Genomic DNA, 144,179 nt, shown 5'->3' with positions numbered 1-144,179 from the left:
TACCTTCAAAAAAGATCGAATATCATCCACTCGCCCCCCTTCTCATCTGAACCCTACCTCACAAAAGCAGGGGTCCCCCAAGGGTCAATCATCTCACCTTTACTTTTCAACATCTACATGATATATTTACCAGAACTGATCAATGTTTTCCATCTCACATGCTACAACTATGCAGATGACACACAAATACTACTTAAATTAGAATGCCCCAAAAACATTGAAAACTCACAAATCTTCAGTTGCCTCAGAGCCGTTGATCAGTGGATGACCTGGAGCCATCTCAAACTAAATACCTCCAAAACAGAAATACTCATATGTGGTAACTGGAAAAATTATGACCCTCTGTGCGTCTGGCCTGACGATCTCGGACCACCTCCTCAATTATCCAAGGAAGTTAAAAACCTAGGAATCACCATGGAATCACCATGGATTCCAAGTTAACTAGGAATGCCCAAGTAGACAAATTAGCACGCACAAGCTTAATCACCTTAAAGACTTTACGACGCATCTTCTCCCACCTCGGACTTCCACACAAGGTGCAAGCTACTATCTTGCTTGTACTATCCAAACTGGGTTATGCCAATAGCCTCTACCATGGATCATCTCTATCTGTTATGAAAAAACTACACCGTATCCAGAATTCTGCAGCCAGGCTACCATTACATATAAAGCCGCAAGCCCACATCTCCCCTGCCTTGAGAGCACTACACTGGTTACCCGTTGTCAGAAGATGCACTTTCAAGCTGCTTTGTATCACCCACAAAGCTATACATGGAACAGGGCTGCTTTTTATCAGAAAGAAAATTACCAAATACATCCAACAAAGAACCCTCTGCTCAAGATTGACACCCCGCCTTAGAACACCACCACACAAGAAAAAGACTATAGGTTGTACATCCTTCTCCGTCCAAGCAGCCAAACTATGGAATTCATTACCCCCAACTATAAGAGCCACAGATAACTTTCTTGTCTTCAAAAAACTACTCAAGAGTTGGCTCTTTCCTTCATAACCACCTTATTCAAACAACTATGAACTGCATATGCCTATGTTGATAAATATTTTTTCAGATTATATGTATATTTCTATTTATTTATAGTTTCTTTAGAAAATATGTATTGCTACTATGTCATAACAATAAAACACAAACACTCTTTAAACCTGTTTGACTAAGTATTTTTTACCCATGGTTCTAATTATGTATTGTATGTGCATATGTGTGTGTATTCATGTGTATGTGTGTGTGTATATATATGTATATGTATGTGTATATGTTGTTTCTGTGCTTGGCATGTTCGTTGATCATTGCATGGCTCCTGGGTGGGTTGTTATACTAGATATCTATGAATTCCTGCTCTCATCTTATCACACTTATCTACTCATCACTCTTATGTCATGTCTCTATCAAACTATCCTCCATTCTCACTCTGACTCATCTCAAATCCCTTCTACCACTTTCATCTCCTAAATATCTCTGCCTAAGCTCTTCCCTCCGCTTCCACATCTTACTCACCAAACCTCACTCTACTACTGTGACCTCCCACACAACCCTACTAAATTCTCCTGCATTTATCTCACCCTGCTACTATGCTCCCCCTAACCCTTCCACATACTCTTCCCCCTCCGCCCCCCTTTACTCATCCCAAGCATTTGGGTTGAGTAAATGAAGGATATACTCCCAATTAACATTTCTGGATTTCTTTCCTCCTCCACCCCTCCATTACTCCAGTCAATCTAACTAACAAACTCTCATATCCGCAGCTCAAATTAACTCATAATAATACTAAAACTGTACTCATTATTTAATGATACTAATCCATCACTAATTCTTGTTGGGTTCCAGAGTAGCGTGCTATTCATCGAAAAGCGCTTCGACGCCTCGTCAGGGGTAGTAAGCGCTATATAAATACGATTACAATACAATACAATACAATCAACAAAAAAAACTCTTGCTCTGTGGTGCAAAGGATGCATTTGTTGGTGCAGGTTACTGAGTGATATGCCAGTGAAGGAGCAAAAGATGACCGTCCCACACTGTCAGTGAGAAGCGGCAGGCCTGTGGAACTGACTCTGCACATTTGTGTGAGAATAGAAATAGTGTAGAGGGTGTGTGATGCACAAGGAATGGGAATAGGGAAGTGCTAGTAGTCTGGACCCAGTGCATGGTCAATCTTCCTTACATGGCCTTGGCCAATGATACAAAGGGGATAATAGAACAACAGGAGTGCAGCACCAATTGCATTAATACAGTCCTTGTGGCCATCAGTGCACCCCTTACCTCCACCATTTGGGCACCTTATGAGATCTATTTCTTTGTAGGTAAATTATGTACTTAGCAGGATTTGTAACATATCCTCACAACTTCTATTGAGTACATTGGGGGCCCATCTCATACGTTTTCATCCCCCCATATCACACCTGTTCTCACCAGCCATTCAGATTGCCAGTATAATTGTAATAAAGGATTTCCCAACTTACTCAATTGCTTATGTATATACCACCCATACCGGTTTTGGGACCCCTTTCCATACATGATACATGGCGCAGGCCTCATTTGGTGCTGCTCATCACCGATTTGTCCTATGCATGCACCACAACACTTTGTAATGGTTGTGCAGTGAAAATGGTACATCTGCCCTGCATTGGTTTCATCTTTTGTACATCTGACTTGCAGGCCTAAGGTGGCGCTGGGACTCATCATACATTTATCATTTGACATTTTCACATCCAGAGGCATGACATTTAGCACTCAACTGTATCTGTGTTAGACTTTTCACCCTTGGCGTGGTCTCCCTTAATTTTTTGCCTCTGTTCCCCAGGTTGTTGATGTGTGCTGGACTCTGATTTTACTGTTTTTGTTACTCTGGGCAGTTTACCACTGTTAACCAGTGCTAAAGTGCAAGTGCTCCTTTACAAGATGTGTATGTAATTGGTGTATCCATGATTGGCATATTTGGTTTTCTAGTAAATCCCTAGTAAAGTGCACCAGAGGTCCCAGGGCCTGTAAACCAAATGCTACTAGTGGGTCTGCAGCACTGGTTGTGCCACCCACATAAGTAGTTCTATAATCATGTCTCAGACCTGCCATTGCAGTGTCTTGATTGTTATGGTTCCAGTGACGATATTAGTGAGATGTCATGAGTTCTACACACACATGGCATTACTCCTGCCACACCACTTCTGTTTTCTCTATTTCACCTCCCGTGTTGTATTCACAAGTTTCTGTGGATGTCTCGAAGCTGTCCATCCACAACCTCCATTGATCATGGGTATGCATTTCTTCCAGCATGCCACAACCTAGGTAACTCTTACCACGACTAAGTGATATTGAGGTGTGAAACCATCTCAGTGCTGTACAGTACATTTGCCAGTTGCCACATATATGGCTAGGTCTACTCACAATCAGATTGGCACTGTGTCTCAGAAATTTTTGCTGAACATAGTAGCACATCCCACACCTGATTGCGATGTTGGAGTCCACAACATGAATGGGACAATTTTTACTGTTGCTATCATGCACTTGTTCTGTCATGTGAGTGACAATGAGTGGTGTGTATTGGTTTGTGCTGTGTGATGTATTTATACACAGCATACTAGGTACACATGCAGACACGTCATGAACTGTTGAAACTGGCAAACCCGTTGCTATCTAGGACATACAGCAGTACAACAGTCTTCACATGTTTGCCTGGATTTGTTCTAGGCATGTGTCAAGACAGTTGATTTGTGTGCCAAGTGTGCACCTCATGTTCATAGTGAAAATTAGACACTCTGCCTACATTCGACCCAGATAAAAATTTGGTGGTGCATTTTCCCAATATCTCCATGGATCATGACTATGGGCCATGGGTTTGGCTAGTGATTCTGCACCCATAGCTAATAATTTAGTCAGTCAACCCATTGCACACTCCACAGCCAACATGCGTGTGCCATATGTGAGGTACAGTCAACCATGTGCCAGGGGTGTGCCCAATGGCAGTCCCAGGACACATTCCTATGAATACACTGTGCAGGCTCATTATCAGACATTGGTTACAATCCATGGACATTTACCGAAGGGCCACAGTTAGCAATGATGTTCCGCCCTTATCACACATGTACCATGCAGGCAAAGCTGCTGTCACCATGAGTTGTGAGTGTTCAGTTCCTACGTAACTTGATATGCATTTGTTGACAGCCCCTACCTTATGTGTGCCCCCTTTGCATGCATCCTGTTATGCTTGGATCTAGACCTTCAGGAGTAACGTGGCCGCAAATTACGTGTCACTGATATGTGATATGGTGGCAGTAGACCTTCTTACATCACAAACAACATTGCTACTGTACTGGTCACCTTTGTGTTATGTACCTGCTCACTGAGATTTGAGTCACATTCCAATGGTATAAGTAGTGGAGAACGAGTAGAACAAGGAGATTCAGGTGCAAAGTGAATTATTCGTGCTATTTACAATCTGATGTTTATAGTTTAGTCACTAAATGTAGAACTCCTGCAGCAGTGTTCATTTGTTCCCCCTCCACATTATCTGCTCCATTATCATCCTACTTCTCGCTGGGAACCTGTTTATCGAGGGGATATTTGTCTGGACACAAATGTTGTGGAAGATTGCACATGCCATAATGACCTTGCAAACAAGTGGTGTACCATACAAGAGGCTTCCTCCTGTCAAGGCCAGGCACCTGAACCTGGATTTCAGGAGCCCAAATGTCCTCTTAACCACATTGTGAGTTTTCCTATGTCCCTTTTTGTAGGCCTGCTCTTCCACCGTTGTGGGATTGGCAAATGGGGTCATCACCCATGGCTGTATGCCGTACCCCTGATCAGCTGCAAAGAATAGAGAGATATGTTGTCAAGTGTTGATAGTGGTTTGGAACATACCATGGCAGTTGTACTTTTTAGTTGGAGTGGTGACACAGACTTGCTTGTGGTATAGTGTATGTTCCTGTTCTTGTGAAATGGTTTCATTGTCTGTGTTGATGGTCATGTTAATCCAGGGTAGTGGCTTAAGGTCCTGGCTTAATGTATGTTTCTCACAAAATTATGGTGATGATTTAGGTAAATGTGTTGTGTGCTCCATATTTGAAGCAGTGTTCTATTGTTAGATGGAACCTATCCCCTCCTAGCACCACAATGGTGTCAGATGTTGAAACATCATTTTTGCCTCACAAGGTCAAACTGCGCCCTCCATGTTACCATGTGGCACTGCTCATGCAGTGTGATACTTTGTGACCCTTTGTGGCAGATGATGGTTGTGCCAGCCATCAAGTGTACATGAGTGTGTAAGATGATGTAATTTGGTGCAGTAGTATCTCCTAGCTTCCAATATATGATTTCTGACAGACACTTTTTTACACATGAGCAGTGCAGGCTTTGGGAGGGGGCACAGCTATTATTAACATGCATCCCTTGGTACTGTGCATTTAAGGTCAGATATGTCCTACATACTTCTAACGAGTCCTACTATGACAGCCATGATTGTTAGTGTTGTTTTTACAGACTCAGTACCATGGTGTACTGTTTCTAGCAACAGAACATGGTGTTGCTAGGGGGCACTAGGGGAGCATGTGAGGTGGCACTGAAGTAGGTGCTGCCCCATTTCTTATGATTCAACCCCATGGTCTTTAATGGCAGGTAATTTTCCATTCGTATGTGCGACACAATGCAGCAGACAGGTGTATGTGCACACTACCGGTATGTCAGGTATGTGTAGCTGTCATATATAATTGGTTATGGCACCACTTGGGTGGCATTTGATTTTGTTTCTGCCAGAGGCTTGCACACCATGGTTTACGTGGGACTGTGCCTTTGTATGACTTCCTCAAAATGACCATAGCCTGTGCACAGTTGTAGTGGTTTGTGAACAGCTTCTGTATGAAAAGGAAACTTTGCTCCACCTGTCCACACATGGTGTGCCAGTCAGGATGTGGCTGTGTTATGAAAATTTGGGTGTATGTGTTTGTGACACACAATGTATGCAGTGTAGTATGGCATGTTGCATATGTGTTGTTGCTAGTACATCTGTGTTCTGATGCCCATGTCTATTTAGTGTAATATTTGTCTTATTTGCCTTAGATGGTTGGTGTGTAGTGTGTAATAATTGGTATGGTGGCTTACCAATGAGTATCCCATTGCCATATGGGCCTTCCCTAAACTGCTAGTTTATGGTGTAATGACAAAAGATGTGTGCATCATGATAGCTGCCGGGATATTTCGCCAGGATGTTACTGAAGTTCCCAGGACCTTTGGCAGAAAGACAGCGAAGGATGGCTGGGAGATGCCAGCCACTTGTACACCCGTTATCTGGAATGATCCAGATGCCATCATATGGAGGACAGCAAGGAGTTTTGTCATGGGTGGAATGTTATGGGGAGTTCGCACCCTTGCCATGATGTGTAGCACAATATGGTGCAGCAGGCGTACAAAGGACTCCCGGTTGAATCTGTACATCCGGACCACATCTTGTTCCCTCATTCAAAGGATGGTTGTCTTCGGTCTGAATATCCTGCCCCTCCTTCTGCACTGCCTTTGTGGTTGCTGGGGTGGTGGTGGAGGGATCTGCTGTCTTCGCAGACGTCTGTGGCATGTACCCAGCTGGAACAGTACAACTTCCCTGTTGCCCTGGACGTTTCAAAAGTTCCTTCTGTGTGTTTTCCTTGACTTGAGTGGTGGTCCGTGAGCCTCTTTTTAATGCAGGGTCTGACCAGGTGTTAAATTCGGACGCTAATCGGACTTAACGCCATTTTTCCAGTCCGATTCCTTAGTTAGCATCATTTTTGCGTCCGGAGTTAAATATGGTGCTAGGGGATTAGCGTTGTGTTTAGGACAGGAACGCCTACCTTGCATCTCATTGATGTAAGGTGGTTTTCACGCATCCTTGAAATGGGGCTAACCCCAATTATTTGACACTAGAAGGGTCTAGCTTCAAAATATAAATATGGATCTAGGTTAGTGCTGTTTTAGCTCCAAAATAAATGGCGCTAAGGCAACACTAACCATCGATAAATATGGGCCTGAATACCTATTCTTTGGTCATGGGGCTTTTTCCAGTATAAACCAGTGTTTTATTTTCTTCAGATGCTCTCCAAGCCAGCTGTTATAAGTGGTGTTGTTTACTTTTTAAAAAGTGCCTTGTATTTGAACACCTCATAAACTCTTAAAATTACCGTTATAAAGTACATGGATGTTTAGATTTTACAGATTGGATGTAACACATGTGTACAAATGTGATTTTTATGCTTGGAAGTCTTCTGTTTCAATTTATTTATATTCTCTATAGATGTTTTTGTAATTATGTATTTTAAGTTTTATTATTTTATGCTGTAATTTGTTATTGTATTATTATTGATCAATGATCCAATAAAGATTTTCAGTCTATCAAAGGGGCTATAGCGAATGATGTGAAAATCTTGCTGCAGTACAGGGTGACCACTGAAAAAACTGTTTTTAATGGGATCAAAACAAATCAAGACACTTTGGCTAGAGCAGTTGTGCTTCATTTTGTTTAACCCGAGTTAGCGCCATATTTAAGAAATGACGTACGATGGCAATAAGGAATGGTTAGCGTAAAAAAAATGACGTTAACCATTGCAACATGCCATAAGGAAAAATGAAGTTAATGCTGCAAAAGTGGGGCTAGATCGTTTTGTGGCACGTAAATGTGTCGCAAAAGGGTTAGCACCATTTTTTTTACTACATTATCGTCAAACCAAAATGCACAAGCAGGAAAAAGTGCAAATTGAAAGGAAACTTTAGTTTTCAGACCAGGAGAGATCACACAGAGACTTCAGTCACCGAAGTACCAGCCAGGAGGGTTCAGATAATTCCCAGGAGAAGGAGAAGATAAAGCGTGAGTGCCGCTTTAGAGAGGAGGAGCATGACATCCTGGTCAGAGAGATGATGGAGCACCAACACCAGCTCTTAGTCCTCTCCAAACTGCCAGTTGGTAGGAGAGATGCAATATGGCAGCAAATAGTAGACAAAGTCAACAGCGTTGCATAGGTGAAGAGGACTGTCACTGAGTGCAAGAAGCGCTGGCACGATTTCAAGTGCAGGATGAAGGAGAAACTGTCCAGGAACCAAAAGGCAGTGCTGCAGGCTGGAGACGGAAGTTCGCCACCACAGGAGAACCTGGATGAGCTGGATGAGATGGTTGCTGCTGTCATCCCTGAGATGGTCACTGGAATCGCAGGCTAGCGCTGACTACCAACAACCACCACAAATGCAGGGTAAGTTGTGGGGGTCTCTGGAATTCCACAAATGGCAGAAGAAGGAGGCACATAGGACACACTCAATGCAAGCTAAAGGGTTGCATCAGAACACATGGGCCCTGAATCAAGACAATACCACTCTAGGGGTGGTGTCAGGGTGGTGTCTCTGGCCAAAATGCTTCCCTTCCTCCTTGTTGCATTGCCTTTACTCATGTGTGCTGCATCTTGGAGCACACATTGAAATGCTACCTCAGCAAAAGTAGCTTGTACATGTGTAGGAAGGGACACCACCCTGCACATGAATGAATCATCTTCTCAAGGCAGGCACCCCTTCATCATGCTGCAACATTGCCTGTATTGGTGCAGGGAGAATTGCAGGGCTGCACCATATTCAAGTAAACATGGCACATCCCTGCATATCTAAACTGGTGCAGTGTAGTGCCTGAGCTGTGCAATCAGCCCTAAAGCTTGCAATCTGTGGAACACAACCCATGCAGGGTGACCCCACAACAACTCAGAGACAACTATATGTGCCACAATGGAATGTCCACAAAATAATACATATACAACATATGGAGCATTTCTGTGAACATCATATGTGTAGCTAAACAAGTAGCTGCAATCCCACCATTTGACAAGATAGATGCCCAGATAAAACAGAAAATGATGGTGCATGCTGCTGTGCGAAATTAGGCAGCATCACGCACCATAATTTTCAAAACACAGGTATGACCCATATTCATAAGAATACTGCGCACCCATGTGTACCCCACTATGGTGGTGATAAATTAGATGCTGTGTACCAACGCAGCCTCCCTTGCACCATAGTGCAAGGATGGCTGCTTGAGGAGATTGTTTTTTGGTCAGGAAGGAACACCTTCCCGCACAACAAAAAACTTAATGGGAGATTTGCTCTTTCTATGTGTGCTGCAGAATGCAGCACATATAGAAAAAGCAAAAAATCTAGTAGAAATCACCCCTGGGCTGAGATAGAATTTGGTGCAGCTTCCGGTTTACGATACGTCGTAAATCTGAGGCAGTGTCAAAATGCAATAGGTGTTGCTGTGGCACGTCCACAGCAACATCCATTGCACACACCTTCCATGCAAAGTGCTCCGTGTGAAGGGGCCATATATACAAGGTGGTGTTAAGACACAAAAAATGGCTTTTTGCCACCTTGTAAATACGGTGCAGGGCATTGCACCACCTGAGCCTCACCATAAGTGACACTCAAGTGGTGCTCAGGGTACTTACATATGTCCCAAAATACCTTTTGAGCTTGACCCACGTGTGATGCACATTGCTACACATAAGTACAACTACAATCTTGGGTCAGTAACATGTCATTGATCCTCCAGTGGCAAATAAATGATGTGCCATGTCAGCAGCCAAAAAAATGTAAGACTGACTTTACACTATTTCATTGCAGAGGATGATGGCTTACCTCCTGCCGAGCTGCCTGTCCTGGATTTTAAAGATGACATGGATGACCAGCTGCCAACCATCAATGAACAGACTCTCCAGGATGTCCTAGGATCCCTCCAGACACCACCTCCAGTCTCAGGGAGGACACACAGCATTGCAGGGTCTCCACATGAACCACCCAGCTACCAACACATGCCACAAGCCAGTACTCACAGAGCCCTGGACTCTGAGGATCCAGAGATCACCTTTCAGAAGACTATGATAGGAGTTCAGTGGGAGCTGCCCAAGTAGGTGTGGGTGGGGATGGAGACCCTGGCAGGTAGCCTAGAGGGAGTGTGAATGTTCCTCAAACCAAATAAGGATAACTCAGCTGCCATCAGAGGCACCCACTCCCTGCTATGTGGACTCCAGCAGTATCTGGCCGACATAGCTGCTGCATTAGGCAGAGGCTGCAACAATTGTCCTCACAAACTGGCAGCAGCATAACAGACAACAGGCTGGGGGCTATGCAGAAAACCCTGGAGTCTATACAGTGGGAAGTGGCCGTGCTCATGGGAAACATGGCTGCCTACCACCGTGATGTTGCTGCAGTGTTGTAAAATCAGCAGTTCCTCCTTGCTGCAGTGATGCCTTATGTGTTCTCACAAATGGCAGCTGCCAGGACCTTTGACTCCACATCTTTATCCCCTGAAGTGTGTGTGGCCCTCTCTACCACTATAACAGCACCAGCCATGTCACAGGAGGCACCACACACATCAGAGAGTGAAGATGTGGAAGGAAGAACATTCATAATGAAAAGCACCTTGTAGCACCAATCTGTGCCACATGGACAGATTCTCCTTAATTCTAGGCTTAAGATCATGCCTGTGTTGTGACGGTTGGAAATGTGCCCTCTTTCACTTAACCACTGTTGACCTTTCTGCTATGTACTGTCATTGTCTCTTTTTAACCAATTGGCAATTTTTTAACTCCTCACTAATGCACACTACTCCTAATCATGTCTCATGACATGTTCCACAATCCTGGACTCTGATTGTACTACATATGGCTATAGTTCACTCATAGGGCCTGTGAACTGGTCATTGCATAGGATTTACAAATTCAATTCCACCTGTAAATAAAGCATCTTGAATACATGTAGCATTTCTACGTTTACTATGATCCATCTACTCAGCTAAATGATTGCATTGTGTGAAGCTATGTCGATGTGTACAGAATATCAGTACATGTGTGCATGACTGTCAGACACAAAGCGACACACTAGGATCCTAACATGAGAAAGGTAATGATGGTATTATCCGCTACAACCAACTTACTGAGTATTCTATGCAAATATTGAACAGATATCCCTTGAAGTTGACATACGGCATGTATGGCTCTGAACCAAGTCAATGTTAATTTACTCAGATGGGACAAACAGTACAACTTATTTGTGTTGTACAGGAGAAGCTAACCTTTTTAGTGATGGCCACCTGTCAGTGTTGCAGAATACAGTTCCAATTTTGCCTGTTGTCAGATGTGCCACACGTGCCAACAAAGAAACTGAATAACCCCACCAATGACAGGCGAAGTTCCATACCTACCTGTCCAAGTCAAAGTATACATACACATTGAGAATGGCTAGAACAGTGGATGGCATATGTATGGACTAGTTGACGTTATTTAGCAACCAATCTGACAGCTCCTTGGTCATAGGGGATGCACATGGTAATCCTTGGAAATCAAGACAGTAAGCATACTCTAGGCCATTCCTCCAACTTGGCCAGTGTACTCATGAGACCCCCAGACACTCAAGCAACTTAAAAAACCATTAGTCTAATAGAAACTTAATTTATTGTACACTTGCTAACAACCATTTAGCTACAAATATCCTAAAAATGACCCTATGCTAAACTAAACTATACTATCTTTAATTAATTAACATCTACACCTATCTAACCTATCCTAAACTTGTCTTACACATAAAACACTACACTTTAAAAATTGTCCCCTCACCACTCTTAAGAGACAAGATACAAGTAGGACAACATAACCTATGACTATATATGTACTAACCTAACCTAACCTAACAATATATAATTTGTTGGTATGTTTTTGTTTTTATTTTTTTAATGCACAAATACCCCAACATAACCCATTACCCAACCACCAACCAATATAAAAATGTGGAAAAACCAACCTCCCACTATACTTAACTTAGTCTATGCCTCCCCTACACTAACCTAGTACTGCACATCTACAACCCAATCTAAAACTGTGTATAACAGTAAAAGGGAAGGGAAAGAACTGTGAGGCTGTAGAACAAGATCAGTTTGTGTGTCCATTTTCTTCAGTTTTTCCTTTATTTACCACAATATCCTCCTGTTGTCAGCACTCTCCTCCTCCAATTTGTCCAGTCTGGCCTCTATCTTGGCCATGTCCCATTTCATGTCAATTTCAAATTGGCTGCTTACTACTGCAGCGGGTGGCTGAACTGGTGCCTGGCTCATAACAGGTGCAGCTGACGTGAAGGGTCTCAGACCTGTAAAGTCCCCCTGCACCACTGATGTCTTCCCAACACTGTCCTTTTTTGGCTGCGGCTGCTGTGGAGGTCCCCCATGTGCAAACGCATGCCATTCCTCAGTTTAATTTTCCTTTCTGAACCTCCTTCCCATTCTGCGGTATCCAGCATCCACCTCCATAATGTGCTGGTAGCATTCTGCCCTTTTGTGGAATGCATGCCTTTGGTCAGGTGTCATATAGGCAGCTGAAAAATTAGGAGAATCAAGCATCAGATTAAGCACTGGGCAGAGGTCAAACAGATATATAGGCCCTCATTACAACCCTGGCGGTAAATGCCGTCTACCTCCGTGCTGACGGCCGCCAACATACCGTGCCCGCGGCGGTATTCTGCTATACCTTCTGCTATATATTCTGCTCCATATATTCTGCTCCACAGCTGCCACACGCCCATCTCCAGCCTCATCCTCCTGCAGAGAAGGCACCTAGCGATGTAAGGCAAGGTTGTGCAACATACAACATGCCACGATAATCTGGCACACCTTCCTCGGTGAGTAGCACAGGGAACCACCTGTTAGATGGAGGCACCGAAACCTGGCCCTCATGAGGCCAAAGGTTCGCTCTATAATTCTTCTTGTTCGCCCATGTGCCTCAATGTAACGTTCTTCTGCTTTTGTCCTGGGATTCCTCACGTGGGTCAGTTGCCATGAGAGATTATGGTAACCACCTCTGGCATGGCGGCCCAACAGAGATCTTTCCAGGCTCTGGCCTCCTCCCTGATGGCAGCCATGGTTCCTGTCTCTAGCCTTCCCCTCCAACTTCCTCTGCCCAGTCCCATTCCGCTGAACCCTAACCTATCTCAAGCACACATTCAGACCAGCATGCATTCAAGACAACACACAGGAGTGGCTCAGGCAAACACAAGCACCACACATCATCCCATGGGCACTCACACAAACAACATCCAGATGCTGACATAACAACATCCACTGCCTCCACTGTGTCCCCCTTCTCCTTGTCATCCACCTCCCACCAAGTAGTGTCTCCACTCACACATGCATACACTACAACCACACCCACTGCCTCCATCACCATCACGCCTATCACTACACGCCCCTCACTGGCAGTCACCACCCCCACATCAATGCACACATCCCCTGTGCCCTCTCCCACTGTGCCTGTGCCCCCTCCTCCCAAAGTACATAAACACAAGAACTCAGACACCCAACTGCCATCCACCTCACAACAACATCCAGCCCATGCACCTGCACCCAAACACAGCAGACTGACACCTCCTACAACCACTTCCTCTTCTTCCAGTCCCAAATCTTCACCCTTTTCCTGACCCAGTGTCCCTAAGAAGCTTTTCTTCTCCACCCTTGACCTCTTCCCTACCCCTCCCCCGTCCTTCACGTCGGGCCAGGGTGGGCAGAACCCAGGTCAGCACCTCAGCCACCCAATCCAAGACCACTGTAGTTTCGGCAGCTACTGCCGGTGAGAGAGGCTCTGAGGAGACACCCATCAGCACTGGCAGTGTGCCTACACCAGCTGCCAAGGGGAAGGGCAAGGATGTACCACCAGCTACCAAGGGCAAGGATGCACCACGACATGGCAAGGGCAAGGAGGCACCACCACACGGCAAGGGCAAGGGCAAGGAGGCACCACCACATGGCAAGGGCAAAGGGCCTGGCCCTGCAGACAGGAGGGACAGGAGGCCTCGTGCTCTGACAGAATCTGAGCCCCCAACACCAGCCATGGCGCATCAGCCATCCAAGGCTGCAGGGGAAGGGTTGAAGCCTCCTCCCACCACTGGCAGCATCGACACCAGCACCCCCATCAGCACCACCACCACCAGCGCCACCAGCACCACTGGCAGCAGCCCCAGTGGGCAGCCATCTGAGGCTGCAGGGCTAGGGCTGGAGCCTCCTCCCACCACTGGCAGCACCAACACCAGCACCGCCACCAGCACCACTGGCGGCAGCCCCAGTGGGCAGCCGTCTGAGGCTGCAGGGGAAGGGCTGGAGCCTCCCCCCACCACAGGCAGCACTGACACCAACACCGGCACTGCCACCACTGTGCAGCCATCGTCGCAGGCGGATGGTCAGTAGTTCTGCCTTCATGTAATGCATCCTGCCCACTGCAAATCTTGTGGGTCTGACACCCAGGGGAGAGACTGTGACCGTGTACTCCCCAAGATCTACATCACAGGGCACAAGGCCCCCTCCAGAACCAGTTGAAAAAGCCATCCACTCGCCTCATCCTTGCCAGGATGAAGCACACTGGGCACAAGGCCCCCTCCAGAACCAGTGGAAGAAGCCATCCACTCACCCCTCCTTGCCAGGATGAAGCACGCTGGGCACAAGGCCCCCTCCAGAACCAGTGGAAGAATCCACCCACTCACTCCCTCCTTGCCAGGATGAAGCACACTGAGCACAATACCCCCTCCAGAACCAGTGGAAGAAGCCATCCACTCACCCACTCCTTGCCAGGTTGAAGCACACTGGGCACAATGCCCCCTCCAGAACCAGTGGAAGAAGCCATCAACTCACTGCATCCTTGCCAGGATGAAGCACACTGGGCACAAAGCCCCCTCCAGAACCAGTGGAAGAAGCCATCCACCCACTGCATCCTTGCCAGGATGAAGCACACTGGGCACAAAGCCCCCTCCAGAACCAGTGGAAGAAGCCATCCACTCACTGCATCCTTTACCAGGATGAGGCACACCGGGCACAAGGCCCCCTCTAGAACCAGTGGGCAAACCACCCACTAGAGTGACTGTGGCTGTGCATTTCCCAGGACCAAGCAGTGGGCAAACCTCCCACTAGAGAGACTGTGGCTTTGCACTCCCCAGGACCAAGCAGTGGGCAAACCACCCACTAGAGAGACTGTGGCTGTGCATTCCCTAGGACCAGGCAGTGGGCAAACCACGCACTAGAGAGACTGTGGCTTTGCACTCCCCAGGACCAAGCAGTGGGCAAACCACCCACTAGAAAGACTGTGTCTTTGCACTCCCCAGGACCAAGCAGTGGGCAAACCACCCACTAGAGAGACTGTGGCTTTGCACTCCCAAGGACATCACACAGGGCATGTAGCCTCCTCCAGGACCAGTGGCGTTGTACCATCTTCCGGCTGAGGTGTCCCCCCATTCCCCGTCCCCCTGAGGTGCCTGTGTATTTTTGACCTGATGCGCCAGCAGTGTTCTCTCTGTGTTGAGGCAGGAGTAAGACGTGGCCTTGGCCTATAAGATGTGGCCCTGTGGCCCATGGACATTATGGACTGGGCAGTGTCCCTCCATGAGTATATCTGTAAATACTGTTTTGAATTTTGATTATGTTTTTCTGGATTTTTATCTTATTACACTTACTTTAATCACTTCCTTTTGTCCTCGTATTATCCCTGATGGGGACGCTCCATGGCGTTGTGGTTGTGAGTCCTTTAACTTCTGAGATCTGTTTCCACCATGCTTTTGTTGTCGTTGGTACCACCCCGGAAAAGGTGGCGGATAGGCCTCTTGTATTACAGTGGGCGGAACCTTGTCTTTTGCCTGGCTGTTGGCGGTTACCGCCACGGTGCTTGTTGCTACCGCCATGACGGTCGGTGTGTTAAAGTCGCTGTCTGTGTTGGCGGTTTCCACCGTGGTCATAATACCATTTTTTTTTACCACTGGCTTGTTGGCGATATTACCGCTGCTTTATCACTGACTGTCAGGGTTGTACTGAGCGCCTTAATGTCAGTAAGCAAATGTCAATGTGTATGTATTAGCCAGTTTCCATCATAATGACGCTTTAATTGCAGGAGGGGGGTCTAACAGACTGTTGTGTTTGAAGTATGTCGTACCGTACATTCCATTGCTGTAACACACATCTGCTTCTTCATTCATAAATTATCAACATCACTGGTAAGGGACACCACAGCACTTAGTACATAAGTCTTCCAGAAACAATGCAGGAAACCCATTTGCAGAATAGCAAATGTACCTCAGAGTCACTGGAAGTATGGCCGGATTAACTGGGTTCTGGAGTTGATGTCTTCCCCCTCTATTTCTTCATCATTCTCATCTATCCTCTGAGGTGCAAGGGTGGTTGGACAGCATCCTCCTCTTCTAGAAGTGGGATAGCTTTCATCACAGCCATGTTGTGTAGCACGCAGCAGGCCACCACTCTCTAACACACCTTGTCAGTGCCATGGTCTTCAGGAGTCCTATGGTCCGGTCTATCACCTTCCTAGTGCAACCATGTGCTTCATTAAAATGGAGTTCAGCATCTGTCCTGGGATTTCTCACAGGTGCCAGGACCCACTGCATGTTTGGGTAGCCAGAATCCCCTGGAAAAGTGGGTGAAAGAGGGTTAATACACACACTTACTACTTGTATGCAACCTGCCTGTCAGGTATGTTACTAGTAGTGTCATACACACTCACCTATGAGCCAAGCTCTGTCCACCAGTAGTTGTCGCATCATGTGTGGCACACTGCTGTTTCTCAGGACATAGGAATCATGGATTGATCCTGGGAACCTTGCATTGACATGAGAAATGTACCAAACAGCAGAACACACCAATTGGACAGTCATGGAGTGAAAGTTTTTTATGCTTACACCTGTTCATTTACTCTTGGGGGTATGAGGGCTATGTGGGTACCATCAATGGCACCTATCACATGGGGGATATTTGCAAAAGCATATAATCCTGATTTGATGGTGGTGAGATCAGCCCTTTGGGGGAACTGGACATAACTTTGCAGGTGGTGCACAAATGCATTCAAAAATTTGGACAGGGTGTGGCTGAACATTGGCTGAGAAACACCGGCTGCCATGCCCAATGTCACTTGGAATGAGCATGTGGCTAAAAAAAATGTAGCACAAATAGTACCTGCACAGTTTTAGGTATGGCAAGGATTTCCTATTTGCTGGCATCAGAACAGACTGCATTTGTGCACAGAGTTCCAGGATTTTGGCTTGATTCAGGTGGTAATTGATGTTGATGTGACTTTCCTCCATGCTGGCCAGATCTACCAGGGGTCTGTAAACAGATGGGGCCCTCCATCGCCACATGGGTCTGTGTGTATGCAGGAGGAAGAGAGACACATTTGGTTGGGACATACACTTCATAACAAGATCCCACTATTCATGTTGCACATGCGACACAACTGTCCCTCACACAGTCACAAAGAACGTGTTAATCACGTCAGGTCAATGTGTGGTGAGGTGTGTATGTTTTATTGCATCACAGTGTAGGCACAATTCCCAACATGATTCCATGATGAGGACCAGTAATCATAACAGTACTTGACAAAGGGGAGATAGAATGGAGCCATGGACTAGGACCCCGGCCAGACTATGAAGACGTGGTGGATGCAAAATGGCAGCCACCTGCCCTACAGGTAGTGTAGTGTAGGAACTGACCTCATTCCGCTGGTGTTTGTCATCATGGCGGTAGGCGGTGTTCACCACCGTGCACCTGATCATTGGACAACATTGTTGTCTATGGGTAAGCAGGGCCAATCATGATCACCGCTGGCGGTGACGGTGCACACTGCCGCGGTATATACTGCCATCTTGCCATGCCCTTGCCACTTGACTCCTGCACCTCGAGTAGGAAAGAACCCCACTGCATGTGCTGCTGTGTCCTGAAGCTGGTTCTTGAAATGGCACGTGCTACAGGTGAACGGGCCTCAGCCTTCATCACGGACGAGCTGGAGAAGCTGATGGATGGGGTCTTACCCCTGTATGAAAAGCTGTATGGGCGACCAGAGGAACAGGTGAGTTACTATTTGTCCTCCTTGAATGTGTGTGAATTTGGCAGCTGCTTGTATGGATTTTTGTTGGCTGGGTGAATGCTTACCCATTGTGTGTCTGGTAGTTTTGGGCTTGGCTATTGTCTATATGTATGTCTCCATGGGCTATGTCAGGTTGGACTGGCATGCCATTTGTGTATGGGGCACCCACACTGACATCTGTTTCTTTATTCTATGTGTCCCATGCATGTCAGTGCTCATCAGTAGAAAGGATTATGATAAGACATCGCCAAGGAAGTGTGGACCCTCAGGGTCTACGAGTGGCAGAGCACCCACTGCAGGAAGAGATGGGAGGACCTGAGGAGCTGGGCCTGAAAGACTGGAGAGGCCCAGCTGGGGATGGTCTCCCAACCACGGAGGGGTGTACATTGGACCCTAACCCCCCTAATGGCCCGCATTCTGGTGGTGGCCTATCGAGATTTGGAAGGGCGCTTGAAGGCAGCAAAGCAGCCACAAGCGGGTGAGTACCAACACTATTGTGATGCTACTATGATGAGTTAAGTTAGTTGCTAGGGGGTGTATGCATTGTGGTGCTAAGCACATAGACAGGTGTGTCCCTGCAGTCCTTCCCCCCTCTACGTCCATGGGATGGTGTCCTTAGGTTGATATGGCTGGGAATTAAGGTCTGTGAGGGGTCCCCTGATTTGGCTATTGTTTTAATGTGGCCTCATGGATTTGCAGATTTGTTGTCTTGGCGTCGTCTCTCATTGTTTCCCATTGCAAAGTGTAGCAGATTAGTGGGACAGGATGGTAATGTAGTGTACTGTGGGTTCATGCCTACCAGCCAGGGGCATATTCATATCATATATTGTGTCTGCTGAGGGTTGGTGCCTGAGATGGGTGGGAGTGTATGTGTTCCAACATGAATATTTTTCCTGGAATTGATATACTTCTTTCTTCTTTTCTCCCCGTGCTCTTATGTCCTTGTGTGCTTTAGCATCATCTGGCGAGGGAGCTAAGGCACCGCCGAGTGGGGATGCAGCAGCCCACTGGGCCCAGGAGGCAGAATCCACAGACGCCAAGGGGACCAGTGGGTTGGAGGGCGAGGTGAGTACCATGGGGGAGGCGACTACCACTGAAGGTAGTTACTCCGACACCTCCTTCGATGACAGCTCCCTGGTGGTGGTTGACCCTACTGGGCCCACCCATTCTTTGCCATCGTCCGCCACCCCCATACCATCACCGCCCTCCCAGTAGCTCCCCACCGAGTTGCTCGTGCCCGCTCACCAAGGAGGGTGGGCGTCTCCTTAGCCCCCAGGCACCTCATTCCCTGCCCCAGTCAACCCTGCTGCCCTCACTGAGGAGGCTATTGACCTCCTGAGAACCATCTCTGTAGGGCAGACAACCATCGTGAATACCATCCAGGGGCTGGCATCCCAGATGAAGCAATGCAGTGCATACCTGGAAGGCATTCAAGGTGCCATGTCTGGCCTACAGAGATCTTTTCAGGCTCTGGCCTCCTATTTGACGGCAGCCAGTGTCCCTGGTCTTTACGTTCCCTCTCCCACCACCTTTACCCCTTCTAGCACCCCACTCCCTTTACCCATCCCAAGCACACATACAGACAGCCATGCACCCAAATCAACACACATGAAGCACACAGAGATACACAAGCACCACATGTCCCACCACATGCCATCACACACCCAGCATACCAAAGCAGACAAACCAACATCTACCTCCCTTACTGTGTCCACCCACCCTCGTTCCAAAACTCACAAATGCTCACACTTATCCATTCCACATATATCCACCACACATAAGCATACTAAACAGGCACCTGCATCCAAGTCCAGCACACCTACACCTCATACCACCACTCCCCAACCTGTCTCAAAAAACCCTCCTGATGCACCTAGAAAGCTTTTCCTCTCCAATGTTGACCTGTTTAAATGCACTGGCCTACCCAGTCTTATCTCTAAACATTCCCTTGGCCTCACCAAGTCTACTCCTTCCTCTCCAAACTCTTCCCCAGTCCGCCCTCCCTTTTCCTGTGCACCTTTCCCAGGGAGGAAGAAGGTCCGGGTTGTCCCTGGTCCCTCTGCCACTCCTCGGTACAGGCCCACTCCTCCTCCTTCCAAGGGCAAGCCCAAAAACTCTCCACCTCCAAAACCTATGCCCAAGACCCCCACTTCCAAACCTGAGTCCCCACAAACCATCACCCCCTGCCCCGGATCCCTGAGGTGCCTGGCTGCCCCATTGATGCTCCTTTCTTAGTGGAGGATTTATCCATTGTAGGAGTCAAGTGTGCCCTATATTTTCCCTCCCAGGACTTGTTTATGGACCTTGTTTAATCATTTATTTCTATTCCTATTCCTATTTAAGTAAATTTTAGTGCCAAGCAGACCTGTTGGCGCAATATTCACCTGTTGTGCAGCGTTTCACTGTGGGCGTGTAGTGTGCACAGGTGTGTGCATTGATGCATGTATTTGTTGCTTGGTTTGTGTCTGGTAAGTACATTTTGTTATGGTATGTATGGCTTGAGGTGTTGGGAGGGGTTGGGTGTGTGTTGGAGTGTGAGTGGGGTGGGTGGGTGGATGTGTAATTGTGCCCTTTCCTCACATGTGTGCTAGGCTGCAGTACTTACAGTCGTCCTCTTCATCGTCGGTCACGATCCTGGAGGAAGATGGCAAGGATAAGTACTGGCATTATTTCCAATTCTCACTCATGTCAGCGTCGGCGTGTTCTGTGGGCCTCCGGTGAGTGTTTCCCTTTTTAGGGGTTGTTTCTGCCAAGCTTTGCGTGGCGGTAGTTCACACCCCAGAACTGATGGTGGTGTGGTGGTTTATAATATGGTGGCCGTGTAGGGCCTTTCCATCGGCCTGAATATGGCCTGCGCCCTCGGGGGCGCCGCTCCAAAAATGGCGGTGATTGATTTCTCATGTGCTGCATTATGTGGCGGTCTGGACCGCCAGTGGTGTGGTTCGTACCGCCAGGTTCAAAATGACCACCATAGTCTCAGATAATGTAGACCCAAACACCTAAAAAACCCTCACTTTCCCAGACACTCTTGTGGTTCTTTTCACTGCAACCTTTAAACATGGCATTGTCATGCAGGTGTTTGTTAGTTCTATACCTCCATGACCATATGGGACTGCATGATATTGTATATTGCAACTGAGGGTCATGCAATGGTTGTTGCAGTGGCTATCTGTTAGATTTGGCATCCTTGGCGTGGTCTCCCCTAACTTTTTGCATCTGTTTCCCATGTAGATGGTGTGTACTGGAATCTGTTTTTTGCTGTTTTTGTTACTCTGGGCACTTTACCACTGCTACGAAGTGCTAAAGTGCAAGTGCTCCTATGTAAAATGTATGTGTAACTGGCTTTCCATAATTGGCATACGTGATTTACTAGTAAGTCCCTCGTACAGTGCGCTAGAGGTGCCCAGTGCCTGTACATCAAATGCTACTAGTGGGCCTCCAGCACTGGTTGTGCCACCCACATTAGTAGCCCTATAAACATGGCTTAGACCTGAGACTGCATTGTGTTTGTGTGCAGTTTTAAACTGTCAATTCAACTTGGTAAGTGTACCCACTTGCCAGGCCTAAACCTTCCTTTTCTTCATGTAAGGCACCCCTTAGGTAGGCCCTAGGTAGCCCCATGGGCAGGGTTCAGTGTATATTTAAGATAAGGAATATACTAAGGTGTTTTATACGTCCTGACAGTGAAATACTGCCAAATTCGGTTTTCACTGTGCAAGGCCTATCTCTTTTATAGGTTAACATGAGGGCTGCTTTTAAATATTGTTAAAGTGTGGATTCCCTTAGGGAGAAGATTGAAATATGGAGTTTAGGGTCTCCGTACTCACAATTTAAAAATACATCTTTTAGTAAAGTTTGCTTTTAGATTGTGTGTTTGAAAATGCCACTTTCAGAAAACCATTCTGTGACTGTTTGTTTGTGGATTCCCTGTCTGAGTCAGTTTGACAGTTGGGCTGTTTGCACCTCTCCTCTACACAGTGACACAAAGAGACCAGGGGTGTAGCCTGCATATCCTGATGAGCCATCTGTGCTAGGAGGGAGCGGAGGTGTGGTCACTCACACCTGAAAGGGCTGTGCCTGCACTCACACAATGCAGTCTCCAACCCACTGGTATGTGCCTGAGGCCTGGCCTGGGCAAGGCATGATCTAACAAACAAGAGAGACTTTTCTTTGAAGTTTGTCTACTTCAAAGGCAGAAAGGAGTATAAGTAGTGGACCCAACACCCCTGAAAATCAGATCACTTCTTTAATCAAGAGGAACCTCTGCCAAGGAGAAGAGCTGAGGAGAAGTGCTGCCCCTGCCTGTGACTGTGCTGTGTTGGGCTAGCCTGCAGTTGCTGCTTCTGCCTGTGAAAGGGGACAAAGTATGGACTTTGCTGTGCATTCCTGCTTGAGAAGAATCCCCAAGGGCTTGAATTGAGCTTGCCTCCTGTTGTTCTCAGCGCCATCAAAGACTTCCCTTGCCAGCACCTGGACTCTCAGCGGAGACTCCTGCCCTGCCAAGTGGTGCCCTACCCAGTCCTTGGGCCCTTGAGAGGTGAAGCTGCCAGCTAAGAACTGAAAATCTAAGCACAGAATGCCGTGGGGGAAAATTTACAACCTACCTTCCATGACACAGCTGTTAAACAGAGCGCCACCAGCTTTGCGGTTGAAATTGATGTTCCATCTGCACCGCGGAGATTGATGCAACATGGCTGGAGAAACGACACGCAACACCCGATTACAGATGTTGACAATGATTCAAACCCCATGCAGCATGGTTTTCTAACACCCTGCAACTGGATTTTCCATTTATCATCCCTAGGCGTCCAAGTCAACCTGACTCTCAGTGGATCCGAGGTGCCCAGTTCGGGAATCGAGGCATCGCTCTCTTGAGAGGGAGAACCAATGCATTGCCGATCCGACTGGAGAAGGAAATGATGCACAGCCTCACTTGTGAGTAAGGAATTGATGCATTGCTACCCTTTTCCGACGCACGCTTGCCTGTGTGGCTTTATTTTTGACCAGGTACTTGAGTAACAATAGCATTCTCACTGTTTTCTAAGGATTAAGGCCCTCATTCCAACCCTGGCGGTCTATGACCGCCAGGGTGGAGGGCAACGGAAGGACCGCCAACAGGCTGGCGGTGCTTCCAGGGCCATTCTGACCGCGGCGGTAAAGCCGCGGTCAGAAAAGGGGATCCGGCGGTTTCCCGCCGGATTTCCCCTGGCCTGGAGAATCCTCCATGGCGGCGCTGCATGTAGCGCCGCCATGGGGATTCCGACCCCCTTCCCGCCAGCCTGTTTCTAGATGGAGGGAACGGGTATCGTGGGGCCCCTGGGGACCCCTGCACTGCCCATGCCACTGGCCCCCTAACACTTTGCAGACAGTGAAAATCGCGACGGGTGCTACTGCACCCGTCGCACCCCTGCAACTCCGCCGGCTCCATTCGGCTTCATTGTTGCAGGGTCTTTCCCGCTGGGCCGGCGGGCGCCCTTTTGGCGGTCGCCCGCTGGCCCAGCGGGAAAGTCGAAATGACCCCGCGGTCTTTTGACCGCGGTGCGGTCTTTCGACCGCGGTGCTGTCTTTCGACGGGGTTACTTTAGTGGGCGGCGGAGGCAAAGTTAGAATGACCCCCTAAGACTCTTAGGCCCTCATTAGGACCTTGGCGGTATATACCGCCTACTGCCAAAAGACTGTTGCCGCTGCTACCTGCCATCTGCTGTATCATGACCACAGACAGATTTCTGCCAGAAGGATGGCGGAAATCCAGCTGTGGCCATGCCGGCAGACAGCAGACGGCGGTAAGGTGGCACTGCTGCCAGCAGCAGAGCCATGGCAGTAGACCGCCGCCAGGCCGTATTATGAGAATAATACGGCCTGACGGTGTTCTGCTGATGGACGCTGCTGCTGGCAGCAGTGCCCCATCCTGTCTCCTGCCAGAGGACCCCCTAGATCCAGGTAAGTGGGTGCTCCGACAGGGGAGTGGGGTGTTGTGTGTGTGGGTGTGTGGGTGTGTGTGTGTGTGTATCTCTGTGTGCGTGTGTGCAGGTGTGTGTTGCGTGTTGTATGTGTGTGCATGTTTGGGGGTGTGAGAGCATGTAAGTTGTGTAGTGTGAATGCATGTCTGCGTGTATGTATGTAAGTGTGTGTGGATGTGTGTGTGAATGGATGTATGCATGCATGCGTGGATGAATGTTGGAATGGATGCGTGTATGGGTGTGTGCGTGTGTTAAGGGAGGGGCATGTATGAAGGGGGATCTGAAGAGGAAAGGGGTTGGAGGAAACCTGGGAGGGGGAGGGGTGGGGAAAACCCCTATCAGTGACAGGGAAGGGATTCCCTGTCACTGATCGTGCCTACCGCCATGGTTTTCGTGGCACGAAAACCATGGCGGTATGTGGGGTCATGATCCTGCAGGCAGGCAAGTGAAGGCAGCCTGGCTGTAGATTGAAGTCTCCAGCCTGATGGTCGTTCCCGCCGAGCCAGTCGGTGTGGTACATTGGCAGTTTGGCTTCAGTCAAACCGCCAATGTCATAATATGGAGGAAAGTACCGGCAGCCTGTTGCCAGTACTTTTCTCTACATTACCGCCGACCGCCGGGGTCATAATGACCCCCTTATTCTTTTCAAAATTCAGATCTTGACTTGTGTATGTTGGATTTGTGTTGCTTTGGTCTTGTTTTGTTTAGATAAATATTAATTATTTTTCTAAACCTGTGTTGTGCCATTTTGTAGTGTTTTCACTTGGTTACTGTGTGTGTTGGTACAAATACTTTACACATTGATTCTGAAGTTAAGCCTATCTGCTCGTGCCAAGCTACCAAAGGGGTGAGCGGGGGTTAACTGAGGGTGATTTTCCTTTACTCTGATTAGAGTAAGGGTCCTTGTTTAGACAGGGGGTAACCTGACTGCCAACCAAAGACCCATTTTCTAACACTATCCCATTGTGGAACCCATAGCATTTAAGCCTTCCCCAGATGTTGTAGACATCTATCTTATTGTCACAGCAAACTGACACACAACTGCCCAGGGGTTGTGTGGCTATTCCAAAGTTTTCAGGAATGCTGCGATACATCCTTGTGTGAAGTAACTAATATATGTGTGCCATCACAAGGCACACACACAAGCAATATTGCCATGGGAGTTTACTCGTTTTGAAATAGTTGTACCTACCTCCACATTGAATGATTGAAATCATGGATGTGTTGCCAAAAGTGTGTGGCTAGCCATTGTTGGTATGATATAACATTATTTGTCCAAGGAGGGATAAGAACATGGGCATAGACATATGCCTCAACAAAGACACACTTGCTCTGTGGTCCAAGGATGCATTTGTTGGTGTAGGGTATTGAGTAATGCCCAGGTGATCCAGCAGATCTTGCTCCCTTGTTATGAGGTCCGCCCAGCGGAGCTTCAAATAGTGGTCATTTTTTCCTGTGGCAAACACTCTTGTCAGATGGTGCAGCACTGTGTTCCAATACAGCTTCCTAGCCTCTGTGGAGTAGCCTTGTATGACACAGCCATCCAGTACCAGCATCATGGGGAGATAATGCTGTACCAGCCATATGAAGCCCCATCGGCCAACATCGTGGCCCTCCTCCCTTTCCCAGACATAATGGACTGCAAATGCAGTTGACCCAAAAATATACAATCCCTAAATTAGCCCCAGTTACCCCCAGTACCCAAACAACTATATTACCTCAGAACAAACACCCCACAATACAGTGACAGATACAGAACACTTATAATACAAAAGACAGATTAAATGACAAATACAACAGTTACAGGACACAGCACAAAAAAACACTCCAAACTCTCCAAAAACTCCAACAGCACCAGCGCTACACACCCTCACACAGTCATTGACAATAAGACTGTGAAGTGAAAGTGGACTCACTGTACCATGTATGCAGGCAGGATGTCCTGTTTCATCACTTCCTGGGCCTGTGCATCACATTTCCAGTCGTGAGTTTTTTTTTTTTACGCATGGCGGTCATGTGTCGATTTTTTCCAATTGTGCGTGGAAAGGCCTGTGGATGTGCAATAGACGTTCAGGGGCTAAGCGTCTTTTAGCTTAGAAGCATAGCATGGTATATGCGTATGTGTATAAATGTTTGACACATGAAGGTTGTGCATCTAATTTTTTCACATTGTGCGTGAAAAGGCCTATGGACGTGCAATAGAAGCTCAGGGTCCAGGAGTGTTTTACCTGTGGAGAAAAGTATTAGGTTTAGGCGTTTGCGTTTATATTTTTGAATCATGGTGGTCATGCGAAGGCCTGTGCATGTGTGATTAACACTCAGGGGCCAGGCGTCATTTTACTGATGTTGCTGAGTGTAGATTTGAGCGGTTTACATCATTTTTTTTTACACATGATGGGAATGCGTGGAATTTTGCAATGTAGGCCTTGAGTGCACCCAGATTCACTTACCATGTCACACTGGACTATGCAACAGTGTAGTAATTATGGTATGGCTATCTGTCTACAATTATCCAGTCATGTTTTTAAGGTGACATTGGTATGTTGAACCTACATGTTTCTTTATGAGTCTGCTGCTTGCGATTACTCATACCTTGTGCATATGTGCATGTGTAGCTACACTGTGTCTTCATACATGTTGGCACATGTGTACCATGAGTGTACATGTGTGTTTTAGTACTAATTTAAGGGAGTACTACATTTTTATGTCTGATATACAAATGTACATTACAAAAAATATGATGGCCTGTGTCCAACACATGGTAAGGCATGTGACAACCATGACAATTTGTACTCAGAGTATGCAGTGGACTAGAACTGGGTTGACATAACGTTACCCCTGCCACTTTGCGTGTGCATTTTTGTCCAATCTGTGGTGTGCCGTTGTTTTTTACTTCATGATGCTCTGCTACATGTGTGACATATAGTTCCCCATGCATCTTAGTTGTAGGAGATGGTATGTACACACGTGTCACTGAAGGTTGGTGTATGTTGTGTGTGTGTAAAGAAATGTGTAGTGTCATTTAAGTAACATATGACCACTGTGGTGTGTTCATGGGATGTCAAACCTCACATTACTATCTTCCTGCATGGACACATGTTGTTGGACTTTGACTAGCATGTGTAGTCATAACAGTGCAACCTATGTCTCCGTATGTCAGAACACATGTGAAGGTCATTTCTTGTAGGCACTGATCTTGTGATACCCATGCCCTGACTTTTGTGCTAGGTTGCCTTTTGTTCAGAATCCAATACATATTACCACACCCAAGTCATTACAGTGGTACATGTGTGCTGATATAGGTGCTATATGTGTGCATACCACCAACTACACACTCACATTTGTCCACATCATGTTTGTTATGACTGTCACATACAATGGCATACCTCTGTGTAGCAGTGTTGCAGTCTGGCTTAGATGGCAGTCTACTCATCATCACTACTGTGGGAGTTTGTCTGGCAACTCAAACCCATGGTTGCATGTGAACGGGCAGGTTTACAGAGCTCTAGTTTACTCAGCCCACTGTGCAAATGCATCAGGCCCCTGACAATGCCATACATTTATGTAGCCAGAGCAGTGGTGTTAAGGGGTTTTGAGTCAGAATCTAGCCTCTTCGTGATTGCTACTCAGCTGTACAATGCGTACTCCTCTGCAGACAGACACATGCACAATTGTGATCAAACAGACCTGGATATCACATATTTCTCTGCAGTACTTGATGTCAGCCTTCCCCTCTCACGTACAGAGGACTGTGTACTTGCATGTGAATAACATGTCTCATCATTTGATGTCCTTAGTAATTTCCACGGGCAGCTTGGTTAGGGTTTGTAAATGTGTTGTGACTTCTATTTTGGAAAAGTGCCAGGCTACATTTGGGGGGTCATTTCAACCCTGGCGGAAGAGGACCACCAGGGCTGAAATGACGGAAGCACCGCCAATAGGCTGGCAGTGCTTCCCTGGTCATTACGACCGCGGCGGAAGCGCCACGGTCGTACCGCCGGGGCCGGCGGTTTCCCCCCACAAAGGCCCCGGCGGTAGTAGTCCGCCAGGGCAGCGCTGCTAGCAGCGCTGCCCAGGGGATTACGAGTCCCCCTACCGCCAGCCTTTTCCTGGCGGTTTGAACCACTGGCATGGGCAGGGCAGGGGCGCCCTGACAGTGCCCCATGCGGCTTTTCACTGTCTGCCCTGCAGACAGTGAAAAGCACGACGGGTGCAACTGCACCCGTCGCACGGCCGCAACACCGCCGGCTCCTATGTTGCGGCTGAGATCCCAGCTGGGCCGGCGGGCGTAAACCAGGTTTCCGCCCGCCTGCCCAGCGGGGATCTCCTAATGACCGCGGCAGGGGTGCAGCCGCATTGGCGGCGCCCGGCGGTCAGATCCAGCCGCCCGCCAAGGTCATAATGAGGGCCTTGGTGTTGTCTGTCACTGCCTTCTGTCATGTGGGCATGCAATGGGCAACTACCAGGTTATGGTAGTGGTAAACATGACTGGTTTATGTACTGTCTGGACACCCTCTATGTATATATATTGAATGTTGACATGTAGACATTGATGTGTTTCACAGTCAGTATTGGTCTATATGTGTTCCTTTTCCATGTTTTCCCACATTACTGGTAAGGTATGCAGTGTCTCTTACATTGCTCCCATTCTTTACGCTGCTTGGACTTTGTACACATCTTCTAAAGCAACTTTGCCTGGTCATACATGGACAGGATGAAACACGTGACTTGTGTAAAGTGTAGATGTACATATTTTCTACTACTGGCTACATGATAGTTACCTTCCCATTGACTGTATTTGTGAGATGTAATAAGTGCCATGCACACATGACATTACATCGGCCACAACACTTGTGTTGTCTCCAAGTGACCTCCCATGTTGTATTTGCAGGTATCTGTGAGTATCTCGCAGCTGTTCATCGACATCCTCGGTTGAACATGGGTATGCATTTCTTCCAGCATGCTACAACCTAGGTAACTCTTACCATAACTGAATGATGTTGAGGTGTGAAATCATCTTTTTTTTCATGAGCCAAGTGCAACAATTATGGCAACTTCTACTCCCATTCATTTTTTATGGGTCTCTGACATTTGTGAACATTGCTGGACATAGTTGCACATCCAACACCTGATTGCCATGTTGGAGCCCAAAACATGTATGGTATAATTTGTTACTGTTGCTACCTTGCACTTGTTCTGGCATGTGAGTGAAAATGAGTGGTGTGTATTTCTATGTGCTGTGGGATGTTGTTATACAGAGCATACTAGGTAACCATGCTTACACATATAATGCATTGTTGGTACTAGCAAATCCTTTGCTACCTAGGACGTACACCCGTACATCAGTCTTTACGTACATGTTTATCTGGAATTGTAGGCATGTGTCAAGACAGAAGATTTGTGTGAAAAGTGTGCATCTTATGTACACAGGGAGTGTAACACACTCTGCCTATATTCCACCCAGACAATTATTTGGTGGTGCATTGTCCCATTTAATTCTTAGATTCAGAAAATGGGTATGTTTTTGGATAGTGATTTAGCACCCATAGCTGCTTAATTTGTCTGGCAGCCCATAGTGCATGCCACAGCCAACGTGTGTGTGCCATAAGTGAGGTACAGTCCACCACGTGTTAGGGTTCTACTCAATGACAGTGCCAGGATGTAATCCCATGGATTCACTGTGCAGGCTCTGTCGCTAACATAGGTTACAATCCCTGTACAATTACTGAAGGTCCATAGTAACCAATGTTGCCCCCTTGTCACACATGCTCCGTGCAGGCAAATCAGCAATCACCCTGACATGTGACAATGTTCAGTTCTGACATTACTTAAACACCAGTTGATCACAGCCCCTACCTTATGTGTGTCCCCCTTGCATACATCCTGGTAGGTTTGGTGTTGATGTGGGAAAGGGCTAGGATTTAGGTCCACTTAATGGCACAATATAACAAGTGGTGCATGGAACTAGGCCTTCAGGAGTCACATGCCCATGATTTGCGTGTCACTGATATGTGAAATGGAGTCAATAGACCCTCTTACATCACAAACAATGTTGCTACCATACTTGTAACTATTGTGTTTCTTACATAGTACCTTAGGTTTGATTTACATTCTAATGGTATATGTATTAGCGAATGAGGAGACCAGGGCGATTCATGTGCAACTTATTTTATTTGTGCTATTTACACTGTGATGTTGATAATCCAGTCACTATGTATAACATTTCTCTACTATGTAGAGTCTCCTGCAAACTCCTGCACAGTGTTCTATTATTCCCCCTCCAAATTAGCTGCTCCTTCATCATCCTCCACCTCGTTGGGGATGTCAACCTGTTCATCCCATGGAACATTTGTTCTAATACATATGTTATGGAGGATTGCACATGCCAGTATGATTTTACATACCAGTGATGGAGTACACAAGAGGCTTCCTTATATCAGGGCCAGACACCTGAATCTTGACTTCAGAAGCCAAAATGTCCTGTCCACCACATTGCGTGTTCTTCTGTGCCCTTCGTTGTATGCAAGCTCTTCCACCATCGTGGGATTGGCAAATGGAGTCATTAGCCATGGCTGTCTGTCGTAACCTTGATCATCTGCAAAGGAATGAGATAAGATGTGTTGGTAAAGCTTTATAGAGGTTTGGAATTGACCATGGTAGTTGTTAGTTGTAGGTGGAGTGGTGACTCTGACTTGCTTGTGGTATAGTGTATCTTCCTGTTCTTGTGAAATGGTTTCATATGTCTGTGTTGAGGGACATGACCATCTTGGGTAGTGGTTCAGGCACCGGAGAATTTTCATATTGATTCCAAACTGATGGTTATACTATTGCAAAAATGTGTTGTGTGGTCCATATTTGAACGGTGTCCCAATTGTTGGATGAAACCTACCATCACCTTGCACCACAATGGTGTCAGATGTAGAGACAGCATTGTAGCCCTACAAAGCCAAATTGTGCCGTCCATGTTAACATGTCGCACTACGTATGCAATGCAACAGTTAGCTACCCTTTGTGGCAGATTATGATTGTGCCACCCATCAGGTGTACAAGGGTATGGGTCACACATTTGTAAGATAATCTAATTTGGTGCAGTAGTATCTCCTAGCCTCCATTACATGATTTATCACAGACACTTTCAACACATGCACAGTGCAGGCGGTGGGAGGGGGCACACCTATTTTTCACATGGGTCCCTATTTACTGTGCATGTAAGGTCAGATATGTCCTATATACTCCTACCGAGTCCTGCTATGGTATTCATGATCTTTGCAGTTTTGCACAAACTCTTCACCTTGGTGGACCATTCATAGTATACGGAACAGACATGGTGGTGTTAGGGGTACTACGGGGTGCATGTGAGGTGGGACTGGAGTAGGTGCTGCCCCATTTCTCATGATTCTGCCCCATGGTCTTTCATGGCTGGTTAATTTGTATTTGTATGTTTATGAAACAATGAAGCAGACAGGTGTATGTGTACACTACAGGTATCTCAGGTATGTGTAGATGGCATGTAGTTGGTAATGGCACCATTTGGCTTGCACACCATGATTTACGTGGAGCTGCAAATATGTGTGACTTTCTTTAAATGACCATGGCCTCTGCCATTGACATAGCTGAGCTATTTTTTGTTTTGTGCAATGTGTGTGGGATCTGTATTTAGTTGTCAACCATTGGACGCTTGTAGTGGTTTGTGGGCAGCTTCTGTATGCAAAGGGGACATTGCTCCACCTGTCCACACGTGATGTGCCAGTCAGGTTGTGGCTGTGGTATGTACATGTGGGTGTATGTGTTTGTGATGTGCAAATATTGCAGTTTAGTGTGGCATTTTGAATAAGTGTTGTTGCCGGTACATCTTTCCCTGCCCATGTGTATTTAGTGTGGTGTGTTTGTCCTACATGGTTGGTGTGTTTTGTGTGTAATGATTGGCATGATGGCTTACCTACGAGTAGGGCATTGCCATGTTGCCCATCCTGGAATCGCTTGTTGATAGTGGCATGGCGGAATATGTAGGCATCATGGATGCTGCTGGGATATTTTCTTAGAATGTTAGTGAAGAGCCCACCGTGGTCCACAATGGCTTGCATATTGATTGAATGGGTGTGCTTGCCATTCCGATATAGATGTTTCGTTGCTGCAGGTGGGACCAGTTTCACATAGGTGCAGTCCATTGCACCCAGCACATGTGGGAACCCAGCAATTTGGAAAAAACCTTGCTTGGTCTCCTGCTGCAGATGCTGGGTGTTTGAGAAGCAGATGTGATGGGATGGGAGATGTATGATAGCGTCTATGACCTTGCGTAGGAGGACTGAGAAGGAAGGCTGGGGCATACAGCCTCTTGTGAACCTGTTATCTGAAAAGATCCAGACGCCAGCATATGAAGGACAGCGAGGGGTTTTGTCATGGATGGATTAGTTGTGGGAGTTTGCACCCTTGCTGTGATGTGTGGCGCAATGTGGTGCAGCACATGTACAGTGGACTTCTGGTTCAGTTGGCATATCCTTTGCATCTTGTTCCCTGAGGCCAAGGCTGGTTGTCCGCTGTCTGAAGATCCTCTCATGCCTTCTACACTGCCTTTGTAGCTGTGTGGTAATGTTTGGGGTTGCTGCAGTGGTGGTGGAGGGACCTGCTGACTTCGTTGACGTCTGCAGCGTGTGCCAAGCTGGAGCAGTACCACTTCCATGTTGTCCTGGAGATTGCAAATGCTCCTTCTGTGTGTTTTCCTTGAATGGTGGTGTGTGCTTCCCTTTTTAATACCTGATCTGACCAGGTGTTACATTTTGACACTAACGGGACTAAGCAGAATTTTTTTCAATCCATTTCCTTTGTATGCGTTGTTTTTGTGTCAGGAGGTAAATATGGTGCTAGAGGGCAAACATCATTTTTAGGAAGGGAACGCCTACCTTGCATCTCATTGTCACAATGCGACGCAAGGTGGGTTGGCGCTTCCTAAAAATGGCACCAACTTCAATAATTTGACACTAGATGGGTCTAGCGTCAAAATATAAATATAGAGTTAAGTTAGCGCTGCTTTTGCATCAAAGAAAATGACACAAAGGCGGCACAAAGTTTTCATAAATATGGGCCTTTCTGTTTGTGCAAAATTAGGCCCAGATTTAAGAGGGCCTAGCATCACCTAATGACACATCAGCATAATTTTTTTTTATGCTAATGTGGCGTTCAATGGCTAATGTGGTGTTCAATGGCCAAAAATTCTGTGCCATATTTACAAAGTGTTGCAATGTAACCCCTTGCGCCACATTATGCCTGCGCCAGGCATAATGTATACAAGGGGGGGCGTTCCCTGTTGGTAGGTCAAAAAATGGCGCAGATAAATCTAATAGATTTTTTTACGTCATTTTTTCTGGCATTTTTAGTGCCTGCTCAGACCAGGTGTTAAAACGGGGCACATCATTGGTTACAATAGGCCAATATTTTGGTGCAAACCCTATACAGTACATCAGCTAGTGCCCCTTACCCTCCACTATGATGCGCCGTATTTTAAAATGTTAATACGGCACACACATGGTGGAGGTAGGAGGGCACTAAGGGGCACAAGGAAAGTGGCACTGCACTACGTGCAGCACCACTTTTCTTAAATATGCCCCTTAGTGAGCAATTCTATAGAAAATGTGTTATTTCTAAATGACAATGTGATATCACTATGTTTTAGTTACAATAAAAACTCACCTTGTGTACAGTAAAGGTCCGTAGGTCGTGAACGTTTTTCATTCTAAAATGGTTTTAAAAGCTCAGGGAGCACTGATCTAGGTACTCTCAATTTGGTAAAGGAGAGAGTCACTTCTTCCCCACTTTTTAAAATGTTAATATAATGTTGTCTATCACTAGTTAATCGTCATTTATGCTTCTAAAAAGAGATCTATCCCTATAAAGAAACCACGTCGCACACTGCCCAGGAACTTAACAGTATTTATCACCCACTTGAAAGATAGTCCCTGATAAATGCCTGCTCTGTGTTTATGTTCCTGGGTGAAACATGCAATTTAGGCCAGATTTAAGAGATCATAGCACCTCCTTGCACCACATTAGCGTCATTTTGTATGACTATAACCTGGCCCAACAGGGCCAAATTCGCCACACCGTATTTACAAAGTAGCACAATGAATGCATAACACCACTTTGTAACCCCATGTGCCACATTATGCCTGCACCAAGCATAATGTATGCAAGGGTGGCATACCCCTATTAGGGGGACTGCAAAAATGGCATCTAAGAGATTCAACTACATCATTTTTAGCAGCTATTTTTAACGCTTGCACAGAGCAGGCGTTAAAAGGGGGCATACCATTGTTTTCAATGTGCCCCTATGTACTCTGAAGGTTTAGTGCCAATATGTTGGCACTAAACCCGCACAGTACATCAATAGCATCAAAAATGTTTACTCTATTGTCCCTACCCTGTGCTATGGTATATTAAAATTGGCGCACACTTGGTGGTGGTACGCGGGCACTAAGGGACAGAGGAAAAGTGGCACAGCATTGGATGCAGGGCCACTTTTATTAAATTTGAGCCTTAGGGGGTCATTACAACCATGGCGGACAGTGTTAAAGCGGCGGTAATACCGCAAACAGGCCGGAGGAAAAACAAAAGGGAATTATGACCGTGGTGGAAACCGCCAACATAGACAGCCACTTTAACACTCCGACCGCCACGGCGGGACAGACAAACAGCACGGCGGTCACCACCAACAGACAGGTAGAAGACAAAGTACTGCCCACAGTATTACAACAGGCCAATCCGCCACCTTTTCGGGGGCGGATTCACCGTGGATCAAAACACGGCGGAAACAGCCATTTCAATGGGAAAACGCTCACCTTAACACACTCCATGAGGAAGGAGGGCACCATCGAGCCGGAACTCCAAATACTCCCTGCGATAGTGTTCCTGCTCCTCTACGAACATCAGCAACGCCGGCACCGAAGACAACAGTCAGTACTGCGCCTACGACATAGGGGAGGGGGGAGGCAAAAGTCAGGGACACACACACGCAACACCGCCACCCCCACCCCGACCCTCGCACACTACAACACACACACCAATGCATTTCCAAACATCACAGTAACAACCCCCAACCCCCCCGGAAGAATGCAAAGACAAAAGGAAATGAGTACAACCATTGTAACGTAGCACAAGACAGTAAGCTAATATATACTGAAATATATACAAATGTCAAAAATATACATCACGATCAGTAGTGCAGGTATGCACCATCCAATGTCCGTGGACCACTGGGCCCAAAATGCATGGGAGAGGCCCACACACGATACCTGTCCTGAAACGGAGAGAACACTGCAGGGGCATCAGATAGAAATACAACAGGCACCTCAGGGGAAGGTAAGGAGGGGCACCTCAGCCGGATGACAGCACCACGCCAGATCCACGACGGGGCTCCATGCCCATTGATGTATCCTGGGGAGTGCAAAGCCACAGTCTCTCAAGTCTCTACAGTGGGTGGTTTGCCCACTGTTCCATCCTGGGGAGTGCAAAGCCACAGTCTCACAAGTCTCTACAGTGGGTGGGGTAGCCACTGTTCCATCCTGGGGAGTGCAAATCCACAGTCTCTCAAGTCTCACAAGTGGGTGGTTTGCCCACTGTTCCATCCTGGGGAGTGCAAAGCCACAGTCTCACAAGTCTCTACAGTGGGTGGTTTGCCCACTGTTCCATCCTGGGGAGTGCATAGCCACAGTCTCACAAGTCTCTACAGTGGGTGGTTTGCCCACTGTTCCTTCCTGGGGAGTGCAAAGCCACAGTCTCTCAAGTCTCTACAGTGGGTGGTTTGCCCACTGTTCCATCCTGGGGAGTGCAAAGCCACAGTCTAACAAGTCTCTACAGTGGGTGGGTTGCCCACTGCCATATCCTGGGGAGTGCAAAGCCACAGTCTCTCAAGTCTCCACAGTGGGTGGTTTGCCCACTGTTCCATCCTGGGGAGTGCAAAGCCACAGTCTCACAAGTCTCTACAGTGGGTGGTTTGCCCACTGTTCCATCCTGGGGAGTGCAAAGCCACAGTCTCTCAAGTCTCTACAGTGGGTGGTTTGCCCACTGTTCCATCCTGGGGAGTGCAAAGCCACAGTCTCACAAGTGGATAACAGTTTCTACTGGTTCTGGAGGGGGCATGGTGCCCAGGGTGCTTCATCCTGTGAAGGACTGAGGTAGTGGATGCTGTTGTCCACTGGTTCTGGAGGGGGACTGGGGCCCAGAGTGCTTCATCCTGTTAAGGACTGAGGTAGTGGATGCTGTTCTCCGCTGTTTCTGGAGGGGGACTGGTGCCCAGAGTGCTTCATCCTGTTAAGGACTGAGGTAGTGGGTGTTGTTCTCCACTGGTTCTGGAGGGGGACTGGTGCCCAGAGTGCTTCATCCTGTTAAGGACTGAGGTAGTGGATGCAGTTATCCACTGGTTCTGGAGGGGGACTGGTGCCCAGAGTGAATCACTCTCCCCGTGACGGTCCCAGTTCCGTCACTGCCCCTGCCGCACATGGGCTAGCGATGCTTGAGTTGGCGGTGCTTGCCCTGTTCAGCGGTGCTTGTCATGGCGGTCTTTGCTCTGTTCAGCGGTGCTTGCCCTGTTCAGGGGAAACATCCTTTATGCCGACTTTTTTATAACGAAGTCCTGGTTAACGAAAGCGGAACAACGCTTTCTTTAACCACAACTTCGTTATTTTGTGCCTTAACCACGCATGTCCTGAACAAGGAACATGCATGGTTAAGGTACAAACAAGGGAGTCGGCTGAGGAGGACGACGCAGATGACGAGGCGACGACTCAGGTAAGTGGGGTTTTTAGGTTTTGTGGAGGGAGTGGGGGGTCGGGTTTTCAGGTTTTGGGGTGGGGTTGGGGGGTGGGGCGTTTTTGGTTTTGGGGAGTGGGGTGGGGGGTCGGGGTTTTAGGTTTTGGGGTGGGGTTGGGGGGGTGGGGCGTTTTAGGTTTTGGGGAGGGGGTTGGGGGTCGGGGTTTTAGGTTTTGGGGTGGGGTTGGGGGGTGGGGCGTTTTTGGTTTTGGGGAGGGGGTGGGGGGTCAGGGGTTTTAGGTTTTGGGGTGGGGTTGGGGGGGTGGGGCGTTTTTGGTTTTGGGGAGGGGGTGGGGGGTCGGGGGTTTTAGGTTTTGGGGTGGGGTTGGGGGGGTGGGGCGTTTTAGGTTTTGGGGAGGGGGTGGGGGGTCGGGGGTTTTAGGTTTTGGGGTGGGGTTGGGGGGGTGGGGTGAGGCATGCAGGATCAATGGGTGCCTGTTACTAATGACTTTACCAGGAATGCCTTTACAACGAAATATCGTTGTTAAGGCATTCGTGGTAAAGGCATTAGTAGTAACAACGAGGTCGGTGTTCCGACCTCGTTGTTTAGGCACCCGTTGTTTTGTCAGTCGGCATTCCGTCGTACAACCCCTGTTCAGCGGTGCTTGCCATGGCGGTCTTTGCCCTGTTCAGCGGTGCTTGCCATGGTGGTCTTTGCCCTATTCAGCGGTGCTTGCCCTGTTCAGTGGTGCTTGACTTTGCTGTCTCTGACCTGTTCAGCGGTGCTTGCCCTGTTCAGCGGTGCTTGCCATGGCGCTCCTTGCCCTGTTCAGCGGTGCTTGACTTTGCTGTCTCTGACTTGTTCAGTGGTGCTTGCCCTGTTCAGCGGTGCTTGCCATGGCGGTCTTTGCCCTGTTCAGCGGTGCTTGACTTTGCTGTCTCTGACCTGTTCAGCGGTGCTTGCCCTGTTCAGCGGTGCTTGCCATGGCAGTCTTTGCCCTGTTCAGCGGTGCTTGCCCTGTTCAGTGGTGCTTGACTCTGCTGTCTCTGACCTGTGCGGCGGTGTGTGCCATGCCGGTCCCTCATTGCCCAGCGGGGCTGTGGCTGCCGGGGCCCTCCTGGGCACTGACTCTGGCGGTGGTCTCCTGACCGGTGACGATTGTGCTGCCCTCCTGGGCACTGACTCTGGCAGTGGTCTCCTGATCGGTGACGATTGTGCTGCCCTCCTGGGCACTGACTCTGGCGGTGGTCTCCTGACCAGTGACGATTGTGCTGCCCTCCTGGGCACTGACTTTGGCGGTGGTCTCCTGACCAGTGATGATTGTGCTGCCCACCTGGGCACTGACTCTGGCCGTGGTCTCCTGACCAGTGACGATTGTGCTGCCCTCCTGGGCACTGACTCTGGCAGTGGTCTCCTGACCAGTGACGATGGGGCTGGCGGTGGCGTCCTGGGCAGCGGGGACGATGGCGGCCTTCGCCGCTGTGCTGCTCTTACCAGACTTTGGTGCTTTCTTCTGCCCCTTCCCCGCCTTGGGAGGAGTCACAGCTGACTTGACACTCCCCCCGGGACAATTATGAACGGCTTTGCCGGCAGAAGTCTTCACCCTCTCCCGTCGGGCACTGTCCAACTTCTGGTGCTTCACAGGGGGGGGACTGGCTGTGTTTTGGCTCCGTGTTACACTGGCTGACCTGGTGCCCAGTGCACTCCACATACCTCTAACAGGCACCACTGGTACCGGACTTTTTTTGGCTGAGGTGCTACTACGGGACCTATGAATTGGAGGGGGGGGGGTGGGAAAGAGGTCAACGTTGCTCAGGAAAAGTTTCTGACGAACACTGGGACGGGTAGCTGGAGGGGGTCTGGGAGTGGAGGAAGAGGTGGTGGTTGTAGGAGGTGTAACTTTGGATGATTTGGGTGCAGGTGCATGTTCTGGAGGCTGTCGTGAGGTGGATGGATGTTGGGTGTGTGTGTGCCCGTGTTTGTGTACTTTGGGAGGGGGCGTCACAGACACACTGGGAGAGGACACAGGGGACGTGTAAATGGTAGTGGGGGTGGTGAGTGCAGGTGAGCGGGGTATGGTGCTGGGTGTTCTGGTGCGAGTCCTAGTGGCTGTAGTGGTAGTGCATGCAGGCGAGAGTGTAGACGAGACTGGGTGGGAGGAGGGAGACGAGGAGGAGGGGGACACAGTGGAGGCAGTGGATGTTGCTGTGTCTGTATGTGGGTGATGCTTGTGTGAGTGCCTGTGGGATGTGGGGTGCCTATGTTTGCCTGAGCTTCCCTTGTGTGTTGAGGAGTGCAGGCTGGTCTGATGGTGTGCTTGGGATAGGCTGAGGTACAGGGGATTGGGTCTGGGTGGAGGAAGTTGAAGGGGGGAGGCTAGACACAGGGACAATGGCTGCCATCAGTGCTGAGGCCAGAGATTGCAGGGTTCGATGATGGGCAGCCTGACCAGAATGAATGCCCTCCAGGAATGCATTAGTGTGTTGCAACTCCCTTTCTACACCCTGGATGGCATTCACAATGGTAGACTGCCCAACAGTGAGTGACCTGAGGAGGTCAATGGCCTCCTCACTGAGGGCAGCAGAGGTGACAGGGGCAGGGTCTTAAGTGCCTGGGGCGAAGGTGATGCCCATCCTCCAGGGTGAGCGGGCACGGGGTGAAGGCTGAGGGGCTGCTGGGAAGGCGGTGCTGGTAGGGGGGGTGGCGGCTGTACCTGTTGAAGTGGGGGGCACAGATGGTGCTGCCACCACAAGGGAGCTTCCTTCGGAGGACGAGTCCGTGTCACTGTTTGCTGATCCGGTGACCGCCGTGAAGCTCCCCTCGCCCTCCATCCCACTGGTGTACTCAGAGTCCGTGGTGTGGCCCTCCATGGCCATGTGGGATGCAGCCCCCTCGTGCTCGGGTGCCACTGTACCTCCGCCTGATGATGCTGATGCACAAAAGAACAGGGAGAGCACAAAAAGGGGGTGGGAAACAGAAGAAAGACAGGTTGAGTGCATGGCTTACCGCTACCGTTGACGGACAATACAGACACAGCAGCCCCCTGCACTACGCCGCTCTCTTGGCCTCCTCAGATGCAGTTCCTGGGATATGGCCTACATGGCTATGGTGGACATCTGCACACATAGATGACACAGGGACATGTAGACCTGTACTTGGCACTCTACAGAGGTGGGGTGGGGTGCCACATGGCCTGCATTACGGAGGGGCCTAGCCTACGGAACTCGCCCTGGCCTAGGGAAACCCACAGCCCTCCTCCCCCACCCAAACCCCTCCACTGCGCGCAAAGTCAGCAGAATGAGAGTGTACTCACCCCCTTGTGTCTGATGTGATGCCCTCATGGGCCCATCCAACTCAGGGTAGACCACCGCCAGGATCCGGAACATCAGGGGGGTCATGGTGCGACGGGCACCCCTCCCACGTTGGGAGGCCATCCCCAGCTGAGCTTCTGCCGTCTTCTTGCTCCAGCGGCAAATATCCTCCCATCTTTTACGGCAGTGGGTGCTCCGTCTCTGGTGGACCCCCAGGGTCCGGACGTCCTTGGCGATGGCATGCCAAATATCCTTCTTCTGGTGGGCGCTGACCTACATGACATGTACAGGGTAAGAAGAGAAGTTATTGCCTACTGCACCGTCGAAGTGAGTGGCCCACATCCCTGCCCTTGCCATGTGGCACATGCATTCACACTCATTCATGGTCGCAGAACTCTGCCCCCTTCCTTCTTACATCCAGCCGTCTCCACCCAGGCATAGCCCATACAACTTGCACCCTATGTACTCACCTGTTGGTCTGGAGGACCATAGAGTAGCGTGTACTGGGGGAGGACCCCCTCCACGAGCTTCTTCAACTCCTGTGCAGTGAAGGTAGGGGCCCTTTCCCCAGACGCACATGCCATTGTCTCTTCCAGACCGAGGTCACAGCAGCACTTGCAGTGTAGGTCCTCTCCTGTCGAAGTTCAGGTATTGAGTGGTTCAACAGATAGAAAATGGCGGTCACGTCCGCGGCGGTGACGTTCCCGGCGATGCGTATCATCACCGCCGGCGCACTTCGTCATTGGCTCCTGGGACTCATAGGGTCCAATGTTAACCAATGCAGCATTGCACCGCGGTCTACGACCGCCTACCGCGACGGTGTACAACGCCAGCGCAGTTACCTCACATCCCATTGTCCCACTTTAGAGGTCAGGCATCCGCCATTTCAGGGGCCCACATGGCTTGATTTTCAACTGCGTCACACATACCGAGGCCTGGACTCAACACACATACATACAACTTTTTGTAATTGTTTCGTGTTCTGTGTAGCTGTGGGTCCATATCTCTGAATTGCTTGACTCTGTGGTCGCTTTTGTCCTTCCTAGGCACCGTCAGCTGGGACATGTGAGGAGATGGCGGAATCCTCCGGTGTGCCGACCGCTGGTGGACCTGTTGACAATGGAGGAGCGACATTTAATCATCACCTACAGGTTTGACCGTGCCGCAATCCAGGAACTGTGTACCCAGTTGGAGCCAGACCTGATGTCAGCAATCCGCCATCCCACAGGAACCCCCCCTCAAGTGCAGGTGCTAGCAGTGCTCCATTTCCTAGCAAGTGGGTCATTTCATGCCATGCCATGGCATCAGAGATGTCCCAGCCTATGTTTTCCAAAGTGTTGTCCAGAGTGTTGTCTGCCCTGCTGAAACACATGAGGAGCTACATCGTTTTCCCTCAGGTGGAGGATTTGGCTACAGTGAAAGGTGACTTCTATGCCCTGGGACATATCCCTAACATCATAGGTGCCATTGATGGGACCCATGTAGCTCTGGTCCCCCCCCACAGGAGTGAACAGGTGTACATGAACCGGAAGAGTTATCATTCGATGAATGTACAGATGGTATGTTTGGCAGACCAGTACATCTATGTTCCCTGGCTCTGTGCATGACGCCTACATCCTGTGGAATAGCAGCATCCCTTATGTGATGGGTCAACTCCAGAGGCACCGGGTGTGGCTATTAGGGGACTCTGGTTACCCCAACCTGTCAGGGCTACTGACCCCAGTGAGGAATCCCAGGACCAGGGCAGAGGAAGGCTACAATGAGGCCCATGGGCAGACTAGGAGGGTCATCGAACGCACCTTCGGCCTCCTGAAGGCCAGGTTCAGGTGCCTCCATATGACAGGTGGTTCCCTATTCTACTCACCAAGGAAGGTGTGCCAGATCATCATCGCCTGCTCAATGCTTCACAATCTTGCTTTGCGACGCCAGGTGCCTTTTCTGCAGGAGGATGGTCCAGATGACGGTGTTGTGGCAGCTGTGGAGCCTGTGGACAGTGATGAGGAGGAAGCAGAGGAAGAAAACATTGACAACAGGGACTCAGTCATACAGCAATATTTTCAGTGACACACAGGTGAGAACACTTTCTTTACCAATACTTTTACTTTCACACTTCTACCTCTATCCTGTCTGTCAATTTCAAGCAGTATTTGGTAACTGAGTTGTACATTTCCATTACGGTTTCACAGTTGTGGTTACCAACGTGTGTCATCTGCTTGCATCCTTCGTGGACTTGTGATGTGTGACATAGGTATGTTGACATTACTATTGTGTACGGATTTTTTCATTGTTGTAGCTAATACACATTTTCAAAATCACAGACTGACTCCAGATTGTTTTGTGGTTCAAGGATTTTTATTGGAGTGCTAATTATTGGAGGGGGTGGTAAAATGGTGATGGGTGATGGTGGAGGAATGTCCATGGCAGAGTCCAGTCTATTAGTCTCACAGGTGCACTGCCCATATGGGCATAGGAAGTGGAGCTGGGACAGTTCCAATCTGGACAGGGTTGCAAAGTGGGACAGTGGGATGACAATCAGGGTGGTCTCATTTCTTGGCGGGGGTCTTGCCATCGTGCTCTGTCCTGTTCCTGGATCTCAGGGACCGCTTGCAGGGTGGTTCTCCGTCTGCAGGGGGTGAGGTGCTGGTTTGGTGGTCCTGAGGCGGGGCGTCCTGTCCACTAGCGCCGGCGGAGGTGGTGGGCAGTTCTTTGTCCAGGCTAGTGTCAGGGGCCCCTTGGAATGCCACGGTGTCCCTCCTGGTGTTCTGTATGTCCTTCAGCCCCCCTACGATGGTGCCCAGGGCGGAGCTGATGGTTCTGAGTTCCTCCCTGAAGCTCAAATACTGTTCCTCCTGCAGGTGCTGGGTCTCCTGAAACTTGGCCAGGACCGTAGCCATCGTCTCCTGGGAGTGGTGGTATGCTCCCATGATGGAGGAGAGGGCCTCCTGGAGAGTGGGTTCCCTTGGCCTGTCTGCCCCCTGTCGCACAGCAGCCCTCCCAGTTCCCCTGTGTTCCTGTACCTCCATCCCCTGGACCGTGTGCCCACTACCACTGCCCCCAGTTCCCTGTTGTTGTTGGGGTGGTGGGTTATCCTGGGTTCCCTGTAGTGGTGGACACACAGCTGATTGACGTGTCCTGGGTACGGAGGTATGGGCTCGCCGGGTGGGTGCAGTACTGGTGTTTCCAGAGGGTGGAAGGTCAGTGTTGGGCTGTGCCTGTGCGAGGGGAACCGACTGTCCCGAGGCCCACGATGGTCCGGGCTGGTCATCTGGATCCAGTTGGCCAGAGCTGCTGTCATCACTGTGGGCCTCTTCTGTGGGTGGGGTCGATATGTCTGGACCCTCCTGTCTGGTGACATTAGGTAGTGGTCCTGCAGGGGTATAAAAGCATGATTATTGCATCTGTGAGTGTCTTGGTGTGCAATGGGTGGGTGAGCGTGTACCCCAGTGCTAGCATTCCTGTGTGGGGGCTTGTGTGATGATGGTTGGGGGTTGTTATGGGTATGTGCAGTGGGCATGCTTTAGTGATGGGTGCCCATGCTTTGTTGTGTCATGCAGGGCTTGGTGTTGGGATGGGTGGTTTGTGTTATTAGTGCATTAGTGAGGAGTTGGAGTGATAGGGGTGGAGGCGAGGGTGGGGGTGTGTGATAGTTAAGATTTGACTTACCAGTGTCCATTCCTCCACTGACTCCTCTGAGGCCCTCAGGATGCATGATGGTCAAGACCTGCTCCTCCCATGTTGTTAGTTGTGGGGGAGGAGGTGGGGGTCTGCCGCCAGTCCGCTGAACCGCGATGTTGTGCCTGGAGACCACGGAACGCACTTTCCCCCGTAGGTCGTTCCACCTCCCGATTTCTTGGGTGCTGTCCCACTGCGTTGACCCGGTCCACGATTCTTCGCCATAGCTCCATCTTCCTAGCTATAGAGGTGTGCTGCACCTGTGATCCAAATAGCTGTGGCTCTACCCGTACGATTTCTTCCACCATGACCCTGAGCTCCTCCTCAGAAAACCTGGGGTGTCTTTGGCGTGCCATTGGGTGGTGTCGGTGATGTGTGGGGTGGTGTATGTGGTGATGAGTGTAGTGATGTGTAGTGGTGTGTGGGGTTTTGTGACTGGATGTTGTGAGGGTGATGGTGTTGTGTGCCTCTGTGGGGTGGGGTTGTCTATTGCTGGGCTCTTTCTCCGGCCTTCGTCTCTAATTTTTTGTCGTAGGGGTTTGTGGGTGATGTGGGTGTGTGTTTTATATTGTGTTGGGTGTGTGGGAGTGGTGCTTGTATGTGTATCAGGTGTGTGTATTTGGAATTGTCCCGCCAATGGAATACCACGGTTGAAAGACCGCCTCGTGGATTCGTGGGTCGTAATAGCGTGGGCGTGTTTCTGTTGGCGTGACGGTGGAGGATTTGTTTTCGTCAGTTTATCACTGACCTTTGGTGTGGCGGACTTGTGTGGGTGCCTGAATTTCGCCGGATTCCGAGATGTGTGTCATAATAGCTGTGGTGGAATTCTGCGGCCCTGGCGGTATGTTGGCGGTCTTCTGCACGGCGGTAAGCGGCTTTTACCGCCAATGTTGTGATGACCCCCTTAGTGTCATTCATTTGAATTGTGAAATCACAATTTTAGGTGTATTTCTCCTATCCATATCATACCAGCTGGAAATATTCTGTCAATGTTTAAAGCAATGGTTGTAACCAAATAAGAAACAAATTCTTTCTCAGTTATGTTGCAAACAGCAGAAAATAGTATGTTGCATTAGTAGCGCAGTTCATACAAAAATGTAAATAAAATACATAATTTGGGTGTTAGATGAAGGATTTATCAAAATAGTAAGGACCATATTTAAGAAAAAGTGGCACATCATAGATGATGATTCACTTTTTCTGTGCTCCCATCCCCCACAGCACCAAATGACACAAAGGTTGCACTGTATTTATAATGGCAGTGCACCAAGGCAGTCGTTAGTATAATAGCGTCAGAATTGTTGCAGCTATTGTGGTGCTTTGCTAAACTAGTGTCAAAAATGTTGACTCTAGTGTAGCAAAATGCAAGGATGCCCAAAGGTTTCTATGGGAATTTCATTTTAACGTCTTCTCTGAGCAGGCGTAAAAAATGATGCCAAAAATGGTGCAGTGAAATCTGTTAGATTTCACTGCGCCATTTTTGCTTTCCTCCTAGTGCTTGAATGCCCCTCATGCATATATTATGCCTGGCACAGGCACAATGTGGTGCAAGGGGTTAAAAATGCATGCATTGCACCATTTTGTAAATATGACACATGGAAAAAGTTATGTTAGCGCTGTCTTAGCTTAAAAACAATGATGGTAAGGCAGGGCTAAGATGGTGGTAGAGGCTCTTAAATATGTCCCTTAAATTTGTTGAATGCTTGTGTGAATCAGCTGCAGAAGGAAAAATTCAGAAAAAGTGAAAATTGCAATCCCAAATTATTGTTAAATGAAAGGAGGTGATAGCCAGAAACCTTGGCCTAAACTTTTATTAGGGTGGCATAATTGGTGTAAATTTTACACATTATTATCGAAATGATGCCATACCATCACAGAATGAGACTTCTGTTCAGGGAATAAAATCCTAGGAAACAAGTCGACTTGAACGTGAGCTCCATTTTCCAAAAGCAAATGGTAGTTCCTTTAACATGAACGGTCAACACAAACATTTGGTTTTTATCCCAGCAGACGGTTCACATAATTTTTGAATGCCATCAATTCCGATATGAGCTGCAGTTCCTTTAACGCAGGCAGTAAACATTTCAGGTAGATTTTTTTTACCTGACTGGATCTTATGGGTAACTTTTAAGTGCCCACCTCGTAATATGAATGCATGCTGTAGTGTTTTTAACTTTTGAATTTAAGTGACCGGGGATTTCAACTCAAAATTACATTTAGAGAAGGCAAAAGAAGCATGGTGAACAAGAAACACATGGCTTCCCCTGACAAACACACATGTTGGATACACCCATTATCCACCACAACGTAGCCTTCAAAGAAGGAGGCATGGAGAACAAAAATCACATGGCTGCCTATGGCAGAAATATCAGCATGAAACACATAAAAAAATAAATAAACAATGTGCCATTGATACTGAAAGGGTACTGCACATACAGTACTAACTTCCACTTCCTGTCCTTAAGATTCCTTCCTCTACTTTGTTTGGAGGGAAAGCATCACTGTCTTTTTTCTGTAATCAATGTTCTAGGGAGGACAGGACAACTGTGTTCTTTATCCGCAATGCCTTCTTTGCTGGCCATTTTATGCTGCCAATGTGTGTGTCTGCCTTAGGCAGCCATGTGTTCTTTGTTTTCCATTCTCCATTCTTTGATGGCCGTGTAGCAGTGGCCATATTATGTAGACAGTGTGTGTGTGTGTGTGTTTGTCAAAGGCATCCTTGAGTTATATGTTCTGTATGCCTACTTTTTTTGCTGTCCATGCAGCAGTGGCCATTTTGTATAGCCAGTGAGTGTGTGGTAGTAATTTTGTCTTTGAACTCCGTGCTCGCTTCTTTGCTGGCCATGCGCTGACAACCATTTTGTGAAGCCAGCGAGTGTGTGTGTTTGGTGGCCATTTTGTCTTTGTCTGCCATGCCTCCTTCACCAGTGACCATGAGTTGGTTGAGCCAGCTACCACCATATTGTGCAGCCATTTTAAAGCAATTTTTCTAGGAACATTGAGAGAAAAGGGCTGCGATTATTTGATTTTTTTCTGTGCAGCCTGCCTCCTGAGGGCCTAGGAAGGACGCCAGTAATTATTTAATTCATTTATTAGATATTCCCTGCACAACCCTGCAGGCCCATTACAAAGTTGTAATGGGCCTGATTACAACTTTGGAGGACGGTGTTAATCCGTCCCAAATGTGACAGATATACCACCTACCGTATTACGAGTTCCATAGGATATAATGGACTCGTAATACGGTAGGTGGTATATCCGTCACATTTGGGACGGATTAACACCATCCTCCAAAGTTGTAATCAGGCCCCATGGGTCCTGGATAGACAGCAACAATTATTAAATCCATTTATTTGATTTACCCTGCACTCCCAGTGCCTTTTGAGGGTGTTCGAGGGACACCTACAATTATTTATTTCGTTTATTTGATTTTTCCCTTTGCGAAGATCACAAAGTGCTGCAAATTGGTTGGCAAGTGCTATGAAGCACAGCTCTGCTCATCATTTTCACCGAATGACAGACATATGGAACTGTTATGAAGCTAAAGTTAGATCTCTTTCAGTGAATTAGGCAAAGGCTAGCTCCTCATCCCACAGCCGATTAAGCTTTTCAGCGCATTTGTGGCACGTAACAGTTCTGATATTCACTATGGAGAACTATCTTACAGCTACAAAGATCTTGAACATAGTTAATACCCAAGTCTATGAATAGCTTTAACCCACAATACTCAGTACTGATGAAAGGAATATAGTCTAAACCATGGCTAACAGAGGTTGTTCCAGAGCCCTGTGTTTAGCGTATTGCATAATCATAAACGTATAGGATTTTCTAATGAAGGGAGACATAGGGCCTGCTTATGATCTTGGTGGATGAAATACTCCGCCACAAATGTGATGGATATTCTGTCTGCTGTAGTACAAGTTCCATAGGTTATAATAGAAATGTAATTTGAGGGATGTGATATTCGTCATGTTCAAAATGGAGTAACCCATCCACCAAGATTTTAATCAGGCCTTTAGTCAGGAACATAATGATCACCTGCTGAAGAATATGCACTCATTTTAATCATTCATTTGAAGCCTGGAAGCAGTTGAGGATTACTCAGTGTGATAATAATCTCTCTGTGAACGCCCTTGTACAGCGGGTGACAAAAAGCTTGAACTCAGCTAGTATACACTGCAGTATCAGTTTGAGCAGTATAAGTCTATCAATGATTCTATAATTCAAAGGACAGGGGATGCAAATGTCAAACCAATGAAAATGGAGGCTGACAAATGGGAGATAGTGGAGTGCATGACAAAAATGCTACTTCCTTTGAGATTATGATAGAGGAAGTCAGTAAGGAGGAGAGTACCATGGACCAGGCAATTTGCTGCATCTGCTGCAGGATCATTTGCAAATGGTGGAAAAGCAATTGCAACGAAGAAGCAGCTTCTTTGGTAAATAGCAGAACTTTTTTCTTGAACAGTAACTAAAGGCTGCAAACAGAGATTGTATCCTCCAAATATTACAAGTGTATCAGGATATTGGGTCAATCATACAAAAAAGCGCTATCCACTTTAATTCCTTTTACAGAAATTGATGTTTTAGTTTGCAAGGCTTTTATAGTCATTAAAGATTGTGATCATGAAGAAGAAATGCTGCAAATTTGAGGCCATATCAGAAGCTCCTAAGCCTGATTGAGCGGTGACAGGTGAGAAAGAATCTTTCACCTTCCATTCAACCATAGACTTTTAAATGAACAAATGGTGAAACTCTGCAATAGAATCATCCATTTCCTAAAAAGACTAGGAAGATGCCTCCCATCCCTATCCTTTGTTTCCAGCCCTTTCTGTGCTGTCAGGAAATATTTAAAAGGAGTTGCTATATTGTGTGTTGATTCCATGGAAGAGAAAAGGGAGACACATAGGTGAGTGGACATTACATTTGACACGGTTAACAGTTACTGATGAGTAGTACCAGATGAAGATGATTTGGCGGCTTAAAGTGTCTGATAATGGTAAACTAAACTTGATACATGATGTTTGGTGCATACGTGCTCGCTTTTCATCTTTTACTGAGATAGATACTTTCATTAAATTAAGTCCATCATCTCTAAGTTCCTCTGAGGCCAGTTAGTTTATTTACAGAATGAGAAATTGATTTGTGGGTTGACTATGGTCTGAACCCTGCTAAAGCACCAACCACAATTCAAGCCAGGGTAATGTACAAGTAAACCACAAATTGACATGTGCTCCCCCCCCCACCCCCCCGGTAGCTTGGCACAGAGAAGTCAGGCTTAACCTGAAGGCACTGTATAAAGTATTTGTGCAAAATTTCAACAAACAGTAAAACAGTGAAAACACCACAAAGAATGGATCCCACATTAGCTTAGAAATATAGAGCATACTTTAATGAATAAAACAAGACCAAAATGTCAAAGATCCAATCTGTAGATCCTGAGATATGCAATTTAAAAGGTTAGGTAAAAATAGTGAAAGAAGTGTAAAGCACCAACTGTGGTTGCACCGGACTGGGACAAAGTCACAAGTTCAGGCCGACTGCGATGGAGTCTGGGCCGGATACAGGAAGCCACTTGGGTCAATGAACACAGTACACATACATTCTGGTATGCAGTTTGTGTGGAATTGTTTTGTGAGGCTTCACGTCGGACCCATTGAGCACTGCAGTGAGGCTTTGCAGTGCTTGGCATTGTGTTGCATCAGTTCTGATAGGCTGGCAGCTGTGCAGCTAGGTTTTGTTAGGCTTCGCACCACTTGGATGTAATTCTGGTGAGGCTGGCAGCCATGCAGTGAGGCTTGTCATGAGGTTACTTTAGCTATTACACAGTTACGTTATTTTAGCCTAGGTCTGCAGCTTATGCCCTTTCACTCTGAGACATGCATTTTTATTCTTAATATTATTTTAGCAAAAGCTTTATTTTAGTGGAGATGTTTCTATTATTTTGTCAGGTTGTCCTTTTGCACAGAATTCTCTTATTCTTTTCTCTACACAAGATTTTCATTTTGTACTTCACTCAAGTCTGAACGTGATAAATGAAGTGTTATTGCTGGCACAAAGTGTTCATCATGTCCCCAACTTTCATATATAGAATTATACATATTGTCACATCAGGGCAGTTTTCTCAGAACACCAAATGTTTTATTATAAAACACCTCATTATCTCCTGCACGATAGAGTGGAATTCCAACCAGTTGCGATTGTATGCTGCACGTTGCCTTTGCAGTTTCTTGTCTCTCTCCATGTAGGAGACCTCTTCTTTACTTACAAACACAGGTATGGGTGATGAGTTCCTTCTGGGAGGCCTGATGGGTAGATTAGGGCTACACTGCCATGCTTTTGTATAGAATCTCAGTACTGCAGGTAGGGATTCTAGAATCATTGTTGTGAGAGTATGGTGGCAGTAAGGTGGGACATTTCCTATGTTTCACTTTCCTTGTCACTGCCTTGATTTTATTATGTTTTATTGTCCTGATAATCGCAATACATGACTTTTTATATAGAATGCAGTTGATTCAAAAAAACGTATTGAACCTAGTCCTGCTTCTGTTTTGCCTTTGTATATGTGAGACACATATGACTGAGAGAAAGGTGTAAGACCTGTTCTACACGGTTGCCTTGAGAAATCTAGATATCATGCGAAGGGCTGCCACAAATCACCTTTACTCTTAGGTACTGGTGAGGTGCTGCTAGCTGGCTGGAAGGTTTAGGCAGACAGCTGTACACAACTCTGTCCCCTGCACAAGGTGGCGCTTCCACCCAAATCCAGCAGTCTTGTTACTATGACAGGAGTCTTTATGACAGGCTTTGTTGGGCTTTGCGCTGCTTTACACCAGTTCCGATGATGACCACAGCAGGACTTGATAGTAGCACCTTTAGGCTCATTTCCAAGGGTCAAGGACTGGGTTGGCACAGCTCTCAGGGCGAGACTCACAGATGACAGTGTCCAGGTGCTGGGTTCAATGCTGTTGGAAGTCTGTTATGTCCCTGAGGCTTTTGAGCAGGAAACCAGCCAACTAGCCCTTGGACTCACTCTGGCTTCTGTTTTCAAGAGTTGAGGGTCAAGCCCTTCTCACTCACGCAAGAGGGCAACATGTTAGCACAGCAAAGCATCTGTCCTTCAGAGCAGCAGTCTATCAGAGCAGCAGTCATTCAGAGCAACAGTCCAGCAGAGTGACAGTTCTTATAACAGTACATCTGTCCTACATCCTGCAGAGTATCCACACGTCCAGAAGTGTACTCGGGTGGTGATATCTGAGGTCTTCATTTATACACAGTCGTGCCTTTGAAGTGGGAAGAAGCTTCTGGAGGCATTCCTTCCAAGTGCACAGATGCCCTGCCTTCCCTACTCTAGCTCCAGACTAACAACAGGGGGTTCACAGCCCTTTGTGTGGAGACAAGACCTAGCCTCTTCAAGTATAAATGAGGCTAGGCTCAGCTCCTCCCTCCCATCCTGACAGTAATGGCCCATTTAATCATACCTAAGCTCTCATTGTGTGTGTCTGTCTAGGTGGAATAAACCCAACTGCAAACTATACCCAGTTAAGTGACCAGAGACAGTCTTCAGGAGCCACATGAGTCAGGCAAGAAAGTCCCTACTTTCTAAATGTGGCAGTTTCAGAATTGTATTTCTAAACTTTGACTTTACTATAAGTTCGACTTTTAAACTAGGATTCCAGAGACACCAAACTTTAAGGGTGTAGAAAGTGGAGCATTATGCAGTGATGCTGGGTAAGTCTCACTATGCAATACTCTCACAGTTTCCCAAACTGGGTCCATTGGATTCACACTGATAAGTTCTTAGCTTAGTTCTGGTGTCAGGCTTTTCTAGAGGAACACATGTTTAGCATTTCAGAGTACCAAAAGGGATGATAAGTAAATTACACGACTGGAAAGAAATCTGCCACCAACTTACACAAACAGAGCAGATTTCATATCACTTTAGACACCAAAATAAAGTCAATCAGATACATATAACTGGAGTCATGAATTTTAGAGTGAAAAATAAATCATTACTTTACAAGCTGACAAACTTTATCATTACGATCAATGGAAAAAACCACAAGTGCAGAGAGAATTCAGTGAAATCTACTAGAAGTTAAGGTCATGCGGGTCCCAAGACCAAGCTTCAACAGAACAATTTTACCTGGCTTGTGTGCTGGAAGGTGGCTACGTGGTAGGGGTAGGTAGGTACCCATCACTAGTAACAAGGCCACATTCACAAGGTCCAGTTAAGGTCTCAGTAAATTAATTCCTTCTTCATCCCTTGGTAGCTGGCAATGAGCTGGCAGGCTTAACTTAGGGTACAGGTGTGTAAAGCATTTAAAAACAATGCATTAAATAAGTAAAACACAACACACAATAAAAGCTAACACCAATTTATAAAAATATGATTTTTATTTGATTAGAATTACACCAAAATGGTACAAATCCAATGTAGGGAACCATAGATATGCATTTGAATTTTTAAAGACTAAAAGTAAAACAAGCGTTTAGTAGCAAAGGGTTAAAAAAAGTCAAGAGTTCCAGCCTCCTGCGATGTAACAGTTTTTACACTTACTTCCAATAGTGTTTCTTCATGAGGGAAAGAGGTCCCCAACACCAATCCAAGGTTCCAAGGATCCAAGGTTCCAGAATCTCTGAGTTGCTTCTTGGGATGTTGAGACTACAATTCCCACAGTGCACCTGGCAAAATCTTTAAAAGTCCACTGAACGCTGTTCAACTGGGTTCTTCTGGCAGGGGTTGATTCAGATGAATCTTGGTAGCTCCCTTATATCTGTTGCTTATAGAGTCTACTCTTGAATCCTTTAGAAGCTAGGTAAAGTCCTCTTTTGTGAAACCCAGAGTGTGCAGCAGGTGCTGCCCTTGTGAGTGCAGTCTTTCTTGGTGCATACAAGGGGTTGAGCAGGATAGTCCTTCTTCTTCTTGTTTCGAGGCAGGGATCTTTGGGCATCCACAACACCAGTCAAAGGGTCCATAATCTGTCAGATGTTCCTTGGGATGTTGGGACTATGGGGGTCATTCTGACCATGGCGGTAATTACCGCCATGGCGGAGGTCGGCGGTAGCACCGCCAACAGGCTGGCGGTGCACCGCTGGGCATTCTGACCGTGGCGGTTCAGCCGCGGCCAGAAACGGAAAGTCGGCGGTGTACCGCCGACTTTCCGCTGCCCGTCTGAATCCTCCATGGTGGCGGAGCGCGCTCCGCCGCCATGGGGATTCTGACACCCCCTACCGCCATCCTGTTCATGGCGGCTCTCCCGCCATGAACAGGATGGCGGTAGGGGGTGCCGCGGGGCCCCTGGGGGCCCCAAAAAGTATTTCAGTGTCTGCCCAGCAGACACTGAAATACGCGACGGGTGCAACTGCACCCGTCGCACCTTCCCACTCCGCCGGCTCAATTCTGAGCCGGCATCCTAGTGGGAAGGTTGATTTGCCCTGGGCTGGCGGGCGGTCTTTTGGCGGCCGCCCACCAGCCCAGGGCAAATGTCAGAATCACCGCCGCGGTCTTTCGACCGCGGTGCGGTGTTCTGACGGCGGTACCTTGGCGGACGGCCAAGGTCAGAATGACCGCCTATGTTTCCCAGAATGTACCTGGCCAATTACTTAAATGGCTACTAGAGGCTGTCCAGCTGGGGTCTTTTTTGTGTATAGAAAACTTTATTCATTTAACATTTCAACTTAAGTGTCATTTATACAAACGTTTGGCCCAGTTTCAAAGCAGAAGTTTTGTATCCATGATTTGGCTTCTGTTAACTATGTGGTCCAGGACAGCACAGGGAAGGACAAGGCCTTTTACAAGAGAGTCTTTCTGATTAAAACAACTCTGAATATGGCACTGAGTGAATGCAGGAGCTGGACATGGAAGGGCAAGGCCAGGGCAGGGAAAGGGGCAGAATCCATCTGAACAGAATTATGAAAACCCCAAAGGTTGTCATCAACAGATGAGAAATATCAGTTGCTGGAAGCCACACAATGCAACGACATTCCATTCACTTCCTACTACCGCAACATATGACAGACGTTCTTAAATCTATTTGTTACACGCTACAAATGGCCCAGCTTACCTCTTTTTCATCCTTCTCTTCACGACCACCACAATCAAGAATATCTTTCTGTTGTACATGTTGGACAACAGGTTAGTTAACTTCACATATCAAAGCTTGTGGTTAGTAAAATAGGATTTACCTGATAAAAGTGTGAACATCTGAATGGGGAGGTTCAAAATGGATATATAGGATTATTTTCAAAACCAGATTACTCTGTCCTTCCCAACCCGGTGCTTCCCAACAACACCTAGCCACCAAGTCATATCTAGCAACATAATTTCAATGGGAACCTGTAAACGTGCATTTTGGAGATTCAGTTTATGTATGTTAAAATTCCTTCTGGCTTAGGGGCAGGGCTAATGGGTGAGATGCCTTCCAATAATAAACAGTTACAGAGCATGGGAATCAGAAAACCAAATAATGGTCAAAAACCCAGGTCTGCAGACATCTCAAAGACAGCATTATTTGGCCTCTGTTTATACATGTCCTGGTTCAATTTCGTAATAAGCAGTTTACTTTATTGAGTAATTTATGATAAGAGGGCAGGGTTGGGTGAGTCCTCTGCCATGTACCCTGGGACCCTTGTAGAGTTTAGATGTGGCTGGCCCATTGCTGTTCAGGGGGCACATCACAACAATCGGGAGGTGGTCATGATCAGGAAGTCCTCGTAGCTGATGTGGATGTTGACTGCCATGGTTCTGTCCTTCTCCCAGAAGGCATCAGTCATTGTCTGGAGCTGGGTGCAGATCTGAATGAAGGGGCTTCAAAAGGATATTGGGATTGGCTGATCATGTGCAGTATTGGATCATCAGGATCTGTGTGAACTGGGGACTCAGATTGTAGCCCATCTGGGAAAGCACTTGAAGAAGTTCGCCGGCACTGATGGTTTCTGAAATGTCACAGTCATATTGCTGGAACAAAGTGCGCCACTGCTGGATGAATCGCCACAGAGCTGCAAATCCAAGGATGTCAATCCTCCTAGTCTTGGTCTTATGAAACATGTTGATCATCATCTGACAGGCTTCGTCGTTGAGGTGGACCAGTTGGAGTTCACCAATGCCTGCTTGAGCTCCTTGACTGTGATGTAACCACTGCAGTCAGTGTACACACTCTCAAACCAGGAGAATGTTTCAGGATCAATGTCCTGGAGAATGTTACCACAGGGTGTTCCTTGTCCATACTGTCCCGGCTTGGGTGCCCCATAGGGGTTAGTCGAGGGAGAACCATATGGGCCCCCAGGTGCCTGAATGCCATTTGGTCCTCCAGGAGCTCCATGTGCAGGACCTCCAGGTGTTGCATGCTCACCGAACCCTTCTCCAGGCTGTTACGGTCCACCATAGGGACCCCCAGGGGACCGATCCCCCAATTGAATTCCCCTGTGGTGTACCTCCACCTTAATGTCCTGCATAGTAGGAACCTTTTGGGCCTCCTGGAGCTTGGCCTACAGATCCAGGATGCCCCTGCTGTCCATAATACCTGGCCATGATTATTCTGGGAACGTCACTTCTGGGGTGAGCTGGGGTCTTCTTGACGGAGATGGTGAAGGTGAAGCTCTGACAACAAGCTGCTGTCAGGGAGTCCACTCCTTCACTTCTAGTAGCCAGGCAAAGTGCTTAGTGTGCCAGTTTCTCAGTGTACAGCAGGTGCAGTCATGCAGAGTGCAGCCCTTTGGGGTGCAGACCAGGGTTCCAGCAGGACAGTCCTTCTTCTCCTTGTGGTTTCAGGCAGTGGTTTGAATTGCTGGGTAACCGTCACATATTTATTCAGTGTTCCTGTGCTGGCAAGCGGAGGCACATCTGACCAATGGGGTACAGGGTGCCACTCTCTGGTATGATAAATTCCTGCAAAGTATGGCAAAAGTCAAAATAGAGAAAATCTGCCCTTGGGGTTAAGATCTGGCTAAGCCATTCCACTGGTGTGGCTAATTTCCCTTAACACTCCTCCGCTAGCCCCTCTGCTAATCTAATTACTGGGGCTCCCATCTGGCCAGGGTGTGAGGATATAGGGGTAAGATTCGGGCCCTGTCCTAAATGTCATTCCCTCTTTAAAGACCAGTTTGGTTATCCAGACCCCTCCCTGCCTTTTGCTCTGCAGCTTAGAGATGTCCACCCACCAGATGTCCCATTGTCTCAATGTAGGCCATTTCACTCCTCACTAAGGCAGCCTGGCTCAGCCTGGCAGAGGCTGGCCAATCAGAGAAGAGCTGCTGGAAGGCTGGATTTTGGCTTACAGAAAACAAAGTTCTATAAGTGTTTTTATTTGCTAACAAATCCAACAATGGCAAGTTGTTGGATTTATTCTATCATTTGAAGCCCAAGATCAACATTTTATGATCTTTCCCAGCAAAAGTTACACTTTAATAAAGTATGCCCATGTTAGCCTATGGAGCTAATGTACTTCAATGGGGAAAAACTAATTGGCAGTTTTTCCCTCATAAGGGCATATAAAACATATGTTATAATGTCCCTATTTATAGTTACAAGACATCCTACCCCTGGGGCACTTAGGAGAGACCTTAGGGATGACTTACATGTAAAAATATGGTAGTTTGAGACTTTGTAAGAATCTTTCATTACAAAGTGAAATTTGCATATCAAATTACTTTAGAAGCAGCATGCAAAGCAGGGATGGCTTCTAAATGGACAGCAGCAGGACACACAGCAATGCACACTAAAGTATATTAACTCTTCTGGGCCTCTAAACCTACATGCCCCACCATATGCTAGGGACAAACAGGTAGGTTGTCATGCCTAATTCGCATATACCTTTTAAACAGAGCACTGGCCTTCGGTCTGGTTAGCAGAGCCCAGGGCACCCTTAAAGACAACATCTAGTAGCCAAAAATGGGGTCAAAAAGTTAGAGGGACACTGCAGAAAGGCCTGTTTTCTCACATAGTGGGGCCTGGGTGCAGAGATTTCCTAGCTGTCCTTGGTGCTGAATGCTGGAACCGTGGGTGCTGAAAAATCATAATATATTTTGCTACTTTTCAAGATGGCAAAACCCATCCTTGGCTGTACAGACCAGGCAGCCCAACCTAGGGATATGGCTAGCCCTCTGAGGGTGTACGCCTTCTGACTACCTTATTTTTATACCTGTCCAGGTGAAAAGTGCCTCAGGCAGGGAAATGTCTTTGTCTATGTCTGGGGGACAGTCTTCTTGCATAACAGAGGATTTGAAGCTCACCATCTTGATGTGCCACTTCACTAGCCTTCCTGCCAAGAAGGGTGGTGATGCCTCCCGCCCAGGCAGACCATTGTTTCTGACTCCTGGGACTGTTTACACTTTCCAGCGGGGGTCAGAATCATGCCTTGGTGTCAGCAGCTGCAGACTGTCAGCCAGGGTACAGGAAATGCTGGGGCAACCAGGTGGGCTACCTGTAAGGTAGCCACCTAGGTGCATGTCAGATTATATCTAACTTTGGATTTGAGTCTAGTTTAATGAGACAAGTTGTTTGATACCAAACATGACATACTTGAGCTGGACCATAGTGGTGATGCCACACTCGGGGTGCTCAGATGCTAATCCATGTTATCCTGTGTCTGCTGACCACTTACAGTAGTAGGCTAGCAGTGGACTGCTTCTGCAGTTTGCCATTGCAGGCATGCTGACATCTGTTTACTTGATGCTCTTTAACACCCTTGCCCTGGGTACCACTGGTACCATATACTAGGGACTTATAAGGGGGATAAAATAATTTCCAATTGGGGATACCAATTTACACATGCCAAATTTAGTAAGAGAGCACTGGCACTGGGACCTGGTTTACAGGCTCCAGTGAACTTTCAGACTCATAACAAAAAGCATTGGGGCAAAATGTACAAAACGGGCATTTTCCGACAAAGGGGATATCTATTCTACTTTGGAAATTGCACTACTAAAATGCAATAAGGCAACTCCAATGTTAGCCTGTGGGAGAGATAGGCCTTGCAGTAGTAAAAAACTAATTTAAGAGTTTTTCAGTATTAGGAAATGTAAAATTTAAAAGTACATGTTAAACCTTTTAAATCAACTGCATCCTGCTCTTTGGGGCTGTCTGGAGCCTACCTTAGGGGTGAGATGTGCATTAAAAGGAAGGTTATGGCTTGGTGTTATAAACTGGGTCTCTAGTTGGTAAAGGTATATACCCTGTCCAAGTAGGGGCCACAATCCTATTCAAGGTAAGTCTGATACACACTTTAAATTAACCTGTGCCCGTCCTCTTACAGCTTGGCACAGAGCAGTCTCACATAACTTAAGAGGCATTGTGGAAAGGATTTGTGCAACACACACACACACATAGTAACACAATGTAAACACCACAAAAAATACTCCACACCAGTTTAGAAAACCAGAGAATATTTACTGGAGTAAAACAAGACCAATAAAACAAGAATCCAATCAGTAGAAGTTGAGATATTCATTTTTAAAGATAAAATGTGAAATAACACTTAGAAGTCACTAAATTATTACTCGAGGTCACGAGGGACTGGTGCAAATCCAAATTTTAGGTCAACCATGATGGAAGATAGGTTGGCTACAGAGCCCACAGAGGTTCTGCTGAAACAGAACCATTGATGGAGAAAAGTATTGGGGTCGAGTGCACGATGTGTTGTCATTTTCCATGCAGGCGGGTCTCAGCATCACCTTTGGCTCCTTTGAAGTGAAAGTAATGTGTTGTTGTCAAGCCACGCAGAGTGCTGTTATCGAGCCATGCATGCTGTGGATCTGTTGACATCAAACAGCCTCTGCGGTGGTGTCAAATGATGATGCAGATAAGTTTTACACAAACTCCAGGTGAAGCCTCATTTTTTGCAGTAATCAGCTGTACAAAAAACTTCTCAGGCCCAGGACTGGAGAGGGGCATCTCAGGCAAGGGTAGGACTCACAGATAGCAGAGTCTAGTTGCATCAGGGGAGTTGAAGGTCGTCTTTGATGTCTCTTAATTTGTAGGAGAAAAAGGGCTAAGCCAGAAATTCCTTGGAGTCACTTTAGTTCAGCTGGATGGGTCCAGTCCCTGTCATCAGCAGGGCAAAGATCAGCAAAGCAGCTCAGAAAAGAGGAGAAGCAGTACCAGGCAGAGTGGCAATCCTTACAGCACAGAAATCTTTACTCCAGCAGATTTCTTTCTAAGTCCAGTAGTGATCCATTTATAGGGAATTAGAGCCCCAGTACTTATACCAAAAAGTGCCTTTAAAGTAGGGGTGCCTTCGAAACAGCTCCTTGAAGTGCACAGGTCCCCTTTCAACCCATCCCTGGCTCCAGACCATCAATGGGGGGCATTCAGCCCTTTGTGTGGGGCTTAGGCTACCACCCTTTGAATTGTAAGTGTGAGCCCTTCCCATCCTCCCTGCCCAGGAAGACCCATCAGCATGCAGATGACTGAAGATGCAGTTGAGTAACCTATGTTGAGGCTGTCTGGAGGGAAATCACAAATGTAGCTGTCACCCAGCACAGCCAAGATGTATATTGGGGACAGACTGTTAGGCACATACAGCAGTGAGAGCATAGAAATACCCAGTTTCTAAATGTGGCATTTTCAAAATAGTAGTGATAAATCCGACTTCACTAGTAAGGATGATCTATCATTACCAATACACTTGTATGAAACATGAAGCAGCTACTCCTTTCTGATCAGTATTACAATTTTAAAAAGTATTACGGAATTCCCAATGCTGGCCTATGAAAGGAGAAGGCCTCACAGTAATGAAAACCAACTTTGGGAGTTTTCACTACCAGACATGTAAAACTTAAAAATACATATCTTGCCTTTTACATACATAGCACCTTGCCTTACGGGCTACCCAGGGCCTACCTTAGGGGTGACAAATATATAATAAAGGGGGAGTTTAAGGTTTAATTCAAGGTTTTAAATGCCAAGGTAAAGTGGCAGTTAAACTGCACACCCAGGTTCTGCAGGAGCAGGCCTGAGGCATGTTTACAGGGCTACTCAAGAGAGCGCCACAATCACTTCTGCAGGCCCACTAGTAGCATTTAATTTACAGGTCCTGGATATATGGTATACCACTTTACAATGGACTAACAAGTAAATTAAGTATGCCAGTTGTGTATACACCAATGTTGCCATGTTTAGGGGAGAAGCATATGCACTTTAGCACTAGTTAGAAGTGGTTAAGTGCTCAGAGGCCCAAGGCCAACAACAAGATGCAGTGAAAACAGGAGGAAAAGAAAAAACTGTGTCTTTAGACCACTCTAATAATACCAGGTCTAACGCCTGGAAAAGGTTTACTTTGCTAGGTCGAAATGGCAGTTTAGAACTGAACATACAGTCTCTGTGGTAACAGGCCTGAGACATGTTTAGAGGGCCACTTAAGTGGATGGCATAATCAGCGCAAACTCCAATTAAGGGACTGTGGTTGAAGATATATCACATCATAGACACAGCAAATTGTTGCTACTGCTAGATTGATCAGCAGGGTACATGAAGCTAATTGTCTGGGATTGGTTCTTCTCATCTTTTGTTGCATTAGCCTATTCACAGTCCTCTGGCTCCTTATGTATCAGGCTTACATTGACTCTCCAGTATTGACAGGTACATTTTTTATTCCACAGCCCTTCTCTCTGGAAGAAAACTACATGACTCTACTGCTCTGCATTTCAGTCCTGCAACCAAAGATGGTTTCCTGATTATAACTATTCATTAAACTGTGTGGCTCTACCCTATTTAGAATTTTTCAAGCCTAGTTGAACTTTAGATAAGCTAACGGGGAGTCCAGGGGCTGAACTACTGTTTGCATTTGGTAACTGAACTGTCATCTTCCTTACACAACAGAAGTAATCTGATCATGGACCTGATGAGTGTTATGTTTCTTCATCTCTCACCATTGCTTAAGTTCTCCTTCCCATCCTTTCATTAAACACTTAACCCTCTTTCCTAGGATGTGTGATCTATTGGGAGGTGTGTTACTGTGTTATGTTATGCTATGTTGTGTTATGTTATGTTATGATATGTTGTGTTATGTTATGTTATACTGTGCTATGTTGTGTTGCACTGTGGTGTGTTCTGTTATATTCTGTTACGTTATGTTATGTTGTTGCGTAGGCTCTCATTATTCTAATGAGACTACTGGATTTTGAGCAGCAGAATCGTCCGTGGTCTGGGAGACTGAGTCTACCCCACTGAGGGTGACACCTGTCACTCTAATCCAGGTTTTGCTCCGGCTAACTAGCAGTGCCTCATCTCTACCAAAGGATGGTGATGATTGGGCAGCCGAGCGCATGACATACTAGGCTTCTCAGGGGAGTCGTGGTCACTCAGGTCGCATCCGGTTCTCTCATTTACAATTCAGTCTCATATAAAAACGACAAACAGAGGCAGTATATGTTTCAATGATGAGTTTAATAAAACGACTGCATCTTAGATAGGAAAGCGTGAGCTGCAGTAACCAGGACGACACAACATGACAGTATTAAAATTGTGACAAAAAGAGTGAAGCATAAAAACAACACTATCATATTGTCATTATGATCGATGGACTAATTCCTATCTAAGTTATAGTTTGAGCACAGCATGTTAAGCTCTAGTTCTGCCTTTCAGGTTCCGCTGGGAAGACATCAATCCCCATACCTGAGCAAAGGCCTGTGGTCTGCATTAGCCTCTCGGTCTGCATTAGCCTTCTCGGTTTTGCTGGCCAAAACCGAGAAGGTTTTGGCCAGCGAAATCATAATGAAGAAGGCTCATTAACCATCTTTCTTTTCTGGCCTACTAGAATAAAATTGCACATGAAAGGAAGAAGAGGCAGGTCCCAAACTGAAGTTTATTGTCAAAAGAAGTTACCTTCTGTTTCAGGAAAACAATTAAATATTTTGGAACTGGAATTGCTTTATCACCTGTTACTCAGAGTACTTATAGAAAAATGATAGTGTGTGTGCCTATCCTTTCAATAGATGACACTGTGCTGGTGTTACATCAACCAGTCAGGATGCTTTCAAGGTGAACTTGTAAAACGCTTCCTCTAAGTGATTAAGGCCCTCATTCCGACCCTGGCGGTTTCAAACCGCCAGGGTGGAGGGCAGAGGAAGCACCGCCAACAGGCTGTTTCCCGCCGGTTTTCCCCTGGCCCAGGGAATCCTCCATGGTGGCGCTGCTTGCAGCGCCGCCAAGGGGATTCCGACCCCCTTCCCGCCAGCCTGTTCCTGGCGGTTTACACCGCCAGGAAGAGGATGGCAGGAACGGGTGTCGTGGGGCCTCTGGGGGCCCCTGCACTGCCCATGCCACTGGCATGGGCAGTACAGGGCCCCCCTAACAGGGCCCCACAAAACAGTGAAAATCGCGACGGGTGCCACTGCACCCGTCGCACCCCTGCAAATCCGCCGGCTCCATTCGCAGGGGGTTTCCCGCTGGGCCGGCGGGAAAGTTGAAATGACCCCGCGGTCATTTGACCGCGGTGCGGTCTTTGGGCGGTTTCCGCCCGGCGGCCGCCGCCCGCCGCCCGCCGGGGTCGGAATGACCCCCTAAGTCTCTTTTTCTGTACCTCACAAAATATGTAGGTTCTTGGTTTCATTCATAACCAATTTGCACACTGGCCCTGACTTTAGGTTGAAATCTGTTTATATATCCCATTTGGAAGATCAGGGAATTCAAAAAAAGGTACTACTATGCAGGCGTGCACAAAAGTCCAAATAGTAACTACTCTACCATCACTTTGGGTCACCCCTGTGGCACCTCCTAACCATAAACGTAGTACTGAGAAACTTCTGCCAACCTAAAGCATTACTCTTATACTAAGGGAAATGTCCTCCTGTAGAAATAACTAATTATGATCCTTCGTATTTGCATATTTCAGTATCACCTGTAAATCCAAATATGGGCATGCGGTTGCTGAACTTCGGGGCACCAAAATAACTAAGGTTCAATATAGCCCAGCTTGATCCAGAATGCAGTTTACCAAAGACTTTTGGGCATATTTATGACAATATGGTGCAGGGCAGTGCAGCAAATGACCTTGCTGCACTATCCTGCATCAAATGCAAAGGGCAGGGCTGTGCCATATTTAATAAATATGGAGCAATCCTGTCCTTTCCCTCTGCACTGGTGCCTGCTCATAGGTGCAGATGTAAACCGCGCACATACTTTCCAAGACACATTTTGTGTTCGTGAGCTATGATGTATGCAGTACATGGAGCAACTAATGGAGTTACCATAATGGTGCATGTGCTGTTATGCGACTGCTGAAAAAATGGATGCATAATTCCTCAATGCACTTGTGCACAGTTGCAAAACACGTTCATGTTGCAGGTATAAATTATAATCCTGAAGAGCATCTGATTTAGGACAATTGTTGTATCCTGTTGATCAAACCGCATTCCAGTCAATTATCAGAACTTGGATTCATTGGAAAACCATGAAGGGTTAAGTGATATAAATGTCCAAGTTATAAGCTGCTAAAAGATTTTACATCAATCTATAATAAAAAATACTTTGAATGAAGTAATCTTTTATTTATAAAAGCTATTTTTAGAGCGTGATCATTTGGCTGTACAAAACAGCACTTAAAAATGCATGGGCAATCTGCCAGAGTCAAACAATCTATTTTTCGTGCTCTTTTGGGGAACCGAAGACGACCTTAGATTGCGTTATGTTTGTATGGACTTTCACCATTTTTAGTAGTTTGAATATTCCTTCGTTACGATGACGGAGTCCCAGTGGGGGCGTTTGTAACATTCAAAAATGTTACTAAAGTCCTTTTCAATGTACTTATCTAGTTGGAAATAGCAAAGCCCATTGAACATTGGAACACAGTGGGCGGGATATCTCAGTTTGTCGGTTGAATATTTACCATGGAATTGCAGCATGGTAAAGTTTAAAATTCACTTGTTTGTTATACAGCTATAAAGAAAATTCGCATTCAAAATATAATCTCTCAGTTTCCCACTGTGCCCTACGTTAGTACAAAAGTTCTTGCTTTGTAGATTCCCTGTGTGATACTTAGAGTTAGAAGTTATGATTAAATAAAAAGACACAGAGCTCTGGAATCATAGCATTGATTAATACAAAATATATATTGAATTATAATTCTTGAAAACGACTGTGGAAGTCTGAAGAAGCTTTTAACTTATAGAAACAGTCGAGCCTGATTAAAAATGTCTGGTTTTACAGCAACACAGCAATACACTGATGATGAGTTTTGAGATCAATAATATATACATATTTTATAACATGTTGATTTGTTTAAATAGTTTGATTCAGCTTTATTTCATTGAAGGGGAGCGTGTTCTTTTTAGTATCAATAGTATATTTCAAGGGCATGGTGCTGAAAGTAATATCACTGCCCACTGACAAGTCAACATTTTCACATTGCGTTGTTAGCGCGTCTGACCTCAATAAATAAACTTACAAGGGGATGCGAATAGGTCGATGAACCTTTTGACTCGCAATTAAGATGTTCTTACCATAGCTCCAGTACATAATCAATAATCAATACACAATAATCAATAATCATTATTAATCAATAACATCAATAAACAATGGAGTCAGCAATTGTCACACACCATGACCTTACAGTCACGAATAATCATACCTTTAGTAAAAATTTGAATATTTATTTCCCTATATTAACAATGCTAAAGTAATGTAGATTAATCTCAAAATGAGATGAAACACATATAGAAACAATACTGGTTGTCCAAAGCGGCGGAAGAAATGTAATCTAATGAAAGGCTATGGTGCAAATCAATGGCAAAGTCAACTGCGTCAATGTAATTATATACATAAAGTTTAGCAGAGAAATTCACCAAGCATTAGTCCCTGTTATCATAATTCATTAGTGAGACTCCTTAACTAACATCAAATTAGCATCAGCATGTTGTGCTTCATGCAAAACAATTTAATAACACAAATTTGGAAAACAGTCTAACTATGGCTCTATCAAAACAGCACAGTTGGTACCTAGAAAGAAAAAGCAAATGTGCATAAAAATCACAGTCTCGTTATACCTATTGTCAGTATGGATCAGCAATGCAAAATCAGTCTTCATCCTCAGGACATCAGTCGATCAGCAAGGCATCAGGATTCAGCATCAAAGTTCAGAAAACGCAAACTCTTTAAGTATTCAAAAGAATAGAGGTAAACCCTCTCGAAGAATAGAGAAAATGGTCTGATGGCAAAAGCTTGAATGTCTATCTCTTCTCTGTGCAGTCCAGCTTTGTTAGATCTCCTAAAACTATCTCCCAAATCCCTATTCGTCAGTTAATCGCATGTTCACACTTTGTCCAATAAAAGTAAAATCCCAAATCTATGAATTCTAATACTACTCCGTTTACATGTCATTGATTGGTTTGTCTTGTAATGTCCTCATCATCCGGCTTGTCAGGTAACAATATTGTTGCAGCCTTTACTCTAGTCAGTATCTCCATTGTTCTTGTCCTGGGAAAGTCAATCTCACACACATTGCACATAAAATGTTACATTCACAGAAAAATCATTTTCTAGCAGTCGGTTCTCATGAGAAGCTTCCATTATGAGCACATTTAAACAATACAATAGAAATTCACAGTTTAACATTCTTGGACAGCCATTTAATTTAACGCCAAGAAATACAGCTTTTACATGAGGCCTGGCAAATAGGCCAAGACACTTGCTAAGTTAAGGCCTACAATTAATGAAGCCAAAGCAAAATTCATAACCCTTAATATGACATACTACTGCATTAGTCTAACATATATTCAACATTTCATAAATATTGAATCATTGATTAGTGCGATTCATTAACATTGGTGGCCATTCTTTGTAATCACATTTTCAAAGCGTGCATTATTTTTCTACGTTATTTTATTTTCTACATAAACTTATTATTCAAAATACATAAACACTCATTAATCATTTTTATTGAAACACCTGTGCTAGCAGTGTGATTGAATGAAAGTTTTCGGCCACTTGAGACAAGACAGGCTCTACACACAACTGAGAGCACTTGAAAAAGGTGTTTCTTGGTACATCAAAGGAATTACTTGTTTTTAAATACAGCACTTTCGGTACATATGGTGGACCTGTAGTGCAGCCTGAAGGAAGCTACAATGGTGTCCTAAGAAGTCAGACAGGGGCAACTGGGGATCACATGAACATTGATTGTTCTCTAACAGAGCTAGGGAGCCACTGTGGTATGATGCTGCAGTCAGATGTAGAGAGACTCTGCATTAACGGAATAAGAACTGAAATCTTGGTGATAGGACGGAATGAACCAATACCTGTTCCTGCAAGCCTTGGTACATCTCAACATGTTTACCAAATGTAATGGAACTGGACCTTAGATTCAATTCTGAGTTGAAGATTGCTTCCCAAATGCAAACAGTGGTATAAAAGATTATTAATGTTCTACTCTGATGCCTCTGAAAATGGCTTCCTCTATTTTGAACGGATCATGGCCTGTGGCACAAGAGCACATGCCAAGGTAGGCCTTTACTGGTTAAGTGTCATCTGTGCAAAGTTACTAAAAGCCTTAGTGACAAACTCCAGTGGGCTAGTATATGCTTAAAACTTTGCAGAACATGAACACATTAAACCTGAACTGAAAGTGCTTTACTGCTATTACACATAGTATGCCAGGGGTGCTTTTTACACCCCATGGATACTTTAGTATTCTTGTATTAGTCTCTTCTGTAATGCTGATGGTGTCCTATGGAAATGAGGGAAACGCTTTGCTCCTGTGAATGCTCCAAATTACTGGTGTGATTGCAGAGGCAAAGGTGCCCTTAGGAAGTGCACTCAATGTGTCACAAAAAGGTGGTGCATAGTCAGTGCCCCCCCGAGGGCAGCCCTCCCGAAGAGCCAGAGGGTTCCCATGGATCGCCCAGACATCCCTCTGCAGGTGGGTGCAGTCCCTCACTGCACTTTTCTGCAGTAGGATCCCTAACCTCACTTTTAAGTGCAGCCAGATTGCCTCCTGCACAGAGACACATGGAGAGGCTTTGAAGCAACTGCTTCGTATCTCATCGAATGCACTGCCCCAGTACAACGCATGTTAGCTGCTGCCCTGAAGAGCAGCATATTAATTGTAATAGGGCACACCGTTCCTGTTTGTGCTTGGTGTGCCTGCTTAAAGATGCACCATGGTGCAAAAAGGACAGTACACCCTACTTGTAATACAGACAAAGGAATCTTTTCTGTAAGATTGCACACCTTCACATTGAACATTCTTTCAAAAGGTTTAAGCATGGAACACTCTGACCTTCAACCTAAGAGCTGAATCTAACTTTAGAAACACAGAGCTGCTCGTACTAAATGCCTCACACAGCATATGTGTTGTGAGGGAAGAAAATTAAACAAGCATCTGTCCCATTGTACAAATACTAACAAGGCTCCACTCATTTTCCACTCATGTCCTTTTGACTCTAAAGTAACTGAAAAAGGACACCCAACACTTAATAAAAATTTACAACTTAATAAGTAAAACTTAATGCAACTCCATAGTAATGGTGAACAAACACCAAACTTTACACATTTGAGGACAGAGAAGTGAAGATGCAATAGAGAGAGGCTTACTACCACTGTACTAAATGGATCATGTGAAAACACATGCTCAACATTAATGTCAAATGTATTATATGATAAGAGGTGACACTCTCTAGTTCCCATTCACATGTGTATGCTCCCTTTCTTAAGACACCAGCCATGTATGACCTCTGAACTATGGCCCAACTGCTTACTTACAATCTCGGATTTGCCTAATGGTGTATATGATGCCATGTTTTCTTACACATTTGCGTTAGTGTGCCTTGCTTTATATCTTCACATATAATCTTATGGAAGCAGCCACTGCCCAAAAAGTACACTTGTTCTGGTACCTAATCAGAATGGGCATCAAGGTGTCTTCACCCCTGCAAAAATCCATATACCAGAACAGTGGTTACAAACATATTTTCTACAATTATATAGCAACATTTCTTCAACCCTAAGGAATTTAAATCAAAGGACATATTTATCTTAAAACAGATTTTGTTGGCCATAGAGAGCCAAAAATGGGTTAAGAAGCTGGCTAAATTTCTGTTAATCGTTACAAATCATAATAGGGGTTCTGGGTACGGTACATCGACATACTAGCAAACATTATCATGAAAGGAGATTCTACTCCATTGCCTTGGTTGAGGGGCTGAGATTGTTCCAAAAGTACCTAAAAAAAGTGCATGAATGATCATAACCCGTCTAATTAATTGTACACAGTTGATCTTTGTGGAAACCTGGGTATTTGAGCATAATATCCTGTCAGGGGCCGCTCCTGTCATGGCAAAGTGATAGGGCAAGGGGTACAAAACAAAGACAACAAAATTTGAAATAAAAAACATTACCTGACCTGCCCCATCATCGCTGCCACACCCCTCTCCTGGCTCCACTCACTTCAAGCACAGATTCCCAGCATGTCCTGCGGGTAGCATGAGTGCAACGTTAGGATTGGCCTAAGTGCCCTGGTATTGTACTCCCAGGCAGACTGGCAACACAGCCCTGGTTGGAGAGAGGGGTTCAGTGCGCATGGCTGTTTGGTCATCCTGATGTGGCTGGCCAAACACACATGAGCACTGAAGGGAGTGCACACCTCTCCCCCTTCCTGCCTGCCATCCCCTATGGCTCCTCTCCTTGAATAATAAAGCAATAATAAACATAGGCTCATATTTATGGAAGGTTAGCGTTGCCTTACCATCATCAATTTTGATGCTAAAGCAGTGGTAACTTAACTCCAAATGTATATTTTGATGCTAGACCCGTCTAGCGTCAAAATATTGTAGTTAGCACCATATTTAGGACGCACCAACCCACCTTGCAACAATGAGATGCAAGGTAGGTGTTCCCTTCCTAAAAAAGATTCTAGATCCAAAGCACCATATTTAACTCCCGACACTGAAGCGACGGGCAAGTAGGCGGTGGACCTAAATAATGGCACTAAGCCTGCTTAGCGCCATTATTTAATGCCTGGTCAGACCAGGCATAAATGTGTTGGTAGGCCTATTTCCATTGGGAAACACCATGGAATAGGCACACAGATGCCCATGTCAACCCCCAGCATTACCACCACCCATACCAAAATGACACTACAGGAGGAAGGAGTCCATCCCAAGTAAGTTACAGGTGAGTTTATGTGTATGTGTGTGGTTTGCCACTGGGTGCCCCTTACAAAGGGCCCCCTGGCTGGCACTGGGTATGTTGGAATTGCCCTGGCGACACTGGCCCCCTGTGGTGGAAGATGGGGTGGTGGTGGTAATGACTCCGGTATATACTTAGACAGGAATAATTGTTTTGCTTCCTGTGCGTGAAAAAATGACGCTAGGCTGTCTAGCGGAAGACTTTTTGCTGCTAATCAGCCTACCGTCATATTTAGCCACTAGTGCCATTTCCCCTAATGCCATCAATTACCCGCTAGCATCATTTTTTGAGACACTAGCCATTCCTTAGTGCCATTGTGCATAATTTCTTAAATATGGTGCATGGATGGTGTAAAGGAATGGCATTAGCTTGCGTTGCACTAGCGCAGTAGTGCTCAATGTTTCTTAAATATGGGTCATAATTTATTATCGTTTTGTTTTTCAATTTGCAGTTGAAGGCGGGGGTCGATGCTTCTCAGCCATAGCAGAAGGGCCATTGCTGCATCCTGTTTCACTGTCAGGCTGGGTAGAAGAACAAGTGATCTTTCATTCAGGCTCTATTTATTAGTGGGGTATGTACCCGTTAGAAAAACATAATTATGTGTAGGGTTGGTGGACCTAGGGTTCACATACAAATATATCCTCCACTGATTCAGTTATTAGCTTAGACATCCCACAGGCAGTAATGGTTCTGATGTACCTGGACAATGTGATTAAGGTTGAGGTCATATGGGGACCGATTGGAGAGTTCACAGAACACTTTCTAGTAAACAAAGGTGCACAGCAGGCCTCTTCTTTTGCCCAGACCATGCTTCCCCTGCACATTAATCTGGTAAATCAATTCCTTAGTGAACCATTTAGATGATGCACCAATGTTAGAAAGTTTAAAGATAGCAATCCTGTTTGTAAATTATAGACTATTAGTATCCTGCATGCCAACAGACCTACAGATGCTGATGAATATGTTGTGTGACTTCTACAGGCTGAAGATGTTGGTTACCATCAATAGTACCAAATATCTGCTTCACAAGCAGGTAAAGACACCTATGAAGCTGAATGACACCATCTTTGACATCTTACTAGATTTTGACTTCTTGGGGATAAAACTAAGCTGTGGTGGAAAGCAAATGACCCAAACTTGCAAAAATAGTAAGAAGCGTATGGTCATGCCCCAGTGCATGAGTGTCATTCAGAATTTCACAAAGAGAGTGGGAGGATGCCTTGTGGGTCTTCAAATGCAAGGACGAAATACTCCACTGTAGGAGAATTATAGGGCTCGTTGACGATACCCCCTTACTGACCATTTGTGGGAATTCCTTCTTTAAAAAATCTGTAAGGTTGCCCACGAGCACCCCAAAGTCATCTGGATCTACGACTGAAAGACTTCACAGCTCTAGAACAACCAAGACTAAAGTATTAGGCCAGAAGGTGGAGCACACCTGAATTAAAGTGTTACAGGGAAGCGGCAAGTAATACGCTGCACCAGTAAGGTGGAAGAAAAAAAGGCAGGTGCAGGCACATACATGATCTTATACGTGCTCTAGGACTTGAAAACCTATGGGTGGCACCAGAAGCAATTTAACCAGGGTTCTCACGAATTATAAAATCAGTATATTGGAGTTGATTCAAATCACCCCTGGGATGGTGGCAAACCAGGCACAAGGAGGAGTATTTCTCAAAATTAAGAGTATGACCACATTGAAATATTATCTAGATAAAATGTAATATCTGACAGCAAAGGCAGTTTTGTCAATTTCGTTCTGGGCACAACCCCCTTTAGCTTAATTTAAACAGTCATACAGGCAATCCCTCCACAAGACTGGTAACACTTATTTGAATGACCGACAAAACAAACAGAAACCCATTATATGTTTTCCTGCCCCTTGTACGATATTTCAAGACATGGATACCACAAATTAGGCTTAATTACTGTTACCGTAATAATGAGAAAATGTTGAGAATGTGTAAATCTAAAACTTCACCTCTGATTACATGCTCAGTTTCACATTTTGTACTCTCGCTCGCCCTCTGCCTTTTGGAATTGGCTATAAGCATTTACACTTGCATTTTAAAGAAAAAGAGAATAAAAAATATATTTTTACAACCTTTATTTTTCATTTTTAAATATAAAATAACAGTGCAGTAGTGATAACAGCACCCACAGTATTTAGAAAGGAGACGAAGGTCCGCTCTTCACATTACCATGGGCAGTTGCATACAGCGTCCAATGGGAGGTCCACAGTCAGACATCACAGTGAAACAAACACATACCTACATATCACTTGGGAGTCTAATCCAGGTGAAGACTACAATTCTGAACTTTCTCGATCATCACTAGCTGGGGCAGAGTCGGGGCCAAGAACCTGTCACATGGATCTCACCACAAGAAGATTGTCCCCTGCTTCTCCATCTAAAAAATTAAGGTTCATGTGTGTCTCCTCTGCTAATAACCATTCTGTCACATCCCTGTGCCAATCAGCTATTTTAGGGGCATGCTGACACATCCAGGTGATGGACACTGTACGTTTAGCCAGGACCGATGCCTACTGCAAAACGTTGTACACAATCTTATGAACGGTAATCCTTCTAATGTCACCCAACAAAAAGCACTTAGGTGGTCACTGTTGCCCCGAAGGAGCTGACACCCATGAGGTCACCCACATACAATAACCAAGTCTTGCACTACTCAGCAGCCCAAGTCAAGTGAAGGAAGTCAGCTTCCTGTGTTCAACAATGCAGGCAACTGTCAGAGCCATTGTGTGGTATGTGACAAAGAGCCTTGGGTGTCAGATAGGTGTGCTGCAAAAAGTTATAGCGCACCAGCTTTAAGCAGGCATTGTGTTATACTAACTGTGTGAGCATGCAGATGTGGGTCCATTCCTCATCCTCCATGGGTTCTTGCAGGTCCGGCTCCCAGGCTGCCTGGGCTTTATAGAAACAAAGAGATCAGGTGCTTGCCTGACCCATAGGACAATAAAGTCCCCAAAGTGACTGCACCTCGGGCTGCTGTGGGCAAAGTGGGCCAGATTTGCTTGGCCATCTCTGTCAAAGTGGCAAAGTATAGAATGTGTCCTAGCCCCAGCGCAACCTTTGTTCACCCATCTTCAACGGAAATTAAATTCTCATTAAGGGAAAAATCCCCCATCAGCTCACAGTCCCACTCCCTCCCTATGTGAAAGGAGATATTGTCAGTCATTTGTCAGACTGGCACTGGATCCACATTAGCAAATCCTGATGGAAAGGGGAGTGTCTCAACACTACTATAATGAGCTTTTGCTAGATTTTCGCTTTCTTCTGCACCACAAACGGCATGCCGCCCGGGGCCCCAGCAGCTTCCATTCATATTGCTGGAAGTCGTCCCACTTCAACCATCCCTGCCAATAGGTGTCTCTCTCAGCTATCATCATGCTCCAGCAAGAGCGCAGTGTGTTGCATGTGCACAAAATAGTAATAAAAGTCAAACTGTGGCACCTCCAGCACATCCTCCTCATAATATCTGCTCAGTGTGGTTAAGGCCACTCTGCTATGTCTAGCACCACAAACGGCATGTGCCCGGGGCCCTAGCACCCTCCATTAATATTGTTAACAGCTGTTCTGCTTCAGGTATCCCTGCCAGTAGACATTTCTCCTAGCTATCCCCAGGCTCCAGCCAGTGTGCACCATGTTTCATGTGCGCAGTATTGTAATAAAAGTTAAGCTGTGGCACCTCTAGGCCACCCTCCTCATAATGTCTGGTCAGTGTGGTTAAGGCCAATCAGCTTTGTCTGCTGGCACAGAGTAGGCAAACAAGGATCCAATTCAACTGCCTGAATACTTTAGTGGGTAATGAGCAAAGAGAATTCTAGATAGTGTTGCATGAGAACCATCTTGGAGATGGTTAGTTTGCTCATCAATAACAGCAGGAGTGTGTTCCAGAAGATGGCCGAGACTTTCAGTGAATCCAGTATGCTACCCATATTGAGGTGCAGCTTTGCGTCCAAACTTTCATGACCACCATCCCCAGATACTTGAATTGTTCTATCACCCACCACAGACTGATGAATGGCAGGCTCCCAACTGGGTTCCAACCAGCGCTTCAATAGGAAACAGCAGGGACTTACCATGATTTATCTGTAGCCCCGAAAAGGCCCCAAAGTCGTCCAGTAAGAGCAACAGGATTGCGAGGGATTAGTTGGGTAGGTAAGGTAAAACAGCACTTCTTCCGCATACAGGGATGTGATGTGTTGTATGTTGCCCAGCCATTTGCCCCATTTCCTGTCTAGCCCACATTGCCAATTGTTCCATTGCAAGGGTAAAGAAGAGTGGGGACAGAGGACCGCCATGGCATGGTTCCCAGCCCAGGACCCAATTTTCCAAGCAACACTGCCCCACTCGTACTCTGGCACTAGACTCAGTGGAAAGTATTTGAATCCAGCTCTGCCAATTGAGGTCCAAAACCCCTAACCTCCAGAACCTCCAGCAGGTAATCCCAGTCAACAGTGTCACTGGCTTTTCCAGATCAATGGAGACCAAGACAATTTCATCTCCGCCACGCTCAACCTCATGCATAACATGAGGTTCATCCCAGTGTTACCACTCAGGATTAAACCCACACTGGTCCTCAAGAACCAGGCTGGTCATAATGGGTTTCAAGCGATTGACTAACAGCTTCCACAGGATTTTCACGTGTGAGTTAATCATTGTAAGCTTTCTCCCTTGCCTCAAGGAAAACCTCCAGAAGGCCCTGCACAACCCCAGCAAGAATCCCTGAAGAAACTCCACTGGGAAACAATCCCTGCATGGAGCTTTAGCCTGTGGCAACACATCCAACACCACAAGCAGTTCTTCCAGTTCTATAGCAGCATCAAAGTTCTTGGCCACCGCTTCCCCAAGGTTAAAAAGTCACAGACCATGGAGGAAGATCTTGAAGTGGTCTGGTGCTATCCAAAGGTCTGTGGCATTCACTCAATCCAGATGTCCTGGAAAGGAGTACATAATGCCCACCCTAGTTGTCTCACTCATACCGTCAGTGGTCACCAGATGTGTTGTTGTGGATGGTACGTGAGATTTGTGCAGGATCCAAGCCAGAAGCCTGGTGATTTATCTCCCTCCCTGTGCAGCTGCTGTCTGTATTGCTTTAATGCATTTTTGTCTAGGCAGTCCCAAAGATTCAATATGAGTGTAGGCACCTTCCTTTCCCCCCTGCATGCTTTGGGGTCAGTCAGTTCCCTAGTCTGCAGCACTGTCAGGTCTGCCTCCCTCGTCTGGAGCTCTGCCTGAAGCTGTTGTCATACCCTGCAAGTCAGACCAATACAGGTTCCCTGCAGTACAGCCTTAAGTATCTCTCATTCCTATCTAGTCTATGTGAGCCATAGTGCCCTAGTCGACATCCAGATAATCTTTCAGGGTCTGGGAGAGCACTTTCTTTCCACCTGGGTCTGTAAGTATTTGTGTTTGTGTTGTGTGTGCATTCTACATGCCACCCCCTTTGAGCAGGGCCCCACATTTCAGTGTGCAGCATACCAGGGAAAGATTTGAGAGGACCCAACCTAGGTGCATCACTACCATATCCTTCACCACCTGGACTCCACCCACCAAAATCCTATTCAGTCTTCTATATGTGTTATCTGTTAGTGAGTGACATGAGTATGCCTGCTGTGTATATCAGCTACAACCAAGTTGTCCCTTAAAGCACGGCAGTCATGTGAGGTTTAGTGCCCTCCCTAGGTGATGATCTATCAAGATTCCTGTCTAGTACACAATTAAAGACCTCCAGCCAGAAAATAGGTATTTGTACATCCTGGACTACCAAGTCTTGCACTGCCAGAAAAAAGCAAGGGTCATCTATATTTGGGGCATACATATTTGATACCAACAAGTGCCTCCCATTTAGTGTCCTAGCATATACCAGCCCTCCACATTGGCCTCAACATATGATAAGGAGAAGGGTGCTCCAGGAGCTACCAAGCTCAGTAGCCCCTGCCATACGTAGAATAGGAGTGGAAAACCTGACCCTGCCATTTTCAAGCCAGGTGTATGGCCCCAGCATCATTCAGCTGGGTCTCCTGCAGACAAGCAATACTGAGCCCATGGCATTTCAGAAAGGTGACTACCCTGTATCTCTTGGTGTAGGGGCCTAAGTATTAGAAGATTTGAATTAGGCTTAAGTCACCACCCATCAGTGGGACAGAAGGTCTGTATTCACTCCCCAACCACCACTGCACTGCATTCAAACATGACCACAGCACAAACATAAACAAAAATAAACAAATATGAACAGATAACTCCCTCCCCCACAGATAAACATAGTGCAGCATAACAACTACAGATGCCCAGCCAGTGCTTGTGCCAGGACCTGCACAACACCCTGGCCCATCCAACAGGGACAGGCCAACCCAACCAGCTTCCCAGCCAACCACTCAAATCACATGACTTGAACCCAGTGAAGCCAGTCCCTTCCTCTAAGGCCATGGCCTAATGACAATTTGCCTCAGTTACTACAGTAACCCAGGCCCACATTCACTTCAACACAGAGGGTCTGGCTCTGTCCTCAACATGTCCCAACTCTAAGTTCTCATGCAAGAAAGACAGCTGTCCAACTAGCCACACACAGCAATTTCATAAAAAGTGTTCCCCACACAGATAAGGAACAATCATCAGCAGTCAGCTCAACTGCCTATCTCTGAGGCAACCAATGTATCAGGCACCATGGCCAGTGCAAGAGCCAATGCCCCAATCTCAGTGTCTGTTTCAGGAGGAGGAGTCCTCATTCCCAAAGATGCCCCGGTGCCTCCTCTCTGTGCATCTACATGGTGCCATCCTCCTGAACTGTCACTCGCTGGGAGCCTGTGGGGACTTAATCCTAGTGGTCTCCTCTGCAGTGGTTATAACTGTAGTCCACCTTGGATTCACACACGTGCCCCCACTGGGGCAGAGAATAGCAGCCTTATCCCAAAACTTCAGCCTTTCTCAAACATCTTCCAGATAGTCAAGGTAGTGTGCTGTCCCATGCAAGATGACCTTCAGTTCAAAGGGATACAGGAGCATGTATTTCAGTCGCAGTGCCCTTAGCTTTAATTTGAGTTGCTCCTGCACCTCTTAGGTGTAGTCAAGGTAAATGGTGATTCTACAGTTCTCGTAGAGGGGTACCCTCTGTTCACGAGAAGCATGGAAGATGCATTTCTGGACACAGTAATTCAGGATCTTAGCTGTGAAAGTCCTTGGTGGACATCCTGTTGATGGGGGGACCAGGACCACAAAGAAGTCCGATTGTCCCTGCAGATGGAACTCCTTCTGTACCCCGGCCTATATTTATGGGTTTTCGGCACAGAGCAGCAAAGCAAGCCACCTTGCTGCGCTGCCCTGTGTCAAAAGGAAAAGGCAGGAATGTGCCATATTAAAGTAATACTGTGCATTCCAGTACTTTCCCACTGTGAGGGTGCTATCTTGCTAGCCTAGCATCAACACAGGCACCCTTGCACTATGGTGCATGGGTGTCTGCATTGTAGGCAGGATTGCTTTTGTGCATGAATGGGCACCTTCCTGCACAAAAAGAATCCTGAGAGGCTTTTTCCTCTTTCTATGTGTGCTGAAGAATGCAGCATAAATAGAAAAATGAAATAAATGAGGAGAAATAAAGATATTTCTCTGTATTGTGCCTCATCTGGGGAGATGTATGGTTTTGGCAAAGCCCCAGGTTTACAATCTCTTGAATATTTGGGAATGCATCGAAATCCATGTGTGTTGTGTGGGAACACCCACTGCAATGCCCATGGATTGCCTCCCTTGCGAAGAGTAAGGCAACACAGAGATTTGTGCTGCTTTGACTTACTCCATATCTATAAGGCTATGAAAAGCCACATAGAATGGGTTTGCAGGGCCTCATAGATATGAGTTCAAGGTTTGTGTCACAATTGCATCACAAAAAGTGATGCAACAATAGAGAAAGGTGATACTAACAAGGGATGACCAAAAAGGGGAGTAGATGGCGCTACTTGTCAACTATCCTTAAATATTAATTAATTCTGGTGGTGCCAGAAAACTCCCTGAATTCAGTGCTAAATCACTGATGACACTTATGTTTTGTATAAGGCACACAACCAATATTACGTCCATTAAAAGTAAATGTTCATATCTTCATTCTCCAGATTTAAAAAATAAATGTTCATGTCTTCAGTTCTCCAATTTTCCAGCTGTTTATTGTCAGTAACCGTAAGGATTCTCCTTCAATGACCATACAAATTCGCCCGCCAAGAGCTCGCCCGCCAACACGTGTTTCGTCAGGGGAGTACCCCAAGACTTCATCAGGGCTGTAATGATATATACATAGCATATTTGTCTAGATAATATTCTCAAGTTTATAAATAATAACATAAAGAATTTTATACATTTCTCCCAATTAGGTGGGATCAATTTCTGTGAGTGTTAAGTGCCCATTATCATAATAAGTTCAAATAAAGTGAGTCCTACTTCATGACAACTGTTATTTGCCATCAGTATTTTGTGATATCCAGAAACCATGCACATGTGTGATATACTAGGAGAAGGACAATCATGTATAACATTCCAAATACTTCAACAATATTGTGAATTATTCCTTAGCGGTCATCCAATTATGTCCCAAAGAATATTCCTTTATACCAATGAATTACCACTTTAATTCATAGCCACCAATGTGCAAGCACACGTTCACCATCCAACCCTTGATTAGTTACAGAAAAACTGATGTGAAGTGATAAAGGTAACCACTCCAGAAAAATAATACACTTCCAATCAAAGTAAGAATAAACCCACCACCTAAACAATAATGCCTGTTTGTTCATTCTTTAAATAATAAGACTTTCTCCTTTAATTAATTCATAACAGCTCCTGTGATGAGACCAACAGAGACAACATACCAATATGAAGAAACATGAGATAATTCTTAAGAAATTAATTAAGTCCAATATCTAATTCCACTATCTCTAAAAACCCTGAATATTACCACAGCAGTATTCCGTTTAAGATTATGCTATCAGTTTAAATAAAGTCCCATCATACAAATATTGTCTGAAGTATTCCCAATGGCCCTATGGACTGGGTGGCTGAGGTGCTTGCCTGGGTTTTTGCCACCCTGGCCAGACGTGAAGGACGGGGGAGGGGTAGGGAAGAGGTCAATGGTGGAGAGGAAAAACTTCGTAGGGACATTGGGGCGGGAAGAGGGAGAAGGTTTGGTAGTTGGTGAAGACAGAGTGGTTGTAGGAGGTGTCTGTCTGCTGATTGTGGGTGCAGGTGCATAGGCTGGATGCTGTTGGGAGGTGTCTGAGTGCTTGCGTTTATGTACTTTAGGAGGGGGTGACAGACACAGTGGAAGCGGGCAGGGGATGTGTGCATGGCTGTTGTGGAGGTGTCTGCCAGTGAGGTGTGTGTTCTGCTAGGTGTGGTGGTGATGTTGGTAGTGGATGAGGATGTAGTACATGCAGGTGTGAGTGTAGATGCAACTGGGAGGGAGGTGGAGGAGGAGGGGGGGAGACAGTGGAAATTGTGGATGTTGGTATGTCTGCATCTGGATGGTGTTTGTGTGAGTGCCTGTGGGATGATGTGTGGTGCTTGTGTTTGCCTGTGACACTCTTATGTGTTGCCTTTTGTGAATGCACGTCTGCCTGTATGCTTGGGATAGGTTGGGGTTGATGGGGATGGGATTGAGAAGAAGAAGTTGGAGGGGGAGGGTGGACACAGGGACAATGGCTGCCATCAGAGAGGAGGCCAGAGCCAGGACTGATCTCTGTTGGGTCACCAAGCGAGTGTGAATGCCCTCCAGGGATGCATTAGTCCGTTGCATCTTGGCTGCTAGCCCCTGGATGACATTCACAATGGTTGACTGCCCTACAGACATGGATCTCAGGAGGTCAATAGCCTCCACACTAAGGGCAGCAGGGCTCACTGTGGTAGGGCCTTAGGTGCATGGCACAAAGGAGATGACCACCCTCCTGGGTGAGCGGGCACGGGCAACTTGATGAGGGGCTGCTGGGAGGGCAGGGCTGGTACGGGGGTGACAGTGGTACCTGTAGCCAGGTTGGTCACAGAGGTGTCCGCCACCACCAGGGAGCTTCCATCAGAGGAGGCATCTGTGTCCCAACTGTCCCCTTCAGTCTCCAGTGTGATGCTCCCCTCGCCCTCCGTCCCACTGGTGCCCTCAACGTCGGTGGACTCTGCCTCCTGGGTCCTGTGGGATGCAGCTTCCTCCATCGCCGGTGCCTCTGCTTCTCCGCCAGATGATGCTAATGCACATAAGGACAGGGTGACAAAACAAAAATAGCGGGAAGGGAAGAGACAAAGGATACACTGGGCCAATGGGTGCACCAATACCACCATTGGCATACACACCACTCCAACACACAGGGAACAGCCCTACACACTATGCATTGCACTACCAGTTATATTGCTAGCCACCAAAGCATGGGGAGGGGCATACACCGCCAAATTCAGCACATCTGGGACCCACAAAGCCCTGACCAGTAGTTGATGCCTACAAGCTAGGTAGCATGTTGATCACTTCAGAACCCTGGCCACAATGGGACCTACTCTGCAATGTCAGGCCTGGACTAGGGGCACCAACTGGCACGCATCCCCCACCGGGATACCACCGTACCATGCGTAAGTAGTTATGATGGGAACTGTACTCACCCCTTTGTGGCTGCTGTGATGCCCTCAAGCTCCGACCCAGAGTCCACAGGTCCTTGGCGATGGCTCGCCATATTCCCTTCTCTTGATGGATGCTGACCCCCAGAGGAAATACACACAGGAGAATAGTATCAGTCAGACAGTCTTGCCTGTTACACTTTTGGCCCACCATACCCCTTCACATCACCATTTACACACACATGGCCCAGCACACAACCTGTATGCCGCCCAGGGGTCTTCCACCAAATCCCCCTACACAAGGCCTTCACACACACCACTCCGTGCATTCATGCCACATGCATTGTGCCCACAGTGTACTCACCTGTTGGTCTGGAGGCCCATGCAGCAGTCCATACTGGTGTAGGACCCCATCCACTAGACACTCCAACTCTGCAGAGGTGAAGGCAGGGGCCCTTTCCCCAGTCACATGGGTCAGATTGCAAGTGAGTGATCTGATAGAGGATGGCAGTCACGTCTGTGGCTGTGCATACCATCAGCGCCAGCGTTCATCACCATTGGCCACTGTTACCCAATGATAACCAATGAGGAGTTGCACGGCTATTCCCGACAGACTCCCCCAACAGCACACAATGTCAAGGGAATTACCTCACTTCCTGTCCCTCCACACATAATGACTGTGTCACAGTTAAATTCTGGACATACATGAGAAATCCCACTTACCCTTTACAAATTAACATCATGCATTGTACTGTTGTGGCTCCAATGTTCAGTTTGTGATCGGCTCCTCACTCTTTTGTCCCTTAGACTGCTACCGCTGCGGATAAATAAGAGATGGAGACATAACCCATGTACAGACCTATGGTGGACTTGGCAACAATGGAGGACAGGCACTTTATCCTCACCCATAGACTTGACAGGGACACAATCACAGAGCTGTGTGCCCAATTGAAGCCTGACTGGATATCTGCTATCCAGCAGCCCACTGGGGTCCCCCATCTTGTGCATGTCCTATCTGTGCTCCATTTCCTGGAAACTGGTTCTTTCCAAATTACAGTGGGCTTGGCAGCAGGAATGTCACAGCCAATGTCCCTCATTATGAACTTGGTGGTCGACACCACCATTGCCGCCGCCGACGGAAATGTACACCACCGGAATGGTGGTCTTGACGGCCACATAATGAACACAGTGGGGACCGCCACAGGTGGCCTTCCACTACCGTCAGGCTACTGCTGACAGGCAGCCTGATGATGCCGGAATTCTTCATCCGACAGGGCAGCGCTGCCCTACGGATAACGAACCTTGTTCTGCCATCCATTCCCTGGCTGTTTCACCCACCAGGGAAAGGCTGGCGGAAGGGGTGTTCTAGGGCCCCCCTGGGAGCCCTATGCAGAGCCCCGTCGCGCAGGTCTCTGCGCTATTTACGGGCAGTCATCTGAGTGACAGGTGTTGCTGCACCAGCCGCACTGTGGCATTGAGCCGTCAGCAATATCCCGGCCCAGCATTCCGCTGGGCTGGCTGCCGGAAACACTGTTTCCGCCTGCCGGCCCAGCGGAATGTTAATTATTCAGCCGGCGAGGTCTCAAGGGGGCTGGCGGTCTGTGATAAGACTGCCAGCATGAACACGGCAGGGATTCCCACCATTTGTATAATGACCCACAGCGTTCTCAATAGTGCTGTCCAGAGTTTTGTCTACCCTGATTGAACACATGTGCAGCTACATTGTTTTCCCCTAAGTGGAGGATTTGGCTACAGTGAAGGCTGACTTCTATGCAATGGGACATATTCCCAACATAATTGGGGCGATTGATGGAACTCATATTGCATTTGTCCCCCCCGCCAGAATGAATAGGTGCACAGAAATCGAAAGCGTTTCCACTCTATGAATGTCCAGATGGTGTGCTTGGCGGACCAGTACATCTCCCATGTCAGTGCTAAGTATCCAGGGCCTGTGCATGATGCCTTTATCTTGAGGAATAGCAGCATCCCAAATGCGATGGTCCAAATACAGAGGCACAGGGTGTGGCTACTAGGTGAGCCCTGGTTCCCACCCAGTAGATGTTGGTGTATGGGTATGGTGTGGGCCATATGGGATAGGGTGTGGCTAAATGTTGTCCTTCGATATTTGCAGGTGACTAAGGTTACCCCAATCTTGGCTACTGACACCTATGAGGAATGCCAGAACAAGGGCAGAACGTAACAATGAGGCACATGGCCAAACCAGAAGGATAATTGAAAGAACCTTTGGCCTCCTGAAGGTGGATCCCTGTGCTACTCACCCAAGAAGGTCTGCAGATAATCGTGGCATGCTGCATGTTGCACAACCTTTGCCATGTGCCTTTTATGCAGGAGGAGGAGGCTGGAGATGCCCGTGTGGCAGCAGTGGACCCTGTGGACAGTGAGGATGAAGAGGCAGAGGCTGAGGATGAAGACAACAGAACAGCAGTGATACAACAATACTTCCAATGACATACAGGTAAGACATTGTTACTTCACATTTCATTGTCATTATTTAGGATAACTTTGGCACTGGCATGCTGTTATTTCCCACTTCTATGCCCACTTACTGTACCCTTTGGCAATTCATTTTGCAGATGTTGGTGCCCCACTATTGCTCCTGGTGTGATCACTGCAGGTCTTTCCCATGTGAAAAATTACTGTACAATTGAACTGTAATGTTTTAACCTGGTTAAATGAATACATACTTTAAAAATGTGACATACTCTATACTTGTGGTTTTTTCAAAGGGTGTTTATTGAAGTGCTGAGAAGAAGAAGCGCAAGTGCGTTGCGATGGGGTGATGATGGAGGAAAGTCCAGGGTATTGTTCCAGTCTATTTGTAGCACAAGTGCATAGTCTAAGGGGACATAGAAAGGGGAGCCATGGCAGTTCAAGGTAGACAAAGTGACAGAGTGGGACACAAGGGTGACAATCAGGAGAGTCTAAGTTTCTGGCGGGGTCTTGGCAATAGTCTCTGGCTTCTGTCTGGATCACAGGGAACGTTTGTGGGGTGGTTCACCTTCTGCAGGGGGAGGGGTGCTTGTGACCTGTTAGTCCTGTGGCGAGGCCTCCTGTCCTCTAGCGGAGGTGGAAGGCAGTTCAGCTGTCCGGCTAGTGGCAGGGCCCCGCTGTTGTGAGACTGCCTCCCTCATAATGTTGGCCATATCTGCCAGCACCCCTGCAATGGAGACCAGGGTGGTGTTGATGGCCTGCAAGTCCTCCCTGATCATCTGGTACTTTCCTTCCTGCAGCCCCCTGTTCTCCAGCATATTGTCCAGGATATGGTCCATCGTGTCCTGGGAATGTTGGTAGGCTCCCAGGATCTTGGTGCGTGCCTTCTGAAGAGTCGGTTCCCTGGGCCTGTCCTCCCCCTGGCGCACTGCAGTCCTCCCAGTTTCCCTGTTATCCTGTGCCTCTGTCCCCTGAACCGTGTGCCCACTGCCACTGACCCCAGGTCCCTGATTGTCATGGGTATGAGGTGTGCTCTGGGGTCCCTGTAGAGGTGGACACACTGCTGATTGACTTGTCCTGGGACAGAGGTATGGGTAAGCTGAGTGGGTGCTGTAGTGGTGTTCCCAGATGGTGGAGGCTCTGTGGTTGTCTGTGACTGGGTAACCGACTATCCAGAGGTCCCTGATGGGCCAGGTTGGTCATCCAGATCCAGGCAACCAGAGTTGCTGTCATCACTGTGGGTCTCTTCAGTAGGGGGATTGGATAGTGCTGGCGCCTCTTCTCCACTGACTTTGGCTGGGATACCTGTGGGGATGTAAATGCTGTGTTATTGTTTCTGTGTGTGACATATTGTGCATCAGTGGGGTGCCCTCTTTGGTTGTATTTGCCCTGGCAGTTTTAACTTGTGTAAGTTGGTATGTGGTGGGCTAGCAGATTCTGTCTAGTGTCCATGCTTTGGTGATAGGTGCCCATGCAGGGCTGTGAGTGATATCCATGCATTGGTGGTGCATGCAGGGCTTGGCATTGGGATGGGTGGGATGTGATGGTGGGGTGTGTGGGAAGTGGTGGAGTGATGGGAGAGAGGGTGAGGGTGGTGCATGTGATGGCATGCAGGTAGGGGGGTGATACTAGTATAGAGTTGACTTACCAGAGTCCTGTCCTCCTCCTACTCCAGTCAGGCCCTCAGGATGCATGACTGCCATGACTTGCTCCTCCCATGTTGTTAGTTGTGGGGGAAGAGGTGGGCGCCCACCGCCAGTCTTCTGGATAGTGAGCTGTTGTCTTGCTGCTATGGAATGCACCTCCCCCCAGAGGTCGTTCCACCTCTTCCTGATGTCGTCCCTGGTTCTTGGGTGCTGTCCCACGGCGCCGACCCTGTCCACAATCCTCCGTCATAGCTCCATCTTCCTAGCAATGGATATCTTCTGCACCTGTGCTTCAAATAGCGGTGGCTCTACCCTGTTGATTTCCTCCACCATGACCCTCAGCTCCTCCTCTGAGAATCGGGGATGTCTTTGTGGTGCCATGGGTGTTGTGTGAGTTGTGCAGGTGAGGGTGTGTAGGGTGATGTGTTGGGGTGTGTGATGTGGGGTGTGTGGTTGGTGTATAGGTGTAGGTAGTGTGTGGCTCTGGTTTTGTCTGTGGTTGTGGTGTCTGTCTCGTGCCAATGGTTTGTAGTCGTAAGGGGTTGTGGGTAAGGTGGGTGTGTGTATTATAGTGGTGTGGGTATGGTGTGTGTAGTTTAAATTGTCCAATTTGGAGTTGTTTTGTTTGAGTGTCTGTATTTCGAGCGTGGCGGTATGTACCACCAATGGTTTACAGCCATTGAATGTCCGCCGTGGTGATTTGTGGGTCATAGGCCCTCATTACGACCCTGGCAGTCGGCGGAAATTTGTCGAAAGGTACTGCCAATAGGTTGGCAGTACCTTTTCCAAAATTATGACGTTGGCGGTTCGGAAAGTACCACTCCGTCCGCCAGGGTGGTAACGGCCGCTGGGCTGGAGACTTCAGTCTCCAGCCCGGCAGCCATCACAATCCCACCCTCGGGATTATGACCCTGCCTACCGCCATGGTTTTCATGGCAAGCTTACCACCACGAAAACCATGGCGGCAGGCACTAACAGTGCCAGGGAATTCCTTCCCTGGCACTGATAGGGGTCTCCCCAGCCCCCCTCCCCAGAGCCCTCCTCCACGCTCCCCCTCCCTCTCCTGCCCCCTGCACATTTCCACACCCACACGCACACACATGCACACCCACATCCACCCATGCATGCACACATACATACCCACACACTAACATACATTGTCGCACACACGTATTCACAACACACAACATGCATGTACACTCACATGCAGACATTCACGCACTCATTCAACGTGACTCACACCTGCATGCATGCATTTATAAACTAACATCCTCCCTACACACAACACCCCACACACGCACGCAACACTCCCCACCCCTCTCTCCTATCGGAGAACCTGACTTACCTGCTTGCAGGGGGTCCTCTGGATGGAGACGGGACGCGGCGCTGCTGTCAACAGCTGCGCCCACCAGAAAAACACCGCCAGGTTGTATCATTTCTCATGGTACAGTAGGTGGTGTTTTGCTGGCGTGGCATTGCTGCTGACAGCAGCACCACCTTTCCGCCATCCGCCGCCATGACCGTCGGCCGTATTCCGCCAGCTTTCTGGTGGAATTCCGTCGAGGGTCATAATGCGGGTGGGTGGCTGGTCGCCACAGCAACGGTATGTTGGTGGCCATTGCCATGGCGGTAGGCGGCAGTTACCACCAATGTCTTAATGAGGGGCATAATGTGATGGGCGTAGTTCTGTTGGCGTAACGGTGTGGGTTTCTGGCAGATTGGTGTGTGTGTGTCATAACACGGTGAACGGATATCTGCCACGGCGACTGTATGTTGACAGCAGTCAGCATGACAGTAAGTGGGATTTACCGCCAATGTCATAATGAGGGCCTAAGTGTTGGAGAGAGGTCTGCTATATAAAGATTCGAGAGAATTGGTGCCAAGACACAGGCTTTTTTTAAACCAACTGCTGTTTTAACTGCCCTTGATAGATATAAATTATCCCCAAGTTTAACCTTCACCCATATTTCAGAATAAAGCATTCTAATACAGTTTAAAATAGTGAATGGCAGCTCCCATTGCTGTAGTTTTGCCCACAGTTAGCATTGTGTGCTGCTTTTGGACCCTTTTCAATGGCATTAATCAGTTTACAGAATCGTTTTGAGTCTAATGATTTTGACGCGTAGTGCAATTTGGCCCATAGTGTTTCCTGCTGACGTTTCTTAAAGGACCATATTTCCTTTTTTAAGAGCTTCCTTTGCTCTCGAAGGGTGCTCAATAATGTTCTATCCTCAGGAAATTTACATAATTGCCTCAGTAGCCTACCCTCCGCTGCTTTTCTTATATGAACTGGCCTTGGCATATGTATGCCTTTGCAATAAATCAATTGAGCTCACTTTTTTGTTTTTTTAAGAGACTTTGGCTTGTGAGTTCCTTCACAAAGTCCTCTCAAACCCTTGTCAGACTATTGGGGTCTATTACCATGAATTCTAGTCTGGACAGAGCCTCTTATGCTTGACTTCTGATGGAGTTGGGTGACCATTTCAGCTGCTTAAGATTTTCAGTGCCGATCTCCCCTTTGAGGCATACCTCTTTCTCCGGCTTACGCCCCGTGGATCATATCCTAATTACCTGTGGTTTATGATTACTTTCAACATGGTGAAGAATTCTGAAATTGTCCACAAACTTGTACAGTGATTGATTAACTAGTGTGTAATCTAGAAAAAAAAAAATGCAGGTGGGGTATTGGCTGGACTCTGTCCATTTAGCGTGAACAGGCCAACAGAATCACTGTCTTTATAAATTTCTCTCCGATCTTGTCTTTCTTTATATTCACTGGGATGGTTTGTCTTGGCAATACTGCTACTGTTTGTATATGTTCCTCACCTGGATTATTAAATAAATTGAGGTTGAAGACATCCGAAATTAACCAGTGTGCCGTATATATTCTTTTTTTTATGTACACCAGATGTTTTACCAGTTTATTAACTTCGGCTGATTTCTTTTTTGGGGTTGATATGTATATAGATTAATATCAGTGGTTCATGTATGTTTTTTTTCCTTACCATCTAGTCGAACCAGTTTGAACGGCAGCTCTTCCTCATTAAGTTCTGATGGCTTGGGGAGGATACTTGTACTGACATATGTCACTAAGCACCCCCCTTTGCCCTTCAAGACCTGATGGTTTTCACTGCTGGTTTGATAAATTCTGTGTGTCCAATTAGGGGTATGGACACTTGGACCCAGGATTCCTGTATCATAATAATATTGCAGGAACCAAAAGATTGGATTAATGCTGGATCATACACTTTTGCCTGCAGGCCTCCTATATTCCATGAACAAATGCTCTATGCCCCTTGTGAAGACTGTTCGGTTGCTGTTCAACTATTGCAGACCCTTCCTGAGGATAGTACGGAAGGTAGCCAACTCCAGTTGGGCAAGGGATCCTGTCTTGTTACTAGTTTCCTCGCCCCTCCTCATTCCATATTTGACCTTTTAGAGGGGACAGAGCTATAGACCTTTGTTAGACCTGACAGCCTTAGGGTAATAACCCCTAACTTTTTGCCTGCCTGCCTCCCTCCACTTTTTGGACACTGTTTTTGCTGGTTTATAGATTCTGCGCACTTTACCCCTGCTAACCAGGGCTAAAGTGCATATGCTCTCTCCCCTAAAACATGGTAACCTGGAATCATACCTGATTGGACTATTAATTTACTTATAAGTCCCTAGTAAGGTGCACTTTATGTGCATACGGCTGGTGAATTAAATGCTACTAGTGGGCCCGCAGCACTGGTTGTGCCACCCACTTAAGTAGCCCCTTTTCATTGTCTCAGGCCTGCCATTGCAAGGCCTGTGTGTGCAGTTTCACTGCCACCTCAACTTGGCATTTAAAAGTACTTGCCACGCCTAGAACTCCCCTTTTTCTACATATAAGTCACCCTTAATGTGTGCCCTAGGTAACCCCTAGAGCAGGGTGATGTGTGGGTAAAAGACAGGACATGTACCTGTGTAGTTATATGTCCTGGTAGTGTAAAACTCCTAAATTCGATTTTACACTACTGTGAGGCCTGCTCCCTTCATAGGCTAACATTGGGGCTGCCCTCATACACTGTTGAAGTGGCAGCTGCTGATCTGACGGGAGCAGGAAGGTCATATTTAGTATGGCCAGAATGGTAATACAAAATCCTGCTGACTGGTGAAGTCGGATTTAATATTACTATTCTAGAAATGCCACTTTTAGAAAGTGAGCATTTCTTTGCACTTAAATCCTTCTGTGCCTTACAATCCACGTCTGGCTGGGCTTGGTTGACAGCTCCTTGTGCATTCACTCAGACACACCCCAAACACAGGGTACTCAGCCTCACTTGCATACATCTGCATTTTGAATGGGTCTTCCTGGGCTGGGAGGGTGGAGGGCCTGCTCTCACACAAAGGACTGCCACACCCCCTACTGGGACCCTGGCAGACAGGATTGAACTGAAAGGGGACCTGGTGCACTTCTTAGCCACTCTTTGAAGTCTCCCCCACTTCAAAGGCACATTTGGGTATAAAACAGGGCCTCTGCCCTACCTCATCAGACACTTGCTGGAGAAGAAACCTGAACCAGAAACTACATCCTGCCAAGAAGAACTGCCTGGCTGCTCAAAGGACTCACCTGCCTGCTTTCTACAAAGGACTGCTGCCTTGCTGTTGCCCTGCTGCTTTGCTGAACTCTTGTCTGGCTGTGAAAGTGCTCTCCAAGGGCTTGGATAGAGCTTGCCTCCTGTTCCTTGAAGTCTCAGGACCAAAAAGACTTCTCTCTTTTGCTTGGACGCTCCGCGCGCCGAAAATTTCGACGCACAGCTAGTTTCGCGGCGAGAAAAACGCCGCACTCCGACGCTGATCGACGCGACGCTCTTGGGCCGATCGAAGATCCGACGCACGGCCTCGCAAGGACAACGCCGCCCGACCTCTAGAGGAGAAATCGACGCAACGCCTGCCGTGAGATCGTAATTTCAACACGTAGCCCCGCAGATCGAAGTCTAGAGGAGAAATCGACGTGACGGCTGCCGTGAGATCGTAATTTCGACGCGCAGCCCCGCAGACCGACGCGCAGCCGGAGAACAAGCACGAAAATCCACGCACAGACCCGGGACATCTGGTAATCCCCGCGATCCACAGAAAGAGACTATCCGCGCGCCGGAAAATGACGCCCGACTTCCCCGCGTTTAAAATAACGACGCAAGTCCGTGTGTGCTGGGGAGAAATCGACGCACACACCCTTTTTCCACGCACCTCTTCTCTTGTGGCCCTCTGAGGAGATTTTTCCACGCTAAACCAGGTACTTGTGCTTGTAAGAGACTTTGTTTATATTCTAAAGACTTAAGACACTTTGGGGCTCATTCTGAGCCCGGCGGGCGGCGGGAGCCGCCCGCCTGGAGGGAGCCGCCAAATGACCGCACCGCGGTCAAAAGACCACGGCGGCCATTCAGACATTTCCTCTGGGCCGGCGGGCGCTCTCCAAAAGAGCACCCGCCGGCCCAGAGGAAATGCCCCTGCAACGAGGACGCCGGCTCAGAATTGAGCCGCCGTAGTTGCAGGGGTGCGACGGGTGCAGTTTGCACCCGTCGCGTATTTCAGTGTCTGCATTGCAGACACTGAAATACACAGTGGGGCCCTCTTACGGGGGCCCCTGCAGTACCCATGCCATTGGTGCATGGGCACTGCAGGGGCCCCCAGGGGCCCCGCGGCACCCCCTACCGCCATCCTGTTCCTGGCGGGCGAACCGCCAGGAACAGGATGGCGGTAGGGGGTGTCAGAATCCCCCATGGCGGCGCAGCAAGCTGCGCCGCCATGGGGGATTCCAAGGGCAGCGGAAAACCGGCGGGAGACCGCCGGTTTTCCTTGTCTGACCGCGGCCGAACCGCTGCGGTCAGAATGCCCTGCGGGGCACCGCCGGTCTGTCGGCGGTGCTCCCGCCGACCCTGGCCCCGGCGGTCTGAGACCGCCGGGGTCAGAATGAGCCCCTTTATATCACTTTTCAGTGATATCTCTACAATTTCCCATTGCAACTTTATTCTTTTTGACCTACAATTATCCTGATAAATATTATATATTTTTTTAAACACTGTGTGTTGTATTTTTGTGGTGCTATATGGTGATATTGTATGATTTATTGCACAAATACTTTACACATTGCCTTCTAAGTTAAGCCTGACTGCTCGTGCCAAGCTGCCAGAGGGTGGGCACAGGATAATCTTGGATTGTGTGTGACTTACCCTGACTAGAGTGAGGGCTTTTGCTTGGACAGGGGGTAACCTGACTGCCAACCAAAAACCCAATTTCTAACAACCTTTCATTAGACTTTCCCTCAATGTCTTCACTTATGTTGGATGTGCCGTGTACTCCACTCAGAACTGACCATGCACCTGTGGCCTTGTTGGTCCGATGATCCTCCAGTAATGGGTACGGATATCTATCTCCTTGACCACCTCAATACCTCAGGCTCTCAGGAGCTCCCTCCATTCCAGAAGTTGCTTGGGGAGGTCAGGGGCTGAAAAGATTATTGGTGTTGGATCTGTGTGCAGATTACCTCTTGCTTGGATTAATTGTATGGCTGCAATATTTTCTGTGGACACATGTTTGAAATCTGGGAGTGCTTTTATAAGTCTTAGGATGGTAAAAAGATAGAGTACGTCTGAAGGGGATCTTGAGACAAATTCTGGGATCCAAAGCAACTGATGGTCCTGTTCCTGACTGCTCATGTTTTGTTGATTTGCCAAGTTTAACTGCTGCATGGCGTGGTGTTCGCTTCTCATACTTCTTGTATTATTCAGAGTTAACCCCTTCTGTAACACAATTCTTTGATGCTACATCCTGCTGACCCCCTGGTCGGATTTCCACTTTTGTCCAAGGGACCATTGGCTAGTAGGGGTAATCGGTGTTCTAACTGTGTTAATGATGTCATGGGGGTGCCTATTAAACCAAGGACATTTGTTGCCGCTGCATTTGAGTTGGAATGAAGAGTACTATTCAATTTTTGTCTTCCTCTTGTGCCCTTGCCTTCCTTACTTGGTTCTACAGGGGTAGTCATGGTGGCCTTTAAAATGTTTGGGTGGGAGGACCAAGCTGACTTCCTACCCTTTCTCACTCATTTTCTCTCTCTCTTTGCCAATTTCAGTGTCATAGGTTTCTCCAGTTTTCCAGGATTATCTACAAATAATGGGTACACTGCAGCCTCTGAGGCCTTAGTGATAAATTTAACCAGGGCATTGTTTTCTACAGGATCCCTTTTATCTGTCAAAATCAAGGGCAAGGCTGGTTGGGGGGTATGAGGACTGCCCTCTGTTTTCTCTGTGGAGGGAATGGATGTCAGCATGTTGGTTAACAAATTGACATATGTACATTCCTCTTTCTGGGACGCTGCGGACTTCTTTTAGTACTCGTCCCAAGATTATCAGAAATTGGGATAATCTGTCTACCACCTCTTTGCATGAGCAACGTTGGTTGGCTTGAGCCTTGTTATCAAGGCATTTAGTTCTTCCAGTTTGCCATCTATTCCGGAGACGAAAACCGCCAATGTGATTAACAGGTCTATCTGGATATCCATTTTGTTGGAGTGAAACTGGAGGGCCATTACTGCTGCCTGGATTGAGTTCAAAATTGCGACGCACATTTCATTCGCACTAGTTGCCACCAGTGGTTGTGGATTATCCCCTATGATTATCCCTGTGATCAGTCTTTTGGTCTCCCACTGTGGATTTTGCATTGGATCTTTCTATCTGTGGTACATTCCCTGCCTCCGCCCTCCTGTTTGGATCAACTGGTCTTCAAAGGATCCTGCACCCTGTTTTCAGATCTATATGTCTGAAAAGAGTAGAACTTGAGGATTAGAATCCTTGGCCAATCTTGTGGGGTATCTTGCTCTAGGATTTCGTCATTTGCTACCATCTCTGAATCAGGAATGGATAGGTTGGCCAGACTAGATGTAATACGGGGATTATCAACATCTAGACAGTTATTTCTCACAATCTTTGCTTGTTTATGGGTTTTGCGGGCTCCTAATATAGAACTTAGTTCCATTGGGGCTGCAACACTTTCGTTCAAGAGCCGTTTTTCCGTGATCACTATTGTTGGTGATAGGGAAAATGGTGGCAGCAGCTCTTCTCTTGTCTCATCCTTCTTTCCAGGCCCCTTTGGTTGAATGATCTGAGCGGGTGATGGACTACCCCCTGGAGCTTGTTGATTTGAGCCCAATGAGTCCCTCTTGTTTTCAACATTGCTTGAGACATTGCTTGAGACAGAATATTAGTCAGTTATCTTACGGTAGTTGGATTGGACTGCACACTTTGCTTCCTGCTCTAGGAGTCTTGTTTTTCAACTGATCTGTCTCTCTTATATTCATCTTTTCCATCCTGTTATTTTGAACTACTGGGCTCCTGTGGGCCTTTTTAGAGCCACCTCATCAGGGGTCAGTTCTCTTTCTTTTTCTCTTGATTAGATTGGGAATATTGGTTCTTGCTTTGCCTGACCTCATTCTACTTGGTCTTAATTAGGCTGGAAGAACAATATGGGTGACAATAAAGGATAGGCAGAGGCAGTATGATCAAATTTGAGACCTTCTGAGGTGCACTTGAGCTTGTATTTGTGCTTTTATTCTACTCAAGCTTGTACTCCAAATTATTGCGGGTTATTGATTACATTCGGTTATATTTGATTGATTCTGCTGATTATACTCATCATTAAAAATTACCTTGTATTCTGAATGGTTGAGGTAAGGGTGTGGTCTGCGAGGCGAGCGGGGCTCACTAGTCACCGCAACCCACATCTGAACCTAGCCGGACCGCTTCCGTGGGGGAGCTGTCGCGTTCACTTTTGACTGACTGTGCTTTCTGTGAGCCCAGATACCTTGCGCCGGTGTCAGTGTTGGTGCTGGTTCAGGCACTGATGCTGGTGCTGGTGCTGGTACTGGGACCAGTGAATAAGCCCTAGCGGTGCTAGCAATAAAGGCTGGCAATGAAGACTGGTGGCTGGCCTGACAGCCCACTGCTGCCTGACTGCTATCCAGGATTTTTTTTATTTTTTATTTACTTTAACAGCGCACCGTACCTCCCTTGCTTCCAGGCACATGGCAAGCTTCCCGGAAGTCCAGATGTCCTCTGCATGGCTGCTCCTTTGGGCCTCTGGGCCTCAAGCCGCAATGCCCCGGGCCAGGCCTGGCCTCTCTTGTGGCCTCTCCCGTGGACCATACCCCCACACAGACCTCCGCGTGAGGGTAAATACAGCACAGGTTCCTGGGAGGGGGTGAGCGGGAGGCCGCTTCAGCGGCTCTGATGACTCCAGGGGTTTTGTCGGTGGGTGCAGTAAGCGAGTCGCGGTGAGCTCTCTCCTCTCTGCTTCGCTCTCCCCGCCTGCTCTGCGCTTTGCTGCTTCCGCTCACAGTCCGTTTTATCATCATTATCTGGGGTCTATGAGAACTTTACCACGTGTGACGTAAACCATTGCCACTCAAATGTGAGCCTTCCTATAACCCGTCAGAGGAGTGTTAAGGAACAAAACCCCAATACCTCCACGGAGTGCAAGGCAGTGGCAATAGGGGATTGTCAGGTTATGTTTTATAAAATCCTCAACCACTGATAAAAGGGGAACCCTCAACTCTTCCAAATGGTTAGTTAAGCATAAATATTAAAAGAAGGACCTTAATTAATTGGATGATTTAATTATACATTTTAACCTGTGTAAAATTGGGGCCATTACAATAAGGATTAATGTATTCGGTCCATTATGCATACAATTAACCTAATGAGGCATTCCCACCACAAGAGGGGAAATAATCAGTTTAGACTCTGCCAGTGCTACATATACACAACAGAAACCTTTACTTGTGGTTTGAATTTGAGCTGGTGAAAACTTCCACTGGGCATTTACTAAGGTACAAGAATATGGGTCTCCCACAGATGTATGTCCCTTACAATATTTATTTATTCACTGACAAAGTATAAAGTTATAGCTCCCCAAAATATTCACTGAAATAACTAAAGGATAAGAAACTGAAAAAATACTGAAATTTACCAGTTATAATTTACTGAGCTAACTATAACTTGTCAACTTGTACCCCACTGTTAGAACTGCCATCCTTGGTGTGGACTTCTTACCTCAAACATTTTACCATCAGTTGTCCAGTTTCCTGTTTTTTTTGTTAGCACTTTACCACTGCTAACCAGTGCTAAAGATATTGGGGGTCATTCTGACCCCGGCGGTCATGGACCGCCGGGGCCAGGGTTGGCGGGAGCACCGCCAACAGGCTGGCGGTGCCCCACAGGGCATTCTGACCGCGGCGGTTTGGCCGTGGTCAGAAGAGGAAAACCGGCGGTCTCCCGCCGGTTTTCCGCTGCCCAAAAGAATCCTCCATGGCGGCGCAGCTCGCTGCGCCGCCATGGGGATTCTGACACCCCATACCGCCATCCTGTTCCTGGCGGCTTGATGGCGGTATGGGGTGTCGTGGGACCCCTGGGGGCCCCTGCAGTGCCCATGCCAATGGCATGGGCACTGCAGGGGCCCCCGTAAGAGGGCCCCACTTTGAATTTCACTGTCTGCATTGCAGACAGTGAAATTCGTGACGGGTGCAACTGCACCTGTCGCACCTTCCCACTCCGCCGGCTCCATTCAGAGCCGGCGTCCTTGTGGGAAGGTTGTTTTCCACTGGGCTGGCGGGCAGCCTTTTGGCGGTCGCCCGCCAGCCCAGTGGAAAACCCAGAATCACCGCAGCGGTCTTACGACCGCGGTGCGGTATTCTGGAGGGGGGAACTCTGGCGGGCGGCCTCCGCCACCCGCCAGAGTTAGAATCACCCCCATTGTGTTGTCTCGCTTAAACATGGTAAAATTGGCATACACCTGATTGGCACAATTAATTTACTTGTATGCCCTTAGTAAAGTGGTGCTACATGTACATAGGGCCTGTAAAGTAAATGCTACTAGTAGGCATGCAGCACTCATTGTACAACCCACTAAAGTAGCACTTTAACACATGCCTCAGACCTGCCGTTGCAGCCTGTGATGTAGGTTTAAACTGTCATTTGAATCTGAAAAAAAACATTTTGCCAGGCCTAGACATTCCTTTTCAATACATAAAAGTTACCACTAAAATAGCCCTTAAACAGGCCAGAGGCCACGGTGCAGTGTTTTTAAAAGAAGGAAAGATAGTTTTCTCATAAATTTGATTTTCACTACTGAAAGGCTTATTTCTCCCATTGGATAACATTGGATTACCTTATTAGATTTAACATGTACTAACTTTTGATAGTGATGCCAGGTTTGGAGTTAAATGAATTGTAATGTAAAATCTTCTTTAATAGTAATGTTGGACTTTAAGTTACAATTCTGAAATTCCACTTTTAGAAATTAAGCATTTTTGTGTCCTACCCATTTGTTGCCTGCTGCCTGTGTCATAGCTTACATGACTGTGAATAGCTTGGCAGTTGGCCTTTGTATATTTTTCCCAGGTAGTAAGACAAAGGGGGACCAGGTGTTGGCAGAATTAGCCATCCTACCAGGATGGTTGGGATGGAGCTGTTCCATGCCTCCCACTTACATTTCATAGGGCTTCCTCCAGCACCTTCACAAAAGAACTTGATACTAGTCTATGGTTACCCCAGACTACTTTCCAGAAACAGATGTGGGGGTAGCCAGGAAGACATCTGACTTTAAAGGCTGTCACCAAGTATAAATATGAGACCTCCTAAACCACCACTTGTCTCATATATGTTAAATGTCATACTGATGAGGTTGTACAATCATTGTGAGTCCTTTCCTATAGGGTTTGTGAACTTTAAGTAATTTCACATGCTACTCTTGTGGCCCATTTTCGCCTAGCTTTAAGGAGATTACCCTCTCAAAGAATTCACATGAATAGCAATTTACAATCAAGGGGTTGACAGGTGAGGAGCATATTCTGCTTTTAGCTCACCCCTAAGCTCTCCCTGCCCCCTGCTCTGAAGGTTTCCACTTCTGGGTGAACAGCAGCATTCTGCGCTCCACATCTGAGTGGAGTGTGCTTCTGGAGGTGCGCGTTAGAAAGCGTGACAGTTGATCAGGAGGAGCTGGTGCACTAGACAGGTGGACCATGGCACATGGCCATGGTTCTCGACTCTGGATGATCTGGAGAGGACATATAGATACAAATGGGCAGTAAGCTGAAAGTCCCTTGTGCTGCCTAGCAGCAGCTACAGTACAACCTGTGTTCTCCATAGGTGAGTGTAAACAAGCCATGAGGAGTCAGGCGTTTCATCATTCACAGCTGCAGAGAGGCTACTGTTTATGAAGGAGATTGGTTTGGGCCTTTTACTGATCCTCTGAAGCGTAGCAGACCACCAGTTCAGGGAATTGAGTAGGAATTCTTCAGCACATGCACTAATCAGAACGAACAGAAAGGAGGCAAACAAAAATGCTAATAACAGAAGATTCAAAAAGACTAGTTAAAGAGTGAGATAACATTTTAAGGGACTGGCTGCATCTAGTACCTCCAGCACTTTAAACCCCCTTCTCAGAAAGCACAGAGACAAGCAATACAGGACAAGTCAGCAGCAGCTCATGCAAATCGGAGCCAACAACTGAGAGTTGGATGAGTTAAAAGTTTTCTGCAGGGAGAGAGACATAACTGTGAGTGAGAAATCTGACAAGAAAGTCCTTCAGAGAGCCATGCTTGCTTTTAAAGAGGCACACTGGGAAGCAATCTTGAAAGAGGACCGAAAGGGTGGTGGTTCTAAGGCAGTGGCATTGTTAAATGCTAGCAGGAATAGGAACCAGGATGATACTGAAGTGGAATCGGAATGGCTCTATGTTTCAGGGGAGCTGGAGCCTATTCTTCCGAAACACCCCTCCACAGTAAAAGCATCAGTGGAATCAGTCTGGGGGAGCAAGCAGGGCCTACAACAGGGGCGATGCCAAGTGAAATAAGGCCTAAAGGGTATCCCCTATTTGTGAAACAAACCAAATCTCTTCAGGCAAAATGTTGGTACAATCTGAGTCTGCAATGGCAGAAGCAGTGTAAATTGTCAAGTTAGATGAGTCAATATCTGTGGCAATGACTAAGAAGACACATATTCTCCTTCAGCAGACTTCTGCACTACAGGATACCAGGCCAGTCTTAGAGTCCTCATCAGTCCAGTCCTGCAGCAAGATGGGTGGTTTGCCAAAATTTCAACCAATTAAGACTTGAACAAGGGGATGGGGATTGTCCGCAGGGGGCAGGTACCCTCACTCTGCCAAAACCACACTTGATACTATTTTGCTTGAGATTTGAGAGTTAAGTGTTCACAGGTAACACTGAATGCAGCTCTCCATATTAGAATAAGTAGAGTAGAGTAGAGGAGAATATGGCTAATCTGCCAGACAAACTAAAGGAGGCAGAATCCAGAATATCAGCTCAAAAGGATAAGATGGAATCAGTTCAGCGAAGGGTGCGCAATTTGGAAAAGCAAAAGGGATATTCAGAGAATAAAATAGAACTGGAGAACTATATGAGATATTCCAATTTGCACTTTGTCGGCATTCTAGAGGGAAGCAAAAGCCAAAGTATGCAGCAGTAGGTCACTTCACTGATTAAAGTCCATGTGTTGCCTGATTTCAAAGGGGACCTGTCTATCATGAGGGCTCATTGAATACCAGGGCAACGCTATCTTAACCTTAAATATCGACATACCATCTGAGTGAAGTTTGCAGACTATTGCATTAAAGAACAAACATTGACTAATGTAATTGAGAGGAAAAGCTTTTCCACATCTGAAACTGTCCAGTTTCAAATCTGTTCAGATATGTCGGCCTCCGAGTCCTGTCATCGCTGAGAGTTTCTCAGACTTGCACGCCTATTCAGAACTCAGGGAGCTCAGGCATCTGTGGTACAACAATATAAGTTAAAGGTGCTAGTAAAAAGCCAGTTTCATCTTTTTTTTAATGTAGACCAAGCTCAGGATTTTCTGTCTAGAATATAGAGGTCACTTTAGATTTTTTTTTTCTCAGGTTCTTTGATTTCTTCTCTAGAGATCTAGCTATAACTGACTGGACTGGGTCGAGGGGTAGCATGAAGGGGGGCGCAGGAAGTCACTTTTCCTTCTAGGGAGGTCACAAGTGATGCCATGTACAGCAACATGGCACCAAATAGATTTGATAAAGGGGTGGGAGGCAAAAGAGACAATTACCCCCTCTTTGAGTTTTGGGGCTCAGAAGGACACCAGCTTTTAGGCAGGGGTTAAGGGTGGAAGCACATGCAGAAACAAATTAGCAGGTCTAATCTGTACATTAAAGAAATTACCCAGAGGGGGAGGTCAAGGTTCAAAAATGGGGTTTGCATGTATGAATTGCAGCAAAATGTTTACATGATGAAAAATGTTAACATGTGATCATGCAGTGCTAAAGTTGTGTTAAACATAAATACGGGACTTTGATGAAATTACTCTCCTCATTTAGTCCAGGCGTTATTTTGCTTCAGGAGACCCACCTCCAAAGTAGGAAACCATAACTTTATATTCTGAAGAAATTTACTCATTCATATTTTTCCTCAGCTGGGGTCGCAATGCGAGGGGTGGTGATTTCTTTTGGTAGGTCTATTGATTGGCAGGTTAGAGATGTAATTAGGGATGGAGGAGGAAGGAGGCTCTGGTTAAAGATCACAATATGAGACTCCCCCTTGAATCTGGTGATCCATTACAACCCTTTTAATGATGATGTAAAGTCATTATTACACCTACACAATCTCACTATCAAGGCAGAAGGGCCCATGATTTTCAGGGATGATTTTAGTTATATCCAGGACTTGACCCTAGACACATCCACCCAGGCAAAAAAAAACAGCTATAGACAGCTACTACAAGGGTGCTCAATATAATAAAGCAGTATTTTAGTTAGGGCAACACCATCCATTGCTCAATGCACTTGTTTCTCATGCTGATTTAATACCTTGTGTTACATAGATTTGTTTTTGTATCCCAGACAATTAGGTGGGGGGTATCAGATATCTGGCAAACACATTCTTGGATCACTTAGTCATATCTATTCAGGTCAATCTGGAAACTGCCAGGGGAGAGAGACCTAGATGGCAGTTTGATAAATCTCTACTAGCAAGACTGAGCACCCCAACACTCACATGATTGTAACTGAGAAGGAGGAAAATACTCAAAGTTTTTTTGCAACACCATAGAAGTCTTTATGAGAGTACCTACTTAGTCCCATTCTCAAGTTTGGAACAATATTTCAGCTTATCACATTTATCCCAAATGTCAAGCACTCAGAAATATACAATGCTAGGAAAAATAACAATCTCTGTGGTGATAGACGCACTTCAAAAGATGCCTAATGCAAAATCATGTGGTAATGATGGCACACTAATGTAGGTCTGCAAGGCATTTGCAAAAAACTGCTACCATTCCTCACTGATTTATTTAACTCAATAAGGAAAAGTGTTACGATCCTTTCAACGTTTAAAGGATCCACCATATTCAGCTTTTTCAAGAAAGACAAATACCCTACAAATGTAAATTCTGATAAGTGCCTAATACAGATTATAAATTATTAACAAAGGTTTGGACATCTCGTATTACCTTCGTAGCTGAAATGCTAATTCATATAGATCAGAGCAAATTTGTATCTGATAGGCTTAGGGCATCAGCCACTAACTTTTTATTTAATTTATGCTTTAGATTATTTTCCAGCTTTCAAACTAGGGCCACCATAGCCATGATCAATTCTGAAAAGGCTGTTGACCTGGTCAATTGGGATTTCCTTTTTTACAGTTTGGGTACATTTGGGTTTCCTGATCAATTCATAAATATGCTTAGAAATGTATGCCAGGGTGTGGAGGCTAAAATGATTATCAATTCAAATATAGGGGGTTCTGTGAAATAAATAGAGGGATCCTACAGGGGTTCCCTCCATGTCCCCCATTCTTTTCACCTAATTTATTGAACCACTAGCAGAGAAGATTAGTAGTACAGGGTCGATCTACCCACCTATTGATGGGGTGACAAAAATAGAATTAATTGCAGATGATAATTGTTGGAAATGGCCCTTTTTGCAGGGTCATCCCAAGGCTTTTTGCCTCCTGCCTCCTATTTTTTCTGACCTGCTGCTGTTGGCTCTCTGTGTAAATTGTATGTAATTGGTTTATCCATGATTGGCATAGTTGGTTTACTGGTGAGTCCCTAGTAAAGTCCCTAGAGGTGCCAGGGCCGTTAAATCAAATGCTACTAGTGGGCCTGCAGCACTGGTTGTGCCACCCACATAAGTAGCTCTGTAATCATGTCTCAGACCTGCCATTGCAGTGTCTGTGTGTGCAATTTTAACTGTAAATTCAACTTGGCAAGTGTACCCTAAGGTAGGCCGACAGGCCGGCGGTGCTCCAATGGGCATTCCGACCGCGGCGGTAAAGCCGCGGTCGGACCGGCAACACTGGCGGTCTCCCGCCAGTGTACCGCCGCCCATTGGAATCCTCCAAGGCGGCGCAGCTAGCTGCGCCGCCGAGGGGATTCCGACCCCCCCTACCGCCATCCAGTTCCCGGCAGTCCGCCCGCCGGGAACCGGATGGCGGTAGGGGGGGTCGCGGGGCCCCTGGGGGCCCCTGCAGTGCCCATGCCACTGGCATGGGCACTGCAGGGGCCCCCGTAAGAGGGCCCCTAAATGTATTTCACTGTCTGCTGCGCAGACAGTGAAATACGCGACGGGTGCAACTGCACCCGTCGCACAGCTTCCACTCCGCCGGCTCGATTCCGAGCCGGCTTCATCGTGGAAGCCTCTTTCCCGCTGGGCTGGCGGGCGGCCTGAAGGCGGCCGCCCGCCAGCCCAGCGGGAATGTCAGAATTACCGCCGCGGTCTTTCGACCGCGGAACGGTAACCTGACGGCAGGACTTTGGCGGGCGGCCTCCGCCGCCCGCCAAGGTCAGAATGAGGGCCATAGTAATGTGTTTTATATGTCCTGACAGTGAAATATTGCTAAATTAGTTTTTCACTGTTGCAAGGCCTGTCCCTCTCATAGGTTAATATGGGGGCTACCTTTAAATCTGATTTAAGTGTAGATTCCCTTTGGGAGTGGATGGACATGTGGAGTTTGGGGTCTCTGAGCTCACAATTTAAAAATACATCTTTTAGTAAAGTTGATTTTAAAATTCTGTGTTTGAAAATGCCACTTTTAGAAAGTGAGCTTTTTTCTTGCGTATACCATTTCTGTGACTCTGCCTGTTTGTAGATTCCCTGTCTGGGTCAGTTTGACAATTGGGCTGGTTGCACTCCACACTATACAGTGACACAAAAGGAGCTGGTGTGTAGTCTGCATTTCCTGATGAGCCATCTGTGCTAGGAGGCTGTGCCTGTCCTCACACAATGCAGTCTCCGAACTCCTGCTGAGTGTCTGGGGCCTCGCCTGGGCAAGGCAGGATTTCACATTCAAAAGAGACTTTACTTTGAAGTAGGCCTACTTCAAAGGAGAAATTGGGTATAAGAAGAGCACCCAAAACCACAGACTTTAGATCACTTCTGGACATCGAGAGGAACCTCTGCCTGTAGAAGAGCTGAAGAGCTGAGGAGAAGTGCTGCCCTGCCTGTGACTGAGACTGGACTTTGTGTGCCCTCCATCTTGTGATGAAATCTCCAAGGGCTTGATTTAGAGCTTGCCTCCTGTTGTTTGAAGTCTCTGGGACAGCAAATACTTCTCTCTGTCAGCACCTGGAGTCTCTGGAGAGACTCCTGCTCTGACAAGTGGTGCCCTATCCAGTCCCTGGGCCCTTGAAAGGAAGGCTGGTGGAAATCCAAGGAAATTGGCTTCGGATGACTTTGGACCGACGCCTCTGCTGAATCCGGTGACGCCGCCTGCAACCTACTCCGTGATCTTCGCTGGAATGCGACGACCTTCGCGGGCCCGATGCCGCTGCAGCCCCGCTGAAGTCCGTGACTCCGTGGAAGTCGCCGCACCACACTGTGACCGACGTCGCTCGAAGTGCGCGGATTCCACGTTTCGCACAGACGCCGCAATCCCCGACTTTGCGCATTGACTTGTTTTCACTGGGGGTCTACGCGACTCCGTGTCCGGCGCCGCTGGTGTCGGCTTGTTGGGAACGACTCCGTCACGATGCCGTGTTAACACCTCATCGAAGCATTTTGTGTTTCTAAGCGCTATTTTTGAGTTTAATCTTTAAAAACTCATAACTTGACTTGTGTATGTCGGATTTTTGTCGTTTTGGTCTTGTTTTGTTTAGATAAATATTTCCTATTTTTCTAAACTGGTGTTGTGTCATTGTGTAGTGTTTTCATTAAGGTACTGTGTGTGTTGGTACAAATACTTTACACCTAGCACTCTGAAGTTAAACCTACTGCTCTGCCAAGCTACCAAGGGAGTAAGCAGGGGTTAGCTGAGGGTGATTCTCTTTTGCCCTGACTAGAGTGAGGGTCCTTGCTTGAACAGGGGGGTAACCTGACTATCAACCAAAGACCCCATTTCTAACAATAATGTTTTATACCTAAAGGCTGACAGGGCTAATATTCAAGAGGCATTCAATCTAATTCAAGTTATTACTAGGATAGGTGGTTTTGGAAATGGCCCTTTCTGTAGGGTTATCCCCAGACCTGTTTACCATCCTCCCCCTATTTTGATGACACTCTTTCTTTTAGCTTTAGGACTCTGGGCACTTTACCACTGCTAATCAACTGCTAAAGTGCACGTTCTCCCTTATCTAAAACAATGTATGGTTAGCTTACACTTGTTTTGCACATTTAATTTACCTGTATGTCCCTTGTAGAGTGGTAAACCATATACCTAGGTTGTGTTAAGAAAATGCTAATAGTAAGTCCGCAGAGCAGGTTGCGCCACCCACAGGAGTAGCTGTACAAACATGTCTCAGGCCTGCCACTGTAGTGCCTGAATACACAGTTTACTACCACATTGATATGGCATTTCAAACTACTTGGCAAGGCCTAAATTTGCCTTTTTACTACACCTATGTCACTGATAAGATAGGTCCCAGGGTTCTGTGTATGTATAAGGTAGGACATGTACTTTTATGTTATGCACATCCTAGTAGTGACAAACAGCCTGTTTCGTTTTTCACTACTGTGAGGGCTGCCCATCTCATAGGTTAGTATTGGGGATTCCCTTATGTGTTTTAAATAATAATTTCGGGTCTGAAAGGAGTAGCATGGGCATGTTTGGTATGTTTGGGATGATTGTGAAAATCTTGCTTACTGGTGTGGTTGGATTTTACATTACTTTTTTAGAAATGGCACTTTTAGAAAGTGGGCATTTATCTGTGACTATATAACTCTAGTGTTTCACAGCCTGACTCCAATCGACGTCTGCGGTAGAATGACACTTGCACTTTGTGCATACTTTCCAAACAGCCACAACACAGGAAGGGCTGGGAGAGACAGGAGAGGCATTTGTATCCATTTGCATACTGATAGTCTTCTTGGGCTAGGCGAGGGAGGAGTCATTCACACCTTTCATGTCAATAGGCTGTGTCATGTCCTCAAACAAAGAGCTGATTTACCCCCTACTGATGTCTGGAGCCAGGGCTGTGTTGAAATGTGATGTGTTACACTTGAAAGGGTTCCTTTAAAGTACTCTATACATCAAAAACATGTTTGAGTACAAATAAAAGGGCTCTAAACCCATGTTGGTAGAACACTTTTGGAACTGGGACTGAACCTCTGTCAGAAGGACAAATGACTCATCTGGACTGCTCTTCTGCTGCTGCCTGGCAGCCTGACACTGGTTGGGTGGCATAAAGATCTCACTGGATTGATTTTTGCTTCCTGCTCTGCTGGCAACTGCCCCCTGACTTTGGTCTCACCAGACACAGCTAGACTGCCAGGAGGAACTGCCATTGAAGTTACTTGCTTGTGGTGCTGAACTTGTGCCCTCTGGCCTCATGGAAGGACTGCCACTTTGCTAAGAGAAGTAATCCTTTGCGCTGGCCTGCTGCCCGCAGTCCCCTTGATGCCCACAGTGCTCCCCAGGGCCTGGTGACTGTCCCCTCTTCCTGGTTCATGTGGGCCCCACCGGGAAGACGGTGCCTCCCAGCACTTGTTTAGTGCTAGTCTTGGCTGTATCTCTTTGTGTCTCATGTGTGGTGAGAGCTGTTCCAGTTAGCATGTTGTAAGTGCTGTCACATGCTCCATCATGCAACCTGGCCCATGTTGAGTGCCTTATATCCAGTGAGGAGGGCATGGGTCTCAGGGAATGCGTCCTCTCCCACAGTACTGCATTCTAGCAGGAAAAGGAGTTCCGCTGCACTGAGGGAAGTCCGCCCTCAACAGGCTTACAAGGATCATGAGGCAAATGCCCATATGCATGGCCTCCCTCCTCCGGGGAGACGCGAGGGGTCAATCTTCCAAGAAACTGTCCATCACTTCTTTTCCACACTGGGGAAACCACAAAGGGCACAGGTCCCTCACTTCAGCAGCCCAAAAACAATGTTACAGTGGGCCTCCTTTTTCCACCTGAAGTTTCCACCCGCCTTGGTAGAGGGCCCTAGTGGAGGCTCCTCCATATCGCTCTGGCCATTACAGGTGGCTCAGCATTTTTTGTCAGTTTCCTAGGGAATAATCTACAAGCAGGGGACCAGGTGAGGTTTCCCCACCAGGCAGGAAAGCATGCCCCCCTTGGGACGTAACTTTAAGGAGGTCCCCAAGCATGGCAGATGATTGCAGTTAGGAGGTCTCCCCACTAGGCAGGAAAGCATGGCCCCCTTAGGACATAACTTTAAGGAGGTCCCTGAGCATGGCAGATGGTTGCAGTTAGGAACTTGGTCTTTTCAGAAACCTGTTGTTAGACCTGACAGCCTTAGGGTGGTCACCCCTAACATTTTGCCTGCCTCCCTCCACTGGACACTGTTTTTTGCTGGTTTTAGGACTCTGTGCACTTTACCACTGCTAACCAGTGCTAAAGTGCATATGCTCTCTCCCTCAAAACATGGTGCCATTGGATCATACCCATTTGGCTTATTGAATTTACTTATAAGTCCCTAGTAAAGTGCACTGTTCAATCCTGGGGAGTGCAAAGCCACAGTCTCTCAAGTGGATGACAGTCTCCACTGGTTCTGGAGGGGGCCTTGTGCCCGGAGTGCTCCATCCTGCCAAGGACTGAGGTAGTGGATGACAGTCTCCACTGGTTCTGGAGGGGGCCTTGTGCCCAGAGTGCTTCATCCTGCCAAGGACTGAGGTAGTGGATGACAGTCTCCACTGGTTCTGGAGGGGGCCTAGTGCCCAGAGTGCTTCATCCTGCCAAGGACAGAGGTAGTGGATGTGATACTCCACTGGTTCTGGAGGGGGCATGGTGCCCAGAGTGCTTCATCCTGCTAAGGACAGAGGTAATGGATGACAGTCTCCACTGGTCTTGGAGGGGGCATGGTGCCCAGAGTGCTTCTGTTAGGGTTTGTACACAGCAAAGAGCATGTCCCCTCTCACTGCACTAGTGGGTTCTGTAATAGCTCCCTTTTAAACTTACTATTGAAAGCCTTTCTTGTTATCTCACCTCCCCCCCCCCCCAGGCTTCTGTGTATGTTGTTTAATGTGCTGTTTTGTTTACACATTGGGCCTTGCTTTTACCAAGGCTTCTTTAAAATACTCCTCCCTAGGCCATGTGTTAATCCAACTCATTTGTATAATAACTGAAACTCTGCACACCTTTCAAGAACATGTGCAGCATGTGAGGACCACACCCAGCTCTTCAAACCACACCCAGCTCTGCACACCTTCCAAGAACATGTGCAGCATGTGAGGACCACACCCAGCCCTTCAAACCACACCCAGCCCTGTCTATAAAAGGCATCCCCCGAGCCTCAGCCAGTGCTTGTGCTCGTCTACCTCCCGCTTACCTGAGAACAGATCCCTCGGCGCTGGCACTCCTGCTCTTTACAGACTTTCATTGACTTCAATGGGCGCAGCTTCTGGCTCTTCCTTCTTCCGGTTTCCGGTTCCTCCTTGCTTCAGCCTCTCTCCTATGAGTAACCTGCAAAAGAGAAAGAAGACAAGGTTAGACTGATCAGTATCTCTTGCCAGCAACAAGTAAGTGCAAAACCTTTTATTACCTGAAAGAACTTTGACAACAATTTCTGGATTCGTGTATAGACAATTTGAAACGAAATACCTTCCACGAACATTGTGATTCAAACTCTGTTACAAGAATATTTTGCAGAACTTTGTGAAGCAAACATTGTTTTTTCTCATGGAACTTTTAAGAATCGAACAGTGGAAACCATTAACAGCAAGGCAAACAGTAAATCAAGGACTTGCACAAATTACATGCTGTATTTTGATGTAAAAGTACAGTATTTGTTTTATAAAAGATTCTGGAAATATGGGAAAAGTGAGTCTGCTATTGGGAATTTAGGCTTTAGTTATATTATGATGAATGTTTGATATTGGTAATTCTGATAACGGTATTTGTTTAATGTCTTAGAAGCTTTACAGTAATAGAAAACACATCCCAGAGCACTAACACATTCCAAACCTGGAAACTAGAAACCAGGATCCAAGAGGTACTTTTAGAAGAGAATTTCTAATAAATAAAGGGATAGTCAGGAACCCATTTAGGAATAGGTTGCACTTATCTGTTCTTTGTTTATGTTTCATTAGGCACCAGTTTCTACAGAAGTCAGAAAGGGCCGCAGATTTGTGCAGCACTTCAACAGTGGAAACGCAAGAACGGTGTTGTCTCTCTTTTTTATTTTATCCACTTCCCCCCTTCCCTTGAGCTTCTGTTCTTAGTGCACTGTTTTAAAAACTAGTGTGCTGGAACAAGCAGTTTCAGGGTGGGGTCGGATTGTCTTCAACCTCCATCAGAACTGAACAAGAACTCAGGTGAGCTGGGCTTTGACAGCTTCATCCTGCTAAGGACAGAGGTAGTAGATGACAGTCTCCACTGGTTCTGGAGGGGGCTTTGTGCCCAGAGTGCATCATTCACCCCGTGACGGACTCAGTTGCGTCAGTGTCCTTGCTGCTCAATGGCCAGCGGTGCTTGAGACGGGGGTGCCCTGTTCAGAGGTGCTTGAGATGGCGGTGCCTTGTTCAGCGGTGCTTGAGATGGCGGTGCCCTGTTCAGCGGTGCTTGAGATGGTGGTGCCCTGTGCAGCGGTGCTTGAGACGGTGGTGCCCTGTTCAGTGGTGCTTGAGATGGTGGTGCCCTGTGCAGCGGTGCTGGAGGCGGCGGTCTCCATTGCAGGGACTCAGTTGCTGGCGGTCCTTCATGGCCCAGCGGGGCTTTTGCTGGCGGTGGCCTCCTGGGCAGCTGGGCTTGTGCTGGCGGTGGCCTCCTGGACAGCTGGGCTTGTGCTGGCGGTCCTGTCCTGGGCAGCTGGGCTTGTGCTGGCGGTCCTGTCCTGGGCAGCTGGGCTTGTGCTGGCGATCCTGTCCTGGGCAGCTGGGCTGCTGCTGGCGGTCCTGTCCTGGGCAGCTGGGCTTGTGCTGGCGGTCCTGTCCTGGGCAGCTGGGCAGCTGGGCTGCTGCTGGCGGTCCTGTCCTGGGCAGCTGGGCTTGTGCTGGCGGTCCTGTCCTGGGCAGCTGGGCTTGTGCTGGAGGTCCTCTCCTGGGCAGCTGGGCTTGTGCTGGCGGTCCTGTTCTGGGCAGCTGGGCTTGTGCTGGAGGTGGCCTCCTGGGCAGCAGGGATGATGGCAGTCTTCTCCGCCGTGCTCCGCTTCCCAGACTTTCCTGGTTTCTTGTGGCCCTTCCCCACCTTGGAGGGTGTCACAGCTGAGCCCACACTCCCACCGGGACCCCTGGGAGCGGCTTTGGTGGCTGGAGTCTGCCCCCTCTCCCGCTGGGCACTGGCCAACCTCTGATGCTTGACAGGTGAGGGACTCTGTGCCACACTGGCTGACCTGGTGGCCAGTGCACTCCAGATTCCGGTGACTACAGGCACCACTGGTCCCGGAGATGTGGCTGAGGTGCTAGTTTGGGAACTAGGAGACGGACTGGGTGGGGGAGGTGTGGGAAAGAGGTCAAGGTTGGAGAGGAAAAGTTTCTTGGACACACTGGGACGGGTAGCTGGAGGGGGTTTGGGAGTGGAGGAAGAGGTGGTGGTTGTAGAAGGTGTTCGTTCGCTGACTTTGGGTGAAGGTGCATGCGCTGGAGGCTGTCGTGAGGTGGATGGCTATTGGGTGGGTGTGTGCCTGCGTTTGTGTATCTTGGGATGGGGAGTCACAGACACACTGGGAGAGGACACAGGGGACGTGTGAATGGTAGTGGGGGTGGTAACTGCACGTGAGCGGGGTGTTTTGGTGGGTGTGCTGGAGACGGCCGTACTGGCTTTAGAGGTAGTGCATGCAGGGGTGAGTGGAGACGAGACTGGGAGGGAGGAGGTAGACAAGGAGGAGGGGGACACAGTGGAGGCAGTGGATGTTGGTATGTGTGCATGGGTATGATGCTTGTGTGAGTGCCTGTGGGATGTGTGGTGCTTATGTTTGCCTGAGCTTCCCTTGTGTGTTGAGGTGTGTGCATGCTGGTCTGTAGGTGTGCTTGGGATAGGCTGAGGTACAGGGGATTGGGTTGGGGTGGAGGAAGTTGGAGGGGGGAGGCTAGACACAGGGACAATGGCTGCCACCAGTGCTGAGGCCAGAGTCCGAAAAGCTCGCTGAAGGGCCGCCTGACCAGAATGAATGCCCTCCAGGAATGAATTTGTTTGTTGCAACTGCCTTTCTACACCCTGGATGGCATTCAAAATGGTAGACTACCCAACAGGGAGGGACCTGAGGAGGTCAATGGCCTCCTCACTGAGGGCAGCAGGGGTGACTTGGGCAGGGCCCGAGGTGCCTGGGGCGAAGGTGATGCCCACCCTCCTGGGTGAGCGGGCACGGGGCGAAGGCTGAGGGGCTGCTGGGAGGGTGGTGCTGGAAGGGGTGGTGGTGGCTGTACCTGTAGATGGGGGTGGCACAGATGTTGTCGCCACCACAAGGGAGCTCCCATCAGAGGACGAGTCGGTGTCACTGGTCTCAGGTCCTGTCCCTGCCGTGGAGCTCCCCTCGCACTCCGTCCCACTGGTGAAGTCCGAGTCCGTAGTGTGGCCCTCCATGGCCATGTGGGATGCAGCCCCATGTTGCTCCGGTGCCACTCCTCCTCCGCCTGATGATGCTAATGCACAAAAGAACAGGGAGACCACAAAAAGGGACGACAACAGAAGAAAGACATGTTGAGTGCATGCATTACCACTACCGTTGGCGGACACGACAGACACAGAAGCCCCCTGCACTACGCCACGCTCTTGGGCTCCACTGTTCAATTCCTGGGAAATGGCCAACAAGGCTATGGACGACATCTGCACACATAGATGACACAGGGGCATGACTAGGTGTACTTGGCACTCTGCAGAAGTGGGGTGGGGTGCCACATGGCCTGCCTTACGGAGGGACCTTGCCTACGTAACTGCCTACGTAGCTCGCCCTGGCCTAGGGAAACCCACAGCCAGACCCCTCCACTGCGCGCAAAGTCAGCAGAATGAGAGTGTACTCACCCCCTTGTGTCTGCTGTGATGCCCTCAAGCGCCCATCCAACTCCTGGTAGGCCACTTCCAGGATCCTGAACATCAGGGGGGTCATGGTGCAACGGGCACCCCTCCAATGTTGGGAGGCCATCCCCAGCTGTGCCTCCGCCGTCTTCTTGCTCCAGTGGCGAATGTCCTCCCATCTTTTCCAGCAGTGGGTGCTCCGTGTATGGTGGACCCCCAGGGTCTGGACGTCCTTGGCGATGGCACGCCAAATATCTTATTTCTGATGGGCGCTGACCTACATGAAATGTACAGGGGGAAGAGAAACCTATTACCAACTGCACCGTTGAAGTGATTGACCCCCATCCCTACCCTTGCCATGTGGCACATGCATTCACCGTCTTTCATGCACGCCGCACTCTCCCCCCTTCCATCTTACATCCAGCCTTCTCCACACAGGCATAGCCCATACAACATGCTCCCTGTGTACTTACCTGTTTGTCTGGAGGACCGTAGAGTAGTGTGTACTGGGGGAGGACCCCATCCACAAGTTTCTCCAACTCCTCCGATGTGAAGGCAGGGGCCCTTTCCCCAGACACTAGAGCCATTGTCTCTTCCAGACCGATGTCACAGCAGCACTTGCAGTGTAGGTCCTCTCCTGTCGAAGATCAGGTATTGAGTGATTGAACAGATAGAAAATGGCGGTCACGTCCGCGGCGGTGCGTACCGTCACTGCCGGTGTACATCGTCATTGGCTCCTGGGATCCACATGGTCCAATGTTAACCAATGCAGCATTGCGCCGCAGTCTTCGACCGCCTACCGCGACGGTGTACAACGCCAGCGCAGTTACCTTACATCCCATTGTCCCACTTTAGAGGTCAGGCAGATGCCATTTCAGGGGCCCACATGGCTTCATTTCCAACTGCGTCACACACACCTAGGCCAAGACTCAACACACATACAGGCCACATTTTGTGTATGAATGGTGTTCTGTGTAAACTGGGGGTACGTACCTCTGAGTTGTTTGACTCTGTACTCGCTGTTGTCCTTCATAGGCACCGTTTGCTGGGACATGTGAGGAGATGGCGGCATCCTCTGGTGTACCGACCGTTGGTGGACCTGTCGACAATGGAGGAGCGACATGTGATTATCACATACTGGCTTGACCGTGCCACAATACAGGAACTGTGTACCCAGTTGGAGCCAGACCGGATGTCAGCAATCCACCATCCCACAGGAATCCCCACTGAAGTGCAGGTCCTGTCAGTGCTCCATTTCCTTGCAAGTGGGTTTTTTCAAACAACAGTGGCCATTGCATCAGGGATGCCCCAGCCTATGTTTTCCAACGTATTGTCCAGAGTGCTGTCTGCCCTTCTGAAACACATGCAGAGCTACATCGTTTTTCCTCAGGTGGAGGATTTGCCTACAGTGAAAGGTGATTTCTATGCCCTGGGACACATCCCCAACATCATAGGTGCCAGTGATGGGACCCATGTGGCTTTGGTACCCCCCCACAGGAGTGAACAGGTATACAGAAACAGGAAGAGTTATAATTCAATGAATGTACAGATGGTATGTTTGGCAGACCAGTACATCTCCCATGTGAATGCCATGTTCCCTGGCTCAGTGCATGATGCCTACATCCTGCGGAATAGCAGCATCCTTATGTGATGGGTCAACTCCAGAGGCACCGTGTGTGGCTTTTAGGTGAGCACCTGGAAGCAAGACAGTGGGAATGGTTGACTGGGTCTGGGGATATCCCTACAGGTTAGTGTGTGTCTAACAGTTGTCCCTCGCCATTTGCAGGTGACTCTGGTTACCCCAACCTGTCATGGCTAATGACCCCAGTGAGGAATCCCAGGACAAGGGCAGAGGAACGCTACAATGAGGCCCACGGGCAAACTAGGAGGGTGATCGAGCGGACCTTCTGCCTCCTGAAGGCCAGGTTCCGGTGCCTCCATATGACAGGTGGATCCCTATTCTACTCACCAAAGAAGGTGTGCCAGATCATCGTGGCCTGCTGTATGCTTCACAACTTGGCTTTGCGACGACAGGTGCCTTTTCTGCAGAAGGATGGTCCAGATGGCGGTGTTGTGGCAGCTGTGGAGCCTGTGGACAGTGAAGACGAGGAAGCAGAGGAACAAGACATGAACAACAGGTACTCAGTGATCCAGCAATATTTCCAGTGAGACACAGGTAAGAGTACAGACCTTCCTACTACATGTACTTTAACACTACTGCCTCTCTACTGTCTGTCGTTTTCATCCAGTGTATGGTCACTGAGTTGTCACTTTCCCTTACGATTTCACAGATGTGGGTCCCACTGTGTGACATCTGCTTAGATTCCTCATGGACTAGAGCTGTGTGACATAGGTATGTTGGTATTACAATAGAAAGAGCATTTTGTCACTGTAATTACTAATACACTATTTCGAAATCAAAGACAGACTCCAGATTGTTTTGTGCTTTAAGTGTGTTTATTTAAGTGCTCAATATTGGAGGGGGTAGTAAAATGGTGAGGGGTGATAGCAGAGGAATGTCCATGGCAGAGTCCAGCCTATTAGTCTCACAGGTGCATTGCCCAAATGGGCATAGGAAGTGGAGCTGGGGCAGTTTAAGTATGGACAGGGTGACAAAGTGGGACAGTAGGATGACAATCAGGGTGGTCTCATTTCTTGGTGGGGGTCTTGGCATCGTGCTCTGTCTTGTTCCTGGATCTCAGGGACCGTTTGCGGGGTGGTTCTCCCTCTGCAGGGGGTGGGGTGCTGGTGTGGTGGTCCTGTGGTGGGGCGTCCTGTCCACTAGTGCCGGTGGAGGTGGTGGGCAGTTCATCGTCCATGCTAGGGTCAGGGGCCCCTTGTACTGCCACAGTGTCCCTCCTGGTGTTGAGTACTTCCTTCAGCACCCCTACGATGGTGCCTAGGGTGGAGCTGATGGTTCTGAGTTCCTCCCTGAAGCCCATATACTGTTCCTCCTGCATGCGCTGGGTCTCCTGAAACTTGGCCAGTACCGTTGCCATTGTTTCCTGGGAGTGGTGGTAGGCTCCCATGATGGAGGAGAGGGCCTTGTGGAAAGTGGATTCCCTTGGCCTGTCCGCCCCCTTGTGCACAGCAGCCCTCCCAGTTCCCCTCTGTTTCTGGGCCTCCGTCCCCTGGACCGTGTACCCACTGCCACTGCCCCCAGGTCCCTGTTGTTGTTGGGGTGGTGGGTTATCCTGGGTTCCCTGTAGTGGTGGACACACAGCAGATTGACGTGTCCTGGGGAAGGAGATATGGGCCCACTGGGTGGGTGCTGTGCTGGTGTTTCCAGAGGGGGTAAGGTATGTGACTGTGTGAGGGGAACCGACTGTCCAGAGGTCCCCGATGGGCCGGGCTGGTCATCTAGATCCAGTTGTACAGAGCTGCTGTCATCACTGTGGGCCTCTTCTGTTGGTGGTGTGGACATGTGTGGACCCTCCTGTCCGGTGACATTGGGTAGGGGTCCTGCAGGGGTATAAAAGGATGTTTATTACATCTGTGTGTGGCAAGGTGTGCAATGAGTGGGTGACCGTGTACCCCAGTGCTTGCATTCCTGTGTGGGACCTTGTGTGATGATGGTTTAGGGGGTTGTACGGGTATGTGCAGTGGGCATGCTTTAGTGATGGGTGTCCATGCTTTGTTGTTGCATGCAGGGCTTGGTGTTGGGATAGGTGGTTTGTGATGTTGGGACATTTGTGAGGAGTTGGAGTGCTGGGGGTGAGGGTGAGGGTGGGGGTATGTGCTGGCATGCAGGTAGGGTGGGGGATGTAATAGTTAAGATTTGTCTTACTAGAGTCCATTCCTCCACCTACTCCTGCGAGGCCCTCAGGATGCAGAATCACCAAGACCTGCTCCTCCCATGTTGTTAGTTGTGGGGGAGGAGGTGGGGGTCCGCCGCCAGTCCGCTGAACCACCAGGTGGTGTCTTGAGACCATGGAACGCACCTCCCCCCGTAGGTAGTTCCACCTCTTCCTGATGTCCTCCCGATTTCTTGTGTGCTGTCCCACTGCGTTGACCCTGTCCACTATTCTTTGCCATAGCTCCATCTTCCTTGCAATGGAGGTGTGCTGCACCTGTGCTCCGAATAGCTGTCGCTCTACCCGGACAATTTCCTCCACCAGGACCCTGAGCTCCTCCTCCGAGAACCTGGGGTGTCTTTGCCATGCCATGGTGTGGTGTAGGTGATGTGTGGGGTGGAGTGTGTGGTGATAAGTGTGCTGATATGTAGTGGTGTGTTGTGTGAGGTGCGTGGAAGTTTTGTGAGTGATAGTGTTGTGTGCCTGTGGATGCTGTTGTTCTTGCTGGTGCTGTCTCTCTCTGGCCTTCTTTCGGAATTTTTGGTTGTAGGGGTTTGTGGGTGATGTGGGTGTGTGTTTTATATTGTAATGGGTGTGGGGGAGTGGTGTGTGGATGTGTATCAGGTGTGTGTATTTGGAATTGTCCAATGTGGCTGTGTTTTGTAAATGTGTGTGTATTTTTAGCGCAGCGGTGTGTACCGCCAATGGAATACCGCGGTTGAAGGACCGCCGCGTGGATTAGTGTGTTGTGATCGTGTGGGCGTATTTCTGTTGGTGTGATGGTGGAGGTTTTGTTTTCGCCAGTTTATCACTGACCTTTAGTGTGGCGGACTTGTGTGGGTGTCTGAATTTTGGCGGATTCCGAACTGTGGGTCATAATAGCTGTGGCGGAATTCCGCGGCCGCGGCGGTGTGTTGGCGGTCTTCTACACGGCAGTAAGCGGCTTTTACCACCAATGTTGTAATGACCGCCTAAATGTAGCTGAACTGACCAAATATACATAGTGACACAAATTTAATGTATTCATTCAGAATCTTTATTCAGCTGTATTAGAATATAAAATATCACAGATTTAAAAACTGCCAAGTTCAACCATGACATAAGTACTTCAAGAATGGATATCTTGAATAATCAACCCACCCAACAATGTGTTAAAAGGCAAATTTTAAAACAATGAATCAGCAGTGATCAGCAAAATAACGGGCATATTTAAGAACCCCTAGTGCCAGCTACAGGCACATTTGCGTCATTTATTTTTACATTTCACAAACAAGCCTTGCAACTAAGACCTATGTGTTATTCTGTGTGCACACCATGCAACTAGAGTACAATTCCAAACCTATTAAAGCTCATGCATTCCACAGTAATGTCCATATATATTATGCACAACACGCTAAAAAGCCAGAGGGGGATTATTACCTGGGGTCAAAGGCAAGACCATCTCGAAACAAAGTTGTTTAAAGTACACTTGTGGCTGCTGTGCAAGTGTCAAGCTGGTCATGAAATCGAGTGTCTATAGCTCCAGCCTATGTTAACAAAACCACGATTATGAGCAACCAATAAATAGAATGCTGAGTGGTGCTCCCAGCCACTGGAACATACAACAGTTCTAGAAGCTCTGGGAAGTGAAATCACAACTCCGCTAAGGTGTGCGCAGTGAATGTATTGATACCAGTATGAAAAGTGGTGAGTGAGCTGGTGATTATGTTATGGAAGGAAACAAAAGGAGCTTTAATAGGTTTGGGTCTCCACCCTCCAACCAAACCCTTGTACTCCATCCCCGTGGCTGAAGATGATAGAAACCTTTTCCTGGGTATTGGCTGATAGTTGCTCGAGTCACGATTAAACAGTGTCCCGAAGGAAAGGTGGGGGAAAAGGTAGACACCAGGCTCTTTAGGCACCAGTCAACAAATGGAGGTTTGGGTCGGGCACTCCAATACATGAATCTGCTCCTCTGCGCCCCCTGGAAATGCGGCACAATGTGTGGTGCATGATGACTTGAGTTGCACCAGACGATTCTGATCGCACATGGAGTTACAAATTCTGTACCTCCCTGGAATGAGGCACAACATCTGGTGCATGATGGCTTGAGTAACACTAAACAATTCCAGTCATACACAAAGATTTACCAATTCTGTAGCTCCCTGAAATGAGGCACAGCGTCTGGTGTGCAATGACTTGAGTCACAACAGACGATTTCAGTCACACACAGAGAGCGCAAGTTCAGCGGTGCCACACATGGTAGAATGTGGCACTTCTATGGGTATGCTCTCACCTGAAATGGTCCCAACCTGTAAATCGGACACAATTCGCAATGAGCATGCAGGCTGTATATCGCATGAGAAAAATCTAGCACAGTCAACGAAGCAGGCCACGCCGGGTCCCACAGCTAATGAATCCACTCACCACTAGCAAGACACTTGTTGAGGCCACATAATGCAGGGCCACACTCCTTGAATATGGGTTGTTCCTTTGGGGCTCCACACCAGACAATCTGGTCCCAGGTCACAAGCTTGCGCCACTGCTACCAGATGAGATCCAGCATATGATATGGGCAATTAACAGGGCACCACCCTCAAGATGTCACAGGCAGAGGGTGTAGGTCCCTCGCAGGAGGTCTTTGATGTCCCTGAGACCTCCACAAAATAACAGGGGGCAAGCCAACAAGCCCTTCGAGAGCACACTTTGGGGTGCCACACAGCAGCGGCAATCAGCCCAGGCCAGCCATAATTAAGGAAGGATGGGTAGTCCCTTCCAAGGGCAGTAATTACTCCATGAACACAACAGATTCCTCTGGCAGTGTGTACCACACAGTCCAGTTCCTTCGGTCCTTCATCCCCACAAGAATATCTCTAGTTTACTGCAGTGTGGCACCAGTAGTTACACTGCAGTGTGGCCCTCATTCTAACCCCGGCGGTCGGCGGAGAGGCGGCGGTCGGACCGCGAACAGACCGGCGGTCCAAAAAATGGCATTCTGACCGCGGCGGTCACCGCCGCGATCGACCGCCACTTTCCCACTCCGACCGCCACGGCGGTCATGACCGACGGGCTGGAGTTTGCGCACTCCGGCCCGGCGGTCGACCCAAGACCGCCAACCGCATCATGACCCTGCTTACCGCCGCGGTTTTTGGCGGTCGGGAACCGCCATGCGAACCATGGCGGTAGGCACTATCGGGGCCAGGGAATTCCATCCCTGGCACTGATAGGGGTCTCCCCCACCCCCCACTACCCCCCACGAGTCCCCCCCCACACCCTCCACCCCCTGCCACCCCCCAGAGATGTTACAAACCCCCTGCCCCCCCACCCCGACATGCACATACACGCACCCCGACATGCACGCACCCCCAACATGCACATATGCACACCCCCTACACACACACATACACAACGGGGCACATACCCGCACACATACATGCCAACATGCGCACCCGCCGAACTACACACATTGCCCATAGGCACAGCAGCACCCCCCGTCCGCATGCATGCACTCACACACCCCCTCTACACACCCCCATGCACGCACACATCACACAACACCCCCCCACCCCCTCCCCTCACGGACGATCAACTTACATTGTGCGTTGGTCCTCCGGGAGGCGACGGGAGCCATAGGGACGTGACCGCCAACAGAAGACCGCCAACAGAAGACCGCCACACAGAAATGTGGGTCGTAATTCTGTGGGCGGTGTTCTGCTGGCATGGCGGTGGAGGTTGACCAGTCTCCACTTTCCCGCCGACCGCCAGTGTGGCTGCTGGCGGTTTTCCGGCGGAACGCTCCCAGCGGTCGGAATACGCGCCGCGGCATACCGCCGCGGTCGGCGGTCTTTACCGCGGCGGTAACTCGGCGGTCTTGCGAAAAGACCGCCAAGGTCAGAATCACCCCCTGTGCCTTTGAAGCTGAGGGTGGTTCAGAGGGTTCCGCTTCGAACCACAGATATCTCCCCTAAATATTAGTCCTGTCTACCATGGGCCCATGAATGTAGATCTTTATCTTTAGTGGGGCCATGATCTGGCTTCGAGAGGCCAAGTTGTCAAAACCTCTTCCTCCATTCCATCCAGCAGGCTCTCAAATGACAGAGGTCTGTTGTTCCAGTTGTGTGTCTCAAAGTTTATAGCTTACACTGGAGAATTCACAGATGTGCTCCCCCAGCCTCCAGTGTGAGCTTGAGTTGAATTTAAAAGGCACGCTAAGCTTTTTTGAGCAGAGAAATGGCAACTTTTTAGAAGTGCCATTTCTCAGTTATTATTGACAAAACAATCTTTACCATAGGAAGGGGGTTGTCAGGCCGATAGGAAACATTATGAGGCTGCTCCACTGCAATCAACTATTGCAGTTAGGAGTAATTGTAAGCATCCCCCATGTTAACCTGTGGAAAGTATGATTCTCATTGGAAGTGAAAATGGGTATTCTTCACTCCCTGGGCATATGTGCCCTTGCACACACCAAAGCTTGCCAGGGGCAGGCTGGACACACGTTTAGGAACACCATTGATGTAAGTGCACACACACAGGCCTGCTATGACTGGCTGAATATATGTTGAAAAACACAATAGGTGTGAGTGCCATTGTGCACACACCGGCCTGCTCCGACAGACTAGACTCACGTTTAGGAACACCATAGTTGCAAGTTTGCACACACAGGCCTCCTATGACAGGCTGAATACATTTTTAAAAGAACCGTAGGTTCAAGTGTCCAGACTCAGACCTTCTATGGCAGGCTGGGCTCTTGTTTAAAGACACAGTAGGTGCAAGTGTTGCACACACCGGCCTCTTATGACAGGCTCAGCACATGTTTGGAATACCAGTGGGCATGCATGCACACACTGGCCAGTGCCACTGCCTAACGTATGTAGGAAATACAGTTGCCATTCCACACTGTAATTACAGTAGGAAACTGTCCAGAGCCCATAGGCCACTAAGAGAGAATCAGAAAAAACTATAGGTAGAGCTTATCCCCTTGGTAGGGAAAACCCACGTGGAAGTTCTTGACTATAGGGGCATGAGACACATTTATGGTTTGTACAAACCAATCTGGTAGACAAGTTCATTCTGCATTCTGAATTGGTGACATACTTCTGAAATATCAGGTTGAAGACTTTCTTTTTAGAAGCTTATTCTGGAGGACAGTATGTTATCAATACTGTATTGAGAAACAAGTCCACTTTCACACAACCAGTATTCCTCTAGATGTAGTCCCCTTTGAACAGTCTTAACAGAGCTAAAGTAAAAAGACTACCAGTAACTACATACTCTCTATAACATCAACATAAAAAAGTGACATTGCAGAAGTTGCATTCCAGATTGGATCTGGTAATAAAACCAGCAGACAAATAGGGTGCAATTTTGATTTAATAAGATTAGTCATATAAGCAAGACTATGTTCATATTGCTGGAGTACACCCACAGCTATGAGATTCTACAAACAACCCAAGAAACAAACCTATTGACAGAAAAACAAATGTATCATAGGGAGCTCTGTATGCGGTTGGATCACTAAGCTTGAAGATAAATTGTTAGTGACAAGCAACTTACTCGTACAGTATTTTACACCCTTCCAAAGATTAACAAACCTACTGTACCTCATCGGTGTCCAATAGTGTTGGGGATTGTTTCCATTCTCGAGCTGATCTCAAGACTTTGAGATTGGATCTTTAAACCAATAGTGCACAAGATGCGGACATTCTTAAAGGACACCAGAGAGATGAGGAATCTCTTGCAGAAAAAAACTAATGGAAGGTATACATCTGACAGACTGGAAATACATGGCCCTTAGACATTTTAATATGGAACTAGCTTGTATAGCACAAACTTTGAACTATTTAGAATTTAATTGGGTCCTAATGTTTAGAAGAAAGGAGCTTCAAGGAGTACCTTCACCTCTAGCACAGCTTGGCTTTACTTGCATAGATTTGAAACAGGCTTTGTGTTAGCAAAATCTGATTCATTCAAAAATAATATCAGAATGTGGTGTTGTTATATTGATAATAAATTCATCATTTGGTCAGATGATATGGAGTAGGCACTTAGGACCTAATTACAACCCTGGCAGTCGCGGATAAATTGGCTGTAATACCACCAACAGGCTGGCAGTAATTACTGCCAAATTATGACCATGGCAGAAAGATCTCAGATAGACAGCCACTTTACCACACCGACGCCAGGGCAGAAACAATATCCACCACGGCAGTAGCCACCTACAGACAGGTGGAAGTTAATGTTCCACCCACTGTATTATGACAGCCCAATCTGCCATCTTTTCCGGGGTGTTACCAACGACATCAAAAGCCTGGCGGAAACACTGCACAGAAGTGAAAGGACCTACCATTGGGGACGCAGGGAACAACCTGCCTGCCATGGAGCCTGAGCTGTAAATATTTCAGATGATCTTTTACTTCCTGCTCCACCACGAACACCAACAACGGCGAAGACAACCACGGTGAGTACAGCCACCTAGCACACAGGGGGTGAGGAAAAAGAGAGTGACACACACACGCACAACACCCCCCCACCCCAAACACCATAAATACAATCAGATGCAGTGAGAAAACATATTTACCCGATACCCCTCAGGAATAATGCAAGCACAACACGAATAGGTGAAAGTGGGTGTAATATAATAAATACAGTAGAAATACGTACATCCAATCTAAAAGTATATACATATGTACAATTCAAGGGAAACTGCCCGGTCCTCAATGTGCGTGGACCACAGGGCCACATGACAAAGTTTAAGGCCCCAATTGTCTCCTGCCACAACACAGAGAAAGCACTGCAGGGGCATCAGTTGGAAAATAAGCAAACACCTCATGGGAACAGGGAAGTGGGAGGCACCTCAGCCGGCAGATGGAATAACACCACTGGTCCTGGAGTAGGCAACATGCCCTGTGCTCTGTTCTGGAGACTGCAAGGCCACAGTCTCTCAAGTGGGTGACTTGCCCACATGCTCTGGAGGGGGCAACATGACCTGTGCGCTGTCCTGGGGAGTCCAAGGTCATAGTCTTTCGAGTGGATGACTTGACCACTGGCTCTGGAGGGGGCATCGTGCCCTGTGCTTCGGATCCTGGGGAGGCTGGGGTGAGTGGGTGGCTTCCCCACTCGTTCTGGAGGGGGCATTGTGCCCTGTGATCTTCATCCTGGGGAGGATGGGGTGAGTGGGTGGCTTCCCCACTGGTTCTGGAGTTCTGGATGGGGCATTGTGCCCTGTGATCTTCATCCTCAGTAGGATGGGGTGAGTGAGTGGCTTCCCCACTGGTTCTGGAGGGGGCATCATGCCCTGTGATCTTCATCCTGGGGAGGAAGGGGTGAGTGGGTGTCTTCCCCACTGGTTCTGGAGGGGGCTACGTGCCCTGTGGTGCAGATTTTGGAGAGTGCAAGGTCACAGTCTCTCAAGTGGGTGTAATTCCCCCAGGATTTGCAGGGGGAAGGCTGCACAATAGCACATGGAGGCAGGTCTACAGAATGTCCGCCGGCGGTGACGGCTGTTCAGTGGTGGCAGTGGTGTTACTGCTGCTGCTGGCGGTGGTTGTGGGGGGAAGCACCTGCCAATCCCCTGTAGCCTCGGACGGCTGCCAACTGCTGGTCGTGCTGCTGCTGCTGGTGGTGGTTGTTAGGGGAAGCTCCTGCACATTCCCAGCAGCCTCAGATGGCTGCCCACTGCTGGTGGTGGAAGCTCCTGCCCTTCCCCTGCAGCTTCGGACGGCTGGCCACGGCTGGTGGTGGTGCTGCTGCTGCTGGTGGTTTTGGGGGGAAGCTTATGCCAATCTCCTGCAGCCTCAGACGGCTGTCCACTGCTGGTAGTGCTGCCCTCTGCTGGTTGTGGGGGGAAGCTCCTGCCCATCCTCTGCAGCCTCGGATGGCTGCAGAACCATGGGTGGTAGTGGGGGCTCTGACTGAGTCCCAGCACCAGGGTCCTTGCCCTTCCTGGCAGCAGCTGGGGCTGGATCCTTGCCCTTCCTGGCAGCACTTGGGTCAGGTACCCTTTCAGTGAGCCAGCTTGGTGCCCTGAATCTATTCCCACCACAAGTGGGTTTGGACCTTGCCGGGCCCGTGGACTGGGTGGCTAAGGTGTTTGGGTTTTTGCCACCCTGGCCAGACATGAAGACTGGGGGAGGGGTAGGGAAGAGGTCAATGGTGGAGAGGAAAGGCTGCTTAGGGACACTGGGGCGGGGAGAGGGAGAAGGTATAGGGGTGGAGGAAGAGAGAGTGGTTGTGGGAGGTGTCTTTCTGCTGTGTTTGGGTGCAGGTGCATGGGCTGGGTGCTGTTGTGAGGTGGATGGCTGTTGGGTGTCTGAGTGCTTGCATTTGTGTACTTTGGGAGGGAGGGGACAGACACAGTGGGAGAGGATACAGGGGACATGTGCATGGCTGTTGTGGTGCTGTCTGCCAGTGAGGTGTGTGTTCTGATAGGTGTACTGGTGATGGCGGTAGTAGATGTGGATTTAGTGCATGCAGGTGTGAGTGTAGATGAAACTGGGAAGGAGGTGGAGGAGGAGGAGGGGGACAAAGTGGACGCAGTGGATGTTGGTATGTCTGCATCTGGATGGTGTTTGTGTGAGTGCCTGTGGGACTATGTGTGGTGCTTGTGTTTGCCTGTGCCACTTTTGTGTGCTGTCTTGTGTGCATGCTTGTCTGCCTGTGTGCTTGGGATAGGTTGGGGTTGAGGGGAATGGAAATGGGTAGAGGAAGTTATAGGGGTGAGGGTGGAAACAGGGACAATGGCTGCCACCAGAGAGGAGGCCAGAGCCTGGATTGATCTCTGTTGGGTCGCCAAGCCAGTGTGAATGCCCTCCAGAAAATGCATTTGTCTGTTGCATTTGGGTGGCATGGCATTCACAATGGTTGACTACCCAACAGAGATGGACCTCAGGAGGTCAATAGCCTCCTCACTCAGGGCAGCAGGGCTAACTGGGGCAGGGCCTGAGGTGCCTGGGGTGAAGGAGATGCCCACCCTCCTGGGTGAGCGGGCACAGGCAACTCGATGAGGGGCTGCTGGAAGAGCGCTACTGGTACGGAGGGAGTGGCAGATGTATCTGTAGCTGGGGTGGGCACAGAGGTGTCTGCCACAACCAGGGAGCTGTGTCTGAACTGTCCCCTCCTGTCTCTGCTGTGGTGCTCCCCTCGCCATCCCACTGGTGCCCTCACTGTCGGTGGACTCCATCACCGGTTCCTCTGCTCCTGTGCCAGATGATACTAATGCACATAAGGACAGGATGACAGAACAAAAAGGGGGGGAGACAAAGGATACACTTGGTCAATGGATGCACCAACACCGTTGGCGTACACAGCACCCTCACACACAGGGAACAGGCCTACGCACTGTGCAATGCACTACCAGTAACAATGCTAGTCACCAGGGCATGGGGAGGAACACATACCGCCAACTGCAGCATACCTGGGACCCATAAAGCCCTGCTCAGTAGTGGATGCCTACAACCTAGGTAGGAGGACTATCACATCAGAACCCTGGCAAACATGGGACCTACTCTGCAATGTCAGGCCTGGTCACAGACACACATCCCCCACCCGGATACCACCCCACCAGGCGTAAGCAGTAATGATGGACACTGTACTCACCCCCTTATGGCTGCTGTGATGCCCTCAAGCGCCCATCCAGCTCTGCATAGGCCACCGCCAGTATGTGGGCAATCAGGGTGGTCAGGGTTCAACAGCACCCCTTCCTCGTTGTGAGGCCATACCCAGCTGGGCCTCCACCATCTTCCGTGCCCAGCGTCTCTTATGTCCTTTCTGACAGCAGGTGCTCCACCTGCTGTAGACCCCCAGGGTCCACACATCCTTGGCAATGGCACGCACATACCCTTCTTTTGATGGGCACTGACCTACTGAGGAAATACACACAGGGAAAGGTATTAGTCAGACCGTCCTGCCTGTAATACTCATGGCCTACTATACCCCTTCCCAACCCCTGGACATCCACCAACCCCCCCACCCTAGGCCTTCACACACCCCACTCCATGCATTCATGCCCCATGCATCATGCTCACAGTTGACACAACTGTTGGTCTGGAGGCCCATACAGCTTTCAGTACTGGGGTAGGACCCCATCCACTAGTCTCTCCAACTCCGCCGAGGTGAAGGCAGGGGCCCTTTACCCAGTCACAGGCGCCATGGTAGGTTCCAGACACAGGTCACAGTAGCATATGCAGTATAGGTCCTCTCCTGTTCAAGGTCAGGTAGCAAGTGAGTGAACAAATAGAAAATGGCAGTGACATCCTCTGCAGTGCACACCGTCACCGCCGACATACATCACCATAGGCCACTGTCGCCCATAGGGCCCAATATTATCCATTGAGGCGTAGCACAGCGGTTCCCGACTGCCTCCCGCAACCGCGCACAATGTCAGCCAAATTACCTCACTTCCACCTGTCCCTCCACACAGGACAGGCAGACGCCATTTTGGGGGGGGGCAGGCCCTGTATCATAACTGTGTCACAGTTCACATTTGTACATACAAGACAGATGCCACTTCTACACTTCAAATTAACTTCATGCATTGTACTGTTGGGGCTACGATGTACAGTTTGTGACCGGCACCTCACTATTTTGCCCCATATATTGCTACCGCTGTGAATTAATAGGAGATAGAGACATACCCCATGTACAGACCCCTGGTGGACTTGGCAACAATGGAGGACAGGTACATTATCCTCACCCATAGACTTGACAGGGCCACAATCAAAGAGCTGTGTGCCCAATTAGAGCCTGACCTGATATCTTCTATCCGTCACCCCACTGAGATTCCCCCTCTTGTGCAAGTCCTATCTGTGCACCATTTCTTGGCAACTGGTTCTTTCCAAGTGACAGTGGGCTTGGCAGCAGGAATGTCACAGCCAAAGTTCTCAATAGTGCTGACAAGAGTGATGGATGCCCTGATTAAACAAATGTGCAGCTACATTGTTTTCCCCCAGGTGGAGGATTTGGCCACAATGAAGGCTGACTTTTATGCAATGGGACATATCCCCAACATCACTGGGACAATTGATGGCAGACATATTACATTTGTTCCCCACATCAAAATGAACAGGTGTTCAGAAATCAGTTTTCATTCCATGAATGTCCAGATGGTGTGCCTGGCGGACCAGTACATCTCCCACTTCAATGCAAGTATCCTGGGTCTGAGCGTGATGCCTTTACCCTGAGGAATAGCAGCATCCAAAATGTGATGGCCCAACTGCAGAGGCACAGGGTGTGGCTAATAGGTGAGCCCTGTAAGAAAGTACAATCTTGCCTGGCATGTTACCCCCATTATTACATGTATATAAGTTTGTTTTTGCCTGTCTCACTGGGATCCTGCTAGCCAGGACCCAAGTGTTCATAGTTTGTGGCCTGCATGTGTGTACGTGTGTAGTGTCTAACTGTGATCAACCTTTGACCCTGCTTCTGCAGGCAGGTCGCTCCCGCTCCGCCTTCCACGCCACCTCCATCCCGTTTCCTTGCCAGATTCTCTTTTCCCGCCGCTGCGTCCCCTGCGACCCCTCCCCCCTCCTTCTCACCGTTTCCTTGCCTGATTCTTTTTTCCCACCACTGCGTACCCTGCGGCCCCTCCTGCCTCCCCCCTCCTTCTCACCGTTTCCTTGCCTGATTCTTTTTTCCTACCACTGCGTCCCCTGCGGCCTCTCCCGCCTCCCCCCTCCTTCTCACCGTTTCCTTGCCTGATTCTTTTTTCCCACCTCTGCGTCCCCTGCGGCCCCTCCCACCTCCCACCTCCTTCTCACCGTTTCCTTGCCTGATTCTCTTTTCCTGTCGCTGCGTCCCCTGTGGCCCTTCCCGCCTCCTCCCTCCTTCTCACCGTTTCCTTGCCTGACTCTCTTTTCCAGCCGCTGCGTCCCCTGCGGCCCCTCCCACCCCCCCCACATCTCACTGTTTCCTTGCCTGATTCTCTTTTGTGAGGCCGCTGCGTCCCCTGTGGCCCCACCCCCCAGCACTCTCATTCGCCAGGCCCTACCACCTCCCAGCTGCCACTCCCACCCTCCCCTCCTCTTATGTCAGCCACGGCGCTGAAGCAAAGCCCGTCTATAAGTTTGTTTTCGTCTGTCTCACTGGGATCCTGCTAGCCAGGACCCAAGTGTTCATAGTTTGTGGCCTGCATGTGTGTACCTGTGTAGTGTCTAACTGTGAGCAACCTTTGACCCTGCTTCTGCAGGCAGGTCGCTCCCCGCTCCGCCTTCCATGCCACCTCCATCACGTTTCCTTGCCTGATTCTCTTTTCCCGCCGCTGCGTCCTCTGCGACCCCTCCCGCCTCCCCCCTCCTTCTCACCATTTCCTTGCCTGATTCTTTTTTACCGCCACTGCGTCTCCTGCGGCCCCTCCCACCTCCCCCCTCCTTCTCACTGTTTCCTTGCCTGATTCTTTTTTCCCGCTGCTGCGTCCCTTGCGGCCCTTCCCGCCTCCCACCTCCTTCTCACCATTTCCTTGCCTGATTCTCTTTTCCCGCCGCTGCGTCCCCTGCGGCCCCTCCCGCCTCCCCCTCCTTCTCACCGTTTCCTTGCCTGATTCTCTTTTCCCGCCACGGCGTCCCCTGCGGCCCCTCCCACCCCCCCTTCTCACTGTTTCCTTGCCTGATTCTCTTTTGTGGGGCCGCTGCGTCCCCTGCGGCCCCACCCCCCAGCCCTCTCATTCGCCAGGCCCTACTTCCTCCCAGCTGCCACTCCCACCCTCCCCTCCTCTTATGTCAGGCGCTGAAGGCAAGCCCGTCTGCGCCCGTCCGCGCCTGGACCGCACCCAGCGCCAGAACCCATGGCCCCGGCAACAGCCTCCCCATCAGCATTCACTATAACGCTGACACCCTCTGCACACTCAACACTAGCCAAGACACCACCTGCTTCCAGGCCTCTCCAAAGAGCACACACGGACCCTTCTCCTGCCACAACTGCAGCTTCACCTGCAACAGAGCCCACAAACCTCCTAGGATCAATACCAACCACCTCCGTTGCATACTCCTCAACACCAGCTCAGCACTCAAGCACGCCATCGAAGTCTGGGACCTGCTCGACTCCACCTCCCCGGACGTAGCCTTTCTAACCGAAACTTGGTGGAACGACTCCTCAGCACCCGACATCGCCATAGCCATCCCAAACGGATACAAAGTCGCTCGCCGAGACCGCGCCAACAGAACCGGAGGAGGCATAGCCATCATCCACAAAGCCACCCTCGAAGTCAAAACCACCCTGGACGACTCCTTCACTTCCAAGTCTGCACCGACCCTAACACCACGCTCAGAGGAACACTCATCTATAGACCCCCAGGACACAGGGCACCTTGCAGCAATGCCATCGCTGATCTGGCCAGCACCCACGCACTCGCCTCCACGGACTACATCCTCCTCGCGGACCTGAACTTTCACCTCGAAAACAACAATGACACCAACTCCACCACCCTGACCGAAAACCTTGCCAACCTCGGCTTCACACAGCTCATCAACACACCCACCCACACAGCCGGTCACACCCTTGACCCCATCTTCTCCTTCAACCATACCACCGAACTCTACTGGACCGACCACCACTGCAACCACTTCACCTTCAAGAAACAGAAAGAACACCACCTCACCGAACAACCACCATGCCGTCGATGGGGCAAAGTCACCGAACATCAACTAACCAACGCCCTAGCCCAGAAACCGCCCGTCAACCCCACCGACCCTGACATCGTGGCACACAACCTCAAGCTATGGATCAATGACTGCGCTGACCGCCTTGCTCCACTCAGAAAACCCTCCAACAACCACATCAACGAAAAAGCTACCTGGTTCACCGAAGACCTCCAAGCCTCCAAACGCCACTGCCGAAAACTCAAGCAAATATGTCTACTAGAACGTACTCCAGACAACCACACGGCACTCAAGGATGCCACACGCAAAGACCACCAACTCATCAGGCTAGCAAAAAGATCCTCCTTCAAAACCCGCCTATAAAACAACAGCCACGAGTGCAAAGAACTTTTCAGCATTGTAAAAGAACTCTCCAACCCAAACGCCACGGTCAACTACATCACCCCCTTCCAAGAACTATGCAACGCCCTAGCAACCGCCTTCCAACAAAAAATCACGGACATCCACGACAGCTTCAACTCCCCTCACACTCTGGACGCTCCTACCCCACCCACCACAAACTCCACCCGCTCCAGCCGACTGACCTCCTGGACCAACATCAGCGACGACGAAACCCGCAAGACCATGAACTCCATCCACTCCGGATCACCATCAGACCCCTGCCCACACCACATCTTCAACAAAGCAGACACAGCCATCGCACCACACCTACGGAAAGCCATCTCCTTCGAAACTGCAAGATTCCCGGAAAGCTGGAAACACGTCAAAATCAATGCCCTTCTCAAGAAACCAAAGGCGGACCCCAAGGACCTAAAAAACTTCCGGCCCATCTCTCTGCTCCCTTTCCCAATGAAGGTCATCAAGACATCTTCAACACTCAGCTCACTCGGTACCTCAAAGACAACAACATCCTCGACCCCTCCCAGTCTGGCTTCAGACGCAACCACAGCACCGAAACCGCCCTCCTCGCCTCCACAGATTATATCAGAAGCTCCTCGACAATGGAGAAACATCAGCCCTCATCCTCCTAGACCTATCAGCCGCCTTTGACACCGTCTGTCACCACACCCTAAAATCCCGCCTACGCGCAGCAGGAATCCAGGACCAGGCCCTCGAATGTACTGCATCCTTCCTCGCCGGCATAACCCAAAGAGTCCGCCTCCCCCGTACCAATCCAAAGCCTTCAACATCATCTGCGGCTTACCCCAGGGCTCATCCCTCAGCCCGACGCTGTTCAACATCTACATGGCCCCCCTCGCACAAGTGGCCCGTCATCACAACCTCAACATCATCTCCTACGACGATGACACCCAACTCATCCTCTCCCTCACCAAGGACCCGCACACCGCCAAAACCAACCTCCACGAGGGAGTAAAAGCCATCACGGACTGGATGAGAGACAGCCGGCTAAAACTGAACTCAGACAAAACAGAAGTCCTCATCCTTGGGCGCACCCACTCCGCCTGGGACAACTCATGGTCGTCGTCCATGCTGGGTCCCCCACCGACACCCACCGACAGCGCACAAAACCTCGGCTTCACCCTCGACTCCTCACTCTCCATGTCAAAGCAGGTCAGTGCCATCTCCTCCTCCTGCTACAATACCCTCCGCATGCTTCGCAGAGTTTACAAATGGATCCCAACAGAAACAAGAAAAACAGTAACCCAGGCCCTTGTCAGCAGCAGACAACTATGGCAACGCCCTCTACACCAGTATCTCATCCAAACTCCTCCAACGCCTCCAACGCATCCAAAATGCCTCCGCCCGACTCATCCTCAACATCCCTCGCCACTGCCACATCACCCCCCACCTAAGAGACCTTCACTGGCTCCCCGTCAACAAGAGGATCACCTTCAAGCTCCTCACCCATGCACACAAGGCACTCCACAACACTGGACCATCATACCTGAACAACAGACTCAGCTTTTACACCCCCATCCTGCATCTCCACTCCACTAACCTCGCCCTAGCTTCCATCCCCCGCATCCGACGCAAATCTTTCGGCGGCAGATCATTCTCGTACCTCGCCGCCAAGACCTGGAACACCCTCCTGCCGGATCTACGACAGACCCAGGACCTTCCTTCCTTCAGAAAACTCCTCAACACCTGGCTCTTCGAGCAGTAGCAGCACCCTTCCCCCCTCCCCCAGCCCCTTGAAACCCTCATGGGTAAGTAGCGCACTTTACAAATTGATTGATTGATTGATTGACTGTGTCACTGAGGCTCTGCTAATCAGAACCTCAGTGCTTATGCTTTCTCTGCCTTTAAAATTGTCACTATAGGCTAGTGACCATTTTCACCAATTCTAATTGGCACACTCGAACACCCTTATAATTCCCTAGTATATGGTACCTAGGTACCCAGGGTATTGGGGTTCCAGGAAATTCCTATGGGCGGCAGCATTTCTTTAGCCACCCATAGGGAGCTCAGACAAATCTTACACAGGACTGCCACTGCAGCCTGAGTGAAATAACGCACACGTTATTTCACAGCCATTTTACACTGCACTTAAGTAACTTATAAGTCACCTATATATCTAACCCTAACTTTCTGAAGGTTAGGTGCAAAGTTACTAAGGGCCATATTTATACTCCGGTTGCGCCGAATGTGCGTCAAAAATTTTGACGCACATTCAGCGCAAACGATGCCCCATATTTATACCCTGACGCCCGATGCGGCGCACAAGGGGAATGGCGCTATGTGCGTGAGTTTTTGGAAGCGGCACCCCGCCCTGCGTTAATGACATGCAGGGTAGGCGTTCCCGTCCAAAAACCCACGCATACAGCGGTGCGTCGTATTTATGCTTCCGGGCAAAAATGACTCCCGGGCCGTAGGCGGCGCAAAAAAATGACGCAAAGCACGAATAGCGTGAAATTTTAACGCCTGGGTCAGGGCAGGCGTTAAAATGGGGCAAACACACCTGTACTTAAGCAGAACACACAGAACAAACAACAGAGCAGCAGAGCAGCAACAGGGAGCTATGGAGGTGCTTTTTCTTCAACGTGCACGTAGACGCAGAGCCCTGCAGCAACAACAGCAGCTACAACAACAACAGCAGGGACCCCAAAGACAGCGCAGAAGGCAGGACAGGATATTCCGCCCAAGAACAACCCTGCATGGCCTCAGGGAACGGGACATCATCCAGAGGTACCGGTTGAACTGGCAGGCCATTCAGCAGCTGCTGGCAAATATCGAACAACAGTTGGCCCCCACTTTAGTGACACCCCGCACTATCCCAACTGAAACAAAGCTGCTTGCCGTACTACACCTGCTGGCAAGTGGCTCCTTTCAGACAACTGGTGCCCTGGTTGGTGGAATATCCCAACCATCATTCTCTGCATTCCTGCCTAAAGTCCTGGATGCCATCATTCGCCTGACACCCCGCCACATCTGCTTCCCTAACACACTGCAGAAGCAGCAGGAAATGAAACAGGGGTTCTACGCCATCAGTGGCTTCCCGCACGTCCTTGGTGCAATCGACTGCACACACGTACGCCTTGTGCCACCTGCTGATTCAGAACACCTCTACCGCAACAGGAAGCACACACATTCAATCAACGTCCAGGCCATAGTCGATCACCAAGGACTGATCACCAACATCGTGGCCAAATATCCTGGGAGTGTACATGACGCATTCATCTTCCGTCACTCCACCATCAACCAACACTTCCAGGATGGACGCTATGGCAATGGACTACTTGTTGGTAAGGACAAAAAACAAACCCATACACACACCGCACACAAACCCTCTAGGACAAACAACACATACACCACAATAGCAACACCTAGCCAGGAACACACTGAGGTACTCACATCACTAGCCATGTGTCAGAAGTCAACATTTAACCTGTCACACATTGGAATTTAATCCACAGCCTAATGTGAAGACATCAATGAGTGTGGTTGGCCAAATGTCACTTTACAGATTGGAAGTCTCAAAATAACCTGTACACTAATACAATGCATAAGTCAAAAGGTATGGGATGGCCTGGGCTCATACACATGAAGGTGTCAAATACACTTTCACGTTTTAACTCGGCATGGAACTAACATCACACCCCCAGTGAGGACACACAGACAACTGTATCACTAGTCACAATGCTAGGGAGGGAACACTCTACTGCAACAACAAAAACAGTCCTTCTGACAAACGGTTAGCCAACAAACACTTGCTCAGCCAAGGGAAAATATATCAAAGCAAACTTTTCAACAACAACCATAGGTTGGAACATTAGTACACAAAAGAGTCACAGACAACACAAGACAACTACAGCCATCAAAGATCCGTACAACACTGCCTCCTACATCTAATTCAATCCATTCTCTTTCTCTTTCAGCTGATCAGGGGTATGGCATCCAGCCTTGGGTGATGACACCATTCGGGAACCCAATCACTGCTGCAGAGCGGGCATACAATGACGCCCACAAGAGGACCCGCAGCATTGTGGAGAGGACCTTTGGGATCCTAAAGTCTAGGTTCCGCTGCCTTGACATCACTGGCGGGAGCCTACTCTATTCCCCAGAGATGGTGTGCAAAATCATCCTCACTTGTGCCATATTGCACAATATATGTGTCCAGAGGAACATTCCCCTCCTTGAACTGGACCCAGGCATGCCTGAGGATGACGAAGAGGAGGATGCTGGGCCGCAACAGGAGGGGGGACAACCCAACACGGCAGCAGGACAGCGTAGGCGCCAGCAGCTTGTAAATAATTTTTTTGCTTAATGTATAATAATCACCTGTATTACACTATTGTAAATAAACACAGATATCAAACACCACATCATGTTTTGGTCCATGCATTACTGAGCACCTTTACTTATAAAATGCTGACGAAGAATGTGGTCTCCTTGACCAACAATGCCATAACAATCATCACAACAAAAAAGAACATTTCAATTGTATGCACAGAGGGTAGGATGTGACATGATACATTGCCATACACAGAGGCCCACATGAGTACAAATGTGGCAAATCCACATGCTACATCAAAACACCTGAGACAGTCTTGCACCCAGACAAAAAAAGTAGATCATGTGAAAGTCACATCACATGTGGTCAGAGACAGGGTGGGACCATCCATGTGTACGTCACCATGTCATCAATGGCTTCTCTCCAGTGGGTGATATGAGCAAAACACAATTGGGACAACATTAGCTGCCACTAACTCAGGAGGAGACGTGGATGTCACAGTGACAACATACACCCAGACAGGTGATAGTGGATCCACATACCAACACACATGTACACATATGTCATACAATCAACCAAATTATTGAAAGTAGACCATCACAGTCGGGTCCCAGTTTGAACCTAGCAGGAAGAATGTGACATGCCACTTAACCAGTTAATGCAGAAAGGGACACAGACACCCACTAAAGAATATTCCCCAGAACATCAGGAACGCTCAGAGTCTTCCAAACATAGTCATTGGGAAATGGTAGGCATGTCAGCTCAAAATCATCATTACTGCAAACTTCTAATGGGCTAATGAGATGAATGAATGGTCAACAGTCATACATACCATATGGCCTTACATTAGCCTGCTGCTGCAGGTTTCCCATAAAATATTAAGCCAAGCCATGGATACTGTAACTAATCAGGATGGTCAAATCCTAGGGTGCTGGGGGCCTAAGTCCACTTCTACGGTCCCACAAACATACACAAATCCTGTACTTGTGAGCCAAACACATGCATAAGGTACATGTGTGGCCTACATGTCAAGAGTAGAACACAAAGCACAAACACAAAATGAGGCTAGGACATGGTTAGCCCCATAATAACTGTAAGTGACCATTGCACTCCCTGTTAGGACTCCAGATAAAAGCATCACCATCATAAGTGTGGACCAAATTTGGAGAAGGAATACATCATGGTATCCCATCCATCATTTCCAAACAGCCATCAGCAATTGCCACAAATATGTTGACAAATATGGAAAAGACATTATGTAACGTATCCACACCATTACTGTGTGAATGCCTGCCATACATACAACAATGGACATGTGGCATATCCAAACACAAATGTGTATCACATTGCCCCGTTTGACCCTGACAAATCACCTTCCCCAAGTTAAAAACATGAAGACGTAACAAAAAGATTTGATCATAATTCTACGCATACAGCATGGGTGTCATATTTTGGTCACGTACATGAGTGCACAGAATGCAGAGTCAAATCTGAATGTATACAAAAATTTCACAGATTTAGACAGCAAAATATAAGTTACATCATATTTCAGATTTGACTCAGCAGCATGTGCATTCCTGTACGTTTCAAAAATATGACGCCCATCATGTATGCGTCGGAAAAAATGACGCAACATGCACATATTTTCGTACATCTCGTACAGTAAATGAATCTTAATATTCATATCATATTTTTTCACTCAGCAGCATTAGCACTCCTGTAGGTGGATAAAATATGACGCCCATCATGTATGCGTCGGAAAAAATGACGCAACATGCACATATTTTTGGACATCTCGTACAGTAAATAAATATTAATATTCATATCATATTTTTACACTCAGCAGCATGTGCAATATTATGCGTCATAAAAAATGACGCGAAATTATGTATGCGTGAAAATACGACGCAAAACGGGATTAAAAAACGGCGGCCATTTTATGCAGGAAGTGATGTAATAGGATATCCTGTTTGCCAAATCTGTATTGGAAGTTGACTTTCACTTTCACTTTGCAGTCTCAGATTTTTCTAGACTGTGTGGTTCAGTGAAGAGTGTTGTCCTGTGAATTACTGCTTTGTTGTCCTGTGTAGCTTGTCTTTTGTACTTTGTTCAGTCTAATATTGTTGTGTATCATTGTCTCAGTCTGTTAAGTCTAGTTTTGTCCATTCCTGTATTTGTTTGTATTGTCTGTGGGAGTCTGTTGTGGGTAGGGTAGTTATTGGGGTTAGTTGGGCTATTTTCTCCTTTTCTTAACTTCACACCTCTACCTTTCCCCATTTCCTACTTTATTTTTTCTGTTAGTCATCAGTCATAATGTCAGGGAGGCCTCGCCTGTCCAGGATGGGCGAAGATGAATTGGGGGGATTTATCTGGCTAGTGTGCCATTTCCTCCCGCTGATGCTGGAGGCTGGGGGCCGTGTGATACAGGGGTATCACACGGAGGCCCGGAAAATTCACTGGGAGAAGGTGCGCCATCACATGGTCCGGGTCCATGGGAGCATGCGGAATGTCCATCAGTTGAAACACCGCTGGGCCGATCTGATCACGAGGGAACAGGACCTGCTGGACCACCTGGGAGTCAGGATTGGTGGCCATGTTGGTGAGTAGCAATCAATTACATGGACATGATAGTAATCTGTGTGTGAACATGTGATGAATGTTACCCAATCTGCTAGATAAGGAGCTGCCTATGTGTAATGCTAGGGAAACCTAGGCCCTTGTCAATATATATTGATATCCCCAAATTGGCTACACTTTTTCTCCCTCAAACAGCAGAAACTTAATACATATATCTGTATTTGGCAGGTGTGGCCCATCTCTGCGTGATGCAATGATGCAAATGCTGCCTTACTAATGTTTACATATGTGCCCTAATGTGTACGTGTTGCACAATGTGTATGAAGACCTATGCTAGCAGTCAGATGGCTCAGTTGTTCTACACATACCAGATGGCTGTAGCTGTATGTAATGTAGTGTAGCATTTGTGTCAGACAAGCAACACGTTAATGGCTCTATTTGTACTCTACATGTCATAATGGGCAATGAGTAAGTCATGTCGAAACAACATACCTACATATGTAGACCCCATCGCTCGAAATCTGATTTGAATCCCATGATGATGATATACATGTGTGTTTTATACACGTCACATGAAGTCAGATATGTTTTCCACAGATATGTCACATGTGTGTGTGGTTGCTGTGTGTTGAACATGTCCACATAGGCTGTTTGACTGTGAGTGGTCATGCAGTCCTCATGGAACAAGTGTCTGGATGTCTCTCTGGAATGCACATTCTGAGATGTTTGGATAACAATATTGTCGGGGCATAATTATTGTGAGTAAACTTGGACGACACCTGACTGTCCTGGCCACTGCATGTGTGTAGTAGGGTGTGTAACTGTAGCAGGAGAGTCATCCAATGTTAATGTTGAATACAAACTCATCCATGCAGTATGAGCATGTGTGAAAGTGTATCATTACCATGTCATATTCTCACAGTGTCATTGTAACAGAATTATTTTGTCAGTCCACCCAGTCTGAGTACATTCTTCCTGTCATGCTTTACAGGTGGACCAGAGCCTTACACCGTGGGAGAGGTGGCACACTTCGACGACCCCGATACCTACAGTGAGTGTTGCCTGAGTGCTATTTGATATATTTATTTGCCAATGACGCAAAATGGACTACTGTGTGTTCAAGAGAAATCATGATGTGATGCGCTGGCCGTTCATTGCCATTGTCGTGTTAGTGTGATATCAAATTGGACTTATGTTTCTGTTAAGCAACACCTAGCCATCTCTGAGATTGAGGGGCTGTAGGACATTACAGTTGGGCCGCAATGGGGAATGGGATGAGTTACTTAGAATACACTGGTCAAAGTAAGACTTGGTCGGGGACTTGACATGAACTGAGTCTGCATATCAGACTGACATTCTCCCATATAGATTAGGCACATGGCTGTGATGAAAAGTGCATCTTCCTAGTTGAGGATGGACTGTGCACACTGTAGGTTGGATCTTCCGGGGGCATGTACTTACACAAGCTGAACTAGGAGTGTGTGTGATTTGAGTGCAATGGCCTATGTGTTCTGTTGAATCATGAGAATGGGTGTTCCACCTCCTCTGTGTGTGTAGTAAAACATGCCTCACTGATAGTATGTCATGTTGGCAAAAGTCATATCATTGTGACATGTGTGGTCCATGGATGTCACAATGTTTGCCTAAGTCCAACGTGTTGCTAGCCATTCATAGGTCTTGTGTGTGAAGGCACATACTTGGTGAACGTTCAATACACTCCTGGGTGTGCATTTCACATGGGATTGGTGGTTGTTCTTCCCACACCACCCTCAACGACTGGGATGTTAATGTGAAACAGGCTACCTTGGACTGTAGCAACCAGTATCTCACACTTACTTGACACCTTTTGTGTCGTGAGTCAGAACCTAGGGCCAGATGTGCCAAACTGTGTACAAGTTGATAAACTCATAATTATTGTGTGTGAGTTGCAAACATCTGTTTCCTATTCCGAAATGTATTAGGTGATCATGAAAATATATGGGAGATTTTATTCCTAATCCTAAATATGAAGGCTTTTTCCAGTCCTATTTGCAACTGACAGTGGTATGCAAGTCCATTTGCAATGGAGTTTGTGGTTGCTAAGTGAGTCGCAGTTATCATCCACTTGAAGTGGATGGTAACCCACTTGCTAGCTGTAAGGGGTCCCCATTGTAACCCATCACCTTTCCGAGTGTACCAAAATAATCCTGTGCAAAACAGGCAGTGGTCCAAGGGACCACTGCGGCCCGTATTTATAATTTTTTTGCACCACATTTGCGCAGCTTTTTGACGCCAAAACGGCGCAAACTTACAAATTACAATTGGAATTTGCAAGTTTGCGCGGCTTTTGCGTCAACAAGTGACGCAAATGCGGCGCAACAACAAATATAAATACGGGCCTAAGTGCCTTAAATTATTCAATATTGAAATTGTCGTAATTTATTTCTAAGTGCTGCTCATTTCCCGTTGAGGTAAACGGCCTACACTTGGGGAACATGTTCTGCGTTATTTCCAAGCGGTCACGGACATGGAGGTCTGCTGTTCCCAGCAGGCCTCCATCCCCGTGAGTGCCCATAGTTGCAAAGGTGGAGCAACTTGCAACCCACATCATTGATGTAAATGAGGTGGCTCTTAGCAACCCCATAGCAACTCACAGACGGTGTCAGATACCCCATTCTGCATTGCAGATTGTTCGTCCCATTTCCCATCTTCCTACATCTGGTCCCTAGTGTAGACATTGGGTTATAGCCCATTGGTTCAATCTTAGCACACAACCAATTCCAGATGGCTTAGAGTGAGGAGTGTGATAGTTATCACATATAGTGACATATGTAGTGAAGTAAGTATGCGGAAGAGGTGCAGCCATGATGTACAAAACCGTAGGGATGATTAGGATGAGTAGTGTAGGGTGATGTCATCCATCATGTAGAGACCTGGATATTCTAGGTGTGATATGCCCTTATGTATGCATGCTTCACATGTACTTCCTCTGAGCCCTTCTGTGAACTATGTTGTGACAATTGCTGCAACCTATACATTTCTAGTAATGTACAAATAACCCATTGTGCTATCCCACCCAATGCAAAGCCAAAGGTAAATATCTGCCTTTTCTCTTCACAGCTGCTAACATGAGGGCGGCCGATCGCATCCATTTTGAGCGGCGTGCCATCCGTTACAGGCACATCCTGCAGGTGCAGTCTGGGTATCGGCGGATGGGCCGCAGGTATCACTCCGAAAGGGCCTCCGGGGCGTGGTGGGCCACACCACAGCCTCCAACAAGTGTGCCACCTACAGCCACCAACGACACAGCCACCAGGTCTGGCCCAGTGGTCCCATCTACTTCGGCTGCCATGGACCCGCCGCATGCAGCACGACCTGGACCCAGCCGTGTGCTGGCAGCAGGACAGTCACATGTCCCACCAACAGCTGCCACTAGCTCGACCTCTGCTGGCACACAAACCCTCCCCACAGACCCTCCCGTGGACCCTGCAGCCTTCCAGGCATTGTCCCTGAAAGTGGACCAACTTTTGAGGAAGGTGGACAACCTGACTGATGACATGAACTATGTAAAGACCCGGGTCCGCGACATCAGGCGCACACTAAGGAGGGCAAACCTCTAGTTCGTTTGCCCTCTTAAACTTTTATCCCTCCCCTCTCACCTCTTTCCTTTTTTTATCCTGTTAGTTGGGCTTTGGGGATTAGTATTAGGATTAGGATAGGTATGTAGCTTAGTTAGTGTTAGGGAAGAGGGTGGGGGGTCCTTGTTATTTTTCTCAAATATTTGTGTGTGGGTGGGTGGGTGGGGGGCAATGTTGGGATTCATGTTTAATAAAAAAAAAATAAAAAAAAAAATATCTGCTTGTTTAGGATAGTGTAGTATGTGTGTAGGTTAGTATGTTTTGTCCTGCATGTGTCCTGTCTCATAATGGTGGGTGGGGGGTTGATGTTTAGATCGTTTCGTTACATGTGTAGAGTAAGTTTAGCTTAGGTTAGATAGGGACAGTTGTGGGTTATTAGTAGTCAGGTTAGATTAGTGTAGGTGTACCTTTCCCTTAGTTGCCTCTTGTAGTACTAGATATAAATAAATATTTTGTTAACCCTTTACTTGATGCGTTAGGTGCTACTTTATCATGGCCTTGACATCCATGTTGCAGAATGATTTAGTGTGACATTTGTGTCCTATGCTCAGCATCCCCTGGGAATGGATGTTTAACATCCCATCTACCCGTGTGCTCACTTGTTAAGTATCCTCAAATTGGGAGACTCCCCATTGGTAGTGTGCATTGTACACCAAGCTTTTGTTATGATATGTGTCCAACTTCACAAAGAGTGCTTCATTACATGTCAATGTGGGTTAATTGTTAGGTCGGACAGCAGTGTGAAGCTCAGGGAGATCTTTGTAGATGAGGAGTTGTTCACACTCATGTATTGCTGCTTTCATTGCTGAGCTACATCATGTGTGTACTGAAGCAGCATGAATTTGCTTCATGGAAGCCTACTCTGTAAGGGAAGTTAATGCAGTGTGATTTGTACACGATTCATTACATTAAGCGGCATCCATTCTTATTTAAGTCTTGCATGGAGCCTACATTTCCCAGCCACCATTTGCTCTCTGGAATAGCGATAGATGGTGCATCATTCTGACCAACACAGCATGATTGTGTGTGCTTAGTTCCTTCCTCAGTTATTTCCCTCAGTATGGTAGGGCTATGATGCAATCCTGGCCAATGCACAGATGGATCTGAATATATGACATCAGGACAGTAGTATAGAGATTCAACAGGGTTGCCACACTGCCACTTTGGAGTTAGGTACTGCACAGTTGAAGTGTGAAATGACACAGAGACACAATAGGTGAGCAAGTGCGATTTATTTACAGGTGTTGTAGTGCAAATTGTCCATTCAACATTTTTGCTGAGTCCGTTCTGGGGCATCATTTCTTGGTGAGCCTATAGAAGGTGTCAGTGCAGAGGGACAGGATTACCAAATTGTAGGAGAGAGACATTCACTGGCAATGTGGACAAGTCAAACAGTGGATTGCCAAACAGTCATTGAGTGTAGGTGTTCAGAAACTGGGCTTTGACTAAACGCAGGACCTTGGTCAGAGTAGGCCATGGTGCAGGGACTAGGGCTTCCGGGTACTCCTCCGTGTGAAGGTTATCTGTTCCACGTCTTCTTCTTCTGATGTGTGTGTTGCCTCCTCTGTCCTTGTTGTTGTTGGTTGTGAAGGGGCAACACACACCTCAGTGTTAGAAGACATGGAGGCAGACATCCCGGGGGCTAGTCCCTGTGGACTTAGGAAGGGCAATACTGCAGCAAGGAGGGCCTGCTGGTTTCTCAGAATGGCAGCCACATCCCGATGGTAGGCAGCCAGGTCAGCCCTGAGGGGTTCGATGTTGCATTCGTGCACCCGTTGACTGGCTTGCATTCTTAGTTGTTCCGTCAACTGGATGACAGCTGTGGCGATTTGCTTTTGTGTTTCTACAAGTTCCTGCATGTGCGATGTTAGTGCTTGCATCACAGCTGTCTGATCAGCAGGAGGGATCATGCACGAACGCACCCCCTCAAGGCTGGCTGCCATAGTTTGCATCCCCACCCGCACCTCCTTGGCCAGCTCCGGCTGGACCCCAACGACGGTTCTTTCAAAGCTGGTTCCAGTGTCGTCGGAGTCCTCAGCTGTGTTGGAGCTGGCAGGTATTACATTTGGGGTGGCAGGTGGGTCTACTGGGGTGGCTGCTTCTTCTGGGCTCCTCCTTGGGACTGAAGGTGGGGTTTGGAGGCTTCCAAAGACCATGTTGAGGGTTTGTGGGGAGAGGTTGATGGGGTCATCATCGATGTCATCAGGGAAATCAGGGTCAGGCATATCGGCAGGAGATCCATGTTCCTCTGCAATGAAACAGGGTACAATTAGTGTGTCTGTGTTGTAACAAGTTTGCAAACAGTTACAGGCGTTTGGATGCCTTATCTTTGGTCTCTGTTTTTTTCTGGGTATCTGCTGTCCTTCATATGGGCATTGTTGTAGGCCTATGGCCCACCTGTGTGTCACATGTGTGATGTGGAGCTACCAGACTTGTCTGCCTAATTGCCGCTAGGTGTTGCTTTGTAACATTTTGTGAATAGGCATCTTTGTGTCCTACTAGTCCCTCCGTGATTAACTATTCTTATGTAGAGACATTTTCGAGGGTGTGTTCTCATTATCCGACCTGAGCTGACTTGCTTACGAGGCAGCAGGATAGCTAATGGTGTGATGGACTGAGTCTGACCCACTTTTAATTGACTCTGTCACCCTGATTCTTTCATTTTGCTCTAGCTAACTAGCATTGGCTCATGTCTCCCACAGCAAAGGAATGATTATACATCCGAGCGCATGACATCTTTGGAACTTTTCAGGGAAGTTGTGGTCACTCAGATCCCAACATCTTCACTCTTTTCCAGTATGAACTCATACACAAAAGTCAAAGACAGTATTTGTTTCATATGATGATCTCTTTGAACAACTGACTTGTCTATATTTAGGTGTGAGCCACAATAACCCAAATACTTCAACATGGTAGACTTGAAATAGTCAGCAGGAGAGTAAGACATTGGTCGAAAACTATCATGGTGCCTAACAGTTTGTACTCTCCCTCTGCTTGTTCTATTTATAGCACAGCATGTTAAGCTTCTAGCCTGCCTGTCTGAATCACTGGGGAGACTTCATCCGTCATATCTGAGCAATGGCCTGTGGTCTGGTTTTGCATCTGCAGCAAGGCAGGCAGCGTCTGGTGTTTCTCTGTTTGGAGACTCCCTCTTGTGTGTCTTGGGACAAGGAAGTGATTTTATAAGTCATAAGTCATGGTGATGAGATAGTTTCCCTACGCAGGAATGCCAAATCAGAACCCCTACCCCATCTATCCGCAAAGTACCAGACTGTATCCTTGACTGGGGCACAGAGTGTATCTGTTCTGGCACACTCCAGTGCAGATGTAGGCAAAACAGTGTGATTGGACTTATTAACAACACCCTAGGACTGGCTATTTGGTATATTTCCTGATAGGAAGGCCAATGAGAAGCATGTAGTGCAAAGTGCTCAGAGGCTCTTAGATGTGAGCATATGCGTAAGAGTACATTCAGGGTAAGGTGCAGAAAGGCCTACAGCCTGAGGCTAATGCGCAAAGTATACATTACACTTGCCAGAATACACATTGACTGACTGTGGGTGTTGTGAGTGCCCTGCCAACACACTTGCCTCTCAGGACCTGCCCCATTCACTTTTGATTCACATTGCATGCAGTGTACATGTTCCGTGCCATTTCCTATGCATGTTCATGTTTGGATGTGGTGTGGATGTAAACATTGTTGATGTTTGAAGATGAAGGTGGGTCATGTGTGTTTGATTGTATAAGCCTGTTTATCGTATGAAGGTCCGATTTGTTTGTCAGACTTTGCAGGTGTGTTTGAGTGACCAGTTGCCTATGTCTCCTCCTCAGGTGTTGTCTGAGCAGTATGACATTAGTGATGTAGCCTTGTTATCCAGGCATGTGAGGGACCCTGACGTATGCAGCATGTGTGTGTGGTTGGTGCTGTGTGGGTCCTATTGCTGTTTACTTTGGCTTATGTATGTGTCAGGTATGGACATTGGGCATTTGAGTGTACTGGTGCGTTTGTATTTTTACACTGACTTGTTGCGGATGTCAATGTCACCCCCTAATTTGTGTATGTATATTCCATGGGGAGGTTGCTGCCATTTGGTACTGTAGCTGCACAGAGATGAGAGGCGTTATTGTAAGGTGTTGTGGCAGTTACATTGCAGTTGTTGCTTTGCCTACTGGGTTACTGATAGGGACCTAGTTGCTGTAGGATAGATTTTACAAAACAAGTGCCTGGATGTGAGTTTGCTGTAGTGGCCTTCCTACCTGTCGCTGCTTTCCCTTGGCTCTATTGTTGTACTTACAGGATGTCCCCATGGGGCTGTACTTGTTGCTGTGTTTGGTGGTGCCCCAGCTTCAGTGTGTGCTAGGCATGCCCCCCTACTGTGCTCCTTTACCCATGCCACTCTATATATATGCTGACTTACATGCATTGTGTAGTAGGTATTCCCCCCCTGGTTGCAGTTAACATTAGTGCATTATAATTCCCCATGCGACTTACCCTGCATGTGCATTGTGTCTTGGTAGTCTGCACTGTCCTGCCCTTGAATCCCTGTGACGATCTCCTCGGGGATGGCGGCTGCAACCATCTCCTCCATGTGGTCCAGGGCCTCCTGTTGTGCTGGACTCCCACCTCCAGTCTGCATTGCTGCCTTCCTGTTCCTGGCCATTTTCTCTTTGGTTCTGCGTTTACAGTCATGCCAGCGTTTCTTACACTCAGTGACTGTGCGGCGTTCTTCAGCCACACTGTTGATCTTGTCCACTATTTGCTTCCATATGGCCTCTCTCCTACTGAGTGGCAATTTGGATGTAATGAAAAGTTGGTGCTGGTGTTCCGTCACCTCTCTCACCAGGATTTCCTGCTCCTCTTCACTGAAGCGACACTTTCTTTTCTTTTTTTGGTTATCCTGGTTTGTTTCTGGGACCTCTTGGCTGGTTCCTGGTCTGCTGTCATCATCCTGGGCTCTGTTGTGTCCACTGGGATCCATGTTGGCTCTCTGGTAACACTGCAGTTTTCGCGCTAGAATTTGACGCAATTGCGTGAGAAAAACCAGCGCTTTCACGATTGCACTGTCGTAAATCGGCCCACGGTGATGTGCGTCGCCTTTACGTGGTTTTTCCTTACGACTTGACGCCGCTGTGTGCGTCACAATATCCTGACGCCCACCTGTTGGTTGCGCCGCCGTACGTCAAAGTATAAATTTGACGCCCGCACGGCGCATCAAAATGGCGTTAGACGGCGCAAAATTGTTTGACGCAAAACTGCGTTAGCGCAGTTTTGCGTCAAAAAGTATAAATATGGCCCTAAGTGTGAGGGCACCCATGCACTAGCAAAGGTGCCCCCACATAGTTCAGGGCAATTTCCTGGGACTTTGTGAGTGTGGGGACACCATTACACGCGTGCAATACATATATATCAATACCTATCTGTAGCTTCACAATGGTAACTCCGAATATGGCCATGTAACATGTCTAAGATCATGGAATTGTCCCCCCTTCACAAATCTGGTATTGGGGTGCCAATCCCATGCATCCCCGGGGCTCCTCTATGACCCTGAGTACTGCCAAACCAGCTCTCTGGAGTTTTCTCTGCAGCTACTGCTGCTGCCACCCCACAGACAGAGTTCTGCTCTCCTGGGGCCTGGGCAGCCCAGTCCCAGGAAGGCAGGACAAAGGATTTCCTCTGAGAGAGGGTGTTACACCCGCTCCCTTTGGAAATAGGTGTTAAAGGCTGGGGAAGGGTAGCCTCTCCCAGCCTCTGGAAATGCTTTGCAGGGCACAGATAATGCCCTCCTTGCATAAGCCAGTCTACACCAGTTGAGGGAACCCCCAGTCCCTGCTCTGGCGTGAAACTGGACAAAGGAAAGGGGAGTGACCACTCCCCTGTCCATCACCACCCCAGGGGTGGTGCCCAGAGCTCCTCCAGTGTGTCCCAGACCTCTTCCATCTTGAATCCAGAGGTGTGAGGGCACTCTGGAGGTCTCTGAGTGGCCAGTGCCAGCAGGTGACATCAGACACCCCTCCTGATAGTTGCTTACCTCACTAGGTGGCCAATCCTTCTCTGAGGGCTATTTAGGGTCTCTACTGTGGGCTATTCCTCAGATAACGATTTGCAAGAATTCACCAGAGTTCCTCTGCATCTTTCTCTTCGTCTTCTGCCAAGGATCGACCACTGACTGCTCCAGGACGCCTGCAAAACTTCTACAAAGTAGCAAGAAGACTACCAGTGACATTGTAGCGCCTAATCCTGTCAGCTTTCTCGACTGTTTCCTGGTGGTGCATGCTTTGGGGGCTGCCTGCCTTCATCCTGCACTGAAAGCCACAGAGAAATCTCCCGTGGGTTGACAGAATCTTCCCCCTGCTCCAGCAGGCACCAAACTTCAGCATCACCAGTACTCTGGGACCTCTCGCATCCTGACGAGCGTGGCCCCTGGAACACAGGTAGTGGACCCAAGTGACCCAGACTGTCCAGTGATCGAACTGTCCAAATTTGGAGAAGGTAAGTCCTTGCCTCCCCTCTCCAGACAGTAATCCTGTGTACCATCTGAACTGCTGCTGCTAGGGCTCCTGTGCACATTTCCAAGGAATCCTTTTTGCACAGCTAAGCCCAGGTCCCCAGCACTCCACCCTGAATTGTTCAACTCCCTGAGTTGACCTCCGGCTTTGTGCGACCCTCTTTTCTTGTGTTGAGACGACTGCCATGCTCAATCTTCTTAAACCTGTGTTCAAGGACCTCTGCAGGTGCTACCTTCTTGTGAGTGGGCTCTTTACATTGATGAGGGCTGCTTCTGTCTCCTTTCCCAAGGGGCAACATCTTGGTCCTTCCTGGGCCTGGGCAGCATCCTTTTTCTTCAAATGCGTCTCTTGCAGCTAGCAAGGTTTGTTTGCAATATTTTGCCAAGAAAACAACTCTGCATCCTCCAGCACTCTGTGGGACATCTTTTGCATGAAGGAGAAGTTCCTAGCACCTTTCATTGTTGCAGAATCTTCAGCTTCTTCCATCCAGAGGCAGCCATTTTGCACCTTCATCCAGGGTTTAGTGGGCTCCTGCCCCCACTGGACACTTTCACAACTCTTGGACTTGGTCCCCTTCTTTTGCAGGTCCTCAGGTCTAGGAATCCATCTTCAGTGCATTGCAGTC

General features: G+C 48.0%; 1 pseudogene; it reads right to left on the bottom strand.

The window, feature by feature from the left end:
• Nucleotides 1-54,264: 54,264 nt before the first annotated feature.
• Nucleotides 54,265-55,120, bottom strand: LOC138258506 (peflin pseudogene; annotated as a pseudogene).
• Between the last annotated feature and the right edge of the window lie 89,059 nt (nucleotides 55,121-144,179).

The sequence above is a fragment of the Pleurodeles waltl genome, chromosome 2_1, assembly GCF_031143425.1.
Source record: "Pleurodeles waltl isolate 20211129_DDA chromosome 2_1, aPleWal1.hap1.20221129, whole genome shotgun sequence".
Lineage (NCBI taxonomy): Eukaryota > Metazoa > Chordata > Amphibia > Caudata > Salamandridae > Pleurodeles > Pleurodeles waltl.
Note: the sequence above shows the minus strand (reverse complement) of the source record. Positions and strands in the feature narration are given on the sequence as shown.